Source organism: Durio zibethinus, chromosome 17 (genome assembly GCF_047325235.1).
Source record: "Durio zibethinus cultivar Kanyao isolate XHJ-2024 chromosome 17, ASM4732523v1, whole genome shotgun sequence".
Classification (NCBI taxonomy): Eukaryota; Viridiplantae; Streptophyta; class Magnoliopsida; order Malvales; family Malvaceae; genus Durio; species Durio zibethinus.
In genome coordinates, this window is record NC_143178.1 from 24,324,810 (window position 1) to 24,432,590 (window position 107,781).

Here is a 107,781-nt window from a genome sequence, read left to right on the forward strand (position 1 = left end):
ATATTTACAGCTCTACCTGAACAAACCTATAGCACAACTATTGGTTCAGTACGTGTCAGTCGATGTTGTTTTGAGCCTGTGGGAAATTTTAAGTAATCACTATGCATGCGTGATAACACCTTCATGAGAGCAAGGTTTCCTGATTTCTTCATGTTCTTCCTGTCTTTATCTCTCTGCATATCCAGCATTTTTTTTTAACATAGGTTACATTCAACTAAACCTGTTCTGCAGCAATCAAGATGTTAGTGAATCCCTCATTGTAAGTTAGGACTTAGGCGTTCTAAGTTAAGTCCTTTTGATGCATAGATCTATCACAGCGAAGAACTTCCTGATAGCAGTTAAAAAGTACTTGGAGAAACATGACAGGAGATCATCAATGTTGGGTGGCATGATTACTTGCAAGAGAGACAAAACCGTCAAAGAGTTGATTCAGACACTCGACTCGAAGAAGATCCATTGAGTGTATGTTGTGGATGATGATGGGAATTTGGAAGGTGTGATCACACTTAGAGACGTCATTTCTGTTGGGATTTGCTTTGAATCTCAGAATCTCATATCGAAAGTTAAGTAAGTTTGAATTTGTTTTGTATCCCACATCGGGAGTTTAGTAAAGGTATAAAGGGTTTCACCCCTATAAATAAGATGTTTTAGTTTTAGTTTTAGTTTAGTAACCCCAGAGAGTTAGACATCAAGAGAATAGCTAAGTGAGTAGGCTATTAAAGGGTCTAATTGGGTTTTGGGTTAAGTTTTGAGTAAGGAGTTTTAGGAGACTTTTCTCATTCTAAAAGTCTCACAATTGTAAAGATTTATTTGATAGTAGATTAGATTTGGAGTAGGCCATTTTGAGTTGGGCTGAACCAAATATATTTGTGTTTTCTTATTCTTGATTTGAGCTTGCTATTTTGTGTGTGGTTGTTGCGCATGGTATTGTTGTTTTTCCCAACAAGTGGTATCAGAGCGAGGTTCGAGGTTCGTGGGTCCAAGAGATCGTGAAGCAGTGTTTGAAGATGTCTGAAGAAAGTATGTCTGGTATGTCTATGCCTAAGTTTGAGATTCCGTTATTTGATGGAAAGAGTAATTTTATGTTATGACAAAGTACGATTCAAGATCTGTTAGTACAACAAGGGTTGGATCAGGCATTAGAGAGTAGTAAGCTTGAAGAAATGTCTGATGCTAATTGGAATAGGATTCAGAAGAAAGCCGTTAGTACTATTAGATTGGCGCTAGCTCCAGAGGTAAAATACAATGTGTTGACTGAGAGTACTCCGAAGAGTTTGTGGGATAAACTTAAAGGTATTTATGCTTCGAAGTCGTTGACTAATAGATTATGTTTGAAGATGGATCTGTATTCTCTGAAGATGAAAGAAGGTATGAGTCTTCATAATCACCTGAATGAGTTTAATAGATTGGTTTCTCAATTGCTAGCGATTTCTGTTGATGAGTTAAAAGATGAAGAGAAGGCTTTAATTTTGCTGTCATCTTTGCCCAAGTCTTATAAGCCTTTAGTTCAGACTGTGTTGGTAGGCAGGTTTACTTTAAAGTTGGATGATGTGACTGCCCTATTGCGTGAGAATGAAAGGTTTATGGGAGCTCAGAACTCATCACTTGGGGAGAGTACACTAGCTGTAGAGGGTTTTGATCGAGAGAGGACTCAAAAGAGGATTGATGGATCGAGATGGAGATCCAAGTCAAGAGACAGAGATTACAGTGATGTAGAATGTTATTATTGTGGTAAGAAGGGACATATCCAAGTGCGCTGCAGGAAGCTGAGAAGGGATATGGCTACTTTTAAAAGGGCGAATGATGAGAAGAAATCAGATGAAGAAAAGAGTGATACTGCTGCTGTCGTGTCTGATGATGATGTTGTTGTTTTGACAACTTGTGTGGATGAGACCCAGACTTTAAAAAGTGATAAAGGTTGGGTTTTAGATTCAGCTGCTACAGTTCATGTTTGCAATGATAGGAGTTGCTTTGTGGAGTGAATGAGAATGAAAAGTATGGGGATATTGTGGTTGCTAACAAAGAAAAGGTGCAGATTCAAGGCATTGGGAGTGTTCGCCTTAGATCTCACAATGGTGTTATTAGGACACTTCGTCATGTAAGGTATGTACCAAATTGTCACTACAATTTGATTGCTTTGGGTGAGTTAGCTTCTCGAGGGTACACATTTTATGGTAGTAATGATTGGTTGAAAGTGTATAAGAATGATAGTGTGATTCTACAAGGGAATAGGGTCAATCACTTGTACATGTTTGATGGAGGCTCAGTTGCTGAGATGCCTGTGATGAAAGAAAAGAACAAAGGTAAACATGTTAGCTTTGCAGATACTGTTGAAGTGTTTGGAGATTCAAGTCAAGGGAGGATTTGTTGGGATTTGCCTTGAATCTCAGAATCCCACATCGAAAGTTAAGTAAGTTTGAATTTATCTTGTATCCCACATCGGGAGTTTAGTAAAGGTATAAAGGGTTTCACCCCTATAAATAAGATGTTTTAGTTTTAGTTTAGTAACCCCAGAGAGTTAGACACTAAGAGAATAGCTAAGTGAGTAGGCTATTAAATGGTGTAATTGGGTTTTGGGTTAAGTTTTGAGTAAGAAGTTTTAGGAGACTTTTCTCATTCTAAAAGTCTCACAATTGTAAAGATTTATTTGATAGTGGATTAGATTTGGAGTAGGCCATTTTGAGTTGGGCTGAACCAAATATATTTGTGTTTTCTTATTCTTGATTTGAGCTTGCTATTTTGTGTGTGGTTGCTGCGCATAGTATTGTTGTTTTTCCCAACAATTTCGAGGTTAGTACTTGAGCCTCACGGCTACTTTGGTGATTTTTTTGATGGTGTATTGCCTTTACCAGAGAACATCAGGGTTTAACAGTTATCAAACTTTCATAACTTGGCTGCTTCCTATGACTGAGCCTTTGTACTTTACTTCTGGCTTGATAGGTTCTAATTTCTGTGTAAATTTTTGTGTATTCAGGAGATCGATTTGAATGTTCTGTGTTGCAATCTAATAAGAGCCAATATTAGAAATGATAATGGATCGGGTTGAGATGAGTTTTTACTCGTTCTAAATCAGATTCGATATTATATTTTTAATATTTAAACTCGATTTAATTTTTTAAAATTATTTTATATCGAAATTCGATCCGATCTGATATTATATAAAATCGTATTTGACTCGATTCGATATGAAATTAATAAAATATTATTTTTAATATAAATATAAATTTAAATAAATATATAAATATAAAATTAATTAATTAAAAATAACTTTTTATAAATATATATTGGGTCGGGTCGAGATGAATTTACTTAAAATTTAATCTCGAAATTTATTATTATTATTATTATCTAATTTAACCTGATTCGAAATCTAATTTTAAAAAAATCGACATTAAATAATCGGATTGAATCAGAACTTGTCGATTAAGGGTGGGTTTACTATCCCGTTAATCTATTTGTTTTCTTCTTGAAATGAATAGCTTTTTTTTTTTTTTATCTATTAAGCTATAACAGATATTCGAATTCGAAACTTTAGTCTTGGAACTATTTCAATGCCACTAAACTAACAACTTGTCATAACGAATATTGAATATCTAATTTTACTTCCTAATAATTTTCGTAAAGCAAAACAAGTAGTTAAAAGAAGATTATATTGGTAATAGCAAGTAACATCAATTCTAACAGTTTGGACTCAAAGGTTATAACAGGTTTTCCTGTTCCCCCTTTCATATATAAGAAAAAAAGAAAAAAAAATGTGTACTTTAAAGAGTGGTGGCCAACGCCATTAATAGAAAGGCATTGAGCAAAGAAGACTGAGCTCAAACCACTAACTTTGGTAGTAAAATAGAGAGAATATTTGCAACTAAGAATGAAGGCCTTCATGGTGATTGAACTGGTTGGTTATCTTTGGAGGCTTTGGGAACAACCTCAGCAACAGGTTGTATAATAAGACACTAGTCACGTTCATTGCTAGCAAGGAGCCAGCCTTTCTCTAGCAACCATTTTCGTTAATAGACAATTTTCCTCATTGTAGCAGGAAGGATAGTGTTCTTCATGCTGCATAATAGGACAGACTTTTACTGCTATTCCAATGTTTATTCCAGTAATTTTCTGCTCACTGTTGCTGCAATGTTGGTTTTTTTTATTGTCTGGAATCTCCTAGTATCTAGTAGTCACTTTGAGTTCTTATTAATCTGAAATTGAATCGGATCAAACCTCATAAAAGAAATAAGCTCTCTCAATATCTGTTTTTTTTAATCATATGACCCGAAATCAAAACTTTACTTAAAAAAAACTAAGTTCCTTAACAACTCAGATCTAAGAGACCTTGGTTGCTGCAATGTTGGTCTTACCAACAGTCCAAATTGCAAAGAGAGCCCAATTTCCATTGCATGGTTGCTTTTTGAACTTGGTGAACTACCCATGGGTAGAAAATGTAATTTTTTTTTTATACAAGGAAGCATAAATAAAGAAAAAAATTATAGATGTTGAAATTAAAATTTCAAATCTATTGGATGCACCTCTTAAATATGATTATACGAAATGAGTTCTGGGTTCGGTAAAAGATGTATTTGCATCATCTTGCAGCTGCCATCTCCATTGATATCCTTTCGTTTTCCTCGTTTGGTTAGCCATCAAGAATTTGCACCTAATGGCCAACAAAGCGTGGACCAAGTTGTCTTTGGCATGCAAAAATTGCTACATTAACCAGCAATCAGAACCGGCCATGGTGCCAACCTAAAATCCAGAGTTTGTCTTCAATGGACCACCAAGGGGTATGATAAACGATGCAGCAGGGTGCAAATGGACACTCCAATTTATTCGTGAATAGGCAAAATGACAAATGAATTGTCCAAAGAAAGTCCAATTAATGCGAATCTTCGGACCTGACTAGTAACTTCAAACAAGATCTATTGAGTTCCTGTTGTAATCAAAGACATTGCACGTTTATGTGTAACATAATGTCTTAAAAACATGTGGGATTTCCCGTTGCTTGGAAGTAGGGTGGCCCTCTTTCATGTCCCTCCCGTTGTCAGCCTGGTTTTTGTGCTTTAGCTACAGAAAATGCTCACCTTAAAATGCACATTACTTCAAACTAGTTTCTACTGTTTTTCAACTGATAACACTTGATTCGAATTTGTGGGATTCGAGTTTTCAAATGGTTGTAATGCTGTTGCAGAAGCATCTGCTCAATTATCTGTGAAACTATCGGCTGACACCAGAGGGCTGAGGCTAGTTGCGGAAGGGCTGACCCTGATCCCCTCCTGAAGCCCACAAAAACAGAAGAAGAAACAAAGCTTATACATGCATGTTTGTTGAGAATGTGAAAGAACTCCAGTAATAGTCTCCAAATAAACTTTGCTACTAATAGAAAGTTCATCGAAATTTCATTTTGCAATCTATTTATCTTCACACATTGTTCAACAATTTTATCTGCACAATTGTTTCTTCAATCACATTTTAAAATGCTTGTTGCAGAAAACAATTATTTTCTATACTGCATGGCTTAACCTGTTATGGTCCTAACCATAAGAAACTTTTAACAGATATAGAAATAAACAATGAAAAAGATGTTGCCATTCCTTTAAGACAGTCATAACCATATATTATTTCATGTTAAGCAAAATAAGTTTGATGTAAAATCTTACCAGAGGGTATTACCAAAAAGACATGGCACAATTGGGAATCAAAACGTCTTTATTGGTTTCAATCCTACAATATATAGACATTGGCATTAGTTGATATATTACAGAGTGACCAGCTTTTGTTTCGTCTGAAACAGAAATCCGGGCGTGAACATTAGATAGCAGGCTATCAACTAGTCTATGAGGCATAGCAAACAGGAAGGTGGCAATACTGCCACAATGTTAATGGTGATTCGTGAAATAAAATATATGAGCCAAGACAAATCCATACATAGAGAAACTATAGACTATAAACATGTACAAGATACAGTATATAAAGGGGTGACATTTAACTTTCACAAAACCTGTGTTTATAACATCAAACAGACAAAATAAAAAAACATGTCATCAGATACAGATGTATGTGAACTCTTGCTCCAGCTAGTCCTTGATGGGCGCAAGGGCCATACCTGAAACAAGAGTCCTGCCTGTATCCTATGAACTCTTTCTTCTCATATGATGAAGAACAAGAGATGATCCTTCAAACAAATCCAATAGGTAATTTTCTAAATCCTCTGGTGTATACTTAATGTATTTTCCAACATGCTTTCCACTCTCTAGCTGACTCCCAAACCTCCCCATGAAGGAACGATAAGCTGGAAGTACTTTCACCGATATAGAAATTCGAAGCTCTTCACGAAGTTGAGGATCTGGGACTCTCCAACCTGTCTGAATCCTATATATTTCTTCAAAACATGCATTGAAGTTCTTAAATCTTTCCTTCAAGGCCAACTTGGAAGCATTATTAGAGCTACCACTAATTCCTTCATCCTTCAGGCAATACAGAGCTTTGGTCCAACAAGCCCTAAGATAACTTGTAGCATATTTGTGTATCTGGCCACGTCGTCTACGAACCCAATTGTCCCCCAAAAGCTTTCCTAGCTCAGAATCCTTCACCTTTTGCACGATATACAGAATATTATTCATCAAAAATATACAATGCAATGCAGCATCCTCGTACAGTTTTGATTTCACCTCAAGATTGGATTCCAAAGACGATATCAAAACCAACAACCGTTTAGCTAATGGAGTCATAGTCTCCAGCTCACTATCTTCACTCTGCAATCCATCTGCTTCATCCTCATCACTCTCCAATAACGAATTCAAAGTCTCACTATAATCCACAAGCAGTTTGACATAATTCATCACATAACGTGTAAGAGGATGAATCTCCCCAGTCTGCATAGGTTTCTTCGAAGCCTCATTCTTCACATCATTCTCAAACTCCACAAAAGTTCCTTTTGCCGCATCCCCTAATCCAGCCAGCACCCCCTTTGCCTCACAACATAAATATTCATCTGTAACCATCATCTCAAAATCCAGTAAAGCATCTGCCAACACATCATACATATCCAGAATCCTAAACAGCTTCTCGGATGATCTTTTCCCAATAGCCACAGCTTCCCCAAAATTCAACAACTGCATTACACACCCCTTAGCATTCTCATTAAAACAAATCTCTTTAATCGAATCGGACCCATTAAAAATCTGATCGCAAAGCCTCTTTTCCCCACTCAGAAGAACACTAACAGTAATCTTAACTGCCTGAATCCACTTCTTCATCTTTTCATCCAAAGCCTTCCACTCAGTCTTCTGGACTTCCTCAATACTTAACTTCTCAACTCCAAGAATCACCAAACACTCATCCAAAGCATCACGCCTAACATTACAATAAGCTTGAACACACTCTTTTTCGTACCCGGACCGGATCATCCGGTCTGCAATCTCTTTCAACTCAATAACAGCATCAGCATTTATCAAATCCACGCACAAATCATCTCCCAAACTCGCTCCTCGCTCATGAAAGCACCCTCTTTTGCTATCAACCTCTCCGAAACTCACGAATTCCTCGTCAATTTCGCCTTCGTTAGCTACGAAAGAGAGGGAAACCCTCCGGATCGAACCGTAGAGTTGCTCCGCATCAAGCGGGACGGTGCCACTAATCAAAATGAGCCGAAACTCATCTTCCAGCCTCGACATAGCCATCTGAATAGCGGTCTCTGCCCGGTCCATGATTTCGTTACCGGACCGAACCGACATATCGTCAACCAATTGAATGATTTCGTCAACCGCCGAGAGGTACTCGGCGGCTTCATCGGGAGAGTCTTCCCAGGGGAGAGAGTGGCGGGAAGCGTCAGGGTTGGAGGAGGAAGAGTCCCACCGGAGGATCACTTTCTCGGCGGCATCGAAGCGGACGCCGGTACTATCGGAGTCTTCCTTGATTAAATCGGTGATGTTGGACAAACGGTTATCGAAGGTAGACAAAATTAACAGCATGTCTTCACGAACCTCTTTTGGAGTGTTGAGACTCTTCACGATCTGCTGCGCCGTCGCCATGACCCGGTCCTCCCCGCCCGCCCCAAGGCTCGTCGTAGTCGTGGCCATAGTAGTTGCTTTTGATCCTCTGCTCGGCCCCGGTTCTCCGGTTTCTTTTTTAACCCCCTTTTTAAGCAGTAGTTATAATATGGGGATTGGGAGTGGTTCAAAGTTGAGGTATAGTGGAAACGGTCATTTCCCGGTTTTTAGTGGATCGGTTTAAGCTGGGTGGTTAGGGCGGAGGAAATGCGATTGCTGGGGGTGTAAGAAACGTCAGAGCAAGTCTTGTCGTGCTCCACAATAGAATCGTTGTAAGAAGAGAAAGGAAAAATGGAAGCTTTCCTCTACGGTTTTCGCATCCTTTTTGGATCGGGTTCTTGCCCACTTGGGCCCTCTTTATCCGGTCCAATGCAATTATATATATATATATATATATATTATTTTTTTAATCTCGATTATGAAATTAAAATTTTGGATGTATTAAAAACAAATTCGTATTGGTTTTTGAAAAATATGAAATTTTTATTACACCATCTATTATTATTATTATTATTAGTGATTTATTTTTGCAAATTTAAAAAGTTTGTAATAATTTATTTTTATTTTGATATAATTTTGCCATCTTATTTTTAATTTAGTTAAGAAAACACGAAAAGGCAATTATAAAAGAATATTTTATATAATATTATTTTAATTTTTTATAATTTTAAATTTAATTATATTAAAAATAAGTGATAAATTTGATCGATGAATAGAATAATAAATAAAGCTTTAAACTTTTTTTCTTGTTTTATCTATAATATTGTAAGAGTAAAACCACATTGAGAGTGGTTTAAGAATACAAGTTACTAACTTTTCAACGGTTTGAAAGATGAAAAATGTTATTCCTTTCGTTTAAAAATATTTGGATGTATTGATTTTTATGAAAAATAAAAATTTTTTTTTTAATATATTCAATATTAAAATTAAGATATTTTTATAAAATTAAAATTTACAATTTTAATTGTTAAAAAGTAAAAAAAATTAAAATATAATTTTAAAATATAAAAAATAAGAATTTTAAATATTAAAAAATATAATTTTGAGACATTTCAAAAAAAAAAGACAAAAAGAATATAATTTTTAAATCTTATTATTACCTATGCGGTCATTATATGCTATTTTAAAAAAATAAATTATTATTATTATTATTATTACATGATTTGATAATTTTTTTTATTATCATCTAATGTTTTTTAATCTATGATTTTTTTTTTAAAAGTGTATTAACAACTAATTAATTTAGTTGTTATTTAAATTATTAATCTATTAATTAATATGATATTTAGATGATTATTTATATATCACATATTATAAAAATAAATTTTATTTTAATTAATAGATTCATAATTTATATATTATATTAAAAAATTTTAAATATAAATATAATCTTAAATATTTTATTATATCTTATTTTGATTTAAAAAATTAAATAATTTATTTATCTTGAATGATTTAAAAATAAAAAAAACAAATATCAACGTTGATATTTTATTAGCAAGCCCCCCCTTGGTCTAGGTGTTGCCCATGGGCCACCGCAATTAGCTGCTGTTGATTTTTCAAAGTTCAATCTACATCCAAAGAATGGGAAAAAAAATACCTGATAAAGAGTCAAATTTATTTGCCGCACCTAACAAGCCGGATCGAAATTCATTCACACTAGGGCTTCACAATGATCTCTCTCGGGATGGCAATGGACGGGTTGGAATAGGTTTTTTTCATTCGATATTGATCTGATTTTATAAATAGATATTAAATTTTATATTAAAATATTATTTTTTATATTCAATTCGATTTATATAAATATATAAAATTACAATGAATTCAATTCAAAATTAATTTAATATAATATTTAAAAAACTATTTTTTATTTAAATTATATTTTAATTATATACAAATATAACATTTTAAATTAAAATATTAAATAATAATTTTATTAATATAAATAAATAATAAAAATATTATATATATGTTTTCATTTAAAACTCGACTTTAATTCGATTTTAATTTTAAAAAATTAATCTAATTTGATTTAAAACTTAATAAAAAAATAATATTTTTATAAAATTAAGTCGAATGAGTCTAAATATATTTGCTATCCCTATGTCTCTCCTATCACGCCATGATCGTCTTATAACTGAATTTTGGCAATAATATTATTTTGTAATTAAATTTTTTCTAAATTTAATTATAAAACGTAATTATAATATGATAAAAATATCTCTTATCATTCTATTAAAGAGTTTGTTTAAAAGAAAGTCAATGACTACAGAGAGTAAACTCTTATCTCCAGACCGACTTTGAAGTTTATTACTATTTTTCTTTCTTTTCATAAAACAATTAGATATTAGTTGTTTGGGAACATGAATTCCCAGTGGTAATTAACTCAAAACCATAGGTTAAACAAATCAATTGAATTTAAATTAGACATAATAATTTAAAATATGATATAATGATACGATACGAAAATGATATAAATAAAAAATATAAAAATAATATAGTTTAAAATTTTTTAAAAATTTTAAATAAATTTAATAAAATCAAAAAATTATATTTTATATTTTCGTATCGACACGAATTATAACATGTAATTTTATATAAACTATGATACGAATAAAATATTTTACATGATACGATTACATAAATTATCAAATTTAATTAAAGTAAATGTCAACCTTTGTTAATTGTACTATATCTTATATTTACATGATGATCAATGTGAAAACATTGCAGATTAAAATCAAATTTTTGCATTAATGGGTTGTAATTAAACTAATCTATCATTTAAGATCTTTCCTGAGCTCTAAATAAACATAAATGGTTTTTTTATCATCAACAAAGACAAAATGAGTTTCAAGGGAAGCCGAGTTTGATTACGGAGGATGATGAAACCAAGGAAGTTCTTGTACGTGTCACTCTTGTTTCACCATGTAAACCAGATAAATTTGATCTTGGCATCAAGGATTATTTTCATATAATTAATCCTCTCCTATTTAAAATGATTTTGGTTCGATGAATGATGCATGCTTTTTTTTCGTTCAAGGAACAAGTTGGAATCCTCCTTTCCCAAAGCTTCATCATGTTATAGAAACACCATGGTTTGCAAAGATATGACACATGGAATATATCATGATAATGGTTGTCTTGCCTTCCGTTTCGACCTGGGATAATCTGAGATCACAATGGAAAAAAAGAGAGCAGTGAGAAGCAAAAACAAAGAAATGTGTTTTGTGTTTGTATTTTGATGCGTAAATAAAAAACCGATGCGAAAAATGTCAAAAGTAAAGAAAAATAAAAAGTTAGAATAAAATGGAATGAAAAAAATAGTATTTGAATATCTTTATTTATAAACAGAAAACAAGAGACACTCGAGAGATAAAAATGATATTATGAATTAATGTAATTTTGAATATATAAGATCAATCCAAATATTCAAAATACCTTTAATTATTTATTGACAATCTCTAATAAAAAAAAAAATTTTAATTACCCTTTTAACCACTAAATACTTATTTTAATTTTAACGACTCGAGTTTAAATCCTAAGAAAATGGTTGTCTTTGTCACCTAGAGCCAACCGGGAATGATTTCCACTTTGGGTTAAGCTGACTTCCCCAATTGAATCAAGCAGCTAACCCATAAAACCCTTCTCACGTGCATTAACCATGACTTTAGCTTTGAATATGTCAATTTTGACAAAGCTTTGGATGACTCATATGCCATCAAATAAAAAACAGAACGACCAAAGAAATTTGAAAAGTCAAATCAGCCACCATGGGCAACACCAAATATCTTTGCATATGAGACAAGGGTGTTAAAATCCTTATGATATTAACAGGGCATTATAATTCAACATAATCTCTCTCTTCCTCCCTGTCTGATATTTAATTTCTATTGATTATCAGTAAAACTTTGATCAACTTTTTCAAACCATTGAATGTTCAGGGATTATGATCCAATTCCAGGCTGCAGGTTAATTTCATGTGGACCTAGCTAGCTTTTCTAGAACAATCAAACTTGGGTTTTGGTCATGGTCAATATCAACTAATATATGATTCCACGACTGTCATAAACATAGCTAGGTAAAGCCAAAGCAAAGTACCATTTCTCATACAGGGAACTCAACTGTTGCTATGAGAAGAAAACCTGAAACAACATGCATATTTACCTCAAGCATTCAATTATTGCTTTCAGAAAACATTATTCCTTTTCCTCATATCAGTTTACCTTTTTTTAAAGTGCTAAAAGAAGTACAACAAAATAGTGCCTCAAGTGATATTCTGATTTTGACAGGGGTACTTCTGTTGCTCCCATTTGGTAATCATGCCGCTCAAAAGTGATTTGCATTAGCTACATTAGGACAAAGAGCCAGAATTGGTCATGGCCATCCACTACTGCCACCATTTTGTTTGAGCGTATATGATGTGTTGGTCAATGAAATTTCATTAATTTTGTTGTTGAGAACATTTTAAAAGGACAAATCAACAAAAGAATTCTACTGATAAAATGCACTTAATTGGTCACTCAACAAAAGATGAATGATATCGTTCAAGATGCCAATGTTGTTGCTTCACAGCCATCATGCACACAAGCCAGTACATCTCTGTAGCCCCTTGAAATGGTGAAGGAATCATAAACCTTCCCATCACGGCTCTTCTTATACTCAAATAGCAGGGATGAGTGGTTAAATGCTGTCAGCTTGACGAATCCAAAGTCATAATCTCTGTAAAGACTCCAATTTGGGATGACTTCACTGAAATCTGAAAGGTGGCTTCCTCCCCCACCAACAACAGCGTGGATCGTTCCATTAACAACGCCTGAGTAATGATTTCTTTCTTTGTTCACACACTGGTTCTGCAACAACAAGCATTGACAAGGTTATGATTAGTATCCAGCTATTCCATAAGAAAGCAACTGTTCTAAAAAGAGGGAGATGCTAAATTGATGAGTATCACACTGATCAAGCAGCCACGTGGCATTGCCTGTGATAGTTTTATTTTTATCAGAAAACAAAATATTACACTTCAGTATGCCTTTAAAGGCTTTCAGAATAGGCAAGGTTTGATCTTGGAGTTTAGCTCAATTCATTCATGCAATCACCTTTAAGAGAAGGCATCTAGCAGGTTTGGAGTTCGAATCTCAGCATTTACAACCCTTTCCCATATTCCCAAGTTATGTACCCAAAAAAAATAGGCAAGATCTTTCTCCAGTCTTCTATGTGTGTGTGTGTGTGTGAGCGAGAGCAATGCTGTGGGTTTGAGGATGAATTCACAATACATACCTGGTAGATTGGGCATGTCCTTTCATAGTTATGGACATGGCCATAGAAGGCAATGTCAACTTTGTACTTCTGCCAAAGCTTCTGCAAACTTTCCCTTCCCATAGGCTCTTCAAATGAGCCCTTCTTGCCATAATAGTAATCAGAGGAATATCCAAGAACACGATGAGCTGCAAAGATCAACCAAGGCTGCCTATGTCTGTCTGCCGATGCAAGGCATTTCTCAATAAACATATACTGTTCTGATCCTTCTCTCCAGTCATGTTCACTGTCAGCTATGCAGAAGTGAAATAAGCCATAATCTGTTGAGTACCTGCAATTTCAGAATATAAGTTATAAATAAAATTGCATCCTTTTTTTTTATTCATCTTATTCTTTATTCTTCTTTTTTTTTCTTAAATAAATATAATTCAGATGCAGAATCCTATTTTATATTTCAGTAGCACCTTATGAACTAAACTTGCTAATTTCATCAGCTATGATTCTTAAATCTTATCCAAGATTTGTTGTGGCCAAAAAATGAAAAATTGTAAGATTTTAGTACAAGAGTTATACTAAATTACCAAAACTTTGCCTTGTTCTCAGCAGGAAAATAAAACAAGGTTTCAGCTGGCACACCACATTCGCCACCTGAATCTTTAGTATCATAGAATGATCCCGTGTTTGGCCAATCACGTTCATGATTACCGCTGCAGCACAAATGACACATTGTATGCCAAACAACATCATTTTTTTGGCCAGATTCAAATGCTGTCATAAAGTAAGTCTAAAATATATTCTTGAAATGACATGCTGAGCTGCACAAGGAAGTTCAGATACCTTGCAATCATGTATGGAACAGTTGATGCTATAGGCTCAACCTGTGCTGTGAATTGGTCCCACTGTGAAATGTATCCATTTGCATATGATAAGTCTCCTATGTGGAAAACTAAGTCGATGTTGCTTAAATCCTTAATGAGTTGGTCTGTAGTATTGAGTGAACCAGGCTGATAATTACTGTACTCATTTGAACCATCACGTTCTGCCTGAGAGATGCTAAAAAATCTCATCATATATTGCAACAAATTTCTTGTCCTAAGAAAACAGCTATTAATAACAATAATATCTAAAGGGGAAGTGCGGAACAGCTTGCATCTGTAATCAAACCCTCAGCAGTGGTTCCGAGCACGTATTGTCTATTGAGAAACAATTACCCTATTTTGACAAATCCTACTGCTCACTCTCAAACCCTTCAGTATTGGTTCGTTGTTATTACCTTACCCATATCGCCAAATATTATGACCCTTTGTAATGAGTCTTGTCCAGGATATGGGGATGATTTAAATGAGTATATCTTGCTCCAGACCAATGAACCGTTAGATAAGAGATGACCCATCCTGTATGTGTATCTGAAACACCATCATTTGCAACCCTTTTAGTGGGATCATTTAAACTTTCAAATCATCATCTTGCTCGAAAAGACAAAAGGGTATTTATGATGCTTACACAAAGTTTGGCCACAAATTTTTCAAGAAACTTGTATGTATGAAACCTGGATCACGCCAGCCAACTGTTCTTGCAGGTGAACCTGCATATCAATTAGGTAATGATGATTTATCATTGACAGACTAGTAATTTTTTGTTGATAAAGAAAAATCCATATCAAGCATGTATGTTCACATTTAAAGTACTATTATAACATGTATTGCAGCATCAAAGTTCCATCATAAGTACTTCCATTCATACCACACATGCTGTTCCTTTTAAATGTCAAAGTTCCTGCAGGAGATCTCAGTTGCGAATTTCCCTTGCTACCCCATTCAACAAATGGCACAGCTTCATCTACGTCATAACCACTTGTCCAGGTTACAGTTATCTGTGCAACAAATAAAAAAGGAACACTTGAAATGAAGTCATTCGGGAACATTTACATGGCATCTTAAAGAAGATTATGATCCTTAAAAGAACCACAGTTATCATATTAGTGTTTAAAGAGGGTATCATATCCCTTAGCTTTCACGGCTTCACAAAATTTCATTAACTTATCATGAATGATACACTTGCCGGATAAGATAATGCAGAAATCTATTTTGGTTTAATTAGAACTTACTTCATTCCAAGACTTCCCTTGAGCAAGGCGTGGATACAAGGGTGCTTTAGGATTTGAAAATGATATGAAATTCGATATAGCCACCAATTTGGGCTGTAATATTCAAGTATGAAATCAGTCAACAAAAATACTTCATCAACAATGAAGAGGCATTAAGATGAATCAAGGTGAAGTAAAAAAATGTTTTGCAAAGGTCCATGGTGAAAAAACAAAACAAGAATCGTGAAATTACATCTGATAATCCTCCTGAAAATAAAGCAAAGGAGAAATCTGCTCGCTGATTTATAAGCTGGAACCTCAGAGAACCGCTGCCTGTCTTTGTATAACCGGAGCTGGATTCATTTGCATACTTGTACTGGAAAGTACACATAGAAAGTGTGCAGATTGAATGAGTTTTCAACCCATAGAATCATAACTACTAAATTCTCCTTAGTAACACTACAAGTTACAACACACACACCTTTATAGGAGCTGAACAGATATATGGACGCTGTTGTTTTGGGTCATTCACTGGTGGACAGGTTGATGAGCTGCCATAACATCACGAAGTGTCTCTTATTTCTCGAACAGTGCAAAATTCACTAGTGAAGTTATTACAGTGTGGAATGCAAAAGATCCTATCAACTATTTTGATATGCTAATGAAATGAGTTTTCATAAAAACCTTAGTGATAACAATTAACAAGCATGATTAATGAGTTGCAGTTAATATTGTGAGTTGTGACATAGATGAACATTACTTGAATTTTGCTGGAGAAAAGACTCCAAGCCAGTCTCCTATCGATGGATTCGGATTTACAAAATTCACAGTAACCCATTGAGTATCCTCGCCCTGTGATCAAACACATAAAAACATACATCAAATGTCTGCCGCTAAACTCGGTAAACTGTCAAACCATCATGAACTCATACTAATCCAATTCTTTGGACAGGCCCTACAGTAAGTAATAACAGAAATTTAACATGTTTAACATATTTTAGTTACCCATATTTCTATTGATCATCATTCATCGAGTTCTAAAATAAAAAGTCAACTTGAAAGTTCTTTAAGTGGAACAAATAAAAGCATAGACAGGTAGTACCTTTAAACCAAGAAGAACAGGTTGAGCTGTAATGGAAGCTGAGTTATGAAAGGCAAGAGAAGCTTTGAGGATATTGATTCTAGCCAGGGGATGATATTTTGCTCCATTGAAGTGAGCCCAACCGAAGTTTAAGTTTGCAACCAATAACAGAAAAACCCAACACCATGCCATTTTCATACAGGCAATGAGAACTCTCTTTTCTCAAATTCGAAGGCAGAAGGTAAAAAAAAAAAAAGATTCCCAGATTTATCCTGGTTTGATTTATCATTTAAGGTTTTGAAATCTTTTGAAAGTGAGAAGATAAGCTGAGTAGCCAACTAGATTAGCAAGAAAGTAGGAGCAAATCTCTGCTTCTACGTTTTGGTCTCTCATATTCCTAGTATGTTCTTCTTTTTTTTTTTTTTCTTTTTTACAAATCCCAGAGTTCTTGAGTAGCACGTTGATCACATGATTGGTTCCAACATGATTTCTTTCGGTCTTCTCGTTGCAACAAATAAACAAATCATTGTTTTTTTTTTTGGTTAAAAAATTTGTCGAAGGCATATAAAATATGAAAATTATTATATTTTAATTTTTGTTTTTTACTTTGTTTCATAGTGTCTTTGGCTATATGGTTCTTCCGGGAGAGAGATTGAGTTTGTGAAGTGTACAAAAACACAAGTGTATAAGTCTCCAAGAATTTCAATTGCACTTATGTTCATCATTGTAAGAATTGAATTCAAGCTCTCCTCAATCCATTCTCATCAATGGACTCACGAAAGAATACGGTTTGCTCAAGAAATTCAATCCTCTCTATATACCTCTGAGATATTTGGATTTTTCAAAACTTTATGGATGTACAAAAGATAAAGATACTCAGATTTTTTAGAACTCTATGGATATACAAAAAAAAAAAAAAAACATAAATTATATTTTTTATTAAATATATATAATTTTTATCAATTTAAATAATTTTGTTTTAATATTTTAATATTATTTTTTATCATATTTATAATTATCAGCAATCAGGTCAAAGTACAAATTCAAAAAGATCAAATTCTAATAAACAAAGTCAAAATAGATGAGGGAAAGTACCCTAGTTACCCAATAATTTGATTTTTAAGGAAAATTTGGCCTTTTTTTTTTTTTTTCTCAATTGTGGGTATTTTGATAATGACCATAATAGGAGTACTAAAAATTTAATAACTCTGCACCAATGTTCCCGCCACCAATGACAGCCATTAAAGACCCTGCAAAAGCCCAAAAATAGACTGCAATTCTAAATTTACCCCAGGGATAAAGGCAAACATGACTGACAATTTATAAAACCTGATACACCGACACGACACGCACTGACACGACACAAGCGAAATTAAAACATAAAATAACATAATTTAAAATTTTAATAATAATTATATAAAAATTTAATAAAATTAAAAATATATATTTTATATTTTCATGTCATTTAATATATAATTTTTATATAAAATATAATATAAAAATATAAATTTTAATATTTTATACGATATTAATATGCAAATTATCAGACCTCATAAAGCCAATGATCAAGGAATCTGGAACCTCAAGGACCACCGTGTGCTGCTCACCGTATTCTATAAAGAGAAATGATCAGCCAATGAACACCATCCTGTCTTGAAAATTCACTCATAATGCATGTTAAACTTCAATATTGTTCGCAGTTACTCATGCTAATGCGAGTGATCGATCTGAAATGTCCAATTCGTGAAAAAAAAAAAAAAAAAAACCTTCATGGGAGATGCTTGAGAAGAAATAGCAGTATTTTCTTCAGCAAATGTGTCAACGTACTAGAAAAATACCAAGGTTTTATGGCTGCAGTTTGATCAGCATGAGTAAGGGGATTGTGCTTTCATGCATTGCAAGTAATGAAGTAAAGCTCAAACAATTGTGGAACAAGGATCCTGTGCTGTAATAATGGCGTATAAAATGCATGAATGAGAATCAACATAGCCTAATCATTTACAAAATCGACACCTAATGGTGAACGAAATCAGTACAGCTGTGGAACAGTTGTATACGGGTTGATTTCACTGTTTTGCTATTCCCTTCCTTGAGAACATGGGAGAAAGCTTCTTCTCCAACTCTAATAAGCTGAAATTTCAATATAACAATTACTGAAAAATTGCAAAAAAGAATGTTTTATCATAAAGATTTAACTAAAAAATGGGAAATAAAATAAGTGACTCACATCTCATATTTGCGTAAAGCTTCATTCCGTTTTGCTAAGTACAGGTCACTATCCTTAGGTAAATTGTTCAAAGGATTGCCTTGATAACATGAAAAAGGAGAATTAGACCAAACAGATAAAAGAGAGTGTTAAAGTAGCATTAGAACAAAGGAAATATCTCAACGTCGTTGAGATGAGGAAATTCGACATAAGTATCTCATATCTAACAACAGGAAGAAAACATGATAGAAAGAGATAAACAAGTAATGAGCTGGATAATACAAACAAATTAGATTACATGCTGAAGATTATGATTGAATGGGTATTACTTTCTAGCTGTTTGTTCCTTTTTCATGAAATATGATTTTGATTTTTACTTTGCAGGAAAATTTGAGAAAGTGCAAAGAAGCAAGTTTGTAAGAAACAAACAAGCAAAAGAAACCTTCAACTAGTGCCTTTGATGAAAATGGATAATAACAAAAAGGAAAAGATGTGACCCAGGCAAGCGCATAACTTGGTAATTAAGTATCCAGCAGACCATAACAGAGAATGAGACAATCTGTGAAAAGTGGAAACAGAAAGAAAACCACAAAACAACTTGAAGCAGCAAAGTTCGCGCCTAAAATAAAGTCACTGAGGCACACTAGAAAATCTTGATTTTGTGGATGCCACTTCAAATTTAGTACATGCAGTGGCAGGTGTATGTCTCTACAATGACTATTTCCTCTAAACTCTCCTCTTCAGAAAGCAAAAGAATGGCTCTAGAACATCCAAAACCTGCCCTGAAAATCATAAAAGCTAACAGAAAATGAGACTTACTTAGCACTGGTGCTGGTTTTTTTGCCACTATATCCTTCTTAACTTTCAAAGCAGTTCCATTATTTGAGGGCAGCAAACCAACCTGTTCAATTAAAGGCAGTAGCACCATTTGGGATTAGTATGAAAGAAGTGAAACATCAACTGTAATTTGCAATTAACACATTTGTAAAATTGAAGGATAAAACGTAGATGAAACGGCTGATCCTTTCCAAGTTAAATGATATGAAATGAGTCTTTAAGGCCATAAATATGTCAAGTAAAATAAAAGGCAAATATTTTTACTAGGACAAATCTACCAAATAAACTAAGCATTCACATATGAGACACTAGAAGGCCAAGCATCCAAGTATACACATCAAAATATGAAATTTCAATTGCAGCACCTACAGTTTCCACTTACAAGGGAGAAGAATCATTACCTTCTTTTCCCTCCTCTTTATTATCTTTAAATGGCACTTTTTTATATAGTGCATCAAATGGTATCGAGAATGCCTAGAACACAATTGGTCCTTGGCTTGTGGATTCTCATTTAACCAATCCGAAATATCTTTAGATTTGACGACTTCATCTGAATCCAAAGATTCTAACCATGAATAGACCGGTATCCACTGATCAGTGCGCTGAAACCGAGCCGGTGGAAGATCAGGCTGACTTGGTTCTTTTTCCTGCCAGAAGAGACAAGAGAAAAAGGATAAGAACTAAGGACATAAAACTTCAGCCTCAACACAATGACCTGTCCAAAAGGTATAAAAACAACAAACACCCATAAAATGCAAAAACAGGTTTCAAGAAACCATGAAGAGAATTCCCAATTCACCACATCCTTATCCGAATTGAATTCAGTGTAGCTGAATACAAATAAGCAATTCGAACAGATCCCTAAATTAAGAATTGAAGAAAACAAATGTACCCCATAAAAGAAATAAAAAAAGAACCATTTTCCTTTCTATTGCATGCATTGATTCTTCCCCCATGTTTTGATCACTCTATTTGACAATATCACATTGCCAGAATGCCCAAAGACTTTTCCTTTTTTTTTTTTTTTTTCTTATTCAGTGACCAGGATCATGTAAATGGAAATAGGCAAAAGGGTCAAAAATGCCCTCAAACAAAAATTCAGTTATCATATAAGCCCCTAACATTTTATTACAATCAATCAAGTTCTGAATTTTCTATTTCGAATAAGTTGAACCTTTAAACATGTATTTTCATCCAATTGAACTCTTAAATATCTATTTTCACTCAACTAGGCCCTTGATTGAACAAAAACAATTAAACAATTTTTCTCAACGGCTCAATTGATGAATAATATCCAAAACTAAACAATTTTAGTTTAGGGGCTTTTTTTATCCTTTTGCCATGGAAATAATATCCAAGAATTAACACTGTAACCAGGTTATCACATCCGCAAATTTAAGACTGAGATTGAGATATCATATTTCACACGTAATGAAAAGAATCTATTGTTACTAAAAAGAGAATCCACTGAAATAAATGACCAAATGATTCCAACTGAAGTTAAACCTGGGACTGGGGGGGAAGTCTCAGGTAATTTTGGATAGAGAGGAGTCTGTCGATGAGCTCAGATCGTGGCATGGATTGGAGCTCGGCCGGTAACGAGCCAAAGTTGGAGTCGATCCAGACTTCGACTTGGCTCACGTTCACCGCTTTCGCTTCTGGGAACGCGCTCACCCAGGCACGAGCCAGGGTCTCCCATTCTTGGGCCTGTTGGTCTTCGAGGAGCCTATTGTTGGGGCTTCGATCGGACGGTCTAGGTTCGTCGTCTAGGGTTTGCTCTGTTGAATTCGACATCTCGGGTGCCGCCAAATTTTACCCGAGTGCTGGAGCGCTCTTTGGCGATTTTCTTCTGCCTTTGAATCAGAAGAAACGACAGCGTTTCTTTTTCTTTTTCAAATTACAGCGTTTCTTTTTTCTTTTTTAAAACAACAAGCGCTAATTTCTTATCCCATCGTTTTCTATTTCTTTTTTTAAATAAAAAGAAGATTAAAATATTAAAAAAAAACTATTGAACTATTCAATTTTATTTCAATAAATATTTTTATTTTTATTTATATTTATATAAGCCTTTATTTCAAATGAAGGATTGATTTATACCGAAGGTTTTAAAAAATAAAATATCATAAAAATTAATATATATTTCATATACCTTTTTCAAAATTTTATTAATAAATAAAAGTAAATAAAAAAGCAATAGTATTTTTAAAATATATTTACAATATTTGCTAGAACATGAAGAAAAATTATCGGTTGAATTTTACCTATTTTCTACTAATGAAAAATCACATTTTATTTTTTTCAATTATTATAATTTATTTTATATTATAATTTTCTTGATTTAAAATAATACTTTATAAAAGCAAAAAAAAAAAAAAAAAAAAAAAAAGAGAAGAGTTGTGGTTTGAGCCCAGCTCAAAATTAACCCTTAATGGTTTGAGCCCAATTTTTTGGCTCTCTCGCAACCCAAATTGAAATTCTCTTACAGCGAAAAGCAGTTTTGGGATCAGTAAAGGCGTGCAATAACGGAATTTAAAGGGGAGCAAAAGGCACTGTGGCAGCGGTTTCGCAGGTTTCCTTGATTTGGACACAAAAACAAAGTTTGGGTCTTTAGAGAAGGACAGAAGGTGCAAAAATGGAGGTGGAATTGAAAGAGATGCTTGATGATCTACTGTCTCTAAGACAGTCTTTGTCTGATCCTTCTCTTCATGCTTCGATTGACAAGGTACAAATTTTCATCAATCCAAAAATACATACAAGCATGTTTAATAGTATATGTGTTGATGAGAATTTTTTTTAAAACAACTGGGTGATCTAGAAAGTTTAAATTATGAAGATTGAGATTCATTTGGACTCTGGGTTGATCTTTGTTGTTCTATCCGTTGTCTCGTTTACTACTTTTATTTATTAATTGGGTTTTGAAGGAAAGTTGTATTTGCTAATTTGTGCATGTGAATATCTTTTTCCATGCATTTTATGCTATCTATGTTAGTTTAGCTGATGACTAGATTCTGTTGGGTGTAGTTCAATTAATGTTTCTGTGATATGTAACTTATTGATAACATACAAGAGAAGTTAAAAAATTGGGGATAGATGACAATATCAAATGTTTTAGTTATGAGGATAGAGAATTTTCCATTTAACATGTTTGAGGCCATCTTTATTTTGGCTATAACTTGATTTATTTGTTTTTCAGCTGCGATCACGTGTTGACCATCTTACTCATCTTGCTAAGTCTGTACCTGTTCGACGCTCAAAAGTCAAGGTTTCTGTTTCATGTACATTTTTCTAGGCATTTTTTTCTAGTTCCTTATCTGCATTCTTCTGATTATGGTTTATGATTGTAATTCTAACGCATGTCTAAATAATCTGGTGGCAGGATATGAGTGCTGAGGTGGTTGATAGCAATCCTTATAGTAGGCTCATGGCACTTCAAAGAATGGGTATTGTGCAGAACTATGAAAGGATCCGGGAGTTCTCAGTTGCCATAGTTGTATGTATTTGTATTCTTCTTTCTAGATCTCTTTTCTATAAAGTCTTGGCTAGCACATACTACTAGTTCCCTCATTTTGCTGTAGATTGATAGTTCTTGTTGTCCTAATTCGGTCTCATTGGTAATCTTCTTGAACTTGCAGGGTATTGGTGGTGTTGGCAGTGTTGCAGCTGAGATGCTAACAAGGTGTGGCTTAGGTCGCCTCTTGTTGTACGATTATGATAAAGTGGAGTTAGCTAACATGAATAGGCTATTCTTTCGCCCAGAGCAGGTGAGCATACATACCCTCTTCCATACTGTTTCTTTTTGACTTCTTGTTGGAAAATGACGTGTTTCTTCAAGTCGTAAGTCAAGTATTTCTTTAAAGTAATATAATGTTGAAGTGCCACTAGAATTTTCGCTGCAACTACAGTTTTTGCAACGATATAAATCCTGAAGCTTGGGTTTGTACCTTAATTTGGATAATCTGACTTTCAAATTTTCTCTTAAGGTTGGTATGACAAAGACTGATGCTGCTGTTCAGACCCTGTCAGACATAAATCCTGATGTTGTGCTTGAGGTAAGTGTTTTTCATGAATGTCACCCTTGGGTTTTACTTAAAAAAGGTAAAGGCATGAGTGGGATTTCGATTACATCATATGTGTCAAGTCCTACAGAGGAAAACTAAGTTGATGTGTTGTGGAGTTGGAGTGTTTGACATAAATTTTATTTTCCTGTATCTTCATTAATATCTGAAGTTGGTCCTTTTTTAGAGTTTGTTGACTACTTTTTAAAGGGGCTGACCTGCTATGTTGTGTTCTTGATTCTTCCATGCATGCTCAATCTTTTTACATTGCACTGATGTCAAGCTATAGGTTTTGGGTTTCTAGTGAAATGAAAGACATAATCCTTTTGTCGTCTTACAAGCTTTGTCTTTTCTATATAGTACCGTTTGATGTCTAACCTAATCAGTATTTTTTAAGGGTAAAAGCATCATGCAAACTCTTATAATTGTAGACAATCAATTTAGTCCATCACTGAGCATTTTTAGAACTTATAACATTGATTGGTTCATTTGCTTCAGAGCTATACGCTGAACATCACAACCGTACAAGGCTTTGAAACGTTTATGTCAAGCTTAAAGAATAAAACATTTTGCCCAAGTAAGGAAGGTAGCGGAGTGGATCTTGTTTTAAGCTGTGTAGACAATTATGAAGCAAGGATGGTGGTCAACCAGGTAATATTGACTTTTAAGTCAGACATGCTTATTTTCTTTTAGACCTAAGTTGATTGATGCTGGGTTTGACAGCCTTCTTGTATATGAACTGTTTATCATTCTACAATATTGGATTCTGTATTTGATTTTTTGTATATAAACAGGCCTGCAATGAGTTGAATCAAACATGGATGGAGTCTGGTAAGAACTTACTTTTCATTAGTTCAGTAGTAACCAAGTTAATTGAACTCATTGGTAGAAGTATGATATAGTAAGAATTATTTTCTTTTATTTTTATTTTTCAATCGCATGCACAAGTTTCCTTTTGAAAGATGCCTGCAATCCTGTGAAATCAATAGACTTGTCATCTTAATCCAAAGCCTTAAGAAGGCTGACCTCATGCACTTCCACAGTTATTGGTTAAACTACAAGATGTTTAAGGATGCCTATGGAGTATTGAGTACCACATCAATGTTCTTATAATGGCATCAGAAATTTTGAGTAGACTTGGACTTATGATTGGCACATAAGCTAATGTATGATAACTAAGTGTAATACCTCTTCATGTGTCCATTTGACCTTTTAGTGATTTGCATACTATATTTGTATAGCCATGTTGCACTTCAGCCAAGAATATGCTGGGAAGATTCAAAGTAAAGATATAAAAATATCCTTGGTTTGCCCTCCTGCTGCTTCTGATTACTGAAAAGAGGAAATTTTGAGACAGGTGTATCTGAGGATGCAGTTTCAGGTCATATACAGTTGCTGATTCCAGGAGAAACTGCGTGTTTTGCATGTGCACCTCCTTTGGTACATTCATCCATTAATCTATGATATTAGCTTAATGTAGATGTGAAATCTTTAGTGCATGTTTGTGTGCAATTAAGTTATATAAAAAATGTGAAATATGAATATGGCATTCTATTCTTTTGTAGGTTATAGCATCTGGAGTGGATGAACGAACACTCAAGCGTGAAGGGGTTTGTGCTGCATCTTTGCCAACTACCATGGTAAGCTTTTGTTCTTTTCTGGCATCCTTTGGCTTTTTCTCGTCTCTAGGATGCGTGCATCTATCTACATATGAACATACAGAAATGAATGCATCTATCTACATATATATATATATATATATATATATATGCACACAAATATGAATGATTCTATCTGTACTCACACACACACTCACACATTTGCATACATAAATGGATGCATCCATGCATGCCTGTGTCACTGTGTGCATGTGCATCCATGCATGTGTAATTGTTTGTCTGTGCATGAATATGTGACTGCACATATGTTTGTTTATCCTTTCAGCATGTATTCTTTGGTACTTAAATCATAAAATTGGATTTTAGCATGTGTTTGGTACCTAAAATTGTTTTTTTTCCTGCTTTTCCTAAAATCCAGTGTATGAACTAACTTTTCAGGGAGTTGTTGCTGGGCTTCTAGTCCAAAATACGCTTAAGTTCTTGTTGAAATTTGGACACGTATCTCCCTACCTGGTAAATCCTACATGAACTCTCCCTCCCTTCTACCATCTCTGTATGTGTGTCTGTATTTTAATCCTTGCTTCTTCCTCCGTAATAGCCTGAGGAAAGTTAGACGTTACTAATTCTATTAGAGGGGCATGTGATGTGTTCTTACCCTGACGACTTGTGAAATTAATAGCTTCATGTGCTTCCCCTTGGTTTTTGATATATTTTGGCTTTGTTGCTTGATTGTAGGGATACAGTTCTCTTAAAGATTTCTTCCCAACTATGGCAATGAAGCCAAATCCCCACTGTTCAAATGCTGCCTGCCTGGAGCGACAGGTAAGAGAGAGATTTCTCTATGTCTTTCGGGTCATTTGGGTTTCCTTTTGATGCTGGAATGGATTATTGCTTTGCAGAAAGACTACATTCTTGCAAAGCCAGCCAGGGATGCTGTGGCTAAAGCCAAGATGGAGGCTGAAGCCTCAGCCGCAGCAGCAGATGTGCCACTTCATGTTGATAATGAATGGAACATAAGGTACAAATCTCAACTCTGAGAGAGGGATTGGTGCATGTTACACAATCTTGGACTAAAATTCTGGAAACTAATACTCTTCCTTTTTTTTTTGGTTGTCATAGTTATATCATTCTGACATTTGATCAGATTCGCAAATTATATAATGATTGACTGACATACTTTCTGTGCTGTTAAAAGATGTTCTAAATTGTTTTGCATTGTTATATTCCTGGATCATATCATTATAAGGTTTTTCTTTGGGAAATTAGCCAGTTTATGCATTTTTTGTTTTGTTTTTGCAGTGTTGTCGATGATAACGAGCTGCATAGTACATGTAGCTCAAGTTCAGGTGTCTTTCTGTTAATGCTCTTTATTTTGAACATTCTTCAAGTTTTTTATTTACTGATTTTTTTACATACAATTGCATTATCTTCTTGTAAAGTTCTGGTTAATATATGAATAGAGGTCCTCTGTATAAAAATTTCAGAAGAATCACTATGTTATTCCACTGATCTCTTAAACATTGTATTTTGGCTGTTCGAAAGGTACAGTTTTCATACCAAAGTAAAAAAATTGGCTGTCTTAATTGCTCATGTGCGCATGCTAATAGTGTGTAGCATGCAGCTCTGAACTACTTGTTGGGGACTGGTTTTCTTCTACATTTCAGACAGCATTAGCGCATAGTCATTTTATATAAGAGTTCAACCACAATTTTCCAGTGCCCTTAAATTAATTTTATGATCTGTTTTTTTGCCTTCATAGTATTCCTTCATTTGATTGTTGATGCAGAGTTACTTGAAGTTCTAAACTGCCCCATATATTACCTTTCATTCGCTTGTCATCTTCATGTATCGCTCCTTTTTTAATCTCAATATTTCATTTCCCTAATCTATTTTCCACTCCATTTGTTCAGGTGCTCTTCCAGAAGGTCTCACCCATGAGCTTCCCAGTGCCGATGAATTCCCAAAGCCCCTTGCATCTGGAGCCACAGATACTACTATTGATGACCTTGATGATCTCCGGAGGCAACTTGATGCTCTGAATGCTGATTAATGCCCCAGTATAACTTTTAGTTGAGAGATATATAACTTCTTTGGCAAATTAGGAACACTTTTAGAGTCCATTGTTTGTTACCATTGCCCTTTGGGGGGATATAAAGCTGTTCTTGGGGTTCAGCTTTCAAGCAAATGATCCAGCCATGCCTAAATTTTCGCACAATACAATCCATACTTTGAGTTAATATGAGGCTTGCCCCCGAAGTTCTGTGCCTCAGTGGGTCATTTTTTCTTTGTATTTTCCATCGTAAGTGCTGAGTTACTGTGCATTGGTCCAATGGATTATAACGCGATTTAAACCATTTTTGTAGAGCTTTATATATAGTTAAGAAAGCAACGGGATATTTCAGAATTGAAATCAGCTGTGGTTTGACATGTACGATTTTGTTATGAAGGAAATGAAGCCAAATATACCCAAAGAAAGCCTTAAAGGCAACTGGTAGAGACTAGAGATGAGATGACAGGTTTGTTCCAGCCAACATGATAGAGTGGAGAAAGGTCCAAGAGGAGGGAAGAGTGCCCACCAGATGAACGATCAAAATGGCAATGCTCACCGTTGTGTCCGTCCCACGAGCCAATCTTCCTTCCCCCATGGTAGTGGGCTGCTGAGTTTGAAAGCTGAGGCATGAGACCCTTTTTTGTACTGAGGGCCGACATCCCAAAACAATAATCCAAGCATTAAAGTTGGTTTAAGTCATTTTGCATAGATAGGATGGGTGGTAAAGTTGGTTCTAGCTATGCTTAAACCCCTTTATCTGTATAGAAGAAGAAGATCAAAATGAACTTCAGCTGCTCCCAACTCCGGTCGCCATAGCTTCATCATCCCGAATGTCATCTCGGGATCTGATTCTTCTTCACTAAGGTGATCAATACGAAGGGCCGTCGCTTGACTTGCAACCATATATCAATCAGTCTAAGGCCAATCCAGCAACCTTTAAATTGTGTTATAGCAGGCCCCATTTGTGACTTTGATGATGTTAAGGCTGACACAGGCTGTGTTGAGTCGTTGAAATGGCAGGCGGCTGAGCAAATACGATTGGTAGCTATTGAAAAGGCTTATGCAGAGAGTGAGGGAGCTTACAAAGAGGGAAATGGAGTTGCCGCTGTCTGAATTTGCAGGAGCAAGGCATATGTGGCAAAGAGCAAGGAATGGAAAAAGCTGAGAGAATGAAGGAGAAAGCGACAAGGCAGATAGATTCTACGTGCATGGAGATTACTCCACTTGCCATTCTTGCAGGCTAAGGTTCAGGCCTTAATGCATTTATATGATCAAACATTGCTTGTTTAATCAAAGATATAGATGAGTTTTACTCCACAGCCAAGTTGTTATTTTGAGGGAAAATTTGGGCATTGGATTTTTGCAATTTCCTTCGACAGAACAGACTGAAATAAACAAAGAACACAAAAAAAGCAGCAGCACCAGAACATGAAATTTGAGTTCCAAAATCAGCTTTCAATTGTGCTTTTGTTGATGCCTTCCTGAATGAACAATTTGATAAACTGTACTACCAAATAGCAAACTAAGAGGAGAACAAAGAGGATCATAACAATGGCATTGTTTTGATGACAACCTGATAGGAGTTATGACTCAAAAGAACATGTGTAATTGATTATTATGAAGAGCAAATCAAATTTTACATAGATAATTTGTTGATTAGAGCTTTAAAATTTGAGCCTCCGAATAATTTTTGTTGCATTATAACAGATCATATACATGGTATAGGTTATTTTTCTTTTTTTTTACCAAGTAATGAGGAAGAATGGCGGTTTCTTGGCGGGAATTAGTCAGATAGGCTAAGCGGTGCGTTTTTTTTTTTTTTGCCTGTATAACTCCAGTGAAGGTGACCTCAAAGAATCAAGTAGCATTGTTTTGTTTTTCTCCTCCCATGGCGGTGAGAAACTTTCAGGAAAGGGAAGAGTGAGCCATGGTGATTATCTAGTACCCTACTATAGTTAGCAACTGTTGAGATTGCCATGATGTATTACGTCTGGATTTTCATTTTTCCCCCACTCTTTTTCTTATCTCACAAAATGTATATATAGATGTGTTTCTGCTCTTTCTGTAGCAATCAAATGTCCTTTGTTGGATTTGAACAACGGATTTCTGAGCTGTGGCACCCAGATTATATATATAGCTGGCAGCCTTAATTTGTTATTATATTTCAGGTCATACAAGATATTATGAAAGAAACTGTTAGCACCAACCAAGTGCATCCATTGTTTCTAAATTTACACGCATATGAACAAAATATGCAATAAAGCAGTGGCACTCTTCAATTCTGACTGACCGAGTGTGGCTATTGTTTCTTAATTTACAAGCATGGCACATGAATAAAACATCAATTCCAGGAACTCGCACTCTCACAATGCTGTAAATTGAGTCCACCATTAACGATTGGTGGATAATGCCCCACTGATTTTTCTGTTGCTGCAGAATAAAAGAAGGCTATTACTGTATCTGAACCGTCTGAGGAGAGCAAAACCTTGAAGAATTTGATTGATTGGATATCCTGAAGTTCCAGAATTTTCCTTTAGCAGAAACCAAGTTCTCTTCGCACAGGAATTCCCAAGAAAACCATTTTTCAATTGACCGATGAACGTCATGTACTACAACATCAGTCGTTTTACCAGTTCTCGCAAACATGCTAGCAGTGTAGATAGTTGACATCCTGCCTGGTGCTTCTGGTGCGTCACCAATAGGTCCGTCCACCACCACGACATCCCATTTAAGCTGATACACTTCTTGTGGTAAATTTCTCAATGCCAACTTGCAATTTGATTGTTGGAGCAGACTTGTGTTAGGAGTGCAAGCAGGATTTCCCCTGGCATGCTTGAGCAGCTTGTATGCCTTCTTAGCTGGTACCTGGTACTTAACCTTATAAATTCGAGTCCCATTAGAATCAACTTTGATTTCACTTAGCTTGTAAGTGTCATCCTCGAGAAAAAGAGTGATGCCTCCTGCATTAATTGATGAGAGGTTGAGGTACTGGGATTGAAGACCAAAAACAAGGAGGTTGCAAGGTGCTTTACGGTTGATGAGATTTGAAAGAAGCATGAATTCCTTTGGGGTGAGAAGGGTTGCATTTGCTGAGGTTTTTGGTGCATTTGATGGAACCTTACTAGATTCAGAAGGAGATGAACACTCCTGTTGAAGGGACGATGACAAAGCAGCAGCAGAAGATGAAGAATGCGTACTAATTGCAAGTTTAAGAAGTCTGAGAATGGAAAGGCATGACAGGATGAAAATAAGCACCGGGAGTAGTTTCTTTCCAGGGAATTTCATCCTTCTAGCTGCTCTGCCAAATTTGGGGCTGGAACCTGAGGCTACAGTACTACAAAACTGAACCGAAGGACTGATCTGAGGGGCACAGGAATGGGCTACTTCAGGAGGCATTTTCTTCCTTTTTCAGCACCTTACTGCTATCACATCCTCCTCACAGGGTAATTGTGGGTTTTTGATAACATGGGTTGATATAATGTTATCAATCGTCGTATCATCTTGAGTGAGGAAGAAGAAATTTGGTTTTTGCTTTTGTTTCAAGTGTTAAACTTTTCCTTTATTATCAGCTGTCAGCAAGTCACCTAATTGCTGCGGTTGCTACATTGCATTTTTTAAAAAAAAGAAGGAAAAAAAGGTTTGCTGTTTCTGTCATTTCGCATTCATCGACTCAATCATAGGCACGTTGGGGGCATTGTTTGACTGGTTCATCTTTGTCTTTTAAATGTTTTGAGCTTGTTTGGTAGGCATGAGTTGTGCTGAAGGAGGTTCCCCCAGGTTGTTGCTCCATTACTTCCAATCATTGTTCCATATTGCATGCAAAACTGTAATGGCAATTTGCACATAAAATAAGCTTTTATTATAGCCTTTTCTATCTGAGCATTTGGGTTCAACCGAAATATTTGTCTTTGAATGGTTTCTTTCTACCTGGAAGCTTAACATTTCCCACTGATTACCCTTTGTATTTAATTTTGCAATGCCAATTTGCACATACAATAAGCTTTCCTTGTAGCCTTTTCTATTTGTAAGCCCTCACTTAAGGAATCTCTATAAAGAACATAATTCTTCCTCTTTTGGCACACTGTCTAACCAACAGATCATTGTTGACGGATTTCTTAAACATTGTTTCTAGCGAACTAATTGAAAGAAACTGAAACAAAATCACCCTGGAATAACTTACAAATTATCTTGCCCCATTAACATCTGTGGGTTTGCACAAGGAAATCCATGGGGTAAGGAAAATTGATCAAGTAATGTTTGGGGGGTGCTTATGTTAAAATGCTATCACTTGTAATTGAAATATGACAGTATCAATTACAGAGAGCTCAAAGAAATTCCAAGAGAGTTTTGGAATCAAGGCTACCAACTAATGCATGTAAAATGAGAAGGGAGGGTATTGTAACATTCCTCTTTGATGAGAAGCCGCAACCAATCAAACCAGCCACATCCTCCAGCAATTTCTACAAGCCTGTAATTATATATCAATATCAAATCAATCTCTTTCACTTACAGAACAAGAAAACATAAAAACCTGAAATTGATCACCAAGAATGTTAAGGTGAAACAACTAAAAGCTAAAAAAAACTTAAGAATATAACAGTACTCAGAGCAGCATACCATTCATCAATCTTGATACTTTGAGCCACACCAAGATGGCAAAGACCACCAAACCCAAAAACAGTAAAACTTAAAGTCTAAAATCAAATTTCATAGCTATGCATAAAAAAGGTCAAGCCCTGGCGCACAAAACTCCTCTCCTTACGAGGGTTGGGATGAGGGTCTATAGTAAGCAATCTTCTCTTTACATTTTGCAAAAAGCTATTTTCAAGACAACCCGTAACCTTCCAATCACAAAAAAGTAACCTTACCATTGCTCGATGGCTCAACCTTTAAATTTCATTGCTATACATGAGGGCCAAAAATGAAGGTTAAACAAGTACAGCAACAACTGTGTTTTAAATTGAGCCAAACAAAAAAAAAAAAAACAAACACAGCATCACTTATCTTGATAAACAAAAAATAAATTCAGATCCAACAAAGCATCAGGTGTCCAGATCAACAAGAAATAAGAAATTGATGAAATTAGAAACAGTCTTATCCTCAAATCCAACCAAGACTCAGGTGAAAATGCTAGTGTATCAGAGAAGGAATGAAGGTTGCTAGTTTTGCATGCATGTAGAGAAAAAGACACGGCATTTGCACAAACCCATCAAAGGGTCCAGGAGAATCAATAAGTCTACTACAACTTTCGAAATTCCAGAGCAGTAGCTGTTGTATCACATGAATCTAATATGTTAAATTTCTTGTTTGTAAACAGCAGGACTCAATTGCTACCATTCATGATTCCAATAAAAACTAGTGCTCCAAACTTTGACCCTTTCTTTGCAGATTGACTACATTTTGTTTTCAATATACAGAAGAAAAAACCTCTAATTCAGAGTCATCCAAATGAAAAGACCCTTTTTTTTTAATTAAAATTTGCATGCAATCATGCACATGTAAAATCGAATGTTCAGATTTCAGATTAAAGGTTTAAGGGGGAAGATTTAAGATTTTTATATATAAAAAACTTAGTGGCATTTTTGTAATTTGGTGGGTAGTCGGCTATTGTGACCAAATTGTCCATAAATATAGGTTCTCATGCGCCATTGGCCCGCCAAAAATTTTGGGCGGCTTAGAGACCTTTTCTTATATGTGGATTTAGATTGGGCCTATCTTTTAAGTCCAACATATTGTTTTGTCCGAAAAAAAAGGCTGGACCCATAATAATAAATATAAGGGTAAAACTTTTATATTTTAGCGTCGGCAAAATCAGCTTGCGAGTTAAATGCATTTCCCTCAAGTTTTATAATGTTTTTATTTTTTTAACAAAAATAATTATGAAAAAATTTAATTAACTTGATTCGTATACTCGTATTATATAAAATATTAAAATTTATATATTTATAATATATTTTATAAAAAAATTATATATTATAATTTATATTAACACGATAATATAAAATATTTTTTTTATTGTTATTACTAAAAATTTAAGCTATATCACTGTGTCTTTTTTTCGTATTATTATATTATATTTTAAATTTTCAAATAACTCTATAATTTTTATTTTTTTCCTAAAATAACATTTATTTTTTGTGCATCTAAAAACATGAATCATCTATACATAATTGAAGAATGTAAACTTCAAGATTGAAAGATTGTCACATGCTTCATTAGAGTATAATTAAAAAATTAATATGATAATCAAATATATATGTATTAGTATTTTAATCTCCCTTATGAAGATTAAAACTTTTGTTGTTGGTGTATAGAAAAATAATAATCCTAAAATCATTCAGTAATTATTTTTCTTAGATAAAAATGATCCCCTGAATCCCTTAATATGGGCACTACCAGAACAAACCTTAGTGAAACAACAGCAGATCTTTTTTTTTTTTTTTTTTGATAAAGAACAATAGCAGAATTTAGGTCATGATACAATGATATTTATATATAAACATATATGATTCTTCAAGGGACTCAAGCCTTACAATGAGGAAAAAAAAAAGAAAAGAATTGTCATCGATAAAAGAAAGGATGGGAAAATTTAAGATGTCCATTCATATGAAAATGTAAGATAAACAGAATCCTTTAGAACACAACGAGATGATAATCAACCCAGAACTGCACCTGAGATATGATTAGGCAAGTCATGGCAGCAAGCAATTGTTTCACTGCACTAAGTTAAGGATTTGAGACGTTTCTAAAGAAGTCATCACATTAAGAGTAGCTTTCCATAAACAATAGCAGACAGGTGCATTCATAAAATCATAATCAAGTGAAATTACAAGGAGATCACCCGAGCTCTACACGGATGCCAGACCATCAAGCACCATATTGGATCAATGGTTGCTTAGCTGCAGAAAACAAAGAAATAACTCTTAGATAATGGCTGGTAAGAAACCATGATAAATGAACAACTAAGAATGCAAAAGAGAGAGAATGATCTAATCCTCTTTCTTTCAATAGACAATATGACAATTTATGGTCAAACAGAAATATAACATAAAGACCATAACTTACAATAGCAGAGAAATGTACTTTCAGAAACCTGTACTTATCATTTTTGAATAAAAAAAAAAGAAAATCCCTCCAAAACGGCTTAAACACCAGCACAATTACCACTTGACTATCACAAGTTGATAATAATAACAACTTCTTAACATTTCAAATTGTAAAACGGCTTAAACACCAGCACAATCACCACTTGACTATCCAAAGTTGATAATAATAACAACTTCTTAACATTTCAAATTGTATCAGAACTTTTCAACTTCCCCTGCCCTAGCTTTTATCTCAAAAGACATGCTGCCAATTAGGGAGAATGGCAAGGTCTTTGAAACCTTCTACATTGAAAACAACCACGGCCAGGAAACGGTGAATGCTGGTTGGCTGGTTTTAGAATTTGTCCATGTTAAAGTGAGTTCTAAAGGCCTTTCCAAAAACAAAAAAAAAGGTTCCACAGATGAAAGAAAAGCTTTTGAGATTCTCCTTCTCTTTTGTTCAAGGTTTTAAGTCAAATCATGCTATCATTGATTGATGTACTGCATCCACACCAACCTCTTGTATATAATCAAAAGGCAATCAAGAGTGCTAGCATTTCATAGTATGCAGAATGATAATTTAACAACAATGCAATAATCGAAAGAGATGTCAGACTGTAAGACACAATAATTAAGTACTAAGACTGCAAAAAGTGTGAAAAACATGCCAATGAGGTTAACTATACATATCCTGACCACTACACAGTTAAGGAAAAAAAAATCTTACATTAGTTCAAGGAAGCAACATGTAACAAGCATAATTGCTGGATTACAAATAAACAGCTAAAAAAGAACCACATAAAAAAGCAACCAGCATTTAAGAATGACTAAGACGTGCGCCCCATCCCTACCACTCACCCCTCTATGCTTTTCTTGGTAACAACCCCCTTCTAGTTGACCAACAAATTCAAGAAGTTGGCACCTACCCATTTTGTATAGGAACTAAATAAATGAAAGTGGAAACTAAATTATATAAGAATATATTTTTAAAAAAAAATTACATAGAATATGATTCAAAATGGAAAATAGAAGGTCGTTCATTGCCATTGCACAATATTCAATATTATCCATAATTCAACAAAAAATATCCCAACCATCTTGTTCTAAGTAAACTCTCCCTATTTTCGTCTCAAGCTTTCTTATGTGACAACCATCTCCTTTACATTATGTTTGGATTGAGGGGAGGGGAAGGAAAGGAAAGGAAAATAAAGGAAAGTAATGGAAACAATAAAAACCCTTTTTTTGTTTGGATAAACTTTTAATTTAAAGGAAAGGAAAGAGGTAAAAACTCAATAACCTTTGGTTTCCCTTGTAATCCTTACATTTTTAATACCCCAACTTGGGGGAAAAGCTAAGAAAAGGAAAGTTGAAAAATTTTAATTTTATAAAAAGACTATTATATCTATCTTTTTATTAATACTAAAAACCTAATTAAAAAAACTTAACATCATAATCTTCCTGTAATTTTTTCAAAGCCATCCCTTTTTGGTAAAATAAATTCATGTTGAACAACTATATGGTCATATGTTATTACTTTTTGTTTGGTGCAAAAAGGACATATAATTCGCTAGTATGTAATGTTTTTATGTGATTACATTTTTTATATTTAATAGTTTTTATATGAATATATCGTCAAAGTAATAGTATGCTGAAATTTTGGCAATGGCCAAAAAATTCATCAATGCATGTTTGTAAAACATCTTTCTGTTTCACTTGATTAAAAACCACTGATATAGCAGCAATTGTGAAGCCAAACAAGATAGCAAACATATTATACTCCAAGAGTGCTATAAAATCACAGGTAATGAAAGGTTATAATTAGAAAAAATTATTATAATGAATCATTTCCTTTCTTTTTCACTCTTTATCCAAACAATGGTTGTTAAAATTTTTTTCCTTTCCTTTCCTTTATTAATTTTAATTATCCAAACAAGGGGTATATATATCCTTTCCTTTCCTTTAAAAAACTTTCCTTTCCTTTCCTTTATCGATATTTATCCAAACAATGCATTAGTGACGTGACTAACATAATTTCTCATTCTAAACAAGCTCTCCTTGTTCTTTTCTCATGCTTTCCTAGATAGAAACCATCTCCATGAGTGATTGAATCAAACACAATTATTTTTTATCTAACACAACTAACTAAAGTATCTACACAATAGATGCCTGCTGAAGTTACTTGTAGTATCCATGTGCCACAAGGAAATGTCAGTGATATCATCACTACCATCACTGCTTAGCCATCATATCACTTATTTTTAAAGCTAAGTTCGTATCCATATCAAAGAAATAAAGTGACAAAAAGTTGTAATATAACCTGTAAATTTAGCAACTTCAACCCACCAAATCAGATCTTCATACCATAACCACCAAACAAAATCCACAGATGTCATTAACCAGCTCTTGGCAACGAAACACAACGCCTGAGCAAGACATATCAAAAATATACACGAGCAATCTATTTGTTTCCCACAGAAGCAATACAATGATTATGCTCAGCTAGACTAAAAGAACGCAACTCCTTTAACCAAAGTTCTGGAAATACTTAGTTCATAGACCTATAAAACAGGCTAGAATCTCAAACAAAACAAGTTAAACATCACTCTAGCGAATGTTACTTATCCTACAAAATGATAAGAGCTTAAGGAAAAAAACTAAACTTTGGATAGAATCAATAAACAAAAGAGCCCACGAAGTGAAAATTCTCAAAATCACCAAAGAAAATAAAATATTACACATACCCTTGTCCGTCAAGGTTCCCCTGACCACTGCTAGCTCCACTCCCATACGACCCATCCTCAGCCCCCGCCGTCTGCCAAACGCTCTGCCAAGCCTGCGAAGGAGGCTGAACATAAACACCGCCAGTGGGGTCGACGGCAGGCCTCCCTATCATCATCCCACCAGGTCCAGCAGGCTGACCCATGGGAGGATAATAGTAGGGGACCCCACTCGCGGTGTTCCCCACCATCCCAACCAAACTAGGCTCGTCCTTGATCTCGTCCCTCGGCACAGTATCGACCAAAAAATCGAAAATGTCGGTCCTGGTAATCGCAGCAGCGATGTCGTTTTTCTGAAGTGTCCGTCGTTTGTTCTCCTCGGCGTGAAGCCAAGAGCGGATTGTGAGTTCCAAAATGAAAAGCTCGCAAGCTTTGGCGAAGAGAATGGGGGCCTCAGCGGAGATCATGCGGACGTCTTCATCGGCTTTCATGATCTTCTTGATGCGGGCGAGAGGGAGTTGGTGGTTCTTGAAGTCGTTGACTTGCTCGATTTCTTGGCGTTGGTAAGTCCAGAACACTTGGAGCTGTTGCTGCTGCTGCTGGAGGAGGTGGTGGTGGTGGAAAGGAGGAGTGGCCATGGCGGTGGTAGACGAAGGAGCATGGGTTATGGCAGAAGTGGGTGGCTGAGGTGGATATGAAGAGGACTGAGCTTGTTGGTTGCTGTCCATTGGATGAAGACCAAAGGGGTGATTTTGGCGCAAATCACGGAAAATAAAATCACAAGTTTTTATCTTTCTTTTGGGTGGAGATGGGATTGATGGTTTTGAGAATTGAGATTGATCAGAGGGATAGGGTGGTGGTGGTGGATAATTTAGGGTTAGGGATGTATTGGGTAAGGTACTTACCGTACTGCCATTGCAGCTGATTCTGTTTATGGTTTTTTTTTCTTTTTTTAATAAAAAAAATATTAATTTTTTTAAAAAATATTTTCATCGTAATTTTTAAAAATTTTCTGTTTCGTTAATTACTTTATATAAAATAAGTTAAGTTACATAAATGTTAATATATTAGAAATTTATCGGCTTGATAGGTAAGAACGGTGGTCTTCGTAAAAATTTTAAATTTAAATTTAATCGATAATTATTTATTAAAATTATCTCAAACATATTATTTTCAGTTATTAATAATAAGTCCTCGATTACAATACAAAAGTAAATAATTTATTGAATCCGAAATTTTTTTTATTAGAAAAAAAAAAAAAAAATATATATATATATATATATACTATAAATTCTAGCTCAAAAAATAAGATTCAATTATTTTTTATTTAAATATTTACATGAATTCAATTATTTTTATTTAAATATTTATATGAATGTACATGTGTGATTCAGAAATGATAAATGTTAACGTGATAAATGAGATAAATGAAGTTTAAATATTTTTTAAATGATAATTAATAAAATATAAATTTTAAAAATGATGAATAAAGATAAAATATTATACAAAAATTATAAATTTATTATGCAATTTAACATATATATATTTATGAAACACTCCCATGAGTTCGATAAATTTTCATTTCTCATCTTTTACTCTTTCTAATTCCTAACGCTATTCGATTATAAATTTTTTAATAAATGTTTGCAATACATTATAATTTAGCAGCATGTTAAGGGTATTTTCATGGCAAATGACAGGCAGGCATAGTAACAGAAACAGCAAGACATTCAAGGAGAAGGAAACAGGCAAAGTTGAACAATATCAAAATGTAGAAGCTGAAACATTTTCCAAGTTGCTATAATAAAGAGAACTGTGGCTTCAAAAACAAGAGCAGCTCCTGGAGGATTTTTTTTTACCAGGTGCAAAAAATTTGTCCTTCCAGAGGGTGTTTTGACCTATAAAAAGATAAAAAAGGAAAAAAAACTGTGTTGATCTTCAAAACAGGTTGACAGATAAACCTAAACTCAGTTTTGAAGAACCTAAACCCTGATTGCTGCTTGTTGAATTCTGTGGTGCTGCGTTCGACTGCTGAGGAGACTCTGAGAAAAAGAATTATGAACATTCTAATTTCTTGGATTTCCTTTGTTTTGGCTCACATTCTTCCCTATCACCAACATGTTGCCCTAGCTTTCCTGTTTTCTTTGTTGTCTTCTACGGTAAACAAGCATACCTGGTTTCTTCTTTTCCTTCTCTTCCTTGATCTCTTGCTCCATGATGGCTTGTTCAACACCTTCTGCACTAATATTTGGCTTCATTTTTAGATCATTCTCCATCTGCTCTTTTCCTTTGGATCTTTTCAAATCAACCGAGACAGTTTCTTCCTGAGTTCTTTCATTGATCTCCTTCATTTCTTTCACCTGAGCTTCGGTTAGCACCTGAAGAAGTTCCAAAGGAATAGCCGCAGGGTCAAGCTCCAAGCAGCCCTTAGGAGGAGCATTTAGACCTTCTTGACCTGTGATCAAATGAGAAGGGACCTGATGAGAGAACCGAAACAACTCTTTTCTTGGAATCATCCAGGTTTTGCTTGGTTCGGACTGCATCTGGAACACTGTCTTGAAGCCAGGCACCTTGACAAGTGGAGCAACAGCAACTCCTTTTTGCTCATTGTAATCTTCAAGCACCTGGACCATGTCATATTTGTGTATCACTTCATCAGCCGTGAGCTCATTCCAATCAGAGGACCAGTTCCTATAGAGAGCCCAAACATCTCCCTTTCTAGGATATATTTGAATTGCTCCTTTTCTGCCTTTTGACCACTTCACCTTGTGTGAGAAAGAATTGAGAGACATATTAACTTTATGTTTGCCTATCCAGAAATTCCCACTAGTTTTGTAAAAGCCAGAGTCAATCCAGTTCAGTGGAGCCAGTTCCAAGTTGCTTTTAGAATTAAGCCAACTCATCCGCATTTTGAATGGTTTTAATGATATCACACTGTGAATCATTGCATAATAACGAGGCATCCCATCATCATCATCATAAGCAGCCCAAACCTGGTTCCCACCGAATGACTTCTCTGTACGATCCTTGTCAAAATCATAAAAATCTGGATCTGGAACATTCATGGCCCTAGGAACAAGTTCCTCTGTAGCATCTGTAACAGAAACAACATCAGAATGGACAGTGTAAGACTCTTTGGGCTGAATGCTAGACTTGATATCAACAAACTCCATGGATTTGTTTTCATCAAATTTCATCCTTAGAGCATCTTTTCCATTTCCTTTATCCTTCTCATCCATCCCCTTATCAAAAGACTTCGGTTTATTTGATGGATTTGATAGAGAAGCTGGGTTGGATGAATTTAGTTTGCTGATATGTTTCCTAGCCATCTGCATCAGCATATTCCGAATTTCCTCCTGTGACGGCTCCCTTACGCTATTACTTCTAGAGATCCCAGCAATATTCATCCTTCCTGTTTCGAAACCATTCTTTTGAAAACTAGAAGTGCTAGCCCTTTCATTTACTACAGGCATGTGATTTCCCTTTCCTCTTTCATCTCTGTGCCTCTTCTTAGGTCTGTGTTTTTTAGCTGCAAAACTGGAAACAGAACCTGTGGATCCAGTACTTAAACCTGCATCTGTTTTCTGAGATGGGTGAAATTTCTTCAGCAGGCTTTCCTCTCTCATGGTACCTGTTTGTGACTCTTTGTGCCTGCTCTTTAATGTTTCACTGGCTGAATGATTAACACCAACAGCTTGAGCGGTGAAAGAAGCCGCTGGAGCCACATTTATGTTACTTCCTGATTTATGGAATGCGTCTTTCTGAAAATTTTTTGTAGATGAATGCAAGCCAGAAAATCTCCATCCTCTTGTGTCATGAGCCTGATGAAACCTCTGTTGCTGCATGAAGGCAGACATTGGAATATACTTACTACTTCCATTTATAGGTGGGTCTGGTGTCTCAACAGCTAAAAATAACATGCCACAGAAGACACAAGGAAGATTCAAGTTGACATAAACCCTATAGTACTCATAACGCATCTTACAGGAATTGCAGGTTGTCCAAAAAGTATCAGTTCTTTCTGAGTGAGGAGGAGCAGGTTTGGAATAGGTAGCACCATTCTGATAACTGGTGTTTGAAGTATTACCATTGAAGAAATTATGGAAACCATTACGACTGGTTTTCACCGTTGATGATGATGATTGCCCATTTAAAACATTTGTGTAAATGCCCCTTAACTTCTGGTCATAAGCAAGTCTCTTCGCTTTATTAGACAACAAATTCCAAGCTTCAGATAGAATTTTGAAGGCCCCGTCTGCACCGACGGATTTATTTTTGTCAGGATGAAGAATGAGTGCCAGCTTCCTGTAATGCTTCCGAATTGTGTCCTCATCAGCATATGGATGAACACCCAGCACCCTGTACCAGTCAACTTCCCCATTCATCTTTTTATCTGCAAATATGTAAATGTCCAGAGTTGCAAGCAACTGAGAAAGACCATCAAGCTCAGGATACAAGTTTTGAGCCTTCAAAGCAAATCTTTTGGCCCCAGCAGCATCCAACTCCGCAAGTTTCTTCTCAGCAAGCTCTTTAGCTCTGATGGCCTCATCTTTGTTGCAATCCATTTTAGTTAAGCTACTGACTCTCCGTTGGCTTGCTATTTCCTACTTCAGTTTATTACCTGAATTTGTCAGCCAACACAAAACCAGAAAAGATTCAAACATTTAAAAATCTAAATCAAATTCAAGATTTTCCCATGCATTAGAAGACTGTGATTAATTGTGCAAGACACCAAGTGGTTGTTGAACCCAATATAAGGAAACTTCTTCAGCAAGAATGGAAATGACACGAAGTTTTGCTGGCTTGCAACTCAAGTTAAAAATAATAATGAATGCTTCTTGAGATGAATCAAACTCCATATACTCAAAAAATTCTTAACTGAGACTCTAATGACTGAAATAACAAAAATGCATGGGAAGGTCATTCCTTTCAAACTCAACAAATTTGAGCTTAATAGATTTGAAATATTGCATAAAATGTGATCAAAATGCCAGTAAAAAGTACAAACAAAAAGCAATAATAAGATTAATCAAATTCCAATTATTCCAAAAACTCTTATCTGGAAATCTATTAACTAAAATAATGTAAAAACATGCAGGAAAGGCATTCATTTAAGACTCAATGAAATTGGCCACTGAACTTCCATAAAAAGCATACATAGATTTGGAAACAAACACATTGCAGAAAATTTTTTTATCCGAGAATCTATTAACTGAAAAAAAGAAAAAAGCGCGGAATAACCATCCATTAAAGCTCAACGAACTTATGTACCAAATTTTCAAAATAATCAAAAAAGATTTGGAAACAACACACTGCATAAAATATCTTTCTCTAGAATCTATCAACGAAAATAACGAATAACGAGCAGAAAGCCATTCATTTTAAATCTTAACGAATTTGAATACCGAATTTTCAAAATAAGTAGATTTATTTGGAAACAAGACGTTGTAAAAAAAAAATCGTTATCTTAGAATTTATTAATTAAAATAAAAAAAAAAAGACACGCGGAAGATCATTCCTTTTAAATCTTAACGAACTTGAGTACCGAACTTTCAAAATAATTATAACAGATTTCAAAACAACACATTGCATAATGTGATCACAATGCCATATGGTTGCTGAGAACAACACAACAACTGAAAAGAAAAACTCGGAATCTATTAAGTTGCAAATTCAAATGGCTATTGCAAAGTCCTTTTCATCATTTTATCCCTCCAAAATTTTCTTCAAGAACCAAAACAGATCACAATTCAGTTTTGCCTCTTAAAACCCTGAATTCTCAGTTGTTAACTTTCAGGCTTTCACTTCAAACAACAAAACCAAACACCCTTAAACCAATTCCAAATTGAATGAATGATTATAATTTAAAAAGCAAACCAACAAAAGAAATCAAAAAACAAAAAAACAAGTTTACCAATTAACCTCAAGTTTGCCTAAATGAAAGAAACCAACAATTCAACGGAGTATTTGAATTGCCAGAAACTTCAGCCAATAGTTACACATTTGACATTCTAATTTGCCTTACTTCAGTGATCATTATTCTGATTAAAACACCAAAAAGTCTATCAGAAGTTCACAATCATGTCTGCAAATATGATTTAAAAAAAAAAAAAAATTGCATGCAAAGCAAAATGAAAAGAGTATACTAAAAATGCAAAGAAAATAAAAAGTGGAAAGGAAAACTACCCAATTCAATCTGGAGTAGGTCATTGCAAAAATCCCAGTTCAGTGTTGATTTTTGCCTATTTTTTAACCTGAAACATAATAAAAAAATAAAAACCCCAAAACCTGAATTTTGAGAAATCTTAATTAGTGAAATAATAATATACTATTTATTTAATGGGCATATGAAAAAAAGTACATTTTCTATTTACTTATATAGGCATAAACCAAAGCATTGTATAAGGTTAACTATGGTTCATTTTTAACTATAGTTAATGGAAACATTGCTATTTGGCTGAAAAAGGAAGCAAATTTAATTAGAACTTATCCTCGTTTAATAAAATTTTTTGTTCATGTTTTTCTAAATTTGGTGCTGAGTAAGGTGTAATGCTGTAAAATAATTGAGCTTGTTCATGAACTTAATGGTCAGAGCCAGCACTCATTTACATTAGGATTTATAATCTTCCCTTGTATGACAGAAATCTTTGGATTCTGTTATTGAAAGAAGAATCCAATTGTATGTCACTGATTGGGAGAGTGGAATCACATTTGAATTTGGTTGCCAAAAATGTCTGTAGTAGCCTAATTTTGGCTATGGTTACCATGAATGGAGGGTGCAGAACATAACTAATCACATGCTCTCTAAAAGGCATCTTATTCATAGATAGAAGGTTGCCTTGCATACTTGGTTACATTTAAAATTTCCCTTTTGGCTTCCATTTTTTCTGGCAATGTGAATTATAATCCACCAGATATGGAATTCTTTGATTTTTATTGCTATTTGGATGAAAATTTCAACCAATATGGCCTGCTGTATTAAGCTGTATGAATAGCTGTTAGATCATTAGATTGGATACTAGATAATACCATACTTTTTTGCAGTTTCTGTCATTGAAATGGGATTTCTTGTGAGTTCATCGTCAGTGCAAAACAATCTGGCTTATTTTGGTGCTTCTCATGAAGCATAAATTGTTAGCAAAATGAACCTTGTTGATACGACTTGGAAATAAAGACTGGCCCCGTATTGCTGTTTGGACCTGTTTCTGCAGATGCATTATGGTTGAGAGCATTCATAATCCACGGAATCCGAACTAGAAAATCTGAAGCAAATTGTATTTCATCAAAGGTACTGTCTATTTTTGTTATACATAGTGATTCCACCCTTCATTAAGTTGTAAAACTTTCAGTGATAAATAATGGAGACAACCACGGTTCAAGCAGCCCCAGAAAAGAATGATTCTTCATTTGTACACTGTTGAGTGTTGACCTAATAAAGCAAGGAAAGAAATCAAGCACAAGGAGTGACAAAGCCGAGTTGGCCATTCAGACTACAAGAAAGGTGTTGCTTTGTTCTTGACATTTATCATTTATAAGTGGGAAGTTTTTAACAATGCTAATTGCCGGCTTTCCTCAAGTATGCTAATAAGCTCAGTCCAGCCACAACTGCAGCCCCGGCTGCAACAGCACTGTATGCAGCAGCCCACGCATCAGACTGAGCATAATCCAAGCTTCCCGAACCAGAACCCCTTCGTCGACTTTGTGTTCCTGAATAATCTAAATGCAATCTCAAACCCTGCAAAAGTCAATCATACAGATGCCTTAATTGAACTGATAAACCCAATGAAGTTTTCACTACCATAAATCAGATGCTAATTTACAAGTCTAACTGAGACTTGGGAACATAAAATCTGCAAAAAGGATTAGACCTTTCAAGGTTTCCAATCAAATTAAGGAGAAAAATGAAAAAACTAAAATGTGGAAAGTTACAAATCGTACTCTAATGCCTAATGCCGCCAATATCCATTGCAGCTTTAGACTTGAGTTCAACATGCATATCTGTCAAACACTATTATTTTGAATTTTACAAGTTTTGCTTATGGTTCGACAGTCATATAGTCATAGCCATGTCTACCTTGAAGTGTCAAATTTTAATCATACATAGATATGTTATTATTAGGGAGTCAGTAAATTCCACTGTAAAATGCTCCATTAGGTGTACATCCATATAAAGACACGGTTCAATCATACCTTCCACCCAACTAATTTAGCATGCTCCACTGCCGCTGCAAGATCATTGTCTGATGCCAATACAACTTTGTCATGGTCTTCATCTTCATACTGCATAATACACCCACCAATTAGCATACATCAAATGCCCATGGTCTTCATCTTCATTATAAACTAATAACTTTTTTCTAAAAACCTACCAGAATTTGAGGCACCCTATTCCTGTCTATGTCATCCTCCAGCCTCTGAAGGATTGCAGTTATTAGATCAGTCATACTCCGTGTATCTGTATCCAAAAGCAACAAGCAAAAAACTTATTAAATACAATTTTTCTGGATACAATAGTAGGTATAAATGCAGGGTGTTGATGAAGAATTAGATCCCTGCTATAATATCTCCTGAACATAATGCTCAGCAAATGTGGAAAATGGCCTGCGGCTGCACACTAGAAAAGTGCTTCCGAAGCAGCAGTGCTAACCAATTGTAAATCACAAATAGATATTAACCATAAGATCAGAACTTGGACCAAAAAAAAGCGAAGGATCAATTCTTGAAGATAGTATCATTTATAAGTTAACTTGCCAATTTGATTAGGCTGCATAATTTTGACAAGTGAAAAGACAACCAACACTTGCACATGTGCCACATGCAAAAGAAAGGACCATATATTCATGGAATTGCTAGCTCATGAGTAGAAAACGGTAGCATACCACAAGTGAATCTATGCATTCGGCCCCTTTTATCTTGTATTTTGAAACCAAATGTATTTGGCATATTGGATGAAGGATAGGGAAGAGATCTCCCTGTCTCTGCTCCATCAGAAGGCAGCTTCAACGAATTATCACTGAAACATCACTAGCAATAAGTTAGAAAACAGTAATGGCACAAATCATAACTGTATAATCAGAGAAATATCAACATAATAAACCTTCGTGTCTCATCATCATCTTCATTGGGAGGTAAGGCCATTGCAGAATCCCAAAATTTTTGCATCATTGATGTGGCAGCCTCATTATTGATTCCAGAAGTACTCCCAACCTAGTTATTGAAGAAAATGTTTGAGACCATAACAAAAAACATCGTGAATTGCCAAGGGAAATAGAAAAACAAAAAAAATCATATTCTTCTTAGAATTCTCAAATCAATCTACAACAATATTTAAACATGTTTATTTCATATCAATCTACAACAACATTTAAAGAAGTTTATTAAGTACTTTGGAATAAATATTCATACACTAAAACACTTATCCTGTAAGACTACTTCAAGAACACCATAGTCTTAGAATGATACTGACTTGGCTTACTGTGGCAATAGCGGCATGTGTAATGTGGATTACATCAACAACAGCAACTATCTCTCCATCTGCACCCAACTATAGAAACTTATTAAGAACTAGTTCAATGTACATACAACACTATATTCTTTAAAAGGTAGTAATTCATATCACCTCCATCTACCACAGGAAGGTGCAAAAATTTCCGATCATGCATGGTATGCAAAGCATCAACAATGGGCGTGTCAACTGTTGCACATTCTGGGTTAGGAGTCATGACCTATACATCAAATCAAAAGTCAAATGATTAGAACTCAAGAATGTGCTTATTCTAGAGATTAAAAATTGATAAGCTACTGCTAAAGTGTGTAAGGTCAAGTCATACGAATAAAATTCTGCTGACATAAAAAAAAAAAAAAAAAAAGATCCAGGCAAATACCTTCTCCACTAGAGTAGTCTCTGGAGGCAGATTTTGTGCTATTACTCGCATCAATATATCCTTTGAACTGCCAGAAATTCAAAGGCATACGTTAGAATATTCACCATCGACAACTGTAACAATTAAAAATAATAAAAACAGCTTGATAATACTCCTTCCTTCCCTCGCTCAGCAACATATTGAACAATGTTGAATTGCAATTTGATTCAATAGAGACTCACGTTAGAATCCCTCGTGGTTTGTTCTCAACTGTCACAACTGCAGAGTTTAATCGAGATTCAAGCATCTTTTTTGCAGTCACTAGAACTGTTTCATCTGGTGAAACTGTTACAATCCTGACAGATAGGCATTATGTCAAGCAAAGCTACTCATATTATCATGTATGAACAAAATATCACGAATAGAGGTTGCATAAAGGACCAAATACATATAAATCTCTCTCTATATGTATATATAAAAGAAAGTATTACCTACTTTGGATTGTCAGTAATAATCGTAGACAGTGAGGGCTTGAACATACGCTCTCGAAGTGTTTCAATGAATGTATTATGACCTGTATATCACCCCCAAAAAATAGCTCAGACTTAAAACTGGTCTGCTGATGGCTAAACTAAAAACAGAAAATGAATAACACAAGGACCGAAAATAAAAGAGTAAAAGGCACAAAAAAAAAAAAAACAACTCCATTGAAGACAAAAGAAAACATTATCCACCAACCAGACAAAGATGTTCCCCAATTTTTTTCTACACCTTCAACAGCTGCAGCAATAGCTTTTCCCTTTTCAGCTGCCCTTTCCATTCGAGCAATCGCATCATACAAACACTTAGCTATATCGAGTAAAGCAATGACTTCCCCATTCTCTACAACGGGCAAGTGTCTAAATTTTCCTGTTTATAATGATATCAGAACAACATTAGAGGGTAAGATATGAGAAAATACATCACATAAAAGGGTGGTTGTCCATCACAAAAGGCCAACCTTGCACCATCTTCTGGAGTGCCTCCACAGCAAGAGTGTCATAAAGAACAAATACAGGGTTCTTAGTCATTACTTTGGAAACCGGAGTCTCCTCCAGATTAAGTTCCTGAGCAATCACTCTTGTTGCTATGTCCTTCAGACATAAAAATGAAAATCAATAAATAAGAGACATCATGGTTATAGTTCATTAAAGGTCCGAATGCAGTGAGCAGGCAAGACACTCCCCCCCCCCCCCGGGGCCAAAGAATAAATAAATAAGAAGAAAGAACGTTCTTCATGCAAATGTCAAATCCAAAATGCCTGAGAGAGCATGGTTTAAGATATCATATCAGAGTGAAGAAATTAAATCAGGTAGTTATCTCCACTTGTTTTGATATTTATGCGTAAAGGAATTTGTTATAGTCTACGAGGATATAAGTTATACCTTGTCTGTGAGGATCCCACAAAGTAATGCATTAGAGTCAGTAAGCAATAACGCATCAACTCTACGAGCAGCCATCCTACGGCAAGCCTCATAAATGCTTGTACTCTCAGGTACCGTCAGAGCCTTTGACAGCCGCAACCTCTTCACAGTACGCTCTCCTGCTAGTCCCCTTTCCACATGCAAGTTGAAACAAAAAGTCCCATTAACACTTCTTTGAAGATGAAATTTACATTAGTTAGAATCTGCAGCCATTTGTCATCACTGATTTGACAGAATGTACACATATAAAATAAGAATTTTCACAAATTATTACTGACTGCTTTGAATTTTCACCAATTAGCAAGATTAATAGAAAATAAATGTACACGATCCACTGTCTTTGCAAGTTGCTATCCAATAGCAGCTTCTACTCTTCCAGAATTAAAATTTCAAAAAAAAAAAAAGAGGTCAAACATATTTTAAAAAGAATAAAATAGGTTCATGTTCAAAGCAGTGCAACTGGAAGAGAAAACATATTGTTCCAACCCTTCAACTTTATTTAAGTACCTGTGTTAAATACATATCCGTCACTTCAACGTGTGCATATCCTTATCAATATGAGAGTATGACCCTCCGAATAAAAGGAAAAAAATTGAATGCGATGTTGGACACGTTGCCAAGCAACATAGGCAACACATACAAGATAGAGAGGAAAATGAAGATTATGGTTGCTAAATTTTTTTAACTCACATCCTTTTGAATATACCTGTCCACACCCTTTTCCTTTACATAACTCACACTTGCAACGCAACATTGAAGAGCTAACACCAAGTTTTAAACGCAGAAACATTTGTAAAGAATCATCCAGAAGCAACAGACGAATTTTCCAATGGGCAGTTTTGAAGTAGTTAAGATTATGCAAGCAGTAGCAATTAAAGTAAAGATTCCTTTCAAAAACAACTAAAAAAATACTAGTTATATAATTTATAGTCTTTCTTCAATTCAAATTCAATGATTCTTTTTCTTAATAAAACTCCAACAAGCCTTTTACACATCATAACCAGACCTGACAATCTAAAACACGACACCATGATACGACATGAACACCATACAAACAAGAGACATGAAAATAATACAGTTTAAAATTTTAGCAATAACTACATAAGAGTTTAATAAAATAAAAAATATATATTTTATGTTTTCACGTCCACACGAATTTTAATAGGCAATTTTCATACAAAGCATGATAAGAATATATGAATTTCAGTATTTTACACAACACGAATACACGAATCACCAGGCATAGTCCTAAAATTTTCCTTATCCAAAACTTCAATAATTCTGTAAAATTCAAGTCAAACTAGTATGTTTTAATAAAGATAAAAAAAATGAAACATAAGATTTGAAATGAAAAACTTACATAGGACGAGAAGATGGTAAGAGTTTTCGGCCGGAGTCGGAACCTCCATTATCCAATGTTTTTTTCCGGCCTGAAGAGAAGTTCACCACTGATGAACTTCGCCTCCATGAACCACTTTGACTTGCCATCTCCAGTCCCTGATAAACGCATACAATTTCCAATTTTCACATATGAAACAAAAACGAATAGAAACAAATCAACAAAATAAATTAACAACTTACAAGAGGTAGAAACTTATTTGATTTCTACGTCAAATCAGGTGATTACAATCAAACCGCTAAAAACCTATTAAATTTGCAGGCTTTGCAGCTCGATTTATTGATTAAACAAATTGAGAACAGGTGAAGCGGGAAAATGAAGCGATTTGGAAAACAACAAGAACTGAGGACTCTCTGTTTCAAAAAAGCGCGGGGAAGTTCTTCGAGTTTCGAGATTTTGACGAGAAAAAAGGAACAATCTTCGATCGGAATTCGGTCGGGAAACTTGGATTTCCCGGCACCGACAGGAAAGAGGGGAGAGAATAAAGAATAGGGAGACGAAAACCCTAAGAAATGGGAAGGCATGAAGATTTCGGGGAAGTGTAACCAATCAGATTCTCCCACGTGGACTCTAATAAACTGAAATTGCTCCAATTTGACGGGATTTTCTGGGCCTTCCAATTTTGGCGAAGGCGGTTTGGAATTGCGATTGTAACTATATTACATAATAAGTAATAAAGTTAATTACAGTAATTACATCTTTGACCTTACTGTAATTATCATTTATTTTATGTTTTAAGTTCAAACCACCTTTATTTTGTTTTTTTTAGTCACATTAATTAATATTTTTTCCAACATATTAAAATTTATTGTATTAATTGTCAAATATTATATTAATATAAAAAAATTATAAATATTATTTTAATTATTTAAAAAATATTCCCATTGATGCAACATATCAACACGTGAATGCAAAAAATTTTGGAATTAAACATGTTTAGAAAGGATTTTTGGTTTTGAAAATTCAAAATTTTATCCTCACCATTTTAGCTTTTTTAAAAAATATTTAAATCTCGATAAAATAATGATAACCTTTACTTATAAAGACACATTCTATTTCTTAATTATTAAATATGAAATAATTTTTTTCTTCAATAAAAATATTCATTCGATCGATTCGATTAATTTTAAATCAAATTATTTATAACTAAATTAATTAAATTATTTTATTTTTTTTATAAATCAAACCAAATTTATTAATTTTAAAAATTAACTAATCAAATTTAATTTGATCAATTTAATTAAGTTTTTTAATTAATCAAATAATAAATATATTTAAATTAAATTTTATTTTAAACTCTTAATTTCTCATATTTTAAATAAATTAAATAAAATTATTTAGCAAAATATTCAAATAGAAAAGTATTATGTTAAAAATTCTAATAACTTACGAAATAAAATAATCTATTTTATGTATTTTTTATTTTATATTTAAATTAAAATTTTGATTAATTCAATTTTTAAATTGAATTAATCAAAAATCAAAATTTTTTAAAAATCATTTTTATTTATCAATTATTAATTCAATAATCAATCAATCAACTGAATTAAATTGATTCGATTAATTAATTCAATTAAAATCGTATTATAAAAACCCTAACCAATTTTTTTATTTATAGTTTTAAAAGGAGGAGGATTTATCTCTTTTTTTTATTATTATTATAAGGTCAAATATGGGAAAGCAAAGATGAAAAATCCAACATAAATACCTTTTAGCGGGCAAATTTGTTTCTAAACTTTGTGACTAGCACAAAGAGCATGGATGGTGATGGTCCAATTTGGATTTTTTTTTTTCTTTCTATTTCTTTTCCATTTTCTATATATATAAAAAACTAAAATTGAAATGCCAAATGGATGAGACTGTATGTCAGATGAGTCATCCATCAAATTATTCGAATGTTAATAATTTTAATCTATCTTAGTTGACTTGGTAATAATTAAATAACTAAAGCATGATTATAATATGAGGTATGGTTGACAGTCAGCTAATGATAATGATTAATGTATAAGTATGAATATGAAATTTAACTCAAGTGATTTATATAATTATTTTTTAAAAATAATATTTAATAAATTTAATATTTAAAATTTTATATATGCAATTTTTTTTTATTTTATATTATTATCTCTTCTATATTAAAAAAATAGCTTACAAGCACCAATTCCATTAGAGCCAAAGATAAGGCTTGGTTTCGAATTTTGACACTCGGGTCAAAGAAGAGATGTTTTACTGATTATTCTGGGATAAAAATTTAATAATTACTGAAGTTTTTATAATTTTATTACAATCAATTAATCCTTAAAATATTTAATTAACTTCATCGATTCAACTTTTATTAAATAAAAATTGATTAATCGTTAACTTTTATTTTTATCTCATCAAAGACTCAATTAAGATAAAAATAAATATTTAAAAATTTAATTGATCCAAAATAAAAATTAAAAATTTAATTGATTATAATAAAATATCACGAACTTAAATTATTAAAAGAATTTTACTGAGGACTTTTTTAACATTTTGTTTTTTTTTTTTTTTTTTACAATGGGGAGATGCTTAACCCAATTGGATAGCTTTCTTTTATCACTATATATTACTGGTTGCATTTCTTTGAACGAAAGAAAGAGACCTTCGCATAAGAATTTGGTCCTAATTTGAGATTTCCCAGACTTCAGTTAAAAAAAAAAAATTAATGAACTTTGCCTAGAACATTAGAAAAAAAAAAAAAGAACACATTTTAATGTAATTAAATTTATTAATTCGTGTATTTACGTGTAAAATATTAAAATTTATATAATCATATTATATTTTACACAAAAATTATATATTAAAATTCGAATTAATACGAAAACGTGAAAAATATTTTTTTTATCTTATTAAATTTATATATAATTATTGTTAAAATTTTGAATTATATTATTTTCATTTTTTTTTATCATATTCGTATCATATTACATTATCATGTTTTAAATTAACAAATCTAAATAGGTGTTAGATGCTATTGTCGATGCTTTCATTGAAAGAAAAGAATTTCCTCATACAAGGAGCCTCTATCTTTCCTCTGATCTGTAGGAACGTTTGCACTCTAGGCTTCTATATTCAAAGCATCCCAAAGCAAAAGTATCAAATTAACTAGCTAGCTTTTCTTTTCCATAACATTGCCCATAAATGTGCTCCATTGCATTCTTGAAATCATTCTTGTTCGTTGCCTTGACTGTTCAGTTTCAGTGACACTGTTGCAGCGGAGTTAAGGGTCGATCAGCAATGCTCGATTGGGCACCGATTCTGATAGGGCTATTGCTCTTCATACTGCTCTCCCCTGGCCTCCTCTTCCAGCTTCCAGGGAACACCAGGACAGTGGAATTTGGCAACTTCCAAACAAATGGGAAAGCCGTTATGATCCACACACTCCTCTTTTTTGGTCTCTTCACCATTCTCATCTTGGCACTCGGCATCCACATCTACACTGGCTAAATTTTTGTATGCAGAAACCATTGATCACTGATCATCATATGATCAGACCTTGGTTTCACATTATATTTTTAAAAAAATTTTTAGATTTTTTTTCTATATAGTTTGGTTGTGTTTCAATCACTCCTTTGGGATTTCATCATCTCTGTCCCCTGTAGAAACTGCGTAGTAATTTTCTCTTATATTTTCAAAATGTTATGGTTTTGTTTTGGGATTGAACTTCAATGATGAACGCTGCACCGAATTAAGGTATTTTTGGCATAGTTATGTTTTTTTTTTTTTTTTTCATTTTGTAAAAGTTGTTATTTGTTGTAATCGAAATTGGATAAACTTAAATTAAATTTTTTAGTTGAAGTTTGTAAAATTTTTTTAAAAAATGATTTAATAAAAATTTTAATAAAAAAATTCAAACCGATAGATCAATAAAATTCAATATGAAAATTAATAATTCGTAAAAAAATTATTTATAATTCAAATTTGATCGATACTTATTGAATGTTAAAAATTTTATCAACATTTTTATTAAAAATATCTATTTGAAAATATATCTCAAAATTTATTAAAATTTTTATAAATTTTGTAAACTTGATTTATGTAATGAGATATCAAGAGTTTTTAATCTATCAATTTTAATTTTTTATTTTAATTTTTATTTAATTATTTTTAATAAAAAAATTTCACAAATTTTAATTAAAAATTTTTATCTAAATCTTTCCCATTGAAATTTACCGGAATTTCAGTTTAAATTGGGATCTATTATTGGTTTTTTTTTTAATTTTTTATTTTGAGGATAGGGATTTCAATTCTTTGAGTTTGAGCCGAAAATATTTACAGTTTATTATTGAATCAAATGATGTAATCATTATGTTTAGGCAAATTAAAATGTATAATATTATATTCTAAAAAAAAAAGAATAATATTATATGTAAAAAGGTATAAACATAAATTAACTCAAGTGTAATAAAACTTTATTAATATTTATATAAAAAAAATAAAAATAACACATTACAATTGTTTTCTACAAGCATTTTAAAATTTTTTATTATCAATATTATAAAATATATTTTTTAACAACCAACATGCATATTTTATTATTTATATTAAATTTTAATTAAATAAACTAATTTCACAATGAAAATAGCTTAAAAATAAATTAATTACTTCATTCAATTTCAATAAATAGTAAAAAATTCATCAATCTTAATTCATTTATAATATAAAATCATTAACCAAATTATTTTATTAAAAATTTTTAAATAATAAATACTCTATTACATTCACAAACTATTAAAATAAAAAAATAAAAAGCAATTACTCACTTGAATCTGGGAGTCTTGAAAAAAAAATGTGATTAATTTATTTCTTTAACTTTATTTTCTCTTGTTTCTTTTTCTAAAAGTTCTTATTTCTTATTAAATATATTCTTTGATAATTTTTATTGGATGAAATAGAGAAAACAATTGATGATCATAAAGTGAGATAAAAAAATAACTTTTTTTTGTAAAAACAATTTTTTCTTGAATCAACAAAAAAAAAGGGGGGGAATTCATTTACAATAATAAAGAAAATCAATAAAAAATTAATAAAACAAATAAAAATACAATTCATTTTCTTTCAACTATATAAAAAAAATTAATATTAAAAACAAAAATGCGAAAACTTTTTATAACTTATCCTCTTTTTTACAAACGAATGTATTTTATAAATTATCACAAACTTAAGTTATTAATTTTTATAAATACAAATATATCCTTCGATATCTCGGAATATCGTATTTTCTTAAAAATAAAATAAAAGATTATATTGAAGAATAAGGAATATTTCATTTGAGATTAAGACAACATTATGGGTTAAGACAAAAACTTTTTTGGCATTCTAGAATAAAGGGATGGAAAAATTAGTTATTGAGTCATTATCAATACAATTTATTTAAGAGTAAATAGCTTAGATTATTACCATGACAATGGTAAAATAGAGTCAATCAACACTATATAACTTAAAATAAAAATTTAACAAAATGGGATTCAAATAAAAAGGAAAGATTAATACATTACAAAAAATATATATATTTTCAAGCGAATTCATTACTAAATCATGAATATAAACAGAATAAAAAATAAAAACATAATCAAGAACAAAAATATAAAAATATAATTTTAAAAAACATTACAGATATGATTTTTTATCATGTAAATTTACTAATTATCAAGATTAGAGGGACTCTTATACTTATGGATCACCATTAGTAAATACGAGGAAGAGATTTCTTATAATTACAACATGGATAAACGAATTTTTTTTTTACAATGGGGGATATCCCTATCCATAATTATATAGGAGAAGACAATTTTTAGATGTTAGGGGAAATTTTCGCATAAAAATTTGTTTACAAATCAATTGTGATTCATATGAGCTAAATCTTTTAATTTATAATTGGATCAAAGAAATAACTTTAATTTAATTAGTTTTTTTTTATCACTATCAAGATGTTTATTTTTATTCAAAACTTGACGATAGGTTTTTATATTATTTAAAAATATTGAATTTTTTATGTATATCATTTTTATCTTTTGAATTGAAAGAAATTCGAATTTGCAATTTTCTTTGGTGGTTAGAAGATAAAATACTTTCATGAATATACAAATAATAATGATTTTGTTTTTATTTTCAGTTATTTTTTTACTTCTTGCACTGGATTCATCAAAATTCTTTTTATTTAATATAGTTTTTTTTATCTTTGATTAATTTTATATTTCTTTTTATGGACCAATAATGAAATATTTATATAGTTTAATATAGAATAAATTGTCCATCATTTTTTAAAGACAGGCGAATTGGTTCAATAATCAATGTTCATTTTTTCATTAATTCTTCTATATTTTGAGCCTTAGCTCCATAAAACAATATGCTACTATTAAAACATTGAAGAATTGAAATCTTAGATCAAAATACTATGTATAGATGGTATGAACTGCCTATATAAAAATGATTGAACAGAATAGGTAAGTCGTCAATCCCTAAAATAGATTATGTAATTATTTATTTATAAGTTATCGATCATATTTTATTAAAAATTTATATTGTATCAATTTATTTTTGTGTGCGTGATATTTATCGAAGCATCTTAAAATTAAAATTTATTTTTTATCTCAAATATTCATTAATAGTATACCATATCTTAATATATTGATGTAATTTTTTTACCATGTGTATATTCCCAAAATGATGGTGTTTTTCAAGAATTAAATTTTGTCATCTTGGACTAATCATTCGTTAGCAGGTATCGATCATCAATTCCTAATAAAATGGATATAATAGTAATTTGCTGGTAACCCAGAGTTTTTACTTGATCCGAGACGTCTGATATATATATCTTTCGGAAGTGATCTATTAATCTACTAATGAGTCTAATGAAAGTTTCATCTATTACTTTATTATGAAGTATTGAAATACTAGATCGGCCCATCCTAGCATAATTACTGAGTTGACTTCGATTGAGTCTTTGATCGGAAAACTTCCAAATTAAAAAACAAGGAGCGGATAATGCTCACACGTTTGCTCGCTCGTATCATGATCGAGAAGGACCCAATATGAATGCAAGCCGTCTCATTTAGTCTTCTTTCTGTGCCCCACGTCCCACCTCCTTTACTCTCTTGTCGCTCTATTTTCTCTTCTCTTTCTCCAAAACTTTCCACATTCTCTTTGCACTTTTCTCTCCCCTTCTTCTCTACTTTTTTTCTTTCTGGCAGAAACAAAAACAAAGGAGGGGCGCAAATGGCAGATTGGGGTCCTGTCTTAGTAGCAACAGTGCTGTTCGTGTTGCTGACTCCTGGACTGTTGCTTCAGATACCTGGTAAAAACAAGGTTGTCGAGTTTGGGAACATGCAAACCAGTGGAGCTTCCATTTTCGTCCACTCTGTTATCTACCTTGGTCTCATTACCATCTTTTGTATTGCCATCGGAGTTCACGTCGACGTTTCCGAATGATCTTAGATTTTGTACCCTTTGTTTCTCAGTTTAGTGGGGTTATTTTTTATGTTGCTATTGTTGTTGATTTCGCTTGATCTGTAATCATGGAATCCGTGTTTGCTATTAAACTTTTCCTCTTTCTTTTGATCTGTGAAATGGTTTTGACCTTGTACTTGAATAGATGAAATGGACCATAGTTTTCATTTCTGATTTGTGGTTTACATTTCCGTTAGGTTTTGGATAGTGATGGCAACCGATCGGGTAGATTTTTTTTGAAGTCTCGATACTCAAATTTTATCTGATTTATTTCAAAATATTAAATTTTATATTTAAATTCAATTTAATTTATATATGTTTAAATTATTTAATTTGAAATTAATAAAATATTAATATAAAATTACATAAATAATAAAATATAATATATATCGCAAGACGAATTTTCATAAAATTCGATCTCCATTTTTTTTTTTTTAAATATAATTTAATCCGAAATTTAACTTTCGATCATACAAGTTAAATTTGAGTTGCTAATCCTAGTTCTTAGTACTTTGGTCCTAAAGTATGTGAATCAAATCAAATTGCATTTTCCTTGACTTACAGCCTTTTTTCATGGCAATTTGGTGTGACATTGACACTCTCCCACCTGTTTTGTTTGTCATTTTCTGGAGAATGATATGCTCCACAAATATCAACTTGGGTTGGACTCTTGGGAAAGTTAAGTCAACAGTAATAGTTTCGCCAGCCTAAAATGATTAGATCTGAGCACAGCTTCAACAAAAGTTAAATTTTGAGAGCCCGTGGTCTTCTCAACAATGGGCTGTCAAATTATACTTCATTGGCAAAGTCCAATAATAAGGCTAAATTGCTAAAGTTGGATTTGAAAAAAAAAAATTGGTAAAACGAGAATTTCTTTCGTCAAACTTTCAAATGAAGTTTAAAATTACGTTGAAATAATTGAAAAATAAAACATTAAATAGAGATTGATACGATTTAATTCAACATTTTGTTCGATTGTATCATAATTCTATAATTAATTCAAATTAAATTTATCATTGGATATAAGATGATAATAAATAATAAATAAACGAATATTCATTCAATTTATTATAGATTTAGATAATTAATAGATTTAGATAAAAATTTACTATTCGTGATAAATTCGGAGTGGATATAGATAGCATTATCTAAATATCCAATATTCAAATCTGTTTAAGTTTTAATGAATAGTAATGGATATTCAAATTTATATCTAAATTTGTTATCCATTTACATATATAAATATATAAAATTTTATACTTGTAGAAAATTTCAGACCTTAAAAAATAATTTTTATTTATCATTAATTAAAAATAAACTTAAATTTTAAATTAAATTTTTATTTTTTTATATTTTGATAAAAAATTTAAATAAACATATTTAGATATTTAAATAAATAGTGCTTGTTTAAACGGATTGGACTTTGGATAATGATATTAAACTTAAACAAATATTCAAACAAATTCATATATTATAAATATTAATTAGATTCGGATATGGATATCTAAAAAATGACAGATATCCACTTCGTTACCATTCTTACATTAGATGAATTGCATTATTGATATTGACTCTAAACTATAAGTACAATTTGTTTCCGAAAAACAAATTATCGTATTGTTAAAATTGGATAGATAAATTATGTTTGATAGGAAAAAAAATTTTGACTGCACTTCGAAATAAAAGTCTAAGATTATGTTTGTTTAAAATTGGTATAAAAGAGATTCAGCATATTTCTAAATATACCCTAAAATTATGTTTGAATGTGGGTGCAACAATGATTGCCTATTTCATCCCACTACGCTGGATCCCCATGAAGGGAGCTCTACCCTGTTCAGGCCACAAATACATGGACACAAGGTAAAGAAAAAAATAATGAGATTCATATACCAACTTTTTTCTTTAAGTGATATGAACAAGTTGGTCGTGGGCCAAAGTTTTTTTTTTTTTTTTTATCAAAACAATGGAAGGTAGAATCTGAAAGTGGAAACATTTTGAGGTCAAGCAACCCCACATTTCAATATCCCTAAATCCATTTTTTCTTTCTTCTTTTCTAGTAAGTCAAAAGCGATCAAGAGATGATCTTTCAATTATTTTTATAAAATATAAAAATTATTGTATTATAATTTATGTATGATATAATAATTATGAAATATAATTTTAATTTTTATTAAAATTTAATCGTATTATTTTTGTATTATATTATCAATAGAAGTGTTTATAATTTGGTTTTAATTCAATTAATCGATCGATTATCGAATTAATTTCGATCAATTATAAAAAATAATTTTAAAAAAATTTTAATTTTTGATTAATTTTGTTCAAAAATTGAATTAATAAAAAATTTGATCGAAATATTATAAATTCCATATAAAATTAAAAATATATAAATTTATCCATTTTATTTCAAGTTATTAGAGTTTTTAATTTAATACTTTGATTTTTTAATATTTTTAATGAATTATTTTATTTAATTTGTTTCATATATGAGCAAATAAGAATTAAAAATTTAATTTAATTTAATATATTTTATTATTTGATTAATTAAAAAATAATCAAATTAATTAAATTAATTTCAATTGATTAATTTTTAAAATTAAAAAATTTAATTTGATTAATAAAAATAAAATAAAATAATTAATTTAATTTAATTTTAAATTAATCAAGATCGAATGAGTACTTTTAATTTTTAATTCAGTAAATTACCGAATTAAAATTAAAGGACTAATTTTGAGATAGTGGAGGCGTCACTATGCTGGAAATTTCGGGCTCACCAGAAGATATTTCGACACGTGTTTTACCAAAGTTTTTGAAAACCCCAAAAGGTTGAACGTGAAACGTCAGATTCATATTTTCATTTCAAAAAGTGCATCATGATGAGATTCACTAGCTTTTTAACCTTTTCATTCCATAAAGATCCAATCCCAAATTCCCGATTCCCATCCAGTTCTGTGTAGCAATCAATTTCCAAAACACGTGTTTGCCTCCCATTGGAGTTGATAGGATCATGGACTGTACCAATGATACCTGCGTGTCGATCTCCCGAAGTATCGTTGGTGAAAACGCCGAGCAGATGACTGTTTCTTCTCTCTCTCTCTCTCTCTCTCCGGCCTTCACATTGTTCGACATAGATTGCCTGTTGTACCCTTTGCTTCGCACCGAATAGCTTGAACTGGCCAGGTCTGTACGTTGATTGTGTGTGCAAACATAAAAAATGTCAATGTTTAAAATATTAAGCCGATAATTTTTTTTTTTGTATTTTTAAATTACTATATTATATTTATAGTCAATAAATATTTTAAATTTAAATTTATTTTTATTTAAAAATATTTAATGAATATAAATAATTCTTATATCTATAATTTTTTTAAAAAAATATAAAAACCAAAATTATTTTTTAATTTTTATCTTATATATTTATGTAAACTTTTTATAAATATATATTAATATTTTTTAAAATAAAAATATATTAATTTTAATTAATTTAAAATAATAATTTATATTATTTAATAAAAATTTAATTTAGTAAATATTTATATAAATATATATAAGATATATGTTTGGTACAATATTATCCGTTTCTATGTCATAACAATAAAAATTTAAAATTATACACATTCTCATCTCAATCCCCACAATATAATACTCATTCTCATTTTTTTCGGATAAAAAATTAAATTTTATATTAAATATTAATAAAATTGATATCTCTATTTATGCATGTGTCGTTCCGACATATTATGGACTAAAACATTCTTCCTTATTCTTTTTCTCACATTGCCAATCATCTTGTAATTGAATAATGAATATAATCATTTTTTTAACCGATGCCAGCATCTCAATTTTCTATAGGCAAATTAAGGTAAGGGTTTTCAACATTGCTTGGATATGAACACGAACCAGTTAGAGTTTCAATATAACATAATGTGTGCATATATATATATATATATATTTGTTAATGTAACAAATCAATGACATTATTGATGTAAAGATTGTCGGATTGCAAAAGTATTATCCATTCTCAATATGTTGCATCAATAACTTTCAAAGTATCACTCGAATCAAGTGCATGTAAGTCATTTATAAAATATATTTTACTGTTCTCATATATATATTTCCCTACCTCCAAAGCCAAGTAGTAGTCTGTCCCATGTTTAGTCAAGTTAACCGAGTTTTGATGCAAGTTCTATTGTGACTAATTGCATATGAGTGAAACTAAAGCATTTTCAAATGTTTATACTCTTACAAGTGCAGCATTGCATAAGATTTTACCCCAATAAAGATGGTTCAATTGTGAATTAAGGTTAGCTCCTGACAAAAGCCAAATTTTTAATTTGATTTGCTAGAGGGATCATATAATTAAGTACAAACTCTTGCAAATTCAAGGTTTTATTTCTTTGATATTATATTAAAATAACATTATTTTTTTAAAAAAAAAATCGTACTATAAAAATAAGGAATATTATGCAGATAATAAAATTTGAATCATAAATTTATTAGATGTCATCTATTGAAGATAATTACATAAATCAATTGAATTATAAATTTCGGGTTCTTATATGCTTTATCAACGAATCCGTTTGAAAATTTACGAGGTCCATCTCTCTCTTAACATGAGTGCTTTAATGGTAAACAATAGCCAAATTGATATTAGTAGGGATGCATATAAAACAAAACAAATGGTGGGGGTAGTAATAATAATGAAAAGGAAGGACAATGATGAAAAGCATTTTACTAGTGTGGTCGTGTCACCGGAGTCGTCCATGCCAGACTGGACACAGCCACACCCAATGACGGCATACTCACAGCACCTGCCGATGGATGGTTCCTCGTTTTGCTATTTTAATTGCATGGACCGGAACATGTTTTCATTTTTTCAATCTTTATATATTTATATTAAGTAAAATTTTGATTCGTGTTATGTTTTATACCATGTATTAAAATTTATATTAATATGAAAATAAAAAATGTATTTTGTTATTTTATTTAATTTATTTATAATTTTTATTAAAATTTTAAATTATTTTAATTTTATTTTTTATTCGTATCGTTTATATCGTATAGTATAAATGTATTTAAATTTTTATCTCACCCGAGCTTTTTTTATTTTTTCTCTTTTTTATTTCTTGTATAAATATATAGCTGAACATAGAAGTTTATGCAACAAGATTTTACTTGATTTAGGTGGGTTTAAGAAATGAGGAGGGGAAAGGTAGAGCTGAAAAGAATAGAGAACCCAACAAACAGGCAAGTGTCCTTCTCAAAGAGAAGAAATGGGCTTCTAAAGAAGGCTTTTGAGCTGTCCATCCTCTGCGATGCAGAAGTTGCCCTGCTCATCTTCTCTTCCTCTGGAAAGGTTTACCAGTTTGCCAGTCATGGGTAAGTTTATTTCTCTCTCCGCCATGCATTTTCTCATGGAAGCATGTAATTCATGCAAGGCGTAAACTGCAAACCAGTCATTATCTTGTTTGATATATATATATATATATATATATATATACATATGTTAATTGCTGCAGCATGGACAAGAGTATTGCAAAGTACAAAAGGGAAGTAGGGCTGCCTGATTCAAATAATCCTCAATTTAGAACCATGGAGGTAGATTTCTGATCAAGCGTTTTTTTTTTTTTTTTCAAGATTTGATGCATGTGAATGATATTGAAGAAATTCAAGTATAAACCGTATACAGCTATGTTATTTTGAAATTTGAAGTTGTTACCAGGTAGTAATTAAATACTCCAAACAGCTTCTTGTTTTCCTTATTCCTTTCTTATATAGAGAAGCGGAGCAAATCTTTTGGGAGATGGAAATAGATAAAAAGAAAAGAAAGATATGTGTGCATTTAAACCCGGAGCTTAGTTCAGATGGTTCATGCAGTCACATTCACAGCCTTGCAACCCCTTTTTTTTATACCGAGGCCACAACCTTCTTTGTAAAAAAAAAAAACGATCTGTGTGCGTTTTGTTCTCTGAAAACTTTGTTTCTGTCATAGCTCACTGGCATTGTTAGTTTATCTTTAGCTGTAAAATTGAAGGAATAAGTAGTTTGTAATTATAGCTGCTGATAATCTCACCTTTGTTATTTTCCATTGAAAACCAGACACTTTTTCATGAACTTGATTTAGTTGGTTGTACTAATAATTGCCCTACGCCCAGGGGATCTTTTTCCTTTTTGTATTTATAGTCTAGGATATACACAGCTTAATTGGGATCCATACTCTGAAGAAAAAAGCATAAGGCAAAATATTGATAATTGGCTCAAAAACAGACTTCATTAAGTTTGTGTATTGATGCCTTAATGGGGTTCAGAGATTCACCTATGCCAGGATATATACGGTATATGCTTCTGCAGGCAGGTCAGGTTTTAGCAATTCTTTTCACCTGTGGGCTTAATTCCATTGTTTTAGTTTCATAATATGGGCCCAGAAATGAACTTAATGAAAGCACTATTTAGTTTGTTGCTTATTGAAATCTAAAACTGAATTTTCCTCCTATTGTGCACCGCCCAAAGGTTAAACCTTCAATTTGTTCCTAAATTATCTGCATACTAGTCAGTTTAAACTCTATTTTGATCTACATAATGTGCCAACAGCTTTTGATTTCCTGATGTTCACAGTTTTGGAGAAGTGAGATTGAAGAGTTAAAAAGATCCATCAACACCTTGGATGCAAGACTTAAGTATGTAGCTCTGTTGTTGTTCCCAACAATTTTACATGTTGTCGTGATCATCAATGTTTTTCTTTTTGCAGGCACTTATCTGGAGAAGACATATTAGCATTAGGCATGAGGGACTTGAAGCAGCTGGAGCGACAGTTGAAGATTGGCGTTGAACGCATCCGCTCAAGAAAGGTAAAAGTGGCTGATCAATACATAGTTATATGTATGTGATACATGTATCAAAGAACTAGTCAGGCACTTTTATTTGAATGGAAACTGAATCAGAAGAAAAAGTTTAACCATGATTTCATAGGTGAACTGGCATTGAAAAACTTGCAGATCTATGTCACGCAGTGACATGATAATATATAGCATTGTTAGATAAAACTATTACTTCTAAACAATAATTTGATTTTTTGCTCATTTGCAATTCCATTAAACAGAGCCGCATTGTTTCGGACCAGGCCACCCTGCTGAAGAGAAGGGTAAGAAAATGCTTAGAACAAGAAAATCCAATTCCCTGATAAGTACTAAACTTTATAAGTCTTGATTGGAACTTGGAAACAAGGTGACTTGTCTTTACACTGCTGGGAATGGAAGTAATGATCAGATTTTTTTTAGTACTTGAAACTGTCAGGATCAAAACCCTTACTAACAGCTGCATTGCGGCTGTTGGCAATGATGATCAGATTTTTAATAGGAGAGAAAAGATGAAATATTTTGTCTCCTCTTAGTCAATCCCCTAAAAATATTTTAGAACTATCATACCAAATTGTCTATGGTATACCCTTCCAGGAGGATATGGTAAGGCTGTCTTCCATCTGAAATATTAATAGCTTTACAACTTACTTATTACACTGAGTTTGATGAAATATTATCAGAATGCAATTCAAACTTACTTCTAGTTTCAATGCAGCATAAACAATTGAAAGAGGAAAACACTCAGCTCCAGAAAAGAGTGAGACTTTCTCGGGCACTTTCTATTACTATTACTGATGTATTTAGCTTGGAAACATAAAGTTTTAAAATGAACTTTTTTCTGTGAATTTTGAGGTTAAGTTGGACGAGGCACAAGAGAGTAACATCAGCTCAAGAATTGTGGGTGAAAATGCTTGCAGCATGTTTCAGCAAAGGTAATAATTAATTATCAATAATCACTGTTAAGTCTTCAAGGCTTTCATCGACTATATATATCTAGCACTTTCTCCTGATCTATGTTACATGGACTTGGGTTAGGAGCAGACATAAGCGTATGTATCAGACACGAGTACTCCATTTCTTTTTGACAATTTTATACTTTAATTTTGAGAATCTAAGCTTCATACTTTTATAAATAGTGAAATGATCAATGAGCTGTTAGTTCATCGATATTGGAATCGATTCTAAACTTGAGAGTCTCGAGTTTAAACAGTGTCCATGAAAGGCTGGACACAAGTACTTGTTAAAGGTAAATTGATGAAATGTCAGTGTAACATAATTTGTGATATATACTTGCCATATAAGTCACTCAAAAGATTTATAATTGCAGCCATAGAATATGTAAGAGTCCTTAACTTCATTGTTGTATATCTAAAAACTTTGAACTATATAGACAATGCAACCTTTTCATTGGATATTGATTCTGAAAAAATTCTCATACCAAATAATCTTATTTCTGATGGATTTGTGAACTTTCTGCAAAACTTGATATATTACTGCTCTTCATCTATCATTGCTAGCCAGACTGAGGGTCTTTTATCATATGCAACTGTTAGCCATGTTAAAAGCTTTTGTTATTTGGAATATTGCAGGGTTCTTCAAGATGAAGATCTCGTTAACGAAGCCGAATGACTAGATATGTATCAGTTACTTCAGCTGCACGCCTTAATAGACTATTGCATGTATAGTACTATTTGACAGTGACAAATTTGTTTGCCCTGGCTTTATGTTTAAAAAATTAATTTGCTTTGGATGGTTTTACTTATACCACAGGAGCCATAAAGTGTAAAAAACAATATTTGTGGAGAATCCCCGTCTGTATGACAAGATGTACAGGAATTATAACATCGTACTGCCATCGTTAAATAGCTCTATAGCTTGGGTCTTGGTATGATGCTCTTTCCAGGTTGATTCATGAACATCTTCCATTATATATCTGAAACATTATAACTTTTTAAGGTAAATATGTGATAAAACTTATCATTTCATATGTTTTTGATCATGTACACAAGCATATATATTACTTTACCATAAAGACAAACTATTTACATATTACATCATCCATCAAGAAATGAAGGATGAATCTACTGAACAGATAAGAAAAGGAAAAAAAAAAAAAAACCTTCCAAGCAAGTGAATACTTGCAGATGATCAATCATTCAATCCCCTTTTTCTAGACTAAAACGATCTAGAACACCTGATATATAACTTGCAGCCCTAGCATCAATGGCTTCATCATAGTTGTATTGTTCCAAACAGCCATAGGAGTCATTTCCTGTATCAGAGGCAATATAAGAATGCTTCTGCTTTTCTAAATGATCCATAAATGCATCACTATGAAAGCCTGTAGAAGCCACTGAACCTGCTGATGGGGTAGGCTTAACTTTGTTAATACACCGTACCAAAGATGATGGCTTTCGTGCCTGATACAGAGACATGACCACCTTAATTTTCTTGAATCCTTTACGCTTAGACTCCATTAACTGATCTCCGAGACCCATTTTATGTTCTTCATTGTAAAATAAGTTCTATCTGCATCTTTATATAGAGCAGCTATGCGTATTGTTGGACAAATAGCTTGGCCCGATGATATTGGTCCAAAAATAAAATATCTTGTGGGATCTGTGCATCAGGCCGTAGATATATGGAAATAAAAAATCAGCTCAAATATTATATATATATATATATTTATTTATTTATTTGTGATATTTCAATCTCAGGGTAATATATGTTAGAGAATATATAAATATAGACTTAAATTTATATTTATAAAATATTTTTATAAGATAAAATCATAAAATTTTTAAATTAAAATTAATAATATATGACAAGTTAGATGTGAATTTTTATAAATAATATCTAAATTAAGATGCTTCCAAACCTAAAAATATGAATAAATTGAACATTATCTCTCCTATACAACTTTTCGATCATACATAATAATATCATCTAGTATATATTTTTTGTTTGAATTTTTTTTATATTGTAATTTAAAAATGAAAAAAATTTATAAATGTTAAAATTATTTTATAAAATCAAATATTGATATTTGAAACATAAATTCATTGAATATCTCTCTTACAATTCGTCGCATTAAATTTATTTAAATCTTGAATTTTTCTATATGAATATTTGTCTTTTGCTTGATATAAACTTGTGATGAGCGTTAGACCATTGTTATTGAGTGTAAATGTGGCTCAAGCCCCTCCTGTCATCTTGTTACTGTGAAGGACATGGCTACAGGATCAAACTGATGAATAAAAAAAAAAAAGAATATAAATGGGACGATATGCTCTGTCACTTCAGTTGGACAAAATAGCCATACGAAACCTCTTCTGGTTGCTTTGATTGGAATATCAAATTCAAAAGTCCAATCAATCCTAAACCAGCTTATGTCTAACCCAGGTTAGGTTCCCTCTATTTCTGCTTTTACTAGCAAAGCCACTGTTTAACTGTTTTAAGATACCAAAATACCTCAAAGAGTCCAAAAGCACTGCAACTTGACTGATGTTTTGTAGCAAGGGACTGGCTTTTGGAATAGCCGTAAATGTGGTGTCATGGTATCATACGAAAGCAAGTGACGTAGAGCCCCATATGACAATTTTTTGAATTAACATGATATAAGAAAGTTTGTGGAATATTACATAATTATGGCATATATGCAACCTAATTGACTACCAGGTTATTATGAACAAAGCGAAATAGTACTAACAAAGGCTGATATAACAGAAATTATATGTAAAATCATGGGGTATCTGAATTATGATCAATGTTTACAATGTTGTTTTAAAATTCCATCTCCAATATTTATCCTACAATGCCATTTCTAAACTTATTTTCTTACTTTTTTTTATGGTAAGTAATTCGTAGGGATTGCAATAGATGATAAACAAACAGATATATATCATTATTCAATATGTTTATGTCAAATTTAAATAATTATAAATGAATAATTAATGAATTTAAATAAAAAAATTTACTATCTATGATGGATTTGAAATGGATACGTATAATATCTTGGATATTGAGTATCCTAATCCTTTTAAGTTTTAATGAATAATAATGGATATTTAAATTCATATATGAATCCGTTACTTATTTATATATATAAAATTTTATGCTTCTAGAAACTTTCGAACCTTAAAATATAATTTTTATTCATTATTAGTTAAAAATGAACTTGAGTTTTAAATTAAATTTTTGATTATTTTATATTTTGACAAAAAATTTAAATAAACAAATATTTTAACGATTTAAATATTTAAATGAATAGCTTCTATTTACACGAATTTGAATGTTGATATTAAACTTAAATAAATATTTAAATAGATTCATATATTATAAATATTAAACAGATTTAGATACGAATATTTTAAAAATTAAATATATCCATTTCATTACCATTCCATGTAATTAAGCTCCTATAGGTAAATATAGTGATTAAATGTTTTGTACTCAAAACTTAGTTTGATTGGTTCAAATGATAACTATTAAAAAGTAATATTCAATAAATTTGAGATTCAAATCTTAGCATCTATAATCTATTTTTTTTATATTCCAACTGTGATTTTTTTTGCATTAAAAATTTTAAATGGTTTTTTTTTATTCATAGGACCAAAATTTAGATGGAGAGAGGACTTCATTTATTAAGTTTTGTAAGATTTTAAATTCAAATTCAAATTAAGATATAAATATAAAATAAAAAACAAATAAATAGATAAATATTATTCTAAAAAATAAGATGAAAATTATAAGTATATAGAGTTTTTTATTAATATTTATTGACTAGTAAAAGAATTTGTCATAGTATTAAATAAAGCAAAAAATAATTAAAATTTATAAATATTCTAAATTTATACTGAGAATAAAGAATTTATAAATTTCTTCTGTTTTTCTTTGGGCTTATTGGCAGTTCCTGGCTCATCTGAAAGCCCACCAAAAGAATCTGATTAGGGTTGGGCTTCTCTTTAGCCATAAACCCACCAAACGATCTAAATCCCTTCCTCTCGTTCTCTGAACTCTCCGTCGTTACCACCAGAGATGGCGGCGTCTATAGCAGCACGCGTCTCCATAAAGGCGGCGGCCTCTGCCTTCTCTGCTCACCGCCAATGTATCGGCTCCCGTAGTTTCGTGAGGGAGGCGGCTAAAACGATCTCGCCGTCGTCGGATCTTGTGAAGTGGGACTATAGGGGCCAAAGGAAGATAATTCCTCTCGGCTAGGGGGTCCCGAAGGTAGCTGTCGACACTTACGTGGCGCCTAACGTTGTCTTGGCCAGTCAAGTAACCGTCAACGATGGAGCCTCGGTGTGGAACGGCTGCGTCCTGCGTGGCGATCTCAACAAGATCACGGTTGGATTCTGCTCTAATGTACAGGAACGGTGTGTCATTCACGCCGCTTGGTCCTCACCTACCGGTAATCCTTTCATTTCTCTTTCTTCTTTTGGTCATTTTAGTCCTTTTGTTAAAAGAAAATTTAGGGTTTTGGATTTTTTTGGACTTGCTTCTAATCAAATTTTAGCTTGAAATTGGATTTGGGTTTGGTGTTAATTCACTTTGGAATGAGCTCAATTACTTAAAGCTTTAACTGAATGAGACTTAGTACATTATGTTTTAATTTCTTCAAATGCAGCAGAAAAATGAGCAAGGAAACAAAATTCGTTAGCTAAATTTAAGTGTTGCAGTTTCTAGAATTTAGGAGCCAGGTTCTTAGGAGATCTTGGTGTCCGTATACTGCGGGCTCAATGAAAGGACAAAGATTTTGTAGTTTGCTTATGAGCCTTACTGACAGATGCAGAGCAATTTGTATTTTTGTTTGATTTTGAGCTTGACGGCCATCATTAGCCTCATTTTTCTGATGACATTCATCAGATGAGGTCTACATGTTGATCCATTGGGTGATAGCTTGAAGGATGATCTATTACCTTGCAGTTTAATGTTTTGCGTTATCAAAATGCCCATAACTCAAGGACCAAGCACAATATGAATAATGGATAAAAAATGTTGGTCTGTAATGCAGCTTTGATAGTTGTTAAGAATGTAAATGTTGATGCCAAGAAAAGTGTATTTATTCTGGACAGACAAGGCAAGTGAATTGCAATAATCACTCTAAGCTATGAACATGGTCCCTTTTAATGTTTTTCATTGTGTAGAGGCTTACATGTTCTAGCTGTGGGATATGAAAAGGTAATGTGATAGGTGCAAAAAGAAAAAAAAGAAAAAAGAAACAAGAGAGCTGTGAGCTCAGTTGTTTAGTAATAATAGCTTAGCACCATCTGCATTTAATCCTATTTTAACAAAAGGAAGGACATGTTTCACTTTATAGATTCAATCTGTGGATCCCCTATTAGCCAAAAGGGAGTTCTTTTAATGAATGATTATGAATCTGTCAAAAAAATATAGTTACATGCAGCACTATGGCACATAAATATCTTCACTGTTTTGTTAAGTAACAATGACAGTTTATGGCAAGTTGTTGGCCTTACTTGTGACATTGTTTTTAAAACTTTTTGATTGCTAGTGAATTGAAGGTCCTCATGGAATGCTGCCTTGTACAGCAGAAATGCAGTGGTCTAATGGCTTTCAATAAAAGTACGGAAGCTAATTACAGTTAGAGGGATTCTCTTAGTGCTCTTTGGTTTATGTCGTACATGTTTTTGGTTTATTTGATGATTTGCTTTGATGCATTAGTTGATGGTAGGGCGTAGGTGTAAAAACATGTAAATATAGGTTAAAAAACTGGAGAAATATTTGTGACCCCATTCCCCAACTCATCAACAATATCGTTCCCTAGAGTTTTCATTTTCATTGCCTTTTCTAGTGGATAGATAGAGACATAGGAGCTATCATATGATCTTTTATTCACAATCTGCCTCTAAATATGGTATGCATAGCAGCTATTGAATTCCGATTGATCAGTATAGGAAGTGGAGACATAGTGATTTCTCACTTTGATAATAGCTTTAGTCAGATTATTCACCCACATTGTCCATAGGAGGGTGCTTTTTATAATAATGACATTATTAACTGATGAACAAAAGTCTGTGTGACCCCACAGAGATTCCTGGGTTTTTCACGCCTTTTTTATTAATATTTTCAGGTATCTGATATTTACAACTTGCTCCTTCTGGTGCTGTTACATGTCTTTCTGAAAATGCCCTCCTTTGTTTCCAAAACAACGGGTTGACTGTCAAGAAATGCTTCATTCTTGAATCTTGCTTTGCTTCTCTTTTGCTACCATTATTTTCTAGTGTGGCTTTTGGAACTTGCAAGCGCATGCTTGATTGCAAGTCAATCTCATTCATGTAACTGGAGATTTTTTCAATGGTTTATGCTGTGCAGTAAAAATGAATCATATAAGAAATGTTTTAGATAGAACTTTATTTTGTCCATGTGTCACTCAGGGATCAAGTCAATTTCTGTACCTCATTGGCATCATTATGAGAATACTGTTTTTGAATTCTATTTAATTTGAAATGTTTTTCTATATTACAGGGCTGCCAGCAGAGACATCAATTGAGATTTGAGAGGTTTGTGACAATTGGTACATACAGTCTCTTGAGATCATGCACAATTGAACCAGAGTGCTTTATCGGACAGCATTCTATTCTTATTGAAGGTTCCCTGGTGGAGACTCACTCTATCCTCGAAGCTGGTTCCGTAGTTCCTCCAGGTAGGAGAATCCCACCTACCGGTGAGCTTTGGGAGGGAAATCCAGCTAGGTTTGTCCGGGCTTTAACCCATGAAGAAGCCTAAGAAATCCCTAAACTTGCGGTAGCAATCTATGATCTAAGCAAAGAACATTTCTCAGAGTTCCTTACTCAACAGCATATTTGGAAGTTGAGAAGTTTAAGAAGCCCCCGGGAATTACTATTTGATTGCTTTTTGCTGTCATTTTTCCCTATATCGGTTTACTATAGTTTCCCTTGCAAGGAAATAAGCAGCCGAAGAGCACATAGAAGAAGCTTTTCCATTGTTCATCCATGTATTTGATCATGTTGGCCATTGACAAACCAAAACAAAAACTGTAGTTGTGAATTCCAATGAAATGGTATATAGTTAGCAACAGAAGGATCTTGTGGACTAATTTCTTTTGTATGCTGAGCACCTTATTTGTTTACTGTTTTTTTTTCTTTTTTATTGTTTTAAACGAAACACGGTAACAGTACAAAAAGAAGACAGAATAACAGATTAAAATTTTAATTAAAATTATGTTTATCACTTGCACAATTTTAACGAAATAGCTTTTTGCATTTTAAACGTGTTTAATACAACCCAACATGAACAAATTTATCATGATATAAATATATAAATTATTAAATTTAAATAAATACGATACAGCTATGCAAAATTCGAATTGTCGGGTCTAAATAAAAGTACGAGTTTGTTGGTTTTGTTATGCTATTGTTAATTCTTGAAATTCACGAGAATGCAGCCTTCCCGGAATGAAAACACTTGAACAGCACCAACAGCAGGTTACTTTTAGAGTCATTCATCTCAGAGACTGAACATTCCCATAGGGTAAGATCTAATGCTCGGATTATAGGACATCACCAGATAAACAGTGCTATAGACATGTAGAAGGCAATGAGCAGAGCCTTCTTCTTCGCCTCCATGCGAAGTTAAGCTTGTATAGCCACGCCCAATTTCCCCACAGCAAAATATTCCTGCCAGGGGAACTCCAGGAAAGTTGTCCAAGAATGGGGAGCTGTCAACGTTAAGGTGCCCAAAGAATGACTCCCCACGGCCACAGCAAGAAAAGATAAAGCCTCCAAAAACTTCCCTCTTATCAACGGGATTAACAACAGCCCTTGTGCCGAGACTGCCTTTAGAATCCCAACCCAACTTCAAATTTCTAAGGGTTGAGGAGACATCTCTGCATGAAGGTAATGCGGCTTTGGGATCCGAACGGTAAAACTGGAAAGAGTCACCTTTTCTGATACCAACACCATCAACATAAAGGTACTGCTCATCTCCTCTGTTAAAAAACATTTAATTGATTCAATTAAAATGTAAACGAAAGGAAGCATATGCAAAAAAAAAAAAAAAGCCAATGTGTGCAAAAATGCAATCTTTGCCTCAGTTTTAATTGTTGAATTTGTTCAATCGTGTGCTTCAGAATGAAGTCAAACAAATATTCTACTAAAATTTTTACCTCCATAGTTTCAAAAGTAGTTCTCATGAATCACTATGGTTAGCCCAAAAAGAGAAACAGAGCAAAGAGGGTGAAGTTTTCTTGATCAATGGCCCTGTATATTATCCATCTTAGAAAATCCGTGATCGAATTTGGAAGACATATATCCTATTGGACTTACAGACTCGAGTGACAATGCTTGGTTAACTGAAATACAATTACTCATAGCCCAGATGAAGCATTAACAATACTGCATTTTAGTTTGCTCGTATCCAACAGTGAAAGTATCAACTAATCTAAAATTGAATGCACTTTTTGCAATTATGGCAAAAAATAGCCTCTTGTAATTTGTAAACAAATGCTAAGTATCATACCTCAGAAACTATAACAAAGGGCCCCGAAAATCACTATTTACCTAAGTCGATTCAGCAAGTTATGTCTATGAGCATAGCAGATGAGTAGTTAAGTACCATGAGTAGGTCTACGTCTAATACATATTGATCTATAACTCACAATTCAAGAAAAAAGGCAAAACTTTGATAAGCAGCAACTGACATCTAGATAGCAGAAAGATTTCCAAAAGTGGGCAGGGCGAGGTGTGGAGTGAGAGAAGGTATAGAACAAGAAAGTTTGATAGTTATACATGACAATTATGTAATATGCTTATACGTGAGCATGTCTGGGCATGTAACCCATGAAAATGAGCCCATGATATGAATGTTGTACGATATATGAAACCAAACAAAGACAGAAAAAATGTTGAAGTATCTTACCCTACAACTCCGTGGAGTGCCAAGGACGTCATCAACCTGGGCTTATCTGAGCCAACAGAACAGTTCCTTTGTCTAGTAACCCCAATGAAAAGATCATCGCATTCCATATGATTTTCCATCTGCCACATTTTTCACTTCAGAAAGTTTAAGAGTATGGAAGATTCATAAAGAATACTAAATGCTCATAAGCACATGGATCTTTTGATATAGTATCATTGCATTGGATCAAAATTTTAGTAGGAAAGGGAGAAACAGTCAGTTCATACAGCATCCCCATATCTTACATACTGATTTCCCTAAAGCTCATGCCGTCTTATATTTACTTAGAAGTGCAACGTACCTCATTATTGATATAATCCAGCAAATGTTGACCATCAAGAATCTCCTGCTGTCCTCCCCTGGCAGTGAGACAAGTAACACTTTCAGAATCTTTTACTCTAACAGAAGCTGCCTTAAGCCTTGGTCCAACTGCTGAGACACCATTTGACAATGCAAAATGAAATTCAATATCCCCTACACCTGAAAATCTATGGCACATCAGCAACAGACTACCAAAAAATGGGAAAAAGAAAAAAAAAAAGAAAGAATCTATGAATTGACATCATGTGATATGTTGTAATTTGTGTAAGCACAGGATAATTAAACACTAAATATTGTAGCCAACAACGGGAAGAACCAAGAACAAGCCCTTAATGAAATAGTACGTAGAAAACGAGGAGGGAAGATCATGTAAGAAGCAATCAGCAACCACTTAATGAAATAATGCTACAAGAAAATAAGCTAGCAAAACTGTTAAAAAGTGACAGCTAGCAAAACTGATAAAAAGGTGAATTCTGGAATTCTACTAATTCTAGCCAAAATTTTTCTTTGGAGAGGGAGAGCGAGAATAGAAAGGGGGGAAAGGAACCAGTGCCATAATAACTCTAAACTCTGAATCCAAAGCTTAGGGTCTTGAAAATGCCACTTATCTAAAGTGGTGTAGCCTCATTGTGCAAGGTAGTATATTACTGGTAACATGAGACCAAAAGCTGTACAAGGGCACTCACTAACATCAAGCAAACAACAGTTAACAATAAAAGCTAGCAAGATAAGAACTCCTAAGTAAAGGTAACTAACAAAATCTTTACCTTTTATGTAGACATGTGATATCAAACTTTTACTGGAAATTAACTCCCATACTTTAAAAAAATGGAAAACAAACCATTAAATATGGCGCAGATTTCCTAGCGCACATGCTTGCAAACACTCCAAGAATGAATCTTATTCCATTAACAAAATGTTGCAAGTGCAAATGTACTTATTGACATAATAGGATTGACATGTAATACAGGTGATACTCAGATTTCTTAGGGAATGAGATCAATGGGATCAACTATCTTAACTTCTTATACTTGCAAAAGGAAATTATGCATATGTTAGCAATTAAAATACGTAATAAGTTTCATAAAAATAAGAAATAAAGAAATAAATATATAATAAAAAAAAGTTACCATGGGCTTTGTATCTATCTTTGGCAAATACAAGAGCAACAGCATCAGGAGAAAGTTTCAGTTTATTGCTGATGTTTCTTGACTCATTACCACTTCTATACACAAATTGACCTCTCTCATCACCCACAATGATTGTCTCCATAGGCATGGCAAAATCTGAAATGGACAAGATATTAGAGACAATAATAAAGCATGCACAAATTTTCTGAATAACAATGAAAGGAGGTAAAATGGAGCTAGGATTAATCTGACAACCACCTAGGTCACGAGATGGGAGTTTTGAAAAGGTGAGATGGAATCGGCGTAGAGATCATAGGCTATGTACGTATGATTGATCTGACATTTATATGATCCATTTTATATATTGAACAAAAGGCAGAATGTATTATATGCACTAATGGCCGTGCCTCCCTTCAGGCCAATGTTTGTGCTGCTAACAGTAGAATGAGATGAGCAAATCATTATTTGCTTATTATGACTATCAGTTTGATGGAAATGAGAGGCCAGATTTTTTATTATTTTTTCTTAATTATATGTTCTTGCCAATTGAATTTTAAAAAGAATAAAGTTTTGACTAAGCCAGAAAGAAACAATAGGTACATTACAGTGGATTCCTTTGAATTTCCTATGAACAGATGGTTTAAATAGTTACTTCCCCTCAGTTCATGTTTATCAGAGGAAGGTACAATTTTGTTCCATTGAAAGCAAAATGAAAAATAAAAATAAGGGAAATGGAAAAACTTGCCTAACTTTTCAATGATAGGTTTCTGGTCAACATCTTCATCCTACAAAATCCCAACACTGCAGGTCAAAAGTACAATCAAGTAAAAAAAAAAAAAAAAAACTAACTTGAGGAGACAATGGATAAATAAACTAACTTGAAGAGACAATGGATACACAAGGAAACAGAGCAACTTACTCCAATCATTATAATAGCAAGGGGTGGTGTGCAACCCGCTACAGAGTACGTGTAACTCTTAATATCCATCACAAAATTGTCGATATTTGACCCTAGAGGTGCCTGATATATCAGTAAAGTTCTCCATGTTAATTTTCCTTTAATAAATCCAACCCAACACACACAAGTTGATAATGCTCCAGCAACAATGGTCATCAAGACTGAATTTTTGTTAGCATCCCACGATATTACTATTTCAATAGCAGAAGAAAGTTTCACCTTTTTCTGTCCTAGAAGAGGGATAGCATCAACTTTAAGTCCTGGAACATATCCAACGGTCAATACCATGCCAGTATTTGTAGAAACTTCATCATCAATATTACCATAAGTCCACTTGACCTGCCATTTGAAAAAAGAACATTAATTGAACATCACAGTCATAACAAAGAACAGAAAAATACTTAAAATTAGAGTGAAAAAACCTCTCTAAATTCATGAGTAAGGGCATCTCGACCAATGATTCCGCTAACAGAAGATAAAATAATAGGAGTTCTTGTTCCCAATTTCTCTACCATCTGACCAAATAAACACAAAAGGAAAATAAAAAATATATATATTTTAACCCATAAAAAAAGAAAAAGCTTAAGCTTTTTGAATTCATACGAATTGGAGAACATATTTGAGGTCAAATCCAGGACCAACACTGGCAATAGCAAAATGGGGTCGAATTGGTTCTGACATAACCTTGTCAAAAACCTCTTGTATAGCAACCTATTTTGAACCCAAAAAAAATCAGATAGAAAAATGATGAGAAAAATCAAGGGAGAGAGAGAGAGAGAGAGAGAGAGAGAGAGAGAGAGAGAGAGAGATACATGAGGCGAAGGGTTGAGGGAGATGGCGGAGGAGAGCTTAGGGCGAGAGAGAATGCGAGTGCAAGCGGCGTTCCAGGCCTTGGAAACGCCAGAAGCGGAAGCGAAGGAGTTGGCGGGTAGCCTCGAAAGTATTTTCTGAAGAAGATCATCGTTCATTAGAGAAAACCCTTTGCTTTCCATGACTTCAGGTGCTGAAGGTGATGGAGATGATCGATTTTTCTTCCCCAATGAAGTGAAGACTCAAACAACTGAAGATGAAACAAAAATGTCAGTTGCTTGCTTTGAACTTCAGCCTAGACTCTACTTTATTTACTAAAATAAGTTGAAATTCGTTGCTCCTTAAAATTAGACTTTGATGAGGCTCCGTTTGGAAACCATTGAAAATGGTTATCAATGGAAAATAATTTGGGATCCATGGAAAAACTAAAGAAGAGACGCGAAAATCGTCCACCGTTTCTTTTGGGCAGAAGACAATTCTGGTGAAGACTGAAGACCTACAAGCAGCCCCCCAAGGCTCAAATCCTATGCATTTATCTCTTTCTTTTTGTTCTCCATAACCCACGTCAGGGTTCTTCAATTTTTTATGTTCTTTAATTTTTTCTCAAAATTTTCACAAATAATTTATGTACTTCAGAAAACCCATCAAAACCTTGAACCAACCTCCACCGTCTTCATTCCTACTTCACCTCTTTCTTTTCCTTCAACTTCATCATCATTTTGATGCCTCCAAAAGAACCCATAGAAGAATACATCTTCAAATCCCTTGGCTTCTCCATGATTTCTTTTATTAAGCTTTTAATCTCAAGCTAATCTTTGCTTATGATGCCATCCTTACAAATATATCTAACAGTTCATATATTTAAATATTAAAATTTATATATTTATATCATATGTTATATAAAAATTATATTTTATAATTTTTATTGATATAAAAATATAAAATAAATTTTTATTTTATTAAATAATAAATTATTATTATTAAAATTTTATATCATATTAATTTTTTATTTTTTTCATGTCATATTTTAAATTATTATATTTAATTAAAAAAATAAAAAATTTCAACTCCAAAACCTTATATATATATATATATATATATATCATTCTCTTTTTCTCAAATTTTACTTTGTGGTTTTTTTTTTTTTGTATTTTTATGGGTTTTTATGAATTTGAAATGTGTTTTATATATTTTAAAGGTTAAATAAGAGGATGAAAGAAAAGAGAAGACAGGATAAAAAAGAAAGTATTTTAAAAAAGGTCAAATGAGTATTTAAAATAATATTTATTTATTTGTTATGATTTAATAATTTATATTTGTAATTGAATATGTTAAAATTCGAACCGAGTGCGTATCATCAGAACTCCTTTTACTCGTGAATGGTTTTATACAATTTGGACTCTATTAATATTGCTGATAAAATGGATTTTTTGCATTTTCAATATGCTTTTCCTTTTGCTTTTATTTTTTCCAGGAAAAGAAAAACAAAAAATAAGCAGTTGAGTGAACAATTAAACTTAAAACACTGAAAATTTGGCTGAAAAGCCTCAATCTCCGAATGAGTTGCATGCATGCATTATTGGAAAGAGAGATTACCTTAATAATCGAGCTCAATTTAAACATTCTAATGCTTGAATAGTTCATCAACTTAATTAATTTATTCTATTCAATTTGATTACATCTTTAATAAATCTTTGAAAACACCCAGTGCCAACAGTAATAGTAGTAGCCATAAAACAGTAAAGGCTTTTAGAACTTATAAACTATTTGAGATTACTTCAAATAAAATTTAAATTTAATTTGATAATTATTTAAATAAATTTAAAATTAAATAATTTGATTCATTAAACGAATTAAATTTAAATATTTTAATATTCAATTCGAATAATTTATGAACTTAATCAAATTGATTCGAGTCTCCGAAACCCTCACCATTGCCAGCGGTAGCAGTAAAAGCCATGAAGCAGTAAGGGTGGTTTTGGGAACTTGAAGCTGTTTTCAGAAATTTCAGGTTTTCGAAGGCTTTAAGACAGGATGATAATGCAGTGTCCGAGTCCGAATGCTAGAATAGGAATGTATATCCAGGCCTTATGCCAACACAATCAATAACCAAATAGTCTTCATCTTCTCTATCGAAAACCAGAACATGGAATCGTTTCTTCTTGAACAAAGACATGGTAAAATGACAAAATCCTGATGGCCATTATTATTTGGTTTTAGTCTCCATGATTTGGATGGATTTGGACATTTAGTTATGTTGGAAAAGATGGATTTAAAGTTAATGTTTCTGGTTTTTGAAAATGATTCGTGATATTCATTGAATTTTCGCAATCCAAATTTGAGGTGAGTAATTGATTGATCCAATCAATTTGATTTGAAAAAATTAATAATCAAATAATTAAATTAATTAAAAAATTTTAGATAATTGATCATAATTAAATAAATTAAAATCAATTTGATTCGATTAAATAATGAAATTTTTAATTATTTTTTTATTATAAGCAATTATTTAATAATAAATATAATTTAATAAAATTTAAATTCAAATATTATTCAAATTAAATTATTAAAAAATCTAATAATTTCAACAATATTTTTATAAAAAAATAAAAATACTCATCTTGATTTTTTTATCTTTACTTATTAAAATAAATTAATTTAATCGATTCAATTATCAATTTTAAAAATAAAAAATTGATCGAATTAATCAATTTAATTGATATCTAAAAAATCAAATACAATCAAATTCGAATAAATTAAAATAAATCGATCGAATTTATTTAATTTTGATCAATTTAATTAATTCTAACGGACTTTTACTCTCCTCTAAACCTAAAAGCCAATTTATTTTCTAGATTTTCCTTTCATATTTCTTTGGAGAAGGTAGATATAAAAAGCTACAATAATCCTTCAAAAATATGTGCCATCATCTACTGAACCTCCAAGCCACAGGCAACAAGGCAAAGGTTCACCCAAGAACAATGGGTTCCATTTCCCTGACTTATACGAGAGACCTGGCTCATTAAAGGAAACAGGCCCCTGCTTTTTTTTAATCAGGTTAGGTTCAATTCTGGAGATGCGGGGTATCGATCCCCGTACCTCTCGCATGCTAAGCGAGCGCTCTACCATCTGAGCTACATCCCCATGTCTCTCCCCGGCTGCAAAGAATTCTTTTACCCAGTCGAACCTAAACATCTGGATAATAGTTGGGCGGCCGCAAAGGTGGAAAAGATGAAATTATGAGTGAGCGCATTTGGGATTTATCCCAATCAGTGGATAGGCGATGGTGATGGTGATGATGCGACAGAGGCCGAGTAGTAAAGTCAAAGCTGATGCTAAGTAGGCGTCATCGAATATGAAATCTGACATGGGAATGATACATGACAGAATTATCGAGGAAAAGTTGAAAAAGCAATTAACTTTATTTGGTGCATGCGCAATTTCTGAAAGTAAGTTTATGTTTACTGTGATCAGGTTGATTTACAACATAGAAATGAAGCGTTACTGTCTTGCCCTTTCTTAAAATCTATTATGCCAAGTCTATTAAATTTTTAATATTTTAATATTTTATATTTAAATTAAAATTTTTTATTTATTATAAATTGATTTTAAATACGATACTTAACACTCTTAACGCATGAAGACAAACAGAGTAGGCATGCTGTTGGAATTAAATCTTCAATGGCGTTCGAGACTGGGGAGAAAAACGAATCCAGCCCCATGTTGTCTTGTGGTGTCTTGTCTCAGGATTTCCACATCCAATGAACTGGCAGCCTCATCAGCCAGCCCAGGTTGAAAGTAAGCTAGCTATAAACAGGGAACAAGAAATGCTTCTCGAAAGCACCATTTGGTTCTGCTACACCGGTACGTGACAAGCAAGTTAAGCATTAAATAGCAAAATTGTTATGACCCATTGTCCGATGCAAAACCAAAAATACATAGGAGAGCAAAACAAGAAGAAACTAACTCATTATGAGAATTTAAAATTATTTCAATTAATTCATTCAATTATTTTTAAAAAATAATTTTTATAAATTTAATATTTAAATTTTATCATTTATAATTCGTTCTCCTATATCTATCTCCACGACGCGGCTTTCTTTGTAGTCGGAAAAACTTACTGGCTTTGAATAATAAATGAACTAGCAAGAGATTAGAGCTCAATATCTGACCTCTCTATCAGCCATGCTTCCTCTCTTACTTTGCTGATAGCTTAATTTCTTAGTCAAATCTATCCTATACCTTGCAAAATCATTCTAGAGCGATCTCTGTAATTATCAAAGGTGACATGTTTTGGCAAAAGATCTTGCCCAAAAATAAAAGGATAAAAACAAATATATATATGTATATATTAAAGCATGTCTTCATTATTTGTCTTTGATGAGGAACATGACCGACAGCACGAGAATGTTATAAACATGTCTTGATGTTGGACTGTGGGTTAACAAACAACACATTTTCACAAAGGATTGTACGTTTGTATCTGTCTGAGGATGTGTTCAAAGGTTTCAGTGAACTTCTCCACCGGATGCGTGTGTATCCCTTCATAGGTAGTCACCACAATTTCATCATCTTTGGAACTGCGTTGGACTTGTTTCTTAACATTGCACTCTTTATGCGTGCATTTGTAATAACTTCTGCAAATGAAAGAAAGATCCAAAATGAGTAGTTATGGAACTTTGGTTCGTTTGGGACTGTCTCTTTTCATATATCTATTAACATAGGTTTTCATGTTAAAGGACATATGAGCTGCCAAATTTCTTCCCTTGGTTCTTAATTCCAAGCTTTTAAACTACTTGGTGCAACTTTAATTTAATGTCTATGCTATATATGCCTTATAATATTAGTGGAACTACTTTATTTTATAAAAGAGGCCATAAAGATAGATAGAGATGGCCAATATTAAGATTTGAAATTAAAATTTATTCGATGTTATTTTTTAAAGATGATCATTGATGAATTTATTTAATCATAAAATATAACGCGTAAAATCATTCATGAACAGTCAAATTTCTTCCTTTTCTTAATTCCAAGCTTTTAAATTAATTGGTGCAACTTTAATTTAATGTTTATGCTATATATGCCTTATAATATTGGTGGATCTACTTTTTTTCTTTTTTTTTTTTACAAAAGAGGTTGTAAAGATAAAAAAAAAAAATTACAGATCATATTGAAATTTAAAATTAAAATTTATTGGATATTAATTTTTAAGAGTAATTATTGATGAATTTACTTAATTATGAGATATAACTTGCAAAATCATATGTAGATCGAAGATCAAATCTCTTAAGAGAAAAGAAGATTAGTAGAGAAGATCATATTCATACCTTGGGAATTTGCTATTCTTAACTGTTTTTTGCCCATATTTCCTCCAACGATATCCGTCATCAAGTATATCAACCTGGCTTCTTGTTTGAAATGCATATTTGTGCTTCCTGACTATCCCCTTATTGTTTCCTTTCTTCCCAACCTTCACCTCATGACTCTCAGACACGTCCTTGGCATCCAAATTCTCACATTTATCACTACTCGTTTTAGTAATTACATCGTTGGCTTGCAAATAACTTCGATGATTCGCCATGGTTAACGAGGAAGGGGAGGCTGAAGATCCTTCCGGGAAAAGTATGTGGTAATTTTCCATTAAAAACGAAGGAAAAAAAATGAATAAAGCATAGGAGATTCGGAAGTTGATATGAGTGTATATATATATTAGAGAAAATAATAGAATATATGTAGAAAAAAAGGTGGGCGGCGCAATGGCAAACGTCCATAGTCACTGAAAACAGAGAAAAATCGATGCATGACCGGAGGCTAACTTTGTTCATGGATGCATCCCAAAGAAAGTTGAGTCGTGAACGTCACGTAACATCTTGATTAGAATATTTGGCTAAAATAAACTTAGATGACATTCTGATAATATCATATTGCATGCAAAACAATAATAGAAAGGTAGGGTTTTTATGTAACTTGTAATTATATTAAGAATGTGTATTTTATGTATTTTTAGTATATAAATTTTATATATTATTGTGAATAAGAAAATAACACATAATTAATAAGTTAATTAATGAGTAAATATCGATCTTTAAAATAAATATATAAATTTTTTTAAAAATTTATTTATTAATGAAGTATTATTATTTAATTTACTTCATTAATGAAATAATATCATTTAATTTACTAATAGTATATAATATATTAAATATAATTCTTTTTAAGAGTAAATTATTTAGATATGTCAAATGAATAGGGTATAGACAAGTAAAACATTCTCTATTCATATCTTCAAAATTTAATATTATACACATTTTCATACTTATACCTTGCAGATATTTTAAATTCATCCATATCCCATTCCTCATGAGTGTTTAATAAATATAAATAATCTCTATACTTGTGATTTTTTAAAATATATATCTATTTTATTTTTTATTTTTTATTTTTATCTTAAACATTAATTTTTTTTTTATAAATATGTATTTTTAAATACAAATATATTAGTTCAATAAATTTAAAATAAAATTTATATTATTAAAAAAATTAATTTATTAAATATATATAAATATATATAAGGTATATGTATAGGGCAAGAGCTGTATTACTTATTTCTGTACTCGTACTTAATAAAAAATTTAAAATCATACTCATTTTTATTTTCATTCTCAAAATTTAATATTCATTCCTATCTCCATTAAGATAAAATTTTTGATTCTTTGTCGGGTTTGAATGAGATTGACATCATTACATGCAATAATAAAAATATAAAGATTGTAAAAAATGAGATTAGAGTTAAAATTTTCATTATATTATGACTCAATGTTGAAATTTGTTATTATATTTTCAATTTCTTTAATTTTGAACAAATAGTAGAATTAAAATATTTCCTGAAATATTAAGTTATGTAAGCATGAATTTTTATTAATTTTACTGTTTTTTACTAAAAAATAAACAAAACTAAACGTTTAATGGCAAATTCAATAAAATTAAAATATGATGTCAAAATTCAACATTAACCCATGAACTATTGTCAAATTTGGATTTAATCTAAAAAAAAAGAAGCAAAATTGCATTGTAATTAACTGGAAAATTATATATAACAAACAAAATATAAACCCAATAATAGTTTTTTTTAAAGAATCCAAAAGAAATTGGGAAATTGAAAACTCTAGTATAATTGACAAAGTTTCAGCTTGAATGTTGTGGCTTTCTGTTTTTTAATTATTGAACCTTCCCCAAAGTCATCTTTCAAGCATGACCTCTTTCTAAGAATTAGGCGATGATGATGATATTTTCCAAGACTTTGAATTAATTTTGAAGATTGGACGGTGCATGGATTATTTGAAAGTGATATGAACAAGAAATAAATGTAAAGCTCTGCGTCAGATCAGATTTTTGGGAATGATAATCAATGGCGGATCAGAATTTCTTTTAAGAGTGTTCATTTATAATATATATATATATATATATATATAATTACTGTTATATTTATTAATTTTATAGTGTTCAAGAAAAAATTTTCAAATCTTTTTTTTTAATATTTGAGGCTGTTAATAAAAAATTTTGGGATGTTCAGTAGATTTTTTTTTTTTAAGTTTTATTATTTTTCAATTTTAAAGAGTTCATAAACTCCTTTTAGTAATGACTCGAATATATTTTTATTAAAAAAATCATAATATATATTAAATATTATATTTTAAAAATAATTACTTAAATCAATTAGATTTGATTTTTGAGTTCAAACACATCTAATTACCTAATCTTTAATGTACATTAAAATGGTTAATTTATGCCATATATATTCTCGTAGGAAGTTATTAATTTCATCTGAATAATTAAGCTGTAGTTATTGCTTGTGATATTGAGTTGAGTCCATGGGCAAATTCAATGACGTCAGATGACTCTGTTCATGGCATCAGCAAAGCTTGTTGAAGTAACAAGCAAGTCCCCATGTGCTTTCTTTTTCTTTTGAATCGCTCGACGAGTTTCAATGCCGCATTGCTTCGAGCCCCGAAATCTTGCATTGGACAATAGGTTGGAAAAGCAACGCCATTTGATGAGACTAATAAGGTTTAATTCAAATCTCTAGCCCGTGGGTGACTCTGTTTGTGACTTTTTTTTTTTTTTTTGTTGGAATGTTCCTGAATTTTGCATGATTCTAATACCCTTTCGAGCGATTTAAGGATACATTTCTTGCAAAGAAACCTGGTTGACAAATGAGAGCTTGAAATTTGTAAACCAAACAAATTGCACATGCTTTTGTTTGTGAATCCAATTATCACACTAGACATTTAATGTGACACCTTAATTTTATATTGAAAAATTTTGAAAATATGCTATAATATATATTTAAATTTAAATTTATTAAATATTTTTTTATGAAATAAAATTATAAAATTTTTATATTAAAATAAATAATATTTCATAAATTAAATATAATTCTCTACAAATGATATTATTCGATCATCAATCAAATTGAAGTTAAATACTATACTATAAAAGTTATAAAATTTAAAAATAAATTAAGTATTATATGTTGAAAGTCACGTCTTAAATTTTAATATTTGATGTGATTTAAGTTTTATATCTTGTTTTGTAATTCTATTTGTGTTTTATGTTAAGTTTAACATTATCATTAAGTTTTAACAAAAAAAATTATAATACTCTAATCACATATAAAAAGATTTTAAAAATTTATTATGATATAAATTTAAAATTTAAATTTAAATTTATAAATATTTTTTTATAAAATAAAATCATAAAAATTTTAGATCAAATTTACAGGCTATAAAAACTTTAAATTAAAACAAATAATTCCTTGTACCTAATAAATTAAGGGCCAAGAACATCGTACGAGCAGGCCTTTGCTTCCAGGGATTTGCCGAAAGGCAAAGGATAGCGTCTAAGGGGAGCAAAACGTGACAGAAGTGGACAAGTTCCTAAAATAATAGCTTGTCCTAATCTACTAAAAAAGTGCCAAAGAAAGAATAAAATTAACATAGATTTCGCTTTGAAATCAAAATTAAGGCGTTGCCAACTGTCACGATGAAATGTGATTAATTCATGCAAACTACAGTTTCTTTCAGCTCTTTAGCCCCTGAACTATGCAACCGATTTGACTGACAACAGTGCGACAATGACAATAAGAAAGGATGCAAGTCTGAAAACAGCTGGAACGAAGCAAGTTTTTCTCGAGAACATGAAAAAAAGAAAGGAAAATTAGCTCCTAGACACTGGGACCCCACAGGCTCCATAAACGAGAGTTGAATAAGCCCACCACGTCCGGCAAAACCTTCCTGGCCAAACCCTTATGGCTAACCGCAGTTGATACAGCCACCACCTCCATTTCCAGGTTTCCCGTCACCTCCTCACCCACATTTTCTTCACCTTCTTGTTCACAGCCACCACTGTTCTCAGCCTCCAAGCCCTCACTTTCAACCATCAATCTTTCACTATCTTGGGACTGCTCTTCTTGTAATGCATTAACAGATACAGCATTGGATTCACAAATGCTCAGCATTACCTTATCTTTCTTCCTGGAAGCTTTACAGTGTTTCTTGGATACCTCATTTTGCATCAAATGGTCTTCAAAGGCCTCAATGACTTGATGAATAAGGTCCCTGTTGGGTGAAGAATCCCATCTGTGCCAAAACCTGGTGTAACAATCAAAGCATCCACATTGAAAAAGATGGTTTTTGCTTTTCTTGCACTTGTTCTTGGGTTGATGGGTGAGGGTTGATGGATTTGTGGTGGAAATGATGGACCTTGTTATCATGTAAGCCAAGACTTCTTGGTCTTGGGGTGGGAGAGCTGAGGCTAGAGCTAGAATTGCTACTGGGAGAAGCTTGAACACAGTGTTAGGATCTCCATACGAATCTAGTGATGAGGGAGGTGACGATAGAGAAGGGTACACTCTGCCTTTCTTCTTCACCTTCATTTTGGGCTTTTCTATTTGTCTCTCTTCAAACTTCCAAGCTTTTCCTTTTTTTCTTGAAATTTTTTCTGGGGGGTGTTTTGCTTTGTCTCAACTTTCAAGAAAAAGCATCCCGTTTGTTGAAGAGAGGGTAAGGCTGGGGTGGCTTGGGTTGGGAAGAGCGAGTTTCTTCGAGAGGTCAAGCTTAAGGCATTTTTGACATTAAAACAATAGGAAATGCCCCTTCTTTTGGGTTCATACCACGCTTAGCAGCTATTGGAGGTCTGTCTGAGGACCGCAGCTTGCTTTTCAGGATGACCATATGCAATTTTATGAAAAAGAAACCATTTTTTTATTGTTCTAGGGCTTTGGGCATGGGATAATTGCCAGTTGTTCTTTTTCTTTTGCCAATGGATACGTTCCAGCTTTAAAACTATACTATTAATGAATAATTGACGTAAATAAAATGATACTTGTTGGGCTAAAAGCCTCCAATCTAATCACATCAGCGGAAGCAAAATCAAATAATAAATCAAACACACAAGAGACAACAATTTGACGTGGTTTGGTCCAATTGACCTACATCCACGGATGAGAAACAAGATCCACTAGTTGTAGAGAATTACAAACTTACATCAAATCATCAACCTCACTCAATAATCAATACTCATAAGACACTCTCAATCTCCTCTAGTCCTATGAAGTATTCTCTACCCAAACAAACACAAACTCAAACCCTTGTGCACTCTTTCAACATAACCAAACACATACCCATATGTTCCCATACATCATAACTATGCGGACCTTCTCAATCTCCTCTAGTCCACTCACAAACAAACATACACACCCATAAGATGTAAAGCCCCAATACTCCTATGGGGTGTCTATCCCACAAAACCCTACAACTCTCTTACATCTTTTTCTCATACCTAACCCTGTAGAGACTTCACCTATTTATAACCATACAAACTTGCCCATTAAGAATCCCTCTCCTCTTAGAATTCTTCTCCTGTAAGTCAAACTTGCCTATTAAGAATCCCTTTCCTTTTAGAATTCTTCTCTTACAAGTCAAACTTACCTATTAAGAATCCTCTTTCTCTTAGAATTCTTCTTTTGCAAGTCTTCTTGTCCATCAATCAATATCTGACAAATCCCAAACAAATCTCTAACAAATCTCAAACAAATCTCTTATGGGATTTGAGTCAATATTCCCAACAATCTCCACCTTGACTCAAATTCCATCAATCATCTGTCTCAATGCTAGACATGCTTGGCTCCACCTGTAATGAAAGTCTCACAATCATCTTTTCTTCTCTTGTGTCTTCACGCTTCATACAAACCAATCCTCAATCTTCAAAACTTAAACTCGAACTCTTCTCTTGAATCGAGCTCCTCTAACCTTACTTCTTCCCATGTCTCAAACCAAGCTCTTTCTATATCTCGAACTATCAACTCTTTCATGTCTCGAACCTTCGACTCTTTCCACACCTTGAATCTTCAACTCTTCTCACATTTCGAACCTTCAGCTCTGATACCACTTGTTGGAGATCACCACAGCTCTGATACCATTTGTTGGGCTAAAAGCCTCCAATCTAATCACATCAGCGGAAGCAAAATCAAATAATAAATCAAACACACAAGAGACAACAATTTGACGTGGTTTGGTCCAATTGACCTACATCCACGGATGAGAAACAAGATCCACTAGTTGTAGAGAATTACAAACTTACATCAAATCATCAACCTCACTCAATAATCAATACTCATAAGACACTCTCAATCTCCTCTAGTCCTATGAAGTATTCTCTACCCAAACAAACACAAACTCAAACCCTTGTGCACTCTTTCAACATAACCAAACACATACCCATATGTTCCCATACATCATAACTATGCGGACCTTCTCAATCTCCTCTAGTCCACTCACAAACAAACATACACACCCATAAGATGTAAAGCCCCAATACTCCTATGGGGTGTCTATCCCACAAAACCCTACAACTCTCTTACATCTTTTTCTCATACCTAACCCTGTAGAGACTTCACCTATTTATAACCATACAAACTTGCCCATTAAGAATCCCTCTCCTCTTAGAATTCTTCTCCTGTAAGTCAAACTTGCCTATTAAGAATCCCTTTCCTTTTAGAATTCTTCTCTTACAAGTCAAACTTACCTATTAAGAATCCTCTTTCTCTTAGAATTCTTCTTTTGCAAGTCTTCTTGTCCATCAAGCAATATCTGACAAATCCCAAACAAATCTCTAACAAATCTCAAACAAATCTCTTATGGGATTTGAGTCAATATTCCCAACAATTGTTGGGAAAAACAACAATACCCACGCGCAGCAACCACACACAAATTAACAAGCTCAAATCAAGAATAAGAAAACACAAATATATTTGGTTCAGCCCAACTCAAAATGGCCTACTCCAAATCTAATCCACTATCAAATAAATCTTTACAATTGTGAGACTTTTAGAATTAGAAAAGTCTCCTAAAACTCCTTACTCAAAACTTAACCCAAAACCCAATTACACCCTTTAATAGCCTACTCACTTAGCTATTCTCTTGGTGTCTAACTCTCTGGGGTTACTAAACTAAAACCAAAACATCTTATTTATAGGGGTGAAACCCTTTATACCTTTACTAAACTCCCGATGTGGGATACAAGACAAATTCAAACTTACTTAACTTTCGATGTGGGATTCTGAGATTCAAGGCAAATCCCAACAAATCCTCCCTTGACTTGAATCTCCAAACACTTCAACAGTATCTGCAAAGCTAACATGCTTACCTTTCTTCTTTTCTTTCATCACAGGCATTCCAGCAACTGAGCCTCCATCAAACATGTACAAGTGATTGACCCTATTCCCTTGTAGAATCACACTACCATTCTTGTACACTTTCAACCAATCATTACTACCATAATATGTGTACCCCCGAGAAGCTAACTCACTAGTGTACTCTCCCCAGGTGATGAGTTCTGAGCTCCCATAAACCTTTCATTCTCACGCAACAGGGCAGTCACATCATCCAACTTCAAAGTAGACCTACCTACCAAAACAGTCTGAACTAAAGGCCTATAAGACTTGGGCAAAGATGACAGCAAAATTAAAGCTTTCTCTTCATCTTTTAACTCATCAACAGAAATCGCTAGCAATTGAGAAACCAATTTATTAAACTCATTCAGGTGATTTTGAAGACTCATACCTTCTTCCATCTTCAGAGAATACAGATCCATCTTCAAACATAATCTATTAGTCAACGACTTCGAAGCATAAATACCTTCAAGCTTATCCCACAAACTCTTCGGAGTACTCTCAGTCAACACACTGTACTTTACTTCTGGAGCTAACGCCAATCTAATAGTACTAACAGCCTTCTTCTGAATCTTATTCCAATTAGCATCAGACATTCCCTCAGGCTTACTACTCTCTAATGCCTGATCCAACCCTTGTTGTACTAACAGATCTTGAATCGTACTTTGCCATAACATAAAATTACTCTTTCCATCAAATAACGAAATCTCAAACTTAGGCATAGACATACCTTCTTCAGACATCTTCAAACACTGCTTCACGATCTCTTGGACCCACGAACCTCGAACCTCGCTCTGATACCACTTGTTGGGAAAAACAACAATACCCACGCGCAGCAACCACACACAAATTAACAAGCTCAAATCAAGAATAAGAAAACACAAATATATTTGGTTCAGCCCAACTCAAAATGGCCTACTCCAAATCTAATCCACTATCAAATAAATCTTTACAATTGTGAGACTTTTAGAATTAGAAAAGTCTCCTAAAACTCCTTACTCAAAACTTAACCCAAAACCCAATTACACCCTTTAATAGCCTACTCACTTAGCTATTCTCTTGGTGTCTAACTCTCTGGGGTTACTAAACTAAAACCAAAACATCTTATTTATAGGGGTGAAACCCTTTATACCTTTACTAAACTCCCGATGTGGGATACAAGACAAATTCAAACTTACTTAACTTTCGATGTGGGATTCTGAGATTCAAGGCAAATCCCAACAACTTTGATATCTGTTTCAAAAAGGTAGATTTTTTTTGTTACATCGCTAAGGTAAATCTCTAATACAAGTTAAAAAAAGAAAGAATGTTTAGTTCAAGTTTTTAATATTTTTTCAAACGTCTTTAATTATTAAATTAAAGATTTGAAGACTAATAATATAGATTATAACTTCAGGAGTTGTCATCAGATTCTTTTCTTTTTTTCCTCATCAAAACAAAAGATAAAGAATGAAACATTGCTGATAGATTAAGGATTCATTGGCAGTGATGGTCGAAGAAATTTCATGGCGTCACAACTGAGAGTCCAGTGTGAAAGTCTCTGCCATCATGTTCACAACTAATAGACTGACAAATCAGGTTCATATCATCATCATTCATAATCGGCTTATCATTTGGGCTTTTGGTATTTTGCAATTGCGAATGAATCCCTTAACCCTTGTCTTAGTTTATTTTAACAGCTTGTGGACATTTTATTGTCAAAACGTTTTTGTTAATGCTACCCACATTGAATTGAAGAGTATAGATATTAAGGTCTGTCCCTGAGACCCTGACGATTGATCTCCTTCAGGTCCAGGCCTTTAGGCCAGCCTCTATAATTTTCTAGAAACGAAACTTTTAGTTCGTGCAACTGATCTCAACCCAGCCCACAAACGAAGCAAAGTTTGGTTTTTCTGGCTTTATCTCGCGTTTGTTTTACACTTGAAACTATCGATCATTGAATTTTTATCATTGAAATCGAAAAGTTTAACACTCTGTCAACAAAGACAGACTATTAAATCGAAGAAAATAGCATTACTTTTTTAACCATGTCCCCATGATTGATTAGTAGGATTAAAAAAAGACAGATAGGTTTTCTTTGAACCATGGCCTAGACTTGTTGGTGGCTTATTATTAAGAACCAAAAAGAGTATAGGAAGCCCACTACACAAGGTTTTTGAGGCTTTTCACGTAAGCTACAGAGCCCAATGATATTATAGGTTGGGGCACAAATCATTGAACTCAGGGTCTAATAAATATATTTTGTTATTAAAATTAAAATGAAAAATCATTTTTGTTAATTAAATAATGCTTCCAATTAAAATTGGCTTTGAAAATTTTTGTCCAAAGTCCGATATGAATCGAATTGAAACCCACGAACAAGTTCAGTCACGAGACTTCTTCTCCATTGGTTGGGTATTTTGTACAAATGCAAGAAGTGTCACATCCGTTTTAGCCTTTCTTTGTGATTTTAAGTATTAGAGGCAAAAGAATGGTGGTACCGGTGCATGTGAGGAGTGTAGACGGGCTATAAAAAGGTTTGCCATGACACCTCGTCATGTTGGGGTTGGACGGACTGGTCGATGGCTTGGTGCCTGCTAGCTGCTGCCTCACCATTTAGATTCTACCCCATGTTAAAAGTGGAACCAAAGGGCTCCACAAAAACATCATCACATGCATGGCCAATCAAATAATGTTACCATGATATGTAAGGCTTTTCACAGACAATGAGTGGAACTTGAACCTCTTTGGATCATATGATTAGTACGGCAATTATCAAAAGTTTTCTGCGTGAATCTTGTTTTCAATGGTTGTTTATCTCCTCCTGTCTGAAATGCCAATTCCTTTCCATCGTTGTCTTAGACTCCATTTGGTCTTGGATGATAGCAAGAAATCGCCTAAGGGGACACCATTGATATTAGACAGAGGAATGGACTGCGACAAAACCTGATGTCATTATCTGAATACATGAAATATTTACATTGAGACATCTCACACCTGGTCTTGTCAATTTTTTTTTCACTCTTTTGTTTCCTGCCAACCCCTTATCTTTTTTTGCTTGAAGTGATTTTAATTTGTGGTTACCTTGCCTGTCATTTAGTCCTTAAAGGAATGAAGATTGCATTTTTTATTTTTCCAATCCTATAATAACCTGGTCAAATTTGGCATTTTCAAAAGATACAACTTCAACTTTCAGTCCTATCATCTTCGACACAAGGCGACTCGATTTTTTTGGCATTGATTCAGTCTAATATTGTGACTCGGTATTTTTGTTGAATATACATAGCTCGAATATTTTTCAGGTTTATGGATTTTTTTTGGTGGTTCAAATGATCCCAATTCATTGTAACAAAAAATTTGGGAAGGGGGATCAGCAACATTTGTAATACTAGTCCATGTTGCCGAAAAGCAAATATCTTTGTTCATTTGTTCTCCGGTGAAACATCCAAGTATTGTTTGGTCATTTCTAACATGCCAAAGTCACAACCTGACCTGGAACCAGCTTGTGCATGGATTTTGAGCACATTTTGCCAAGCGTCAGCAATTCAGAGTCAAGAAATGGCGAGTCATTTTCCATGTGGCATTTACATATTCCATTAAAGAGGATTACAATGTGTTTCCTTGACAAGGAATTAGTTGTCTGGAAACTTCGGATTATTCAGAAGAAAAGTAATGCTGTGTTTATCACCAATATAATGATATCCAATAAAAAAGTATAAGCTTATCTGCTTCATAACTATTTGTTCATCATTAATTTATTGAAAAAAAAAAAGAGAGATTAAGATAAGAAATTTTATCTCTAATGGTTATTTCCTTAAAAATCAACAGATTTTTAAACTTTATTGGAGAAAGCATAATCTTTTGAATAATAAAAATATGTATTCTTTTTGTCTCAAAATATTTGTCATACATTGATTTTTATATAGTTTAAAAAAATTAATTTTAATATATTTAATATTAATTTTTATTTTTTTATAAAATTAAATTTTCATAATGTTTAATGTTAAAAAATATAAAAATATATAAAAAAAAATAAGACTTTCAATGCTAAAAAAAAAAAAAACCATGATTTTAAAAAATTTCAAAAAAATTAAAAAAAATGAAACAGAGGAAATATTTCCTACAATGTCAAACTTCTAAAGTTCAATGTATATGGAAATAACATCTAATTCTAATCTTGTCATTATAATTATTTAATATCACATTAAATCAAATCAAAGTCATGTCTCATTGTCATCCAAATATGCACAGCCTCTATTATATCTTATGAATCAGAGCCAAAATGTCTTGTGGCTTATGAGTCAACATTATCCCCCACTCTTTGAAATTTCAGTGACTTATTTTGTCATATGTTAGAGATAATCAATTTAAATTTAATTCAATTAATTTATATAATTATTATTAAATATCAAAAAATAATATTTAATTAATTTAATATTTCAATATTTTTTTATTGTATACTATGACTTTTTTTATACCATTATACATCATTTTCTAATCTTGGATAGTCATTATTATTCTAATTAAATTCAACTTCGCTAATTAATTCTAAAGAATAATGATGTAATAATTGTAAATCATCTTGAATTCTCTCATTGCTTCTTGAGGAAAGGAAAAATAATTGATCTGACAACTTAAAATAAGACATGATGACATGATAATGGTGATATAATAATAGTATAAAAATAAGATACGAAAGTGGTATAGATTAAAATTATAGTAATAACTATATATATTTAACAAAATAAAAAAATTATATTTTATATTTTCGTGTTTATACGAATTCTAACATATAATTTTTATATAAAATATGATATGAACATGTGAATTTTAATATTTTAATGACACAAATACACGAATCACCAAATCTAAAAAATAATAAGAAACTTTATACTTTATTTACCTACCCACAAAATCATTATCATGCGATATTAACGTTGTCCTAGTGGATTTATTTAAGGAGGTTTAGTTGGGTGATTAATTAAGTCTCGGAATGCTTGAAAAGTTGGTCTAAAAAATAAGTTTATATTTAATGTATTATTAATATATAAATATTATATATAGATAATAAATCATACAACGACATTTTATTAAAATTTAATTTTATAAACATATTTAAAATTAATTTTTTGATGACTTATTATTATGCAATTCATCGACAGCATTTTATATTATATATTTATAATATATTAAATATAAATTTTATATGATGTTATAATGCAGCTGAACATGTTAAAAACTTTTTCTATACTTGAATTTCTAAAACCTTCCTTTAATTCTGTCAACATTCGATATTAAAAAAAAAAAATTTTCATTAATGATCATGTGAATTTAACCTCCAACTTGATTCCGAGTTATATGAATTTTGGGATCAAAATAGAATAACTATTTTAAACACAAGAATGAAATCCATGAATTTTCATCTTATGGATTCGACTATGGAGAATTATCGTTAAATCTTGATAAGACATAATTATAATCATAAAATCTTAGTTCATAACATATATATATATATGTATAGATAGATTTTTTTAATGTTTCAATTAAATAAACAAAATTTTTTTATTTCAATTGAAATTTTATAATAATGATTAAGGATGTTAATTTTATCCATACCTAATAAAAAAATTTAATTTTTTACCCGAATGAGGATAATATCGAATGATATAATCCATGTCTTATATTTATATCCATAATTTTCATATATATTTAGATATATTTAGTAAATAATTTTTTATTAAATAATATAAATTATTATTTTAGATTAATTAGAACTAATATATTTTTATTTAAAATATGTATTAATATATTTATAAAAAAAATTACATAAATATACAAGATAAATTTTTTACAAAAAGTTAACAAATAATTTTTTATTTTTATTTTTTTAAAAAGAATTTATAAATGTAAAAATTATTCATATTTATTAAATATCTATAAAAATAAAAAAATAAATTTAAAATATACGTTAAATATAATATAAAAATTTGATAATGAAGATAAAGAATACTTTATTTGTCTTATGTATTACCCTTTAACATCTTAACAGTGATTAAACCACATTAAAAATCGAAATTTTGGTGATAATTTAAGCAAAACCAACTTTATGAAACAAAATTTAAAACTTTTCTGAAGAATGTTAACAAATGTATAATGATACTGGTTGAAATAACAATTAAGGAAAAAAATATAATAAAATTTTAAAATTTTCTTAAAATAATTTTTTAATTATCTTTGACACCAATGCATGAAAGCACCGATGAGTAATCGAATCAACATTTTTAAGAGGCAAATCGGCGGTTGGTTGATTAATTTAATTGCATCGGTGAAACAATGAATTTGGGTCCACCAGATTATTCTGATATCTGAATCACACCAATAATGTTTTCAATCAGGAGCAAAATCAATCTGGTTAGATAAATGTATTTATTACAACACACTAAAATAATTCTGTAATAAAGTCCACACATTTATATTTTTCCTGACTTGGGCTGCTACAGCTAAGATAGAAAGGGACCACGTTTCTGACATCTTTTTTTTTCCAAATCACATTTCATAGCTGAATTAATACCCTGCTTCTTATTGGTGGAGACCCGTCGTACATGATCTGTCATTTGCATGTATGCCACGTGGCTAAAACCACTCAATCAAACGGCTGTTTGTAATGTTATGTTTTAATTTAATAAAAAATTCGAGATAGATATAGATTATTTAATTTGACAGATCAAGAAAAGATATATCTAATAGTTTAAAATAAGTGATTGTAAATCGTATATTCAATATGATTTCAACAAATAACTATCGATAAAACTCGAATTTAAAATTTTTTCGTAAAAAAAAAAATTTTAATCGATTGAACTAATCACTTATTAATTTGTGATGTTATGTCATTTTATGTTTTTCGAAGGTATCTCCTTCGATTTTATTTATATATTTAATTTGGATAAAAAATGATAAATATATTAGAATTCATCGAATTTTTACTTAAATCAATTTTATAAGGCTTTTTCTTTTTAAAGCGAATTTTAAATTGGGGTTGAATTAAAAAAAATTGAGTTCGGATCACAATTTTAGATAAATTTGTCATGTTCAAACCTGATTTGCTATAATATAAAAAATATATTATTATTTATTTAATTTTTAAATAGTATATTAATAAAAGTATTATTTAATATTTTAATTTAAGATATTAATTTAATAAAAATATTATATTTATATATAATTAAAATATTATTTATATTTAAAATAATATTTTATAAATATTATATTAAATTAATTTTGAGTATAATTTAATTGATTATAATTTTATAAACATATAATTCGGATCGAATTAAATTAAATATAAAAAATAATATTTTAATATTAAATCTTATCAAAATCAAATACATATTTTATAAAAATTAACTCAAAATTAAAACAAATAAAAATCTATCCTAACCAAATCTATTGTTAATTTAATATTTCATTGAATCAAAATCGAATATATATTTTATGAAATCAACTTAAAATTAAAGAAAAAAAAATTCATTCCATTTTAACTCGTTGCTATTATTAGTTTAAATAATCAATAATACCGGTTCTCTTTCATTATTTTATCCAAAGAACCCTTAATTATAAGTTACTATAAACAGATAATTAATCACAGTTTAAAAGTCTTAATCCAATGAACCTAATTTCACAGATAATTAGTCTTAATCCACGATCCTAACCTCTTATAAAAATCTGCATCGGTTGATAAAATATAAATTTATATATTTATATATTTTGTAATATAAAATAATTAAATTTAAATATTTATATTGTATTTTTCATTATATAAATTTAACATATAAATAAAAATTTTAATATTATAATTTTTATATTTATATATATTTGTTTATATAAAAATATATATCAAATATCTAACGAGTAATTGATTCAATCGATTAAATTTATTTTTTTTTACGAAGAGATTTTGAGTTGAAGTCTTACTTATGGTCATTTGTTAAAATTATCTCAAATATATAATATACAATCATTTATTTTATGCTGTTAGTTATATCATATTTTACTTTGATATTATGAACTGAATAATCTATTTATTTTTAAATTTTATTTTTTAAAAAAATTAATTAAATACACAAATTATACTATTTATTTTTAAGTTCAGTTCTGATGGTTCAGGAAAGTCCCATAGTTTAAGAATTCCTTCTTTAGACTTTTTATAGAAAGAACACAAAAGCAGGAAGGAAAGAGTCTGTGGAGAGAATAAACAAGTTCCGGAGCTTTATCTCAATCATCAAAGTCTTTGTACTTTGAACCCAGTTTCACTAAGCTGATGGGGGAGGTGATGCTCTTAAAATATTCTTCCCTTTCTGATTCTTTACGGTTTGCGTGAGCCAATAATATGTGTATTGGAGTCTTATTGCTGTTGTGTTTGTTTAACAGGAAGAGAAGAAACCGGCAGAGGAGAAGAAAATGGAGGAGGGAAAGGCTGAAGATGGAAAGAAAGGGGAGGAAGAGGAAGCAAAACAGGTTGAAAAGCCAGCAGAGGAAAAGAAAACTGAAGAATCAAAAGATGGGAAAGAAGCAAAAGAAGAATCCCCTGCTCCTCCACAGGAGATTATCTTGAAAGTTTACATGCATTGCGAAGGCTGCGCCCGCAAAGTCCGTAGGTGTCTCAAGGGCTTTGAAGGTTGAAAAAAAGTACCCATCTTTCTCATTTTGCAATGTTTTGCTTTGTTTTTTCTCATTTGATTTTGGTTTTGTAGGGGTGGAAGATGTAATGACCGATTGCAAGAGTAATAAGGTGGTGGTGAAAGGAGAGAAAGCGGATCCTTTGAAAGTTCTTGAGAGAGTTCAAAGGAAGAGTCACAGGCAAGTGGAGCTTGTCTCACCGATCCCCAAACCACCTGCACCGGAGGAGGAGAAGAAAGCAGAGGAGAAAGAGAAGCCTAAGCCCGAAGAGAAGAAAGAAGAGGTCTTTCTCTCTTTCCCCAACTCTCGATCTTTTGCCTCGCTTCAACAGATGTTCATACATTTCCAGGTTTCTTTCATTCCTAAAAGATTAATTTTTCAACATTTTCCCTGATTGTGCAGCCTCAGGTGATTTCCGTGGTGCTAAAGGTTCACATGCATTGTGAAGCTTGTGCACAGGAAATCAAGAAACGTATTCAGAGAATGAAAGGTGCGTTTTTGTTAGTATTCGATTGAAGTCTGGTGCCGATTGTTTCTTTTCAAGTTTGTTTTCCAGTTCATGCAATTTTTTTCCCAATTATATGAAAAAATATCACAAGGAAGTGTCTTTTCACCTTTTGAATCTTTTATGCTCTCACTGATGGTCCAAAATCTACCATTTCTTTTCTTTATTGATTTATTAAATTCATCAGGGGTAGAATCAGCTGAACCAGATCTAAAGAGTTCAGAGGTGACAGTGAAGGGAGCGTTTGATCCACCAAAACTGGTAGAGTACGTGTACAAGAGAACCGGAAAGCACGCAGCTATAGTGAAGAAAGAGCCAGAGAGCAAGAAAGAAGAAGAAAAAGCCCAAGATGCCAACAAAGAAGAGAAAAAAGGTGAAGAAGGCGGTGACAAAGAAAAGAAAGAAGCAAGTGGAGAAGACAACGAAGACAAGAAAGAAGGCGGTGACAGCACAGAAGCCAACGTAGTGGCAGCAGCAACAGCAACAGCAGGAGGAGCCGCCCCGGCAGATGCAACAGAAGAGACCAAAGTGGTGGAACTCAAGATAAATGAGTACAGTCATTACGCACAAAGGTATGCCACAGAGTTTTATCATGCATACCCTCCACAGATCTTTAGTGATGAGAACCCTAATGCTTGTTCTGTAATGTAAAAACTCGGAGGATTCAGGGGCATTGTAGGGATTAGCATTAAACAAAACATTGGGTCCTGACGTCCTGCTTACATGTGTAGGATCTGACCAATGGCTATCTAAAAAAAAGTATAATCTACAGTTGAGCTGTAGAATTTTTTGAGGCTTTGTATTTTTTTTTTTTTCAAGTTGATATATATATATATATATAAATAATGATAAATCATGACATAAATTTCATCTTTACTTTTTCTGAACGCAGCTGCAACTTTTTTTTCCCATATTACATACCAAAAGATATTGTTTTCATATGATTTTCTTGGAAGATCATCTCATCTTTAAGATCACGATAAATCAATTTATTTAACCAAAGATCGTCAATTAGCAAAGGATCCATTGTTTTCATATGATGTTTCATCTGAAACTTGGACTCGAAATTTAGGGATTTAGCAACCTTTGATTTATTTTTTCTTTGTCAAAGTTCAATTGACATGCAAAAATTAGAATTTGTATTGCATTTGGGCATTTCGATTTATATGATATTTTAATTTGATGATTGGTATATATTTGTTTTCAAAAGGTCCAATCATATATGATTTTGGATAGAGTAATCTGTTAATAGAGTAAAATCCGATGATTAAAAGTAGGGTGATCGAGGTTAATCACTACAATTTCAAATATTAATAAAGTTTAGTGGTGAGAGTTTTAATTATTAATAATTTTAAATAATAAAAAAAAGCTAACATCTCCAAATATTTGATCATGATTGAGTCACAGAGTTTTAAATAAAAAAAAGGATTTGAATATTTTTTTTCTTTAAATTACAAAAAAAAATGTGAATGAACTGTACTTCGCTGCAAACAGTGGAGTGAGAAAAAATCTAAAAATATTAAAAATTGATTAGAAATCGTGAATTATTTTTTTATTAATTAAATTTGAATATTAAAAATATATATATATATATATATTAGATTGAATTAAAATTTAATTTTAGAGGTGAAAAATTTAAAAAAATCAATTGAATAGAATTATATATTTTAAAATTTTATAAATAAAAATAATTATTTTATATTTAAATTTATTTAAATATATATTAAAAATAATATATAAAAAAATTTAAATTTAAAATTTAATAAATTATATGAATTAATAAAATTTAATTTGAATCTAAATATATAAAATATAAATCAAATTTTAAAAACTTTTGATTTTATGTATTATTTAAAAAAATAAATTAAACTCGATGTAATTTAAATTATTATATTTTTAATTCAAAGTTTTTATTTTCAGCACTCAAATTTGTTGTGGATGACTGAGCAAAGAGATATAAAAGAGGAATGATTGGTTGGATTTTTTTTGGTTTTTTGTTACTATTATTTTTGAATTTCAGTTTTTTTGGTGGACCCCATTTTTCAGCATAAGCCGTTTTCAAATTGACGTGAGCAATAGCCACTTTTCCGTAACGCTTTCGGATACTTACTAGAATTGAAGTAGACGCGTGAAATTCCATATATAGTAAAACAGCCAAAAATTATGGCCAGGAAAATTGTGCTTGATAAATTTTGGTTTTTATTGGGATTGGGCATCCAATAAAGTTCTCATGTTAGATTTTTTTTTTTTTTTACATGAAGAGGAAGGATTAGATTTTTTTAAAAATAAATTATCATATATCAATTAATTTAATTAATGTTATAAAGTTTTACTAAATTAAATAAGTTTATGTATATTAAAATAAAATTTTACCAAATTACTAAAAATAATGGAAAATTTTTATTTTTTTTAGGGAACTATTGGACGAATTATTTTAAGGGTCCGACCAACTGATGTCTATAGAATTGCTCAAGGATAGTTAAAATTTTATTTAAAAACAATTTCATTTAATACATTATTTTCACTTAATTAAAACTTACATTAACAATATAAATATTATTTTAACCAATAGCACTAAGCACCGGTTAACATTTGTGTTCTATTAATTAGCATTTAGTGGATATACGACTATTTGCTATAATTAAGCATTTTCCTTCTTGATATATGTAAAAATTATAATAAAATAATTTATTTATTGATTAAAATTATTATATTTAAAAATTTATATAATTTAAATTATTAATATAATATTTAAAGGTATAATAAAATATGTAAATTTAATACCATAAATTAAAAAATTTTATTTTATTTTGAGATGATTGAATCATCTTATATTAAGAGGACTATTAATTCTCTTTATAATTCTATCATTTACTTTGAAAACAAACAAAACATAATATATGATAATTATAATTTTATCTTATTCATTATCGTATGCATCAAATATGACCTAAACATCTAATTTAATTCCATTCAATATTTTGGTGACCTATCTGAAAACGCCTCATTTGGAAGAAAGATCAAAACTTGATTCCTAAAAATTTTCAAATTTGTGTTTTCTCTTGTGGAACATCTATAGTTATTAATAAATTTGATAATTTATATATTTATATTATATAAAATATTAAAATTTATGTATTTTATATTATATTTTATATAAAAATTATGTGTTATAATTCATATTAATACAAAAAAATGAAATATATATTTTTGTTTTGTTAAATTTATATATAATTTAAATCATATTATTTTCATATCATATTTATATCATATTATTATATTATATTTTAAATTATCAAAATTATTTATTATGAATAACATTTTCGTTGTTCTAATATTTCTAGATAAGGTGGGCAACCAACCCGTTCCTGACGGATTTTTATCCTACCCGATCTCATAGATTCGATTTTTTTTTAAATTGAGTTTTGGGTCGAGTCAGGTAGGTAACACTAAGAAAAAAATCGGGATCAAATAGGATTCGAGTTTTAGATAAATCCGATCTGATTCGACCCAATCCGATATTATATAAAAATATTTTTTTAATTATATCTATTTATATAATAATATTTTTAAATATTTTATATTTTAAAAATAAATATTTTATTAATTTCGGATCGAGTATTATTGATATAATATCGAATTTAAATCGAGTTCAAATATAAAAAAATAAAAAAAATTTATGATTTAATCGAATTCAAATTTAATAAACATAAAATCGAATCGAATTTAAGACGAATAAAAATTCACTCCGATCAAACCCATTGTTAACCCTATTTTTGAGTGAGAATTCGGGGAACTGCAAAAACAAAACAAAGTAAATAATATATATATATATATATATATATATATATATATAATGTATGGAATGGGAAAAGGAATGGTAATTCTGGAAACGTCTAAAAGTGTGTGCAAGTTTGGTCGTAAAATAAAATACTATAGTACAATAAATGTCATATCATTTCAACTTTATTTATATATTTATTGGTTCAACCCTAAATTCATATTATTATTTTTTATTTTTATTTGAAATTATCAAAAATTAATTTTTATAACTTAAGTTAAAAGTTAAAAATTCAATTAACAGATCACAAGTGTGTTAATTTTTTTTTTCTGATTAAGTAATAATATTATACCATAATAGTCAAGATTTAAAATCCACAATCGTTATTGCATTCTCTCCTTGAACAGGTCAATGGCTTCAGTGTTGGTATGCTTTTCAAAATCCAAACTCTAATGTCTTTTTGACTGTCTATCGTTTTTGTGATAGATCCTATCATCTCAGCTGAACAATCCCTCCGAATCAATGTCTAGAGTCCCAGAAAGACAAAAAAACAATTGAATATTCAAGTGCTCCTGAAAGATCAGGTTTCAACTGCATCACTAATCAATATTTCCTCCTGAAATTTCACGTGTAACAAAGAGTACTAATAATTTATTGGTAACTGTGATTAGCAGCATCAATTATAACAGATGGAAAAAAATCTGAAACCACAGTCATTCAAATCAACTGATGTATTTCCTCTTTCTGCTAACAATTATGAAGCTATGGCACCAATGGGAATCCTATTTTAGTTGGTTTTCTGCAATGTAATCATGATTTCTTGTAGAGGTAGTAATAATTCAAGGAAGAGCAATCTGTCAAAACTGACATTTTTTATGTTTAAAATTATTTTTTTTAAGGTTAAGTGGGCTCGTTGAGCTCATCGATGTTTTATTAGCACATGCGTTGCCTTCAGGGTTTATTCAATGTCGAAAGCCTATAAAGCTTAATCATGGCTTTTCTGTTAAAGGTTGTAAGGGAGGCAGAAGCCATGGGTCTCTTTAACCTTTTCAAAAGGTTTGATGACTGCTTCTGCATGAGATTCGACCATCACATGCTAATTCCATCGTTCCATATGTTTTCGTTTCTTTTTATGTTTTTCTGCAATGAAAGAAACCAGCAGTATGATAGTTGTGGAGAAAGGAAAGGAATGGAAACTGAAAACGTCCTTGTTTTCAGAATGACGAAACCATGAGTGAATTTTCTTGAAAGTGAAACAAAGATTTGTTTGGTAATCTTCGGAAAGATGAAATCCCTTTTTCCCCATACAAATTCCTTTCTTGTCGTCTTCCACGTCTTTTCTTTTCCCTGATTCTACTAGACTTTGGAAAAGAGATGCATTGTTTCCAACTTTCAACTCCAAAAGTTTGTTTTCCTATTTGTTTTTGATTGAACTTATCGTTCAAAATCAATAAGCTCCCTACCCTTTTTCTTGGAAACTTTATTTCAGTCTTTCAATTTGTACCGCCCAAAACACAAATAATGGTGAAACTACTTGAAATTAACAATTAAAAGATGAAAGTAAAGGTGTACATATCTATCTTTTTGTCCAAACTTCAATCACTCCCCTTTGCCTTGTTCAAATCAACACAAAAGGAAAAGATAAATAGTAATTAGAGTTGGTAAATTATGTATTTATTTTATGTAAAATATTAATAATTTTTATATTTATATTTATTTTATGTGAATATTATGTATTATAATTTATATTGATAAAAAATCATAAAATATAATTTTTAAATTTATTAAATCTATATATAATTTTTATTAAAAATTTAAATTATATTATTTTTATATCGTATCATTATATTATATTTTAAATAATAAGTTGTAATAGTACCCATCCCATGTATGAACTAATATACTAAAATGCTTCATTTTTTGTGGGCATTGGAGTTTGGTAATAAAATTGTTTCGATAAAATTTTAAGTAGAGGTGACATTAAAATTATTTATTGTAGCGCTAAAATTGAATACTTTAATAATAAAATTAATTAAAATTAAAATATGATTAGCATTACAATCAAAGATAAACAATTATTATAATAAAAAATTATTTTTTAAATCATATTTGATGCATAAAATAATAAAAATTTAATATAAAAGTATAAAAAGATTAATTAATTTTTTGATACAATATTATTTTTAATTTATAAGATTAAATTTATATATCTTATTCTACCTTTAAAAATTATTTATATAAATTAAAAAATAATTTCAAAAAATAAAAAATTAAATTATCTTAAAGAATCCTTACATTTATAAAACATAAAATAAAATAATATTATTTAATTTAATATTAATAATATTATTATTTCACTTTATTTTATTATAATTTTATATATCAAACACATATTTTCTTTAATTCTACATTAACACAATCTATTGCTGTAAATAAAATAGTTGACTGTCCCAAAATTTAATGAAAAACTAAACTGTTTAACTCTAATTTCAACTTGAAAGATAATGCAGTTAAAAACACTCACTTCTAACACTAATTTGCTGTCCTATCACTCCATGGATGCAATTGGAGGAAAAAAAAAAAAGTTTGGGTTCCGTCGTACGGAGCTCCTATGAAATCCAAATGACAGCCCTTGCTGTCTCAGCAATGGTGGGTGCAGTAACTGCACGTGGCAAAGTCAGGGTTTAATCGAGCCTAATTGAATTAATATAATAAAAATTTTAAATTTAATTCATATTTAATTGAATTTTAATTTTTAAATTTAAATTTAATTAAAAAAAATAAATTTAATTTTTATTTTTATTTTAAAATTTAATTATATGTTTGAATTTGAATTTAAATTGATATATATGCATAAAATAAAATAATATTTTTTAATTAAAATAAAAATATTAAAATTAAATAAATTTATAAATTATTTAAATTAAATATTTAAATATTTAAATTTAATTTATTCGATAAATTAAATTATTTATATTCAAACTTAATTTAATAAAAATTAAATTTAAATAATTTACGAATATTAATTCGTCATTTTTGCTCATACGAAAGCTATTGCAGTCGCATTTTCATGTAATTTTGCTTTGCTTTTGTTGTTTTTTATTTCTTTTTACTGCTGATGAGTAATGATGAGATGAGGTCATGTGATGTAGAAGCAACTGCTACTGCTGGCATGCTAACTTTTAATTTGCTTTTGACAAGACGCCGCCAAAACTGAAGATTTTCCTCCTACTTCCCCTTTTATCTTCCTTTCTTTTCACTGTGTTCTTACTGTGAAATCGACGGGAGGATCCTACTCTGATTCACCGTCTTATCAACTGCGTCATCAACCACGAACCTTTTTTGGATCATTGCTTTCATTTTCTTTTCCCAATTTTTTTCTTTTATTGGATAATGCTACCTTCGTTTATAAAGTATTAAAATATTAGGCGTTTTAAAAAATGAACTAAAATATAATTTTGAAATACTTTTGGAAAAAATGAAAAAGAAATTGTTGCTGTGCATTTGGACCCATTTGACATTGTGAATTTGAATTATAGATTAAAGTGAAAAAAATAAAAAATAAAAAAATAATTTAAAATTATATTATTTGATTGGATTTCAATTTTTTATTTGATTTAAATTAAATTCAAATATTAAATATATATAATTTAAATTAAATTTCAAATAAAAATTAAAAATATTATATTATATTATATTATATTAATTTCAAATAAAAATTAAAATATTATATTATATTTTATATTTTTATTAATTTATATATATTAAAATTTTATTAAATAAAATAATTATTTTATATTTAAATTTATTTAAATATATTAAAACTATATTAAAATAATATATAAAAATAAAAAATTAAATTAAACTAAATTAAATTTTATAATTTAAATTATATAAAAATTTAATTTAAATTCAAATTAAATTTTAAAAATTTATAAATTTATATATTATAAAATAATTAAATCAAATAAGATTTAATTCAAATTGTTATCACATTCCTATAACCCCTAAATGCATCTTCTGATATGTTTTTACTGTCCAAGTCTCGAACATGTTATTATGAAATAATGAAAGCATTTTCTTATTAAAAAAAAAAAAAGTCTGGAACATGTTAGGTAGTTGGGAGGGTCCCACGTCATGGGTCCAAAATTCTTACGGGGCTACGCACACGTGACTCCGGTCCTTCCTATTTACGACTTTCCTTTTACAAATATACGTATACGGCAGCTCGAATAGCCAACAAGGTTCAGTGTTCTGTGGCTCTTCAATCGAAAAATTATTACATCCGACCAAAAAAAAAAAAAAAAAAAGAAAAAAGCTGTCTTGTTTATCCTAACAGGTTTTGTTTGGTTTTTCTTGAATTTTGGCTCCTTTTGATTAAGGTTAATAAATGTTTTTATTGGTTAAATAATTATTTTATATTTAAATTTATTTAAACATATTAAAAATAAATTTAAAATTAAAATTTTAAAAATAAATTGGTTAAATTCGATTTAAAAATTTTAATTTTAATTCAAATAAATTTTTATAAATTTAAAATATTATTATGTATTAAAGAAAATAACCCATCTAAATTCAGTTATCATCCTAACAAAAGAATGGCTAAAGTGAGCGTGAAATTAATAGAAATGTAAATAAATAAAGTTTTCAATGAATTATTTGCGAATATATTTGAATTTATTAGTTTATTAAATTTAATAAATGATATTAAATAATATTTTTATATTTATTTATTAAATAAATTGAATATCAATAAAAACTTATTCGTTCATTTATATTTATGAAATTTGTTTATTATTTGTTTGTTATTTATTTATTATTTGTTTATAATAATATTATTAATAAAATTATACTTTTAACCTT

The 107,781-nt window shown here is 31.7% G+C and overlaps 14 protein-coding genes, 2 non-coding genes and 3 pseudogenes across 25 annotated transcripts; 7 read left to right on the forward strand and 12 right to left on the reverse strand.

Annotated features, from left to right (window-relative positions):
- Positions 1–5,893: 5,893 nt before the first annotated feature.
- On the reverse strand, positions 5,894–8,360 carry LOC111284991 (exocyst complex component EXO70B1 pseudogene; annotated as a pseudogene). Its single transcript, XR_016329393.1, has one exon. The product of XR_016329393.1 is annotated as an exocyst complex component EXO70B1 pseudogene (transcript).
- Positions 8,361–12,504: 4,144 nt separating this feature from the next.
- On the reverse strand, positions 12,505–16,869 carry LOC111284998 (putative inactive purple acid phosphatase 27). Its single transcript, XM_022874200.2, has 12 exons — positions 16,487–16,869; positions 16,145–16,236; positions 15,866–15,935; positions 15,638–15,760; positions 15,406–15,498; positions 15,042–15,171; positions 14,802–14,883; positions 14,572–14,704; positions 14,136–14,341; positions 13,880–14,005; positions 13,320–13,629; positions 12,505–12,892 (listed from the first exon to the last, which is right to left on the reverse strand). The coding sequence occupies exons 1-12, from the start codon at positions 16,661–16,663 to the stop codon at positions 12,587–12,589; spliced, it is 1,848 nt and encodes a 615-aa protein (XP_022729935.2). The 5' UTR covers positions 16,664–16,869; the 3' UTR covers positions 12,505–12,586.
- A 1,377-nt stretch (positions 16,870–18,246) lies between these two features.
- LOC111285004 (uncharacterized) lies at positions 18,247–21,415 on the reverse strand. The gene is made up of 5 exons (XM_022874211.2): positions 21,015–21,415; positions 19,910–20,155; positions 19,491–19,572; positions 18,693–18,771; positions 18,247–18,595 (listed from the first exon to the last, which is right to left on the reverse strand). Exons 1-5 carry the CDS (start codon positions 21,300–21,302, stop codon positions 18,532–18,534), a joined length of 759 nt encoding a protein of 252 aa, XP_022729946.2. The 5' UTR covers positions 21,303–21,415; the 3' UTR covers positions 18,247–18,531.
- A 652-nt stretch (positions 21,416–22,067) lies between these two features.
- LOC111285010 (ubiquitin-like modifier-activating enzyme 5) lies at positions 22,068–27,592 on the forward strand. 3 transcript variants are annotated; one of them, XR_002689661.2, is made up of 15 exons: positions 22,068–22,230; positions 22,702–22,770; positions 22,885–22,998; positions 23,141–23,269; positions 23,489–23,557; positions 24,062–24,214; positions 24,358–24,394; positions 24,921–25,003; positions 25,129–25,203; positions 25,621–25,695; positions 25,918–26,004; positions 26,082–26,200; positions 26,482–26,528; positions 27,093–27,451; positions 27,546–27,592. XR_002689661.2 is itself a non-coding variant. In XM_022874232.2 (14 exons), exons 1-14 carry the CDS (start codon positions 22,214–22,216, stop codon positions 27,230–27,232), a joined length of 1,227 nt encoding a protein of 408 aa, XP_022729967.2. In that variant the 5' UTR covers positions 22,068–22,213; the 3' UTR covers positions 27,233–27,592. The 3 variants fall into 3 exon arrangements, 2 of the variants coding, with proteins under 2 accessions (XP_022729967.2, XP_022729957.2); XM_022874232.2 differs by having other exon boundaries at positions 22,702–22,783; positions 27,093–27,592; XM_022874222.2 differs by having other exon boundaries at positions 27,093–27,592.
- Positions 27,593–27,774: 182 nt separating this feature from the next.
- Positions 27,775–28,551, forward strand: LOC111275162 (uncharacterized; annotated as a pseudogene).
- A 994-nt stretch (positions 28,552–29,545) lies between these two features.
- On the reverse strand, positions 29,546–30,756 carry LOC111285034 (arabinogalactan O-methyltransferase 2-like). The gene has a single exon (XM_022874252.2). It carries the CDS (start codon positions 30,626–30,628, stop codon positions 29,684–29,686), a length of 945 nt encoding a protein of 314 aa, XP_022729987.2. The 5' UTR covers positions 30,629–30,756; the 3' UTR covers positions 29,546–29,683.
- Positions 30,757–33,812: 3,056 nt separating this feature from the next.
- Positions 33,813–37,957, reverse strand: LOC111285041 (nuclear transcription factor Y subunit C-1-like). The gene is made up of 2 exons (XM_022874264.2): positions 37,059–37,957; positions 33,813–34,131 (listed from the first exon to the last, which is right to left on the reverse strand). Exons 1-2 carry the CDS (start codon positions 37,760–37,762, stop codon positions 34,128–34,130), a joined length of 708 nt encoding a protein of 235 aa, XP_022729999.2. The 5' UTR covers positions 37,763–37,957; the 3' UTR covers positions 33,813–34,127.
- Positions 37,958–38,767: 810 nt separating this feature from the next.
- LOC111275169 (uncharacterized) lies at positions 38,768–43,383 on the reverse strand. Its single transcript, XM_022860339.2, has 2 exons — positions 43,221–43,383; positions 38,768–41,655 (listed from the first exon to the last, which is right to left on the reverse strand). The coding sequence occupies exon 2, from the start codon at positions 41,597–41,599 to the stop codon at positions 39,161–39,163; it is 2,439 nt and encodes an 812-aa protein (XP_022716074.2). The 5' UTR covers positions 41,600–41,655; positions 43,221–43,383; the 3' UTR covers positions 38,768–39,160.
- Positions 43,384–44,288: 905 nt separating this feature from the next.
- On the reverse strand, positions 44,289–50,397 carry LOC111285051 (CBS domain-containing protein CBSCBSPB1-like). Of its 2 annotated transcripts, none has more exons than XM_022874275.2 (15): positions 49,942–50,397; positions 49,721–49,857; positions 48,322–48,490; positions 47,898–48,030; positions 47,636–47,806; positions 47,393–47,471; positions 47,140–47,253; positions 46,919–46,985; positions 46,654–46,759; positions 46,501–46,568; positions 46,132–46,241; positions 45,914–46,047; positions 45,404–45,489; positions 45,225–45,314; positions 44,289–44,769 (listed from the first exon to the last, which is right to left on the reverse strand). In XM_022874275.2, exons 2-15 carry the CDS (start codon positions 49,846–49,848, stop codon positions 44,590–44,592), a joined length of 1,635 nt encoding a protein of 544 aa, XP_022730010.2. In that variant the 5' UTR covers positions 49,849–49,857; positions 49,942–50,397; the 3' UTR covers positions 44,289–44,589. The 2 variants fall into 2 exon arrangements, 1 of the variants encoding a protein (XP_022730010.2); XR_016329394.1 differs by having other exon boundaries at positions 44,423–44,769; positions 45,404–45,676.
- Positions 50,398–52,833: 2,436 nt separating this feature from the next.
- LOC111289789 (uncharacterized) lies at positions 52,834–53,585 on the forward strand. The gene has a single exon (XM_022881111.2). The coding sequence runs from the start codon at positions 53,021–53,023 to the stop codon at positions 53,228–53,230; it is 210 nt and encodes a 69-aa protein (XP_022736846.1). The 5' UTR covers positions 52,834–53,020; the 3' UTR covers positions 53,231–53,585.
- A 3,249-nt stretch (positions 53,586–56,834) lies between these two features.
- Positions 56,835–57,417, forward strand: LOC111289797 (uncharacterized). Its single transcript, XM_022881122.2, has one exon. The coding sequence runs from the start codon at positions 57,002–57,004 to the stop codon at positions 57,212–57,214; it is 213 nt and encodes a 70-aa protein (XP_022736857.2). The 5' UTR covers positions 56,835–57,001; the 3' UTR covers positions 57,215–57,417.
- Positions 57,418–62,339: 4,922 nt separating this feature from the next.
- On the forward strand, positions 62,340–65,851 carry LOC111285065 (MADS-box transcription factor 17-like). Of its 4 annotated transcripts, none has more exons than XM_022874296.2 (8): positions 62,344–62,611; positions 62,752–62,830; positions 63,848–63,909; positions 63,981–64,080; positions 64,332–64,373; positions 64,805–64,846; positions 64,942–65,021; positions 65,679–65,851. In XM_022874296.2, the coding sequence occupies exons 1-8, from the start codon at positions 62,430–62,432 to the stop codon at positions 65,716–65,718; spliced, it is 627 nt and encodes a 208-aa protein (XP_022730031.1). In that variant the 5' UTR covers positions 62,344–62,429; the 3' UTR covers positions 65,719–65,851. The 4 variants fall into 4 exon arrangements, with proteins under 4 accessions (XP_089602833.1, XP_022730031.1, XP_089602834.1 ...); XM_022874304.2 differs by having other exon boundaries at positions 62,348–62,611; positions 64,948–65,021; XM_089746707.1 differs by lacking the exon at positions 64,332–64,373 and having other exon boundaries at positions 62,340–62,611.
- A 3,168-nt stretch (positions 65,852–69,019) lies between these two features.
- On the forward strand, positions 69,020–72,178 carry LOC111275177 (gamma carbonic anhydrase-like 1, mitochondrial; annotated as a pseudogene). The gene is made up of 2 exons (XR_016329395.1): positions 69,020–69,499; positions 71,578–72,178. The product of XR_016329395.1 is annotated as a gamma carbonic anhydrase-like 1, mitochondrial (transcript).
- Positions 72,179–72,312: 134 nt separating this feature from the next.
- Positions 72,313–78,073, reverse strand: LOC111275186 (F-box/LRR-repeat protein At5g63520-like). 2 transcript variants are annotated; one of them, XM_089746706.1, is made up of 11 exons: positions 77,701–78,073; positions 77,250–77,497; positions 77,041–77,148; positions 76,860–76,952; positions 76,657–76,776; positions 76,399–76,500; positions 76,225–76,264; positions 75,480–75,635; positions 74,330–74,508; positions 73,990–74,108; positions 72,313–73,060 (listed from the first exon to the last, which is right to left on the reverse strand). In XM_089746706.1, exons 2-11 carry the CDS (start codon positions 77,427–77,429, stop codon positions 72,580–72,582), a joined length of 1,578 nt encoding a protein of 525 aa, XP_089602832.1. In that variant the 5' UTR covers positions 77,430–77,497; positions 77,701–78,073; the 3' UTR covers positions 72,313–72,579. The 2 variants fall into 2 exon arrangements, with proteins under 2 accessions (XP_089602832.1, XP_089602831.1); XM_089746705.1 differs by having other exon boundaries at positions 77,250–78,073.
- A 2,090-nt stretch (positions 78,074–80,163) lies between these two features.
- Positions 80,164–80,296, reverse strand: LOC149514155 (small nucleolar RNA snoR74). The gene has a single exon (XR_016329428.1). It is a non-coding gene; the product is annotated as a small nucleolar RNA snoR74 (small nucleolar RNA).
- A 22-nt stretch (positions 80,297–80,318) lies between these two features.
- TRNAA-AGC (transfer RNA alanine (anticodon AGC)) lies at positions 80,319–80,391 on the reverse strand. Its single transcript has one exon. It is a non-coding gene; the product is annotated as a tRNA-Ala (tRNA).
- A 1,181-nt stretch (positions 80,392–81,572) lies between these two features.
- On the reverse strand, positions 81,573–82,999 carry LOC111289802 (putative WRKY transcription factor 43). Its single transcript, XM_022881133.2, has 2 exons — positions 82,575–82,999; positions 81,573–81,884 (listed from the first exon to the last, which is right to left on the reverse strand). The coding sequence occupies exons 1-2, from the start codon at positions 82,886–82,888 to the stop codon at positions 81,707–81,709; spliced, it is 492 nt and encodes a 163-aa protein (XP_022736868.2). The 5' UTR covers positions 82,889–82,999; the 3' UTR covers positions 81,573–81,706.
- Positions 83,000–86,092: 3,093 nt separating this feature from the next.
- Positions 86,093–87,627, reverse strand: LOC111289811 (uncharacterized). Its single transcript, XM_022881144.2, has one exon. The coding sequence runs from the start codon at positions 87,179–87,181 to the stop codon at positions 86,471–86,473; it is 711 nt and encodes a 236-aa protein (XP_022736879.2). The 5' UTR covers positions 87,182–87,627; the 3' UTR covers positions 86,093–86,470.
- Positions 87,628–98,117: 10,490 nt separating this feature from the next.
- Positions 98,118–99,930, forward strand: LOC111285077 (heavy metal-associated isoprenylated plant protein 7-like). Its single transcript, XM_022874316.2, has 5 exons — positions 98,118–98,282; positions 98,384–98,630; positions 98,707–98,915; positions 99,035–99,122; positions 99,325–99,930. Exons 1-5 carry the CDS (start codon positions 98,274–98,276, stop codon positions 99,786–99,788), a joined length of 1,017 nt encoding a protein of 338 aa, XP_022730051.2. The 5' UTR covers positions 98,118–98,273; the 3' UTR covers positions 99,789–99,930.
- Positions 99,931–107,781: the final 7,851 nt, after the last annotated feature.

Coding starts and splice junctions, on each gene's coding strand:
- LOC111284998 (XM_022874200.2), bottom strand. CDS start 16,663: ATGAAAATGGCATGGTGTTGGGTTTTTCTGTTATTGGTTGCAAACTTA. Junction 14,006..14,135: donor GTTCCATACATGATTGCAAG/GTATCTGAACTT, acceptor TTTGTGCTGCAG/CGGTAATCATGAACGTGATT. Junction 12,893..13,319: donor GGACATGCCCAATCTACCAG/GTATGTATTGTG, acceptor TTGTTGTTGCAG/AACCAGTGTGTGAACAAAGA.
- LOC111285004 (XM_022874211.2), bottom strand. CDS start 21,302: ATGTCGAATTCAACAGAGCAAACCCTAGACGACGAACCTAGACCGTCC. Junction 20,156..21,014: donor GACTTCCCCCCCAGTCCCAG/GTTTAACTTCAG, acceptor CTCTTCTGGCAG/GAAAAAGAACCAAGTCAGCC. Junction 18,596..18,692: donor GCTTTACGCAAATATGAGAT/GTGAGTCACTTA, acceptor TTGAAATTTCAG/CTTATTAGAGTTGGAGAAGA.
- LOC111285010 (XM_022874222.2), top strand. CDS start 22,141: ATGGAGGTGGAATTGAAAGAGATGCTTGATGATCTACTGTCTCTAAGA. Junction 22,999..23,140: donor AGTTCTCAGTTGCCATAGTT/GTATGTATTTGT, acceptor TTGAACTTGCAG/GGTATTGGTGGTGTTGGCAG. Junction 26,201..26,481: donor GATAATGAATGGAACATAAG/GTACAAATCTCA, acceptor TTGTTTTTGCAG/TGTTGTCGATGATAACGAGC.
- LOC111285034 (XM_022874252.2), bottom strand. CDS start 30,628: ATGCCTCCTGAAGTAGCCCATTCCTGTGCCCCTCAGATCAGTCCTTCG.
- LOC111285041 (XM_022874264.2), bottom strand. CDS start 37,762: ATGGACAGCAACCAACAAGCTCAGTCCTCTTCATATCCACCTCAGCCA.
- LOC111275169 (XM_022860339.2), bottom strand. CDS start 41,599: ATGGATTGCAACAAAGATGAGGCCATCAGAGCTAAAGAGCTTGCTGAG.
- LOC111285051 (XM_022874275.2), bottom strand. CDS start 49,848: ATGGCAAGTCAAAGTGGTTCATGGAGGCGAAGTTCATCAGTGGTGAAC. Junction 47,254..47,392: donor ATTATTACTGACAATCCAAA/GTAGGTAATACT, acceptor CCTATCTGTCAG/GATTGTAACAGTTTCACCAG. Junction 46,242..46,500: donor CTATTGCCACAGTAAGCCAA/GTCAGTATCATT, acceptor TTCAATAACTAG/GTTGGGAGTACTTCTGGAAT.
- LOC111289789 (XM_022881111.2), top strand. CDS start 53,021: ATGCTCGATTGGGCACCGATTCTGATAGGGCTATTGCTCTTCATACTG.
- LOC111289797 (XM_022881122.2), top strand. CDS start 57,002: ATGGCAGATTGGGGTCCTGTCTTAGTAGCAACAGTGCTGTTCGTGTTG.
- LOC111285065 (XM_022874296.2), top strand. CDS start 62,430: ATGAGGAGGGGAAAGGTAGAGCTGAAAAGAATAGAGAACCCAACAAAC. Junction 64,374..64,804: donor CCACCCTGCTGAAGAGAAGG/GTAAGAAAATGC, acceptor GTTTCAATGCAG/CATAAACAATTGAAAGAGGA. Junction 64,847..64,941: donor ACACTCAGCTCCAGAAAAGA/GTGAGACTTTCT, acceptor GTGAATTTTGAG/GTTAAGTTGGACGAGGCACA.
- LOC111275186 (XM_089746706.1), bottom strand. CDS start 77,429: ATGGAAAGCAAAGGGTTTTCTCTAATGAACGATGATCTTCTTCAGAAA. Junction 74,109..74,329: donor TGGATTATATCAATAATGAG/GTACGTTGCACT, acceptor AAAATGTGGCAG/ATGGAAAATCATATGGAATG. Junction 73,061..73,989: donor GCACTCCACGGAGTTGTAGG/GTAAGATACTTC, acceptor GTTTTTTAACAG/AGGAGATGAGCAGTACCTTT.
- LOC111289802 (XM_022881133.2), bottom strand. CDS start 82,888: ATGGAAAATTACCACATACTTTTCCCGGAAGGATCTTCAGCCTCCCCT. Junction 81,885..82,574: donor AAGAATAGCAAATTCCCAAG/GTATGAATATGA, acceptor TTTCATTTGCAG/AAGTTATTACAAATGCACGC.
- LOC111289811 (XM_022881144.2), bottom strand. CDS start 87,181: ATGAAGGTGAAGAAGAAAGGCAGAGTGTACCCTTCTCTATCGTCACCT.
- LOC111285077 (XM_022874316.2), top strand. Junction 98,631..98,706: donor GTGTCTCAAGGGCTTTGAAG/GTTGAAAAAAAG, acceptor TTGGTTTTGTAG/GGGTGGAAGATGTAATGACC. Junction 99,123..99,324: donor ACGTATTCAGAGAATGAAAG/GTGCGTTTTTGT, acceptor TAAATTCATCAG/GGGTAGAATCAGCTGAACCA.